At 43.5% G+C, this 129,821-nt stretch overlaps 4 protein-coding genes and 2 pseudogenes across 11 annotated transcripts; 3 read left to right on the top strand and 3 right to left on the bottom strand.

The window, feature by feature from the left end:
• Nucleotides 1-1,235: 1,235 nt before the first annotated feature.
• On the top strand, nucleotides 1,236-10,977 carry wipi2 (WD repeat domain, phosphoinositide interacting 2). 5 transcript variants are annotated; one of them, XM_085270675.1, is made up of 13 exons: nucleotides 1,236-1,665; nucleotides 2,476-2,558; nucleotides 2,825-2,983; nucleotides 5,333-5,502; nucleotides 5,616-5,712; nucleotides 6,356-6,453; nucleotides 7,510-7,602; nucleotides 7,752-7,822; nucleotides 7,932-8,045; nucleotides 8,151-8,315; nucleotides 9,005-9,112; nucleotides 9,202-9,299; nucleotides 9,412-9,461. In XM_085270675.1, exons 1-13 carry the CDS (start codon nucleotides 1,592-1,594, stop codon nucleotides 9,441-9,443), a joined length of 1,362 nt encoding a protein of 453 aa, XP_085126801.1. In that variant the 5' UTR covers nucleotides 1,236-1,591; the 3' UTR covers nucleotides 9,444-9,461. The 5 variants fall into 5 exon arrangements, with proteins under 5 accessions (XP_085126801.1, XP_085126799.1, XP_085126800.1 ...); XM_085270673.1 differs by lacking the exon at nucleotides 9,412-9,461 and adding an exon at nucleotides 9,531-10,977 and having other exon boundaries at nucleotides 1,396-1,665; XM_085270674.1 differs by lacking the exon at nucleotides 9,412-9,461 and adding an exon at nucleotides 9,531-10,977 and having other exon boundaries at nucleotides 1,396-1,665; nucleotides 7,932-8,039.
• Nucleotides 9,854-38,425, bottom strand: LOC146575804 (myosin-16-like; annotated as a pseudogene). The gene is made up of 31 exons (XR_014892299.1): nucleotides 38,247-38,425; nucleotides 36,251-36,421; nucleotides 36,061-36,086; nucleotides 35,862-35,955; nucleotides 35,709-35,824; nucleotides 35,585-35,625; nucleotides 35,289-35,387; nucleotides 34,198-34,207; nucleotides 30,524-30,546; nucleotides 26,997-27,064; nucleotides 26,695-26,819; nucleotides 26,363-26,490; nucleotides 26,099-26,265; nucleotides 25,873-26,005; nucleotides 25,620-25,789; nucleotides 23,500-23,745; nucleotides 20,726-21,246; nucleotides 17,833-17,942; nucleotides 17,365-17,499; nucleotides 17,190-17,275; nucleotides 16,932-17,102; nucleotides 16,554-16,634; nucleotides 16,013-16,200; nucleotides 15,251-15,299; nucleotides 14,420-14,545; nucleotides 14,236-14,319; nucleotides 14,009-14,132; nucleotides 13,743-13,952; nucleotides 13,508-13,640; nucleotides 12,921-13,122; nucleotides 9,854-12,804 (listed from the first exon to the last, which is right to left on the bottom strand). The product of XR_014892299.1 is annotated as a myosin-16-like (transcript).
• A 4,371-nt stretch (nucleotides 38,426-42,796) lies between these two features.
• Nucleotides 42,797-45,790, bottom strand: LOC146575805 (RNA-binding protein 48-like; annotated as a pseudogene).
• Nucleotides 45,663-61,482, top strand: smurf1 (SMAD specific E3 ubiquitin protein ligase 1). Of its 2 annotated transcripts, none has more exons than XM_085270667.1 (18): nucleotides 45,663-45,943; nucleotides 52,422-52,460; nucleotides 52,976-53,084; nucleotides 54,724-54,857; nucleotides 54,970-55,035; nucleotides 55,170-55,245; nucleotides 55,480-55,691; nucleotides 55,784-55,868; nucleotides 57,061-57,207; nucleotides 57,400-57,634; nucleotides 57,758-57,861; nucleotides 58,191-58,305; nucleotides 58,387-58,565; nucleotides 58,689-58,826; nucleotides 58,941-59,061; nucleotides 59,237-59,438; nucleotides 59,722-59,806; nucleotides 59,892-61,482. In XM_085270667.1, the coding sequence occupies exons 1-18, from the start codon at nucleotides 45,889-45,891 to the stop codon at nucleotides 59,989-59,991; spliced, it is 2,202 nt and encodes a 733-aa protein (XP_085126793.1). In that variant the 5' UTR covers nucleotides 45,663-45,888; the 3' UTR covers nucleotides 59,992-61,482. The 2 variants fall into 2 exon arrangements, with proteins under 2 accessions (XP_085126793.1, XP_085126794.1); XM_085270668.1 differs by having other exon boundaries at nucleotides 59,731-59,806.
• A 1,677-nt stretch (nucleotides 61,483-63,159) lies between these two features.
• Nucleotides 63,160-82,644, top strand: rnf216 (ring finger protein 216). 2 transcript variants are annotated; one of them, XM_085270683.1, is made up of 17 exons: nucleotides 63,160-63,299; nucleotides 64,313-64,446; nucleotides 65,325-65,455; nucleotides 65,561-66,910; nucleotides 67,065-67,141; nucleotides 68,043-68,151; nucleotides 69,035-69,196; nucleotides 69,286-69,394; nucleotides 69,519-69,652; nucleotides 70,951-71,001; nucleotides 72,232-72,369; nucleotides 72,773-72,921; nucleotides 74,261-74,339; nucleotides 80,040-80,137; nucleotides 80,627-80,849; nucleotides 81,247-81,316; nucleotides 81,740-82,644. In XM_085270683.1, the coding sequence occupies exons 2-17, from the start codon at nucleotides 64,380-64,382 to the stop codon at nucleotides 82,129-82,131; spliced, it is 3,339 nt and encodes a 1,112-aa protein (XP_085126809.1). In that variant the 5' UTR covers nucleotides 63,160-63,299; nucleotides 64,313-64,379; the 3' UTR covers nucleotides 82,132-82,644. The 2 variants fall into 2 exon arrangements, with proteins under 2 accessions (XP_085126809.1, XP_085126808.1); XM_085270682.1 differs by lacking the exon at nucleotides 63,160-63,299 and adding an exon at nucleotides 63,362-63,699 and having other exon boundaries at nucleotides 64,387-64,446.
• Nucleotides 82,645-88,731: 6,087 nt separating this feature from the next.
• Nucleotides 88,732-108,878, bottom strand: fscn1a (fascin actin-bundling protein 1a). Its single transcript, XM_085270684.1, has 5 exons — nucleotides 107,814-108,878; nucleotides 95,868-96,024; nucleotides 94,692-94,813; nucleotides 91,425-91,592; nucleotides 88,732-91,135 (listed from the first exon to the last, which is right to left on the bottom strand). Exons 1-5 carry the CDS (start codon nucleotides 108,652-108,654, stop codon nucleotides 90,927-90,929), a joined length of 1,497 nt encoding a protein of 498 aa, XP_085126810.1. The 5' UTR covers nucleotides 108,655-108,878; the 3' UTR covers nucleotides 88,732-90,926.
• Between the last annotated feature and the right edge of the window lie 20,943 nt (nucleotides 108,879-129,821).

Here is a 129,821-nt window from a genome sequence, read left to right on the forward strand (position 1 = left end):
CTCATCCTGGTGTTTCACGTTACCTGTCAGATTTGCGTGAGTGAATAATTTCCACTCCAACATGCTCAGACTTACACCTGAAACTCCAGTGAAACCAATACACAGACAAAAATTCTATGACTCATGCTCTAAATTACATTTCAGTCAGTGGATGGGATCACTCGCTGTTTCCTTTTCATTCCACGCCTTATACTTTGTTGTTCCAACTGCCAGAATTTGGGACTTTTGTCATGCTATGTGAAAGTTTTTAGTCCAGTGCTCCCACATGAGAATTCAAAGAGGAAAGAGAACGTTTTTCATTTGAAGTCATTGAAGGCATTTGCAAAAGCACAGAAAGCTCAAAATAAGTGGCTTTATTAAGCTTAATTTTCTATTTTTCAGTATTATGGCATACTAAAAGGAAAAAACGCGAGCTACTTAGACATATATGTAATACAATTTTAATATCTGATGTTCACATATGTTGAAAGCTGCTCTACATGATCCTTTCAGCATCTGTTAAAATGTTGTAAACTGCGGCACATTAACTGAAGAGGCAACAGATAATGGCTAAAAAATGGTGATGTATGAAATGTTGCAACTCTTTTTTTAAAGGCATTACTTAGTTTGCACTCACTTGCCTCTCTCTAACACAAAGATCTGACTATGTGAAAGTGAAAGTGTCAGTACATTGAGTTTTTCAAATCTCACACACGCAATCAGTGTTCTTTTAGTTATTTGGAGGTTTGCTTTGCAATAGTGTAGAGCAGGAACTGCACTCAGTAAGAAATAAGAAGTGCACAAATTCATTTAAAAAAGAAGTGGCAAATAAACACAAAACGTGCAAATAAACTGTAGATTGAAGAGGCTTCAAATTAGAAAAAAAAAACTAACTTTTTATCATTTTAAAAATTCACTATAAACTATCGTCATTTTAGGGAGGATCCCGTTGCCTCGATTGATGATTGTTTATATATATTTAATAATTTAAAAAAGAGAATAACAGGAGGTTAAAATTTTAAACTAAATTAAAGCTAAAGATACAACAATATAATTTTTCATGCTGGTGTTATGAGGAGATGGGAACTGTAGAATAAATACTTACTAGCAGCGCCTCCATTGTAGATGACTTTTACACAATGTAACGATGGGGGGCGCTGGTTCTCTGAAATCCTCAATGTACAGAGGAGTCTTCTGATAGAGTCGTGATTGGTCCTGGTTTCTGTCTCCCTATTGGTTTAAAAAGGACAGAAACCGAGATACCAGTATGTTTACCGTTTTACCATAATTTTGTTTGTGGGGTTTTTCTTTATTTAAATGTTTTGTTTTTGTTCATTTCATATTTTTGTTTTGTATCGTTTCCTGTTTAGAGTCCGGGGAGCTCATTTATTAAAATCTGTCATGGCCCTTTAAAGGAACTGCACGCTGTGCGCATAACGCATGCGTATTGGGGGTGAGCAACAAGCTCCTGTGGAAAACAACAACAATCGTTAGAGCAGAGCAGCAAACAGAGATGGTTCCGTAAAGCTCAACACTTCTGGTCTTTACCACTGTATTCAGTCCAGCTGCTGCTATTTCTACTGAAGCTTTATACGTCGATGGTGCCGAACCCATGAACCTGGCCAGTCAAAGCGGAGACGCTGGCGGAAGCCAGCTGCTCTTCGCCAACTTTAACCAGGACAACACGTAAGGCAGGGCCGGGGAAAGTGGCTTGGGATCGGATGGCCTGTGCTGTGAAACTAGCTAATGCTAATTAACCCAGCTTGGACTTGTCTGGACGCCTAGCGGGGTCACAGGAATGGATTTGAAATCTCCTAGATGTAGTTTTTGTCATGCTAGAAAAGACTATCAGTAGGCGTCGTGTTTTGGGTTAGCTACTCTTTTAAACTACCCATTTACCTTTTATTTTATCAGATGCTAGCATAGCTTGCTAGCTAGCATAGTGTTTTGTGGTCCGAGGCTAACTAGCAACATGCTCGTAAATTAAGTGTGCTGTAGGCGCATATTTGCTACGGGTAATTGTAATTACTTATTCAGGCTGGCGGTAGATAGAAATAGTAAAAGGCAATTCGATTTTTCTGTGTTTTGGACTCATTACTGGTGAACAGCTGGAAGACTGCTGGAAATTGTTGTAGGAAATTGTGACTCGAACTGGGTCACTGTATTTGTTTTAATATGATTAAGATAGACATGTCGAATTTAAACTCGGTCATGTACTAAATTTGCCGGTGTTTGCTCTCAGCAGCAGAGGCCTGGTATTATTGCAACACAGCGTTAGTCGTGTGATCACAATCACACTGAGACCACAGTGACCAATGTATCTAGGGTACGCGGAGTTAGTCGATATCACTGAAATTAGACCGAACCCCCTGTTTTTCATTGTGTAGACTAATACAATGTGGCTGTAACAACGACCACAGAGTGCATTGTTATTCAGTGTATGTCTGTGACACCGTGCTTGGTCACTGCCACGCTTCCTTTCTGTGTCATGTACAGGTCCTTAGCTGTTGGCACCAAATCAGGATACAAGTTTTTCTCCCTGTCCTCTGTGGACAAATTGGAGCAGATATATGAATGTAGTAAGTATAAACTGACCTCTGTTCTGGCTTTCTACTTCCATCTACTCACCCGTTCGTGTTTGTTTTCCTCATCCAATCACTAAACAGAATGCACACACAATAGTTGCATGCAGTTAGCTGTTTTGTTTTAAAGGCATGCATTTTTTTTGGTTTGTTTTTGTGAAAGTGCGACTTGGGTGTAATGGTGGTGGTAATGGTGCACGAGGCTGCATAACATGAAACTCTTTCCAGTAATTTAACCACACATGTGTATGCTAATGGAATAGACAGAGTAGGCCCCTGTTGCGGTGGTCCTCGATGTCGCTCTTCCTCTGCCTCTCCAGTTAGTCTTCACTCCCAGGCACAGATTCCATCTGTGCTACCTATGACTGATGCCGATGACGGCGATCGACTGCACACTGTAGAGCTGAAGCAACGTTCAACAGGTAGATAATCGGTCCATGCGGCGTAACGCGAAAAACTGCACAGGGGAAGGAGGACACTGCAAGGTTTGCCTGTTTATAAAATGGCCGACTACCTTTACCAGCTGCAGTCCATCTGCAGGACAGTCTCGCTGGAGAGGCTGCCAGATATACCTTTATCTAGTTGTCCAGATGTAGTTGGCCATTGAGGTATTTGCAGCGGAGCAAATAATTTGTTTTAAGTTAGTTGGCTTTAAAGGTACTTGTCTTATAAAAACTGTTACTTCATTGCTTGATTATATTTTATGAGGTATTACTGCATTTGTTCCTGTTAGTTTGGAGTCACTATACCACTCGTGCAGTGCTTTTACTTTAAATAATTAATGAAGTATGTCTGCCCTTTCCTCTCACTAGTATGCTTAAGCATCAACCATCCTCCTTGTATATGGACAAAGGTTACATATGATTTCTGCTGCATCCCTTTTATTAACCTATATGTTGTATTCTGACTTTTTTGCTAATTAATTTATATTTAAATACCAAAGAAGAAGACGGGAGTAGGTGATTTAAGTTTTATAGTCAGCACAAGAGAATGGGAAAGCCATTTCTACAATTTCTGAACACCGCTCGTTCGACTCTTTCATGAAACAAAGTGTTAAAGGCTAGCTTTTTGATTGTTTTTGCACCCTAGATAAAAGAAGGAAAGAAGTTCACACAGTCTAGGTATAAAATGCAAAACTATCCACATCTATACTTCTTGAGCAAGACCAGACAGATTCCAGCCCACTCTGTATTTTTGGATCATTCCCTGGAAGTCCCTTTCTGACCACTGGAACTGTGCATGCTGCAGTTTCACCACAGACCTCAGACTTGCAAGCAGATAAGCACTGACTGTGTGTGTGTGTGTGTGTGTGTGTGTGTGTGTGAGAGAGTGAGAGAGTGAGAGAGAGAAATCATTGCTCAATATTCCTAGGACCCTGCCTCATGAATTGCCCTCCCTCTGCAGAGTTCTGGACTTGGAGAGATGATGTTTAGATCAGGGGTGGAATACTCCAGGCCTCTAGGGCTCACGCACCCGATGAAAAGCCCTGAGTCGCATTGCATACCAGGAGTTTTCTTCTTGGCCTCACCAAACCAATTTTCACTCGCCACGTGGACCGTTTGGCTTCCTACAGCTTGTTCCACTCTTCAAAATGAAAATAAAGTTTTAAGGATCACGATTTGAGACACTGGAGGAGATCCAGCAGGTCTTACAGAGGCGCAGATGCAATGAGACCTAACGCGACTTCCATGGAGTGATCTAAAAATAGCAGCCACGCTGAAGATTGTCAAAGAGAGAATAATTGGGGGGGGTATTCCCAGTCCCAGAATGTTTTGCTCACATTTCATACACACTGTTACATGGTGCACATTCAGCATGGTCAGTTTAAAACTATGAGTAATCTGTGCAAGTAATAATTTTTTTCCCCTCCCTCTTGCTTTTGTATTTCCTCTGGCTTTGAGACAGCAACCCATACGGCTGCTGTTGAAACCTTTTGTTTTCAAATGTCAGCCAATCAGAAGACAGCTTCCTTAAGTAGTGGTTCTCCTGTTTGTGGCATGTCCCGCTTCCACAGCTGTGCCCCATATTCCACCAATGTTATTAATCATCACTAAAACAAAGGATCCAAGCTGAGTTTTAAGTATGATAGCAGTAGAAAAACATGAATTCAGCTTTACTTCATTTAGTAGTTCTTTCAGTTATCAGTGATGCCACTGTGGTTCTTTGTTCCACTATAGGTGGATATGTATATTTTGAAGTCTGAATCACAGAAAATAACTCGAGTAGAGTCAAAAAAAATAAAGGGTAGACACATTGGTGTAAGTCTTTAGCTATGAAGAAGCAACAATGTGTAGCTCAATTAGCTTAACTAGGAAAGGGGAAACAAGGTAGAGCTCACCACAAAGAGGAATGGGGAAATGCACTCACTGGGAGCAGATATAGGTTACTGTTTTTAACATTTGGTTTCACTTCACTGATTAAGTTTTTTTGAGTTATTTCTACTGGATGGTACGTGCTACGCTAACAACAGCGTAGCACGTATTTCCTTTGTTGTATTTTTGACACTGCCCCCTGGTGACAGTAAACGGGTATGTGGGTCTGCACAGTGCTCTATGGCACCTGCAGGCTACAAATGCACTATCATGCTTGGAGCTTTATTCCTTTGCTCATCAGCTGATTATTTATTACAGTATTGTAGTTATTATGGGATGCTTTAATGTCTAAGCCCAAATTGTCAAACTGTTTAAGATGATCTAATCCTTTAATCACATAAGTGATTATAAAATGTCAGAGCACTGATGAAATAATAATTTTGTGTCCGTCTCCTGCAGCTGACACTGAGGATGTGTGCATTGTGGAGCGTCTGTTCTCCAGCAGCCTGGTGGCTATAGTTAGTCTGAAGGCCCCCCGGAAGCTCAAAGTCTGTCACTTCAAGAAGGGAACTGAGATCTGCAACTACTCCTATTCAAACACTATACTGGCTGTGAAGCTCAACAGACAGGTAGGCCAGGGGTCGTTTGCAGTGTTCATGAATATGAAGAGGCTTATTTACCCTCTAATGACGACTTTGTTTGCTAAGTACACACAAGTTGATGTTGCGTGGTTCCTCCGCAGAGGCTGATTGTGTGCCTGGAAGAGTCGCTCTATATTCACAACATCAGAGACATGAAAGTGCTGCACACTATTAGAGAGACTCCGCCTAACCCTTCAGGTGAGTCTGAAGAAACAGTCTGTCATCATCATCATATAAATAGGAAAATATAGTGAATGTAATATGTGCTTTTTATAAAAGTTTACCTTTTTTTCCACTTTACATGTATGTGCTTGTATTGGGCCTCATCGTGAATATTTAGAAATGTACAAATCTAGTTTTTCATTTTAAAATGAAAGGGAAAAAATCTTGGGCCTCCATGACTGTATGTAGATCTGGACTGTAGCATAGGTTTAAAAACGAATGAATAAAACTAATCAAAAGAGAATAAAGAGCTGGAGTGAAAGGACCATCTGTTCAGTTAGCCCAAGATTCATACGTAGCTATTCAAAATTTGTTTGCAGAGTACGACTCAGATTTGTGCGTAACGTGTGCTCACGCGGTTTATGAGTGAGGCCCACTGAAAGCAGTAATATGACTTTCTCGTATCAGCTGAGAAGTGTCTCCACTTTCATTTTCTCAGTTTATTTTGAACAGCGTTGTTTTGTCTGCCACTCTCAACACTAAGACTTCATTTCTTCTCCTCTTTTCTTTTAATGTTACCGATACCATTGTTGTAGTTGGTTGTGTTGACACGTTTTGTTTTTTCTCTCCATCTTTTTTTTTTACTGATTAGTTTGTCTTTGTGCTCGTATCTCTCCAGGATTGTGTGCCCTTTCCATCAGCAATGATAACTGTTACCTGGCATACCCAGGCAGTGCTACGATAGGAGAGGTCCAAGTGTTTGACACAGTCAACTTGGTAGGTGAACCCAGACAATGATACTTTATGTGCTCCTGTTTTTAAATAAAGCCATCATCAGGATTTATTACAAAGCATTTTCCGGGGCATACGCTTGCTGTGCCACAGTAGTGTTTCAGTTTCTGACGAATGTCTGCGTAGATACTCAGTCGTCCAGGTCATGGTAGCTTTGAGTGCTTGAAAAGAAATCAGCTGGATTTCTTTAGGTTCATCAAAGAGGCTTCTTCAGATTTAAAACTACTTGGGCTGAGAGGTGTTTAACACCTAGTGGGGGTTTTCCACTAAGGGTTGTTGTTAATCATCAGCCAAGTTGTGAAAAAAGACTGGGTCATTACCATCACTGAGCACCGAAGTGTGAAACCTCCGTCAGCCACTGCCCCGCCCAACCATTGTGTGGCTGCTGAGGTCTCCTGAGGCACAGTGTGAGTGCGAGCGGGGGTTGAACAGCCTGTAACAGCAGATGTAGTCGCTCTAGTCGGGGCACAGAGCCGTCTGCCTGCAGAGAGCTCTGTTGTCAGATGGAGGCAGTGCTGTTATTGGTCGGTCAGCCAGCTGCAGTGAAGAACCACAGTTATTACTTTTAAAAGCGTTGCTGGTTAATTCAGCTGTCGCTCCCTGATCTAGTCAACCAATCACCATTCAGCAAATACTTAACTCATGCGCTTCCAGCAACACACAGTGATGGAGGAGTCTTGAAGGACTGCATGGCCCCTGTGTCTGACCGGAATCACAAACTTGGTTAATTGATGGTCTTTCATAGTGGACGTGGATGACCTCCTTTACTTTTCCATCTTCTCGGCCTAAAATGTGAACATTTGCATCTTTGAAAGAGCGACCTTTGTCTTTAAAGTGCAGGCTTAGAGTTGAGTCTTTTCCTCTTCAGCTGGTTCTCCTGTGTTGTGCCGTGTGTTTTGTAAATTGGTGGTTTGGCTTCTCTTATATAAAGGTCTGAGCACTCCTGCAGTGCTTATTGTGCGTTTGGCTGTTTTTGTCTGAAGGTGTTTCTGGGCCTGAAAGCAGGTTTATAAAGTAGTTAATCTGTGTGTCGTTTTCCAGAGAGCAGCAAATATGATTCCAGCCCACGACAGCCCATTAGCGGCTCTGGCTTTCGATGCTACTGGAACTAAGCTGGCTACAGCATCAGAGAAGGTAGTTCAGCTGCTGTGCAGGACATTACCCTGTCATCTCCGCAGCTAATTTTGTTTTCCACATGAGGAAATGCAGATTTTGATTCTTGCATCCTGTAATAGTGTTGCAACTCTGTACATCTTGTGCCTTTTTTTTTCACTTCCTCTCAGGGTACAGTCATCCGTGTCTTCTCGATCCCAGAGGGACAGAAGCTCTTTGAGTTTCGACGAGGAGTCAAGAGGTAGACGGCTCATGCACTGCAGTTTTGATTCTTCGTAACATCTGTGCACGCTTTTGTACGCGTTTACCATCTCCTCTGTGCACGTGTGTTGCCGTGCTTGTCTTCTCAGGTGCGTGAGCATCTGTTCGCTGGCGTTCAGTATGGACAGCCTGTACCTTTCTGCCTCCAGCAACACAGAGACGGTCCACATCTTCAAATTAGAAACACAGAAGGAGAAGTATGTGTACGTAGCTGTCTGTCTTTGGATGGCTTGTTTCGTAGCCACTTATCAAGCTGCTGCTTCCTCCAACGAAAACATGCATCTCACATTCTGTACGTGTTCGCTCAGGCCAGCCGAGGAGCCCACCACGTGGGGAGGTTACCTGGGGAAGGTCTTGATGGCGTCCACCACCTACCTGCCTTCCCAAGTCACGGAAATGTTTACCCAGGGGCGAGCCTTCGCCACTGTACGTCTACCCTTTTGCGGGCATAAGAATATCTGCGCCTTAGCTGTGTGAGTACACACTTTCCACACTCGCAGTGAGCACAAATGCAACACTGCGTTTGAGACATTATGAAATTGTTACTTCTTATCACGCCAGAGAAAGGGGGGGAAAAAATGTGAAGTAGCGTTGACTGAATTTACAATCACAGGTCATACAAAATTTCTAGCACATTTTATTTACGTTGCACTTTGATTGTAGGAAGTTTTAAAATACTGACTGATTTTAATCTTTGGTCACCTTTGACCTACTTTTTTTTTCAATTTAAAGTTGTAGCGAGTAGTATTAATAATTAATATTAATAATAATCAAAATGAGTTTTTACAAGGTGGTTTTCCTGAGGATGTGCAGGCTTCTGTCACTCTGCCTTTGTACCACTTTGTATGGAGAACTGAAGTTAGTAGCATTTCCATAATAGGTCCTGAGCTTCTGACAGGCACTTAAAATAATGCAAATACTTGAGTAATGTAACATCCGTCACCTCTGCCGCTCCTCATCTGTGTGCCAAGGAATCAGAGGAGGAATCTAAGAATAGGAAACTGGAAAATATTAATGAGCTTGTAGGATTCTTATTAGCTGCTTGGTATGTCACATCTGGTGCTGAAGAAGAGAAGATGCTGAAGAGGATAAATGTGATTGACGTGTTGGATTGGATTTGTGGATCTTTCATGAATCTCCATTTTTAATTGTTAAAAATTAGGATTCAGAAGATTCCCAGGTTGCTTGTAGCAGCGGCTGATGGCTACCTGTATATGTACAACCTGGATCCACAGGAGGGAGGCGAATGCACACTAACGAAGCAGCACAGGTAACACAGCATTGGCAGATTGTGGCTCGCTTTAGCTGGTAAGGTAAATTTTGGGGAGTTAAACTGAGGATTTCAGTCTTTGGCTTCAGGTTAGACGGGAGTACCGAGCCCCCCAATGAGATCCTTGAGCAGGGGTCACATGATCGCCCACTTGTGGCCCAGACCTACAGTGCTGCTGTCTCAAAGGGTAGGTGACACAGTATTGATATCTTTCTTTTTTTCTGATTGGGGGAAAAAAAGGCAATAGGTAAATAAAAACTAATAATAAAAACGAATAAACTTTTTTCTATTTTGTAAAGATGGCTGTTCTGGAGCGACTATCTGTAATTAAGTTGTGCAGAAAGGCGGGACAAGTTTGGAAGTGATCCAATCAGAAGAAATCTCATCAATGTTTGACTTGTGAACTCTTCTTTCCTAGGTTACTGTGAAGAGCAGGGCGCTGTGGGAGGGGTGGGGCTTGACGACGACCTCAGCGACCTACACTTAGAGGAAGACAACGAGCAACCGCCGCTCATCCTCGAGACCGAGTGACTGGACTGATGGCTGTACCCACCGATCAGAGGGCTCCTCTGGTGCTGCTAGAGACACGTGACCCCGAAAGGGGCGTGGACAGGATCAAAGATGGAGGCGGGGAGGGGGGAGTGTCTTTGTTTTTCTTTTAAAGTGTTCAAGAGCCTGTCCGCCAGTTTGTTCATGCATCCGTCCGTTCACATACACGTCGTCTTTTTTTCTGTTCCCCCCCCCCCCCCCCTCCGCTCCCTTTTCCCTCAGTTTAGCCTGAGCAGGCCAAACTGAAGCTTTGCATGTACATGTGCCAAAAGCTTAAGTGTGAAAATGAGTATCTGAGAGTGTGAGTGTCATTTAAAAAAATAAAAAATGTAGCTGTGTCGCTGTTAAAGACACTCTCTCACACACAGCGAGCCTGTGTGTGTGAGTAGAAACCGATTGTGTAAGTGCCTCTCTGCCCTTGCTGTGATGGCTTTTTTGTGTTTGAGAGGGGCGACCTCTTTTCATTGGCTGAATAAAATCTTCTTTCATTTGTTCAATCTTAATCGAGGGTGTGTGCTATCTTTTCTGACCCCTTCCCCTCTCTCTCTCTCTCTCACACACACACACACTTTCTTGTACACTGTCCTGCAGAGGGCGAGGCATCAGTCTAAGGTTTTTGGCATGAGGCAGAGGTGTTGACAAATATGTGATTGTTTGCTTGCGTGCGTGCGTGTGTGTGCTCGGGCATGTACATTAGCAAACCATCTAGTCATGAGCTTATACACCTGCCCCTGCTCACTTTACCTCATCCAAACAAGAGGCTCAGTGGACCTTCTCCTGCCCTCTCCCTGTCCTCAGGCCTGCAGTCATTGGTTAATTTTTAAACTATCAATCTTGGTTTTTTTTGTTTTTTTTTAAACTACATAGCTAATCATAACCAATGATGTGTCATGCGTATGAAAACATGCATGGTGTTGTTGATGTGGTACTGTGTCCATACATCTAAGCGGTGGTTGGTGATGATCGACGGAGAAAGGCAGGAAGCTCTCCGGTCTCCTCTTAACAACTCATCCTACTGTATCTTACTCTGTACATTATTAGATGTGGCGAGATATCACTGTGTCACGCAGGGATAGTGAGTGTTTGGCCAACGAGCAAGCTGAGCATCATCATTCGATTGTGATCTGGAGGTCGGGCTGAGCCTCATCATCTGGGCCGGGATGCTGCATGATTCTCCAAATAATCCTTTTCAGTGTGTGAAGCCACCAAGTAAGGATTAGATGTGGGAGTTTGGAGTGTCGGGCATTTTCTAATGATTTTGTATAAAATGTGAAACGTTCATCTGAAACTAAAATAAATTCATGTTGATGTATGAAGTTAAGTGCCTTTTGTTCTTGTTGCACTGGCATCTTGCATTCATTATAAAGAGCATCTTAGGCCAACTGAATGGGAGGATGTGTTACCCAGCATCACAGCTACTGGAGCAATAGAAGTCAGGTAAAATCCAGTTTTTATTTTATTTGTTTTTAAGCATCGGAATTTTATACTTTTAGGTGTTACCACATAATTTCAGACATCCTCTATGCCACACTGTAATATTACTATAATATGTATGTGAAAGAATGACTCCTGCTAAGCAGAAACCTTTGACCCACAGACCAGAACGCCCGAGTGAGAGCAGTGTGCTGTAACATAACATCGCATCTAAAAAATAGACCTGCCTCCCATCTCAGTTTAATGCCCTTCCTACTAAAAGAGCATGGGGATGTGTGCATGCTCTGTACATGTCAGTGCTGACTTCATGTGGGACTCGAGCCCTGCCCGTGTAGGTGAAAAATAATTTTTAGCTTTCCATTGCACAACCACATGTGGCTTTGTTTTTTATAGTACCCCATGTTGCTCATATGTGATGTGGGTTCCCCTTTCCAACTGCCTCAGTCAGAATATGCTTTTTTTCTTTTCTTTTTTTGGGGAGGGGGGTAATGCCAAGAGCCATAATATCAAAGTTATCCTGACAGTACAAAAGCAATACTTACACCCTTACTTTTTCCACATGACATGGCAGCCAGGTGCTGAAAATCAAATGCACTTCATTAACTGATCATCGGCAAGTGTGAGCACCTATAAAAGGAGAATTTTTTGGCACTGTGTGTTAATACAATGCCACGAACTTGAACTTCAAAGTAGTCCAGATTTAGAAATGAAATTGAACTGAATTACACATTTCATGTAACATTTCAGGACGTGAAGGAGCCATTTGTCAGAATCTTTTGTAGACACTTTAAACGCTACCACTTTAAAGGAAAGTCGACCAAATCTGAATCACCTACAAGGAAAAAATAAATTAATACAATAAGATACAAATTTTCTGCTACTAGAGTAATAATGTGCTCAAGAAGTTGCTTCATTGCAGCTTATTGAACTTTGCAGCAGGTCACACACACTCACACGCGAGGGTGGACTCTATCCTTGACGTGAGACCACAGCTTTAGCCACTCCTTCCTAGAGGGCTTATGCACCAACGCTGAGATGATATAAATCACATTCCACATGTACAGAAAAACATTTCAAACATTTTTCTGCTATGTTAATCGACAATACAGGATCTAAAAGTTTTGCAAAACTTTAAGAGCAACAACCAAAGCCCCAAACCCGATGTTCCACAAAAACACATACAGTACATTTACAGCACATCAGCAAAAACATCAACAGCATGCAGGCTATTTCCTAAGACTACACTGATTATGACTATCAGTGATGTTAAAGACTTTTGATAGTTTAAGACCTTGTTCACCACTTCCTGTCAGGGTCATCTCTGCCATTTCAGCCCGTTCCTCAGCATCGTCCAGGTCATGGATGGTCTTCATGTATTTAAACAGGCTGCTGTTGGCCTGCTATTCTTACAGAAACACACAAATTAGCTGCCAGCTCCAGCACCAACCTTCTTCCACCTGGAAACACACACACACACACTGTGTCTGCTTTCTTTCACTCATGTCACATGTCAAATCTTAAACCTTTCTAAATAACATCATAATATTTTTTAAAACACTGGGAAAATAAGGCACATCCTCAACTTCCAGTGAAGCTTCAGCCTCCTCCAGAGTCATCTGCAGCTCCTCTTTCTCCACCTCCACGTTCTTCTTGGCTTGTGGACGCTGCGGCCTCCTTCCCCAAGCTGACAGTCAACTCCTTGATCTCCTCTGAAACGAAATGGCACAGAAATAAAAACACAACAGTTAATCACTGAGAATCATATTTTCCTTTCTTCAAATGCTTGCAAGTTATGATCAGCTGTAATGGACAAGTTAGAAAGCACCTGAGAGGGTTTTGTTCTCCTTGCAGACAGTCATCAAGTGATCCTGGCTTTCCGTCTCCAGCATGTAGATCTCCATCATGTAGGAGCGGCTCTCCATCTGGCTGTTCTCCAGTTCCAGTTGCAGCTCCTCATCCTTCTGGCTCCACTCGGCTGCCATCTTATCGAAAACTCCCGGCTTCTTATCCAGAGCTGCCGCATTGGACTGCTTACACAAAGGCAGACATAGCAAACTCAGTTAGTTAGATTCATTATTATTATTAATTGTTGCTGATATATCATTACAGAAAGCATTAATATAATAAAGAAGTGCATTATCCACACAAAAGGTGAGGATAACTGGATCAGAAATTAGTTGGGTAACTAAGTTTCTAAGTAATAGCTTTGAATAATCAGACGTTCCAGCATTGCTCTTGTTTCCAGTGCTGTTGAAAACACTTTGCTTGTTTATTGGAATTTTGCCTCTTGACTGCTCTCTGCTGGATTTGTTTGTTAGCAACTAACCTCATGTGCATGACCTCTGCCGTGTAATAGCCTCTGGTGCTTCTGTGTCCTGTACACATTGAGATTTTGTTTTTGTGCATGTGTACCTTCTCTAGGTCTATAGTGAAGTCCTCCATCTCTCCCTGCAACCTCTGCTTGACCTTTTCCAGGCTGGCAGCTCTGGCCTGAGCCGCCTCTGCTGCCTCCTCAGCCTCCTGGAGATGCACTGCAAGTTTGCGCCTGGGAGAGAGTGGGAGGAAAGAACCAGAGTGGAATTTAAATTAAAATTTTATCACTGTCATGATTCATAAGACTCTTTTTTTAAAATTCTTTTGAACCTACTTGGTCTCCTCCAGCTCCTCGGTGCGGCGTATGGCGTCTCATACTTGCTCCTCCATGTGGTGACGTCAGCAGTGAGCTTGGACACAAGACGCTGGATCTCCCCACGGGATTCTAACTCCTCATCCAGCTGCTCCTTTAACTGCAAGAGATCATGCAGGGCATTCACCAGGCTGAGTTATGAGCCTGTGGATAGGTAGTCTGGATGGAGAGGTGGAGAGGCAAATGCATGATGCATCCAGCTCAACAAGGAACAGTAACGCATGCATTCGCATTCTCACCAGTCAGATGGATTTTGCCAGCACTGAGCTCTGTCTGAGTGTGCTCCATCTCAGCCAGGCGAGTGTTTGCCTCCGACACGCTGTCCTCCACTTTGTGGGCCTCAGAGTTCATCTATAAGAGTGGCTGAGCGTCTATGTTTGTGGCTGTTTTATTTTGAAAGAGTTAAGCACACAAGAGTCTAAAGATCTAGCTTTGCTTTCTGAGCAGCTTTCACGGTGGCGTTGAGATCTCCCGCTTCTTCCGGTCTGTCACTGAGGTCCACCAGATCTAGTGACAGCTCTGCTCTCTGCTTCTCTACCTAACAGGAAAACAACTTGACTCTCTAGCTGTAGCATAATGTCACATGTCTGCGTATTTTTTACTTGAATTCATATGCGTAGTGGTCAGGTATGTATCACCTTTGGACTGAAATAGACTCTCAAAGATGAAACTGCTAGGTAAAGCTGTGATACAAGCTGTCCGTGTGCCTTGGCTCTCATGGCTCGTTCAGCTTCCAGCTCCTCCTCCAGCTCCTCGATGCGTCCCTGAAAGAGGATAGAAAACGAATCAACGCGTGCATAAGCACTCACAGCAAAAACCTTGCGTCTTTAAAGCCAGACTATTAATCATCACTGCTCTTTATCCTCTTTTGCTTCTCACTTTCCTATTTCCAAATTTTCACATTGCAATGCTTCTTTGCTCCCATCATTGTCATTTTAGCCGTCCGGTTAGCTTTCATTTGCTTTCACCAAGCTTTAATCTTTTTTTCTCTTCACTTCCAATAAAAGTTCACTTTTATCAGTGTATTTATTAGAATTCATCCTGTAGCGTGAAGATGCTATGATTCTTTTGGGAGTGACCAGGATGGACAGGATACATCAGAGAGACGGCTCCGGTTGACTCCTCCGGTTGAGGTTTAGAAGAAGGTTTGGACATGTGCAGAGGACAGATAGTGGATATGCGTAACAGATGAGGATGCTAGGGATGGGGTGAGATGGAGGCAGATGATGTGTGGCTCACCCTAACGGGAGCAGCCAAAAGAAAATGAACAATCCTCCAACTGTTGGTAAGACATTTAATGGATGAATAGAAATTTAAGCTTCATGATGATGCCGTCAGAGAGGTCAGATGACCACCAGACTCAGAGTGTTGGAACTTTCTGTATAAACAGTAGACTAACTAGTACAGCCATCTGTGCTGCTAAAAATAATTTACAATTGTAGTTCAGGTTTTGCATAAATAGCATCTACAACTGCTAAAGTGTGCATCTTGTACGGTGCTTCTGACACCCTGTTAGCCCTGACAGAAGAAGGAACAGTTTCAAATAACCCTTATTAAGAATATAGTGAAAATAAAAAGCTATTGTAGTTTCACCAACCTGGTGTTCTTTGAGTTTCTGGGTGAGCGTGGTGCTGAGAGCTTGCTCATCCTCCTCCTTCTAGTTCGTGTTGATAATTTCAAAGTCTCTCCTTTAAACACACAACAAAGGACACAGCAGAACATGAAAGAGGGTCCATTTCCACTGACAGTTTGTAGATAACAGGAACATACACAAATATATGTAGAAATGGTGTAAACCTTTATCTTCTTCTATGTTATACTTACAGATGAGGTCAATATGATGAGACAAAAAGCATGTATCTATAATGTCGGGCTTTAAATTTTGAGATGAAGACAAATTTTAGTTTACTTTTAGGTTAGGCTTTCAAGGAAGAAAGTTTTGTTTATCAAGTGCAAGTGTCCAGGAAATAAATGTAAATCTGCGTGTGTGTGTGTGTGTGTGTGTGTGTGTGTGTGTGTGTGTGTGTGTGTGTGTGTGTGTGAGAGAGAGAGAGAGCACTCTTGTCCCCTCTCTCACTTTTCATATGCCAGTTCCCATTCGTCAAGTGGCAGGGTACACTCTGGACAGGTCACCAGCATTTAGTCATAACCTTCAAATTCTGCATCAAATCTCCTGGTTTTGTGGTTATTTGTCCAAATGTCTGCAGGCACAGAAAATGCAAATGAGCTACATCTCATCAGCTGCTACACTCCTGTTCCCTGTGCCCTTAACCTGTTTCTCCTTCTCAGTCTTGGCCAGTGTAGACTCCAGGGAGTCCAGGTCTCTCCTCAGCTTATGCAGTTTCCCCTCCAGCTGCCTTCTCTGGTTGTGAAGAGACGCTGTGTTGCCTTCTTCTTCCTCCAGGCGCTCATTTAGATCCTAAACTCACAATTGTTTGTAAAAAAGAAAAAGAAAAAGAAAAAAAAAGACTTTTTGTGGATTCCAAGAAATGAAAAGCTCTAAATAATAATGACCTCATTTAATGAGTATTCGACCTTGTGTATGTGCTAAACATACACAAGGCCATTTTGCTAGTTATCCCAACATTAAATTTTACTCCATTTATATTCACATATACTGGCGATCCAAGTTATTATTACTGACCAAAAAAATTCCCTTTATCCTGTTTGCTGCTGTATTACTGCAGATTATACCAAATGGCCTCCACTGAGCTCTACTGGTAGATGCTAAAGACGTCTGTAACACAGTACAGATCCTGTATTGCAAATTACCTGCACAGTCTCCTCCAGCTGGACCTTCTGGTGCATCAGCCGTGTGCAGCGCTCCTCTGCATCACCCACTGTGTCCTGCTCCTGCAGAGAGACAAAGGCACAAGAGAAACAAAGCGATTTAAAGATGTATAATATGTATTATCCTGATGTAACGGTAACACATGGGAAGCACAAACATTGGCTCATAAGCATCCTTTACACTAAAGAAACAACAAAGGCATCAGCCTTTTATTGTATTGGTTGTTTTACTGTGCTACTTTGCAGAAAAAAGATTTCCAATATACTACAGGAATTTAATTTGCAGGACTCTAAATATAGCATAAATGCACAGAAACATCTGCTAAGCAGTGCTGTGTGTAGACATAATGATCTACTTACTGCAGCCAATGACAGGGCAAGGTCATTCTTCTCTTGTGACAGAGTGACAAGCTTTCTTTCCAGATCTTTAATCTAGCTCTCCAGTCCCTTCACCTTCTCCACTGCCACCCTCAGCTCCTCCTTAGCTTTGAAGGTCTCTTCCTGACATCTGACCATCAGCAGGGGCTTCACCTGTCGGCACAAAGCAAGAAATATGATGATGAAAATATGATGATGATAATTAATCATTTGTCAAGAGGAGTAATTTCAAAATTTGACCTTAGTGTAGAGTTTCCACTAACCCCAGCAGCGTAACTGGAGGAACTTCCTCACATTGTGCTGGATACCCATCAGTGCAATTCTACATAACACGCGCCACATAAATGCAGAAAGAACAACCAAAACGGCTACAGTACTGTGCATGCATGCATATACAAACAGATCCACACACTGAGGGTCAGCATCTTCTTAAACTCAATCCTCATCAGAAATCCTCTAAGCTGAGCCTGCAGCATGGTTATGATCGTTGCCAGCCGCTCATCACGCATGTCCTCCAGCTTTGCCAGGATGCCCGCATGGAAAAAGAATCCTGGCAGGATGGGAGGAAAACACGGACAAGCAAAAGATGGAAAAAAGAAAGACAAAGAAAAAAGGAAATGATAGAAAAAAAGAAGACCTATGGTCAGTCTTTAGATAAACAGCTTTGAACATATTACAGACAGTATTATACTAGTACTACAATATTATATACTATACTATATCTGTACCAGATGCCAATAGTAGATAGTATTTAACAGTCATAATCATCACTTGTACTTTTTGAAGATTTAAATCATAAGAAAATTTAGACAATGTATGATTTTATTGAAGCGAAGGAATATTGTAGCATTCATTCTTCTGGGTCTTTGTAATAGTGGTGTACCTTGGAGTGGCTCCATGTTATCTAGGCCGATGGAATTTAGGATGAGCTCAGAGGCCTTCTTGTTGTCAGCAAGTCCCTTGAGGATGATGTGGGTGTTGAGGATATAGTACCTGGACATAGTACAGAGAAGACCAGAGAGGGAAAAGAGTAACAAAAAATATGATCACACTCAAATGATTGCTTTATTTTATTCATATAGTGCTAAATCACAACAACTTTCACCGCAAGGCGCTTTATATACCTCCAATGGAGCTCTAACACCTCTGCGGTCTTAAAGAAGGCCCAACAGCGTCTCCACTTTCTGAGAATCCTCAGAAAAATGGACCTGAAGAAGGAGCTGCTGACCGTCTTCTACCGCTGCTCCATTGAAAGTGTGCTGACATATTGCATCGGTGTGTGGTTCTCCAGCTGCACCACAGCACACAGAAAGGCACTCCAGAGGGTCATCAATATGGCCCAAAAAATCATTGGACATCCTCTTCCCTCCCTGAAGGACCTGTACAGCACTCGCTGTCTCAAGAGGGCACGCAGCATCCTACGGGACTGCACACACCCAGGACACGGGGTGTTTAAGCTGCTGCCGTCTGGCAGGAGGTTCAGGCTGCTGAGGTCCCGAACAAACAGACTCAAGGACAGCTTTTACAACAGGGCAATAAATCAAATCAAATCAAATCACTTTTATTGTCACATCACATGTGCAGGTCCATTGGCACAGTACATGTGAGTGAAATTCTTGTGTGCGAGCTTCACAAGCAACAGAGTTGTGCAAAATACAATAACATAAACAGGCAAATATACGAATGGCTAAATCTGAAACTAATAAATATATGTACAATATATAATAGTATATGCAAAAAAAATTTTCTGGATGTGTATACTAAATGTTTTTCTGTGTGTGTGTGTGTGTGTGTGTGTGTATACACATATTTTACAGATTAAATAGAGTAAACAATAAATAAAATATATAAAAATATACAGAGTGAGACATGTGCAAAACAGTGGCATTACTGTACAGTATGGAGTGCATAATGTTGAAGTTCCAGTAGTGAAGCTGAGGTGTCTATGACGTGTTCAGCAGTCTGATGGCCTGATGGAAAAAGCTGTCTCTCAGTCTGCTGGTACGGGACCGGATGCTGCAGAACCTCTTTCCTGATGGAAGTAGTCTGAACAGTTTATGGCTGGGGTGACTGGAGTCCTTGATGATCCTCCCCGCTTTCCTCAGGCAGCGCTTCCTGTAGATGTCTTGGAGGGAGGGAAGCTCACCTCCAATTATCCGTTCAGAGCACCGCACTACTCGCTGGAGAGCTTTGCGGTTGTAGGCGGTGCTGTTGCCATACCAGGTGGTGATGCATCCAGTGAGGATGCTCTCAATGGCACAGTGATAGAAGGTCCTGTGGATGCGGGGGCTCATGCCGAATCTTTTCAGTCTCCTGAGAAAGAAGAGGCGCTGCTGCGCCTTCTTCACTGTTTTGTTTGTGTGTACTGACCACGTAAGATCCTCAGCCAGATGTACTCCAAGGAACCGGAAGCTGCTCACTCTCTCCACAGCAGCGCCGCAGATGGTGATGGGGGTGTGTACTTCTCTGCACCTCCGGAAGTCCACTATCAACTCCTTTGTCTTTGCGACGTTGAGGGTGAGATGGTTGTCTTGACACCAGTGGGTCAGGGCGCTGACCTCCTCCCTGTAGGCCGTCTCATCACCGTTGGTGATAAGACCCACCACTGTAGTGTCGTCCGCAAATTTCACAATGATGTTGGAGTTGTTAGTGGCTGTGCAGTCGTAGGTGTAGAGTGAGTACAGGAGAGGGCTCAGTACACACCCCTGTGGAGCACCAGTGTTCAGTGTGACGGGGGATGAGGTGATGCTGCCCAGTCTGACAACTTGGCGTCTGTCAGACAGGAAGCTAAGGATCCAGCTGCAGAGGGAGCTGCTCAGTCCTAGATCCTGCAGTTTCCTGTCCAGCTTCGAGGGAACGATGGTATTGAATGCTGAGCTGTAGATGTCATCCAGGGAAGGACGGATGTTGTTTTGCTGTGCTGTATTTTAATGTGAAGTGTACTTATTTATATTTTTATATTGCATGTACTGGTTATATTTTGTGCAGTGTTTTATTTAGATTGCATGTTTTGGTTATACCGTCAAATTGTCCTGGAGAGACTCCGCCTTTCCCCATTTTTACTAATTGGACACACCTGAGAGGAAAGGCAGTGTAATTTACAGAGTGCTGAGTGACACATAAGAGGGTTGGAGCTTGGCGTTCGAGGAGGACGGACAGCACCAGCGACTAGGGACGCGGAGCGAACAGGCGGACGGCAGTAGTAACGAGAGCCCAGCTTGTGCACTGCGGGAGAGCAGAGGCGGCGAGACAGCTGGTGCCGATTTGCAGTTTTAAAGAAGCGGCGGGCGGAGTTGAGAGCTCTGCCCACCCGGGGTAAGTCTTCGACTTAGCCCCTTTTATTGAATGAAAATTGCCGAAAAGAATAGTGACTGCCGCTCCCTCCCTTTCTTCAGCGTACCAGGACGCGGAATGCGGGGAGGAAGGCGAGGACTCCGCTGGGTTTCCCTTTTACATCACTTCGCTGGACTTTTTTAGTTCTTTGTGACTTTTATATCGTGGCGGATGCCACTGGACTTTTAATGTTGTGTTTTATTGCTTTTTATTGTGTTACCCCTTGGCCAAGGTTGTTTTAATTCATTTTGCATTTTTAACTATTTAAATATAATAAATTATATTTTAATTATACAGTTTTTTAATCGTGTGCTTTCCCTTGGCGGCTCCACTGCTCTGTCCGTTTGGAGGAAGGTTTCCTTCCTTTAAAAAAAAAAACGACACTGTGGAAATAAAATCACCTTCGCTCCGTTACATAATCTACAAACAGCATTCTCACATACGTGTCTCTCTTCTCCAGGTGTGACAGGCCAGTGTGTAGTGTCAGGGCTATGGCATCATCAGTGGACCTGTTGTGGCGGTATGCGAACTGTAGAGGGTCCAGTGAGTCGGGTAGTGCAGAGCGGATGAAGTCCCTGACCAGCTTCTCGAAGCATTTGCTCACGATGGGGGTCAGGGCTACAGGTCGCCAGTCGTTCAATGAGGAGATGGTGGAGGATTTGGGTACAGGGACGATGGTGGCCATTTTGAAGCAGGCTGGGACTACAGACAGAGAGAGGGAAAGGTTGAAGATGTGTGTGTGAACACTCCAGCCAGCTGAGCCGCGCATGACTTGAGGACTTGAGGACTCTGTGTATTTAGCCCTGATCAATGCGAATAGCTGACCTGACTGGCTACCTCCCTGGACTTTTTTAGGGGGGAGGTAACAATGTTTAAAATAATAACAATAATAATATTTATATTTATAACAAGGTGCAATAATAATTAATGTGCAATAATAACAGTGTGCAATACACATACACTTATTCTTCTTTTTTATACTAAGTTAATATACTGTGTGTTTGTTGCGTTGTGATGTGTCATATCGTCAGTGTTGGGGAGTAACGGAATACATGTACCGCCGTTACGTATTTAAAATACAAAATATGAGTAACTGTATTCCGTTACAGTTACCGTTTAAAAAGGTGGTATTCAGAATACAGTTACTTTGTTGAAATAAATGGATTACACTGCGGTACTTTCCTGTTTCATTTTGTCGCGGGTCAGGACTGTTTGGGTTTTGTTTGACAGCTACGTTCTGTTGTTCCAGGCGGCAGCGTTACGGTTGCCATGGTTACATGGCGACGCTCTCTCTCTCTGGGACTGTGTGTTTCCTGGGTGAGAGAGCGCCTTTTCGTTGTTGTTGTGCTAAGCTAACAGGCAGAATGCTACAAGCATAGCTCTAAACAATGTAGCATCATGGGCAGTGTAGTCCGTGTTGCACGGAGAATGGACTGCCATACACGTTATGGGTCTGTGCGCGCAAGGAGGGAGAAAAAGGGGAGTGGAAAGGTACGAGTTGTCATCGAGGAAAAACGGGAGCTGGAAGCATGTAAATATAATAATAACCACTGCAGCCAAGAAGAGTGCCTGACGAGCCCAGTTGTAAGTAAGCTATTAAGACTCGACTGTACACCGTGTTCGTGTTTTCCTCCGAAAACAATAAGTTCCGTTGGAGCAGCCTTTCAACGCCTCTCTCTGTCTCTGTCAAAAAAAGTTGACCCACACAACAAAGTAAAGCTATTTTTCGGCTATGAGCCGACAGGGACCCCGCCGTATTAGTCAGAGGTCCCTTTACTACAGTTCGGAGTCGCGGACTTTCAGTAATAGTAATAAATCACACAGCAATAGTACATTCACGTTGTTGTAAAAAGCATGATAATATATTAAGTAATCCAAAGTATTCAGAATACGTTACTGTCATTGAGTAACGTAACGGAATACGTTACAGAATACATTTTGGGGCATGTAATCTGTATTCTGTAATGGAATACATTTTAAAAGTAACCTTCCCAACACTGCATATCGTGTCGTGTTGTGTTATATGTAGTGCCGACGTAGTACAGTTTTCCAATTTCATTGTACTACTGTACTATGTATGACTGTGCAATGACAATAAAGAGTTATCTTATCTTATCTTATTTTAAGGTAAAGAGTCCAAGATTGAAGTGCTCTGTTGGGATCGAACTAACTAAACTCTAGTTACATTGTGTATGTGTATATACACTAGAATGATTGGGATAAATACAGATGTAGTTAGACCTTGGTTTGAACTCTGGGTTAGGAAATCCTTTCCCTCTAACACCCCACTACAGGCATGCTGGTGCAGGATGAGAAGACTGTCTGTCACACCTTTGAAACACAAACAATAAAGAATGAAATCACGAATACCAAGATCAGATTTGGAAACTAAAATTATTCACCAATGTCTATGACAGTGGTTCCCAAACTTTTTTTGCTGGGCCTGTTAGGATGCCTGGGTCGTTGACCCAGGGTTTTTGAGTTTATTATATTATTTATAATTTCTAGTCTTTGGTTTCTTTGAGTTCTGTCTTATAGTTTATGTCTCTGTCTTCTCTAGTTGCTCTGTCTCCCCTGTCAGCTGTATTCCCTTGTCTAGTTCGCGTCTCTGTGTATCCTTAGTTGCTATATCCCCGTGTCCAGTCAGTGTCTGTGTCTGCCCTGGTCCCACGTCTCTGTTCCCTTTGTTGCAGTGCGTGCGAGTCTGCGTCTTTAGTTCAGTCTGTGTCATGTTTCCTGTTTTATTTTGAAGGTCCTTGTCTGAGGTTAATGTATCTGGTTTTGCTTCCCCTTGTCTCGATAGGCCTGATTTGGCCCAGCTGTGTTTCCCTCCTGTTACCCATTCCCTGATTGCTCCCTCTGTGTATTTAAGCCCTGTGTTTCTGTGTTGCGATCTACCGTTTATTTTGCTGTGTGTTTTGTCTGCGTGCCTGAGTTTATGTTTAAAGTCTCAGTTCTGGTTTCTTTTTTAGTTCAGCATTAAAGCTGTTTTTTGAGTTTACTTGGTGCCTCTCAGTGTCTGCACTTTTGGGTCCACGATTCCTGTCTGCACACAGCCGCTCCATAACAGAGCCCCCCTTTGTTTTACAAGAAACAACTTATGTTGTTCATAAGTAGTTAAAGGTAGACTATGAGCAATCTATGACATTTGCATTGTTCTTATTTCTTGAATTTTACGTTTTGTATTGTCCTTAAGTCCTTTTTTACCCTCTGTTACTTTATGGGTATCGTGCAGTATCTGCAGATGTGTATTTGTTCCTGTGGCTGTGTGAGTTGCTCTGTAGAATTTGGAGACGGTTTGGAAGGAAGACCCTTTTTTCTGTTTCTTGGATCCTCCGGAAGTGTCCTTTTCTTTGAAGAGAGGGGCCAGCAAGGGCATTGACGACTTCTGGAAGAGTCCCACCTCTGTCTCACTCAGGGGGTCTTTGTTCTTATCCAGCCACGCTGTTATATTGTAGCCCACCTATGAGAGGTAAAAACTAGGGGTGCAACGATATTCGTATCGATATTGAACCGTTCGATACAGTGCTTTCGGTTCGGTACGCATATGTATCGAACAATACAAAATTTGTAATTTATTTTATCAACTTTCCTTCTGACGATGCTGTCTGTGTTGAGCGCTCAGTGAATCTGCGTTCGACTACTCCGCCTAGGCTGCACTGTCGAGCGCAGATCCACTGAGCGCTCAACACAGACAGCATAGTCAGGAGGAAGAGCGCAGGGCAAGCTAGCGAGACAGAAGTTAAGCTCTCCTTGCAACATGGCAAATTGAACCTCCCCACCCTCATTCAGATCTGGCGTTTGGAATTATTTTGGTTTTCATGTGACGTATGACCCTGAAGGTAAGCGAGTCATGGACTAAAGTAAAACAGTATGTTGGATGTGCCACGCAATGCTCAATTACATGGGTGGGAGCTAGTGTGTTAGCGCAGTTAGCTCGTTAACGTGTTGGCAGTCTAGCCCCATGCACGGGGCGATCAGGGGTAGCTCGTTAACGGAGATTTGCCGTGTTGTGGCGTTAAGGTCATTTGAACGAGATTAACCTGAAAGCACTAGTGGGAACACAACGAATATGACTGCACATTTACTCCGACAGCATCCTAGTGCAAAGACAAGTGGAAGCAGACAAAAACAATAAGCACGCATGCTACAAACTTTACCCGAGTCATTTAGACAGCCGTTAGCACATGAGTCTCCTTATGGGGACCTGATATGTTTAATATGCTGCTGAGAATATAGCCCAGAAGAAGCGTATAGTATAGCTTTTATTTTGGAAAGAGACATTTCTCTGTAATAAACTCTTTTCCAAAGATGAGTGATTCCTCAATCAGATACAGGGCTCGCAATATCGCTAGCCCAACGTCCTGGGGCTAGCGATTTTTCCAGTCGGGCTACCAAAATCTCTCTGCCCTGCCCGTCGGCCTATCGTAGGAAGCAAAAATATATGTCAATGCTTTTGCATTCTTTCAGAAATGTAGCTGGGTAATTATGTCATTGGCATCGGTGAGCCACTGTCAATATGTGACATATTGAAATCGCGTTTGAATTTGCTCTTGTTTTTTGCTTTCACTTTGCAATCGCGCGAACTGTGTATAGAGAGCGACAGCACTGATCTGTGAGTGATGATAATTTGTGCACCAATTCCTCTGACATCGTCTTATTAATTGGTAGCTTACTATGCAAACATGACAAGTGAAATCTCCCGCAGCAAGCTTAAACATGTGAGAGGTTGATCGCAGAGAATCGCTGAGCTTATGTGAGTGCGTGTGTAAAAGCAGCAGGATATATATTTCAGTTCTGCTGAGCCAAATAAGACAGGTCAGGGTGAAGAAGTGACAGCCAAAGAAAAGCTTACCACAAAACGGAAAAGTTATGACAAATCAGACTATAAGGCAAAAAGAAAGTGCAGCTTTATGGTTTCATGGACAAAATAATTTCTGTGGCTGCAATATGACGAGCTAAATAACCAGGGCTGCACATAAGTGGTCCGCAGGTGCGCATTCGCTGTCAAAATAAAAAACATGCACAAGGGTTAGGGTTAAATTTAAAAACTGTACTTTTGAGTTAAAATATATATTTATAATTTTAATAAATGACAAATTAAAAAGGCATGAACATTTTTTTTGTATCGAAAAAATATCGAACCGTGACACTAAAGTATCGAACCAAACTGTGAATTTTGTGTATCGTTGCACCCCTAGTAAAAACAGCTTAAAGTCACACATTAGCATTGATTTCATTGACAGAAGCATTTTGAAATAACTTTATTCCATCACATACACATGTTTGGAGCCATTCGTGTATTTACCAGCCAGTAATCTCTTAAGAAGTACTTGCAGTGCCGCCATAGTGCATCAGTGGGCCTTGGCCAATTTCTTCCCCCCTTCTGGCTTGAGGAAGCTGGAGGACTTGCCCAGGTGGTTTTCATACAGAGCTGCTGTGAAAGTTGCATCTGTTGCTTTTGGAAACGCACACTGCTCCTCCAAGACGGATAAAATCCCAATAGGCTGGAGGGGGGGATAAAATACATTAAGGTGGAAATAATGCCCCGTGAGTGCACACAGCGTTTCTGAGAGTATGTTTGCGTTACCCTCTGCAACAGGTCCAGGCCAAAGTCCACAAAGACCCTCCTACTTGTACTCTTCCTGCTCCATGTGGTGGTTAAAGAACTGCTGCAGCTTCTTGATGGTGAAGATGATGCACAGCTGCTCAAAGCTGTTGAACTGGAGACAAAGCACAGAGCATGACCCTGCGAGCTGACAAGAGGAAGTAGCATATTGTAGCTTCTGATCGAGACCACTCTGCTTAAAGCTTACCTCAAAGATTTCAAACCCAGCATCGTCCAGCACTCCTGTGAAGAACTGCCACTGCATCTCGGTGTCCAGTGTCTTATTAATGCGGGTCACCATCCACTTGAACATGCGGTCATAGGTGGCTTTTGCCAGAGCATCGATGGAGTACACACACTGGTCTTGGTTCTGACTTGAAAATTGGATGATCTTTAAAATGTGAATGAGTCCATCGGCACCTTTGTTAAATAAGTAATCACAAGGACCTTTAGTACTGAAGTGATCTCATAGCTTTGGTCACAAACTCATTGCCAACCTTGACGCGGGGGCGTGTTATGCCCTTCTGCAGCTCCCCGGAGTTGATGGCCATGAGGTGGGCAACTTTGTCAGCCACTTTAGAGGAGAGAGAGGACAAGGATCTAATTACACAGCTGAAAAATAGGTTGCTGCCAAGACTGTGATTAATGGAAGCAAAAAAAAAAACAATATGCAGTGGATGAAAAAATATTTGGTTGTATGTCAAAATGGAAGGGCATGTTTTAGGAGAAGGAGAGAGCTAAAAAGAGAAGAACTGGGGTAAACTTGAGAGAGGGAGGTAAACTTTCTCTACCCTCAGTGGAGACACATCAGCCTGCTCCTCTCTGGGTTTCTGTTTGAACTTCATGTTTCCAAAGTGCATTACTCTTCCGGTCAGTTTGTACACGGTCATCTTCTCCTCAGGAGTGAAGCCCGGGACACCGAAGGCCTCCTGTGGACACACAAGCAGAGAGAACAGAGCGTACTGGGAACAAAGTATCACAATAAAGCTGTACAAAAAGAGGCAACAGCACCATCAACAGTCCAGTACGTTTCCATAATCAAATGTTATATACAAACTCTGAATGAAAGATAAAAGCTTTCAGTGTGAGCACAGGAGTGAGCGCACATCAGTGAGCAGCAGCTCCTCGCCGCCGTCCACGTTGTCCACCAGAGTGACTCCCTGACACACCCACACTGTTTCGGGTAAGGTAATGATACTTTACCTTTTTGTTATAATGAAAAGAGACACCACAGTTACTACACTACAAGATTTGATAAAATATTGATTTCTTAAAGTATGTCCTTTAGACTCAAAAAACAAACTTAAACTCATCAGCACACCCAAATACGTTTAACTGTAGCAAAAAAATAGAAATAAAACTGTTTATGGCCTGCTACAAAAAAATCCTTTAATTAAAGTTTAACATTAGGGGTGCGGTTACTTTGATCAGCAGGTATATAAAAACAAGGAGGCTAGCTACTAGCTGTCTGCAGTCCTTCGTGACAGATAAATTAGACCACTAACTGGTGCTTTATTTGCCTTTTTGAGTTTTTAATGCAATTACACGATAGTTAAATAAATGGGTCCATAGTTTAGTAAGGTTTATACATTTGCTTGGTTCAGTTTCAGCCAGCCACACAAGTCCACTTTGGGGTTCTGTTAGCATGAGCATTGGGTGCAGGTAGCCAAGACTAGCTGCTTTTTCTTAACTGATAAGTAAATACCCTGTTGTAACTGCCCCTAAGACATTTGTCCTCCAGGTTTGGTGAATGAAACTGCAATTTTTCAGTCTTTTAATAAGTAAAAGCTACAAACAGTGGTTTTGCCTTTTCATGAGGTTTGCTAGCTAGATAGCGCTAGACCCACTTGGCCAAACATGGTGACTTCTGGTTCCAAGTAAAGTTACTGGTTCAAAATGTAAAATACGAGTCCACAAATCAACAGATGGTGTGACATTGGCTACATCCATCTGAACTGCTGAACTATACTTGTATTTTAGTATTTTTCAGACATATTAAATTTGTGTTAAGCCACTATTTGGATCTGTTTATCCAGAGCTTTGTAGCGGTTTTACATATTGATACGCATTCTTCGCTGTTTCCCTTCACATTTAATTATTCAATCGTGTATTGCTTTACTTTTAGTTTCAACCTTTAATCTACTGCTTTTGGTGGGTTTCGCTATTTTCTTTTAACTCCCTGAGTCTTAAAGCTAACATAATTAACATTACTCCAACCATGTTACGTTACTGAGTCAGCAGTCTACTCACTTGCTTGCTGACTACTTTTCATTTACTAAAGTTACAACTTATTGAAGTAAATGCATTTAAAATTCATTTAAAATTTATTCCATTGAATTAGCTGAGCTACACCTCGAACTCTCCACTTGCTACCTTACAGCTGCACTGGTATCTCCTGCAAGTTTTTGTTTTGGGAATCAGTAATTCAGGTGGCGCTTTTTCAAAACTGGGACTCTAGAAAGCTTAAAAAACTGATCCTATTAAAATAGATTTGGTGGCTCCACAGTGTAATGACTAACACATTTGACTAACACACAAAAGACCCCTGGTTTGAGACCAAGAAGAGGAACAAATCACAAGATAGTGTATTCTTTTTGCTGGTCTTACGCCTGGATAAATGTATGTTGTGTCACAAGGGCAACTGGTGCAAAATTTGTCAACTCAAACATGTGGATAAATTCACCACCATGACCCCTTGGGAAAACAGAGAGTAGCCACAAGAACATATCTCTGAGACCCAGGGATAGTCTGTCCTTCATGATATCCCAAAATGATTTAACGTAATAATATTTTCATTTTTTTTCTGGTAACATTCCTTTTTATTTTATGAGCATTAAAACTGTGGAAATTAAAAATGAAAGAAACACATTTCAACACAAAAACCCTGTTTAAAAAGAACTTCTCTTAGTCAAGCTTTTTGGTCAAACTGCATTCAGCAGCTAACAGGCACCTAAAGCTGTGCTGTTATGTCACCTCACCGTGGATGTGACAGAAGGCTGAGTGAGGCGGAAAGATTTTACTCAGAGTTGTGGAAGGTGAGTCAGACTTATTGCTGTCAGGGGATGGGGTGGAGGAGGGCCAAACATCAGAGCAGGAAGGTGTGAGCTCAGAGAAGGACATACCAGCTTTTGAGAAGCCTGCGCAGGGACAAAATCGTGACACCAGGAATCCATTATATTGTGTAAGCTAGGGTACTTGACTTGGGTCTGGATGGAGGATGTCCGAGTCATACTGTGAACATACACATGCTAAAAAATGCTTTCAGTTTTAAAGATGCCTTCAGATAGCAGCACCTTCTTGTAGTTTTATGTGCTGTGACTCATTTTTCCCCAAAAAAACCTGGTTGCTTATTAACTGTTTGATGTAATCAAAGAGCCTCCAGTTTTGGTGGTTGTGGGCAACAATGTCCCACTTTTAATTTTTCATATTGTAAACTTTTTTTAAACCCAATTTTAGGAGGTTTGAAACAGAACTGATATGGAAAGAAGAGCTGGAGTTTAGTGCACCTTTGGGAAATATATTAATTATATAAATCAGCAAAGCAAATAGTTTAAGAAACCAAACTTTTATTTTATTGTATGTGTGTGTGTGTGTGTTCCACTTCTACACATTGCAATGTGAAAAAACGTCAGAGCCCTATCTTACACGATGCTTTTTATCTATAATGAGTGGCGAGCGTTGTCAGTTTGTCCCTGCGCAGGCTCCTTGAAAGCTGGTATGTCGTCCTCTGAGCTTTCACCTTCCCGCTCTAATGTCTGGCCCTCCTCCGCCTCATCCCCTGACAGCAAGAAGTCTGACTCCCCTTCTACAGCTCTGACTAAAACCCTTTGTTCCTCATTCAAACCTCTGCCTTCTGAAGCACGGACATATTGCAATGGGAGTTAGTAAGTCCTGCTGTCCACTGTTCAATTAAACTTTATTTATATGGAGCCAAATCACAGCAACAGGTGCCTGAATTTGCTTTATGTTGTAAGGTAAAGACCCTACAATCACACAGAGAAAACAGTGAAAGAACACTTAAAGAACACAGATTAAAAGCTTTGTTTTGAAAGCGTTATAATTTCTGTATATTTCTGAAATTGATGTTTGGAGCTCCTCCTTGAATCGCTACCTTATCGTGGTGGAGGGGTTTGTGTGTCACAGGGATCCCAGGGGCTATGTTGTCTGGGGGCTTTTGCCCCCTGGTAGGGTCTCCCATGGCAAATTGGCCCTGGGTGAGGGACCAGACAAAGAGCGATTCATAAGACCCTTATGAAAAGGACACCGAGGGAACAGTTTACCCTGCCCGGGATAGGGTCACCGGGGCCTCGCCCTGGAGCCAGGCCCGGGGAGGGTGCCCAAGGGCGAGCGTCTGGTGGCCGGGCCTTAGTCCATGGGGCCCGGCCGGGCACAGCCCGAAGAGGAGACATGGGCCCATCCTCCCGCAGGCCCACCACCCGCAGGAGGCGCCATAGGTGTCGGGTGCATTGTGTGCCGGGTGGCGGCCAGGAGCGGAGGCCCTGGCGGACTGACCCCCGGCTGCCAAGACTGGCAATAGGGACATGGAATGTCACCTCTCTGGTGGGGAAGGAGCCTGAGTTAGTGCGTGAGGTTGAGAGGTACCGGCTAGATATAGTCGGGCTCACCTCTACACATGGCTTGGGCTCTGGAACCAGTCTCCTGGAGAGGGGCTGGACTCTGTCTCAGTCTGGAGTTGCCCCTGGTGAGAGGCGGCGGGCTGGGGTGGGTATCCTAATATCCCCTCGGCTTGCTGCCGGTACGTTGGGGTTTTTCCCGGTGGACGAGAGGGTTTGTTCCCTGCGCCTTAGGGTCGGGAACGGGTCCTGACTGTCATCTGCGCTTATGCGCCGAGTGGCAGTTCAGAGTACCCAGCCTTCTTAGAGTCCCTGGGGGGGGGGGGGTGCTGGAGGGTGCTCCACCTGGAGACTCTGTTGTCCTGCTGGGAGACTTCAATGCTCACGTGGGTAACGACAGCGAGACCTGGAGGGGCGTGATTGGGAGGAACGGCCTCCCTGATCTGAACCCGAGCGGTGCTCTGTTATTGGACTTCTGTGCTAATCACAGTTTGGCCATAACGAACACCCTGTTCGAACATAAGAGTGTCCATAAGTGCACGTGGCACCAGGACGCTCTAGGCCGTAGGTCGATGATCGATTTTGTAATCGTATCAGCAGATCTGCGACCATATGTGCTGGACACTCGGGTAAAGAGAGGGGCTGAGCTGTCAACTGATCACCACCTGGTGGTGAGTTGGATCAGGTGGCGGGGGAAGACGCTGGACAGACCTGGTGCACCTAAACGCGTAGTGAGGGTGTGCTGGGAACGTCTAGCAGAGGCCCCAGTCCGCGAGATCTTCAACGCACACCTCCGGCAGAGCTTCAACAGCATTCCGAGGGAGACTGGGGACATTGAGTCCGAATGGACCATGTTCAGCGTCTCCATTGCCGAAGCTGCTGCATTGAGCTGCGGCCACAAGGTGGTTGGTGCCTGCCGTGGTGGTAATCCCCGAACCAAATGGTGGACACCAGAGGTGAAGGGAGCCACCAGGCTGAAGAAGGAGTCCTATCGGGCTTGGTTAGCCTGTGGGACTCCGGAGGCAGCCGACAGGTATCGACAGGCCAAGCGGAACGCGGCTCGGGCAGCGGCTGAAGCAAAAACTCGGGTGTGGGAGGAGTTCGGAGAGGCCATGGAAAAAGACTTTCGGACTGCCTCGAAGAGATTCTGGCAAACCGTCAGACGTCTCAGGAGGGGAAAGCGGTGCTCTACCTGCACTGTGTATAGTGCTGGCGGAACGCTGCTGACGTCGACTGAGAAAATTGTCAGGCGGTGGAAGGAATACTTCGAGGACCTCCTTAATCCCACTGACACGTCTTCCGAGGAGGAAGCAGAGTCTGGGGATGAGGGGAATGACCCGCCAATTTCCGGGGGCGAGGTCACTGAGGCAGTTAAACAACTCCTTGGTGGCAGAGCCCCTGGTGTTGATGAGGTCCGCCCCGAGTTCCTGAAGGCTCTGGACGTTGTAGGGCTGTCCTGGTTGACACGCCTCTGCAATGTTGCGTGGAGATCAGGGGCAGTACCTGTGGACTGGCAGACCGGGGTGGTGGTCCCCATCTTTAAGAAAGGGGACCGGAGGGTGTGTTCCAACTACAGGGGGATCGCACTCCTCAGCCTCCCTGGGAAAGTCTATGCCAGGGTGCTGGAAAGGAGAGTTCGTCCGTTAGTCGAACCTCGGATACAGGAGGAACAATGCGGTTTTCGTCCTGGTCGCGGAACACTGGACCAGCTCTTTATCCTCTCCAGGATACTTGAGGGTGCATGGGAGTTTGCCCAACCAGTCTACATGTGTTTTGTGGACTTGGAGAAGGCATTCGACCGTGTCCCTCGGGGTGTCCTGTGGGAGGTGTTGCGGGAATATGGGGTGTCTGGCCCATTGCTACGGGCCATTCGATCCCTATACAACCGTTGCAAGAGCTTGGTTCGCATTGCCGGCAATAAGTCGGACTCGTTCCCGGTGGGTGATGGGCTCCGCCAGGGCTGCCCTTTGTCTCCGGTTCTGTTCATAATTTTTATGGACAGGATTTCTAGGCGCAGCCAAGTGGCGGAGGGCTTTCGCTTTGGTGGCCTCAGATGATGTGGTTCTGTTGGCTTCATCGGGTGAGGGCCTCCAGCTCGCACTGGAACGGTTCGCAGCCGAGTGTGAAGCAGCGGGAATGAGGATCAGCACCTCCAAATCTGAGGCCATGGTTCTCAGCCGGAAAAGGGTGGAGTGCCCACTCCGGGTCGGGGATGAGTTCCTGCCCCAAGTGGAGGAGTTCAAGTATCTCGGGGTCTTGTTCGCGAGTGATGGGAGAAGGGAGCCGGAGATCGACAGACGGATTGGGGCTGCAGCTGCAGTAATGCGGACGCTGCACCGGTCCGTCGTGGTGAAGAGGGAGCTGAGTGTAAAAGCGAAGCTCTCAATTTACCGGTCGATCTACGTCCCTACCCTCACCTATGGCCACGAGCTGTGGGTAGTGACCGAAAGAACGAGCTCAAGGATACAAGCGGCAGAAATGAGCTTCCTTCGAAGGGTGGCTGGCCTCTCCCTTAGAGATAGGGTGAGAAGTTCGGCCATCCGGGAGGGGCTCAGAGTAGAGCAGCTGCTGCTCCACATCGAAAGGAGCCAGCTGAGGTGGTTCGGGCATCTGACAAGGATGCCCCCTGGGCGCCTCCTGGGTGAGGTGTTCCAGGCATGTCCCACCGGGAGGAGGCCCCGGGGCAGACCCAGGACACGCTGGAGAGATTATATCTCTCGGCTGGCCTGGGAATGCCTTGGTATTCCCCCGGATAAGCTGGAGGAGGTGGCTGGGGAGAGGGAGGTCTGGGCCTCTTTGCTTAGGCTGCTGCCCCCGCGACCCGGCCCCGGACAAAGCGGATGAAGATGGATGGATGGATGATGTTTGGAGTCACATGTAGAAGAAACAATTAGATTTTTAGCAATAGAAACATAATATTTGCAAACACTGTATTAGGGCTGGGCCATATTATACCGTTCACGGTAATACCGGTATAATGTTAGGCAACGATAGGAAAAAGAAATATCGCGATAGAATATGAGTAAAACGCGCATGCGCAGTGCCTATGTTTTCATACGCACATGGCCGATTGTTGAGTGAAACAAATGAACCAGAATTGGTTTGTAAAAATGGTGCAACTTCAGTGATGTGGAACTGGTTTGGTGTTTGTCCGTCAGATACACGACAAAGCACATTTTTTTGCAGAACATGCAAGCGGCCGTCGTTATTGTCGGACTAAGATGCTCTTAAATCTGGGAGTAATCTGGGTCCTAAACTCCATACCCTTCAGGTCAAATGAACACTGCAACATCACTGAGAGTTAAAAACTGTCTAAATTCTTTCATCTTTAATAAAACGATCAGCATTGCTGCTTTACCAGGTGTAACTATGAAGTTTAACTTCCAGGCATCCATGAAAACAAAATTTATTACATTTAACGAGTTAGAAGTTAGCAGGAAGCTAGCGGAAGCTAGCGGAAGCTAGCGGAAGTTAGCTCGCTAGTTTCGCTAGCATGTTCTGACTGAGAGACAGAGATTTCTGAAAAAAATCAAACGTACAGCTCTGCTATCACTTCCTACATAAATGAAGACAGGAAACTAAACAGCAGTGACGTTTATAGGGTTACTGAAGTTGGGCTAGCTGGTATATAATGATGTGCTACGTGATCGCTAGCAACACAGCTATGTTAGCATAATATAAACAGTGAAGCTGGAGGACGAACACTAACACTTTTCCACTTAAAAAAGTTAACGTTAAGGTTTCTGATAGTTAGAGACAAATGCAATCGCATGGCAGGATGCTGTAAACGGACCAAACTTCAGTCAGGAGAACAACTGAGATAATCCATCCACAATACGAGGTCAGTCATTAATATACTGCAACAACATGGGAATAGAGAAGCTGCCAGAGAATTCAACATTAATGAATCAATGGTACAGAAGTGGAGGAAGCAAGAAGAATGAGTTTAATAAAGTTTGATTTATCTGACTGCTTTGTTTCGCTTAATGTGCCTTATAATCCCGTGCACCTTATGGTCCGAAAAATACGTACTGCACACTGCAGTTTAATGTTGCAAAGCACCTCTTTTTAACTTCAGTGGATATTATACATGGTTATGCTCAGGATATGTCAGCCCATTTCTACTGGAAATGCCTTTTGGTTAAACTTTCAGCAAGGAATTTGCATTTGCACTGTTACATTTTTATAAAGCTTTAATGTACATAAAAACCAGCTTCTTGTTTAAGTGAAAATAAATGGAAGGTTGTCTTTTTGCGCTAGTAATGTTGTGGAGTTGTATTTTGTCTCGCCACAATTATATCGTCAGTTATATCGTTATCGCAAATTTTCAAATATATATCGTGATAAATATTTTTGGCCATATCGCCCTGCTCTACACTGTATCACTTAACTTCCCTTGCTGCTGTAAAATGTGGAAGCTGCACTGCCCGTCATTTTGAAACCTCCACAAATGTGGCATCAATAGAAAGCCCAGGATCTCCTCTTGACAGTACAGCAGGAATTAATGATGATTGATGTCATGTAGAAGTCATGTAGACTCATGTCTACTACAGAGGACAAGAATGAATTGCTGGATCTTGGCCTAATAGGATTAATAATCTCCTAAGAGTGAAACTGCATATATCCACACAAACCAAGCCTTTGCTTTTAAAACCGCTACAAGTGTTTTAGTTTTTAAAACGTTGAATTTTAAATTGTTATTTATTCATTTTCTTGCATATTAGCATGCAGCATATGACATTATTAAAACATGTTTTTTTCCCCAGTCTGTCGTTTCACATTCAGTCATTTTAATTCTATCCACTGCAGATTTATCTGCTTTACCTCTGAGCTCTGGTTTCGTTCCAGAGAGGAGCTGGTAGAATATGTGAGATCCTCTCTCGGCAGCCTGCTGGGAAATCAGTCTTGATTTTTCGAGCAGATCTAGCACCAAGACAAACGCAATTCATAAGGGCCCATTTATCCAAATTATTTTCATTTCTCACTTGATGTTTTGTCACGGCGTGACATCTTCATGTCACGGACGACGGCACATAAAAAGCAAGGCGTGTTATTTTTAACAAGGCCCCCTGACACTGACAAGCCTGATCAGAAGTAATGCAAGAGTAACATCCACTCACAGGTCTCAGTGTCAGCGCCAGCCGGCTTAGCTGTGGATGAGGATGAACTTTCCTTAGAAGGAAAACAGACGCACATATTCGGAAACAATTTTTCTATTTCATTTCATGCGAGACATTAATAGTTTATCTGATTATTTAAAATCTGATCCCTGCAAAGTGCAAGGAGTTGTTGTTCCTGATGGGTTTACCAAATGCCTCCAACACTGGGTTGGCCTGTATGATCTGGTCCTCCACTGAGCCCTGGAAGCAGCAACATTCAAATGCCCATTATTTGAGCCTTGGAGTCTGAGGCTTTGCTCCCGGACGCTCCAAAACTGGCAAAGTACTGGATAACCTTAGTGTTTTCAGTCCTGCCTGCACCAGATTCCCCACTGATAGGAAAGGACCAGAGATCAAAAGAACGGTGTGATTACACGGTGTACATGATTTTGCAGGGAGCTCAAAGTCGGAAACAGGAACACGCGTGTTATCCTTACGTGATCAGCATAGACTGGTGCTCGCGCTCTGCGATGACAGGACATGAAAGGGGGCAGACAAACAGAGTGAGTGTGAGAGAGGAGAGTAATTGCTGCTGATTTCCCTCCGTCAGCACTGTGAACAACACAGACAGCTGTCCCGATGCCGCAAAACCTTTTTCTACTCCCCTAACAAATCATCACACGGCACACTGATTACACACCTCCAGCAACTGCCGTCTTAAAACATACAACTGCGTAACGACAGGCCACTTGCACGTTTCTTCTCCGCCTTGTATATCTGGGCCAGTTTAGCTCCATAGATAGAAAGCCATTTATATGGATTGACTGTCACACAGAAGAGGCGTGTGCATGTCCAGACGTGGGTTTAAAGGTTTAAGGATGCTCGGTCAATGATGTTAAAACATGATGGAAAGTTTTTCAACTTTGTGGCACCTTTACATGTTGATGCTATTTCCTGTACTGTGTTAAAAAATAAATGTTACATTTTTAGTGTAATTCAACCTCCTGTATGTAAAACCTCATGTATCAGATATGATACATGAGGTTTTTGTATACTTTTGATAATTCTAAATCATCAATGTATCATCATAATTGCACAATTTATTTTTAAGCAGTACATTGCAAATGAAATGCCAGATGTAGCAAATATGACACAAATTAATAATCATATATGGAAATTAGTATTTAATGCTTTTTTTTTGTTTGTTTGTTTCGTCAATGGGTTCAATAAACAACCCATTTACAAAAAATTTGAATTTTTTTATTTTTTTAAGCTTTACTGGGATAAACATAAACGTTTTTCCTTTCCAGTCACCTTTCTCACTCACTATGTGTTAATAGACCTCTCTGCATTGAATCATACTTGTTAATAATCTCTGGCTCTCTTCCACAGCATGTCTTTATCCTGTCTTCCTTCTCTCACCCCAACCAGTCGCAGCAAATGGCCCCGCCCCTCCCTGAGTCTGGTTCTGCCGGAGGTTTCTTCCTGTTAAAAGAGAGTTTTTCCTTCCCACTGTCGCCAAAGTGCTTGCTCATAGGGGGTCATATGATTGTTGGGTTTTTCTCAGTATGTATTATTGTAGGGTCTACCTTACAATATAAAGCGCCTTGAGGCAACTGTTGTTCTGATTTGGCGCTGTATAAATAAAATTGAATTGAATAAACATGAAAATAATGTATACTGAAACTTGCGAGGCAGATGCAGATGGGCATCAGCTAGTTTATGGGGGGAAAAGAAGTTGTCACGTCTTACAATTCTTAAATTAAATCATTATTATTCTTATTAGTAAGAGGAGGATTTTATAGTTCACAAATAATACATCACAAACAATCGTGTTTACTAATTGGTTATTATTTGGTTGTAAACATGAAAAAACTATTATAACAAATATCAAATGAATAATAAATTATTTGTAAAGCATACATGAATATTGTTTGAATCTTTTTTTAATGAAGTTACATCTGAAGTTGAGCTTATTAAGGACTTTGTAAAGCATAAATATGCCTTTTGGCCCTTATCCTCAAATCCACACAGATTTATGGAGCACTGCACCACAAATAAACAGGACGGGCTAACGACTGATCGGAATTATAACCAATAATAACTAACACATAATGTAAAAATTGTTTTGCATTGTCATCACAAGCTGTCATTTTTACTAAAGATAAACAAAGATTATAAGATACAATTTCACGGTTTGTTAATGAAGTTTGATTAATTACAAGGTTACAATTTATTAACTTGAGGATTACATGGTGTTACCCCTTCTAGGCATTCTGGAAGGTTTCAGACTTTTACTAACTGAAGAAGTAGTACAAAGCTACACATGTAGATTTAATGTTAAATGTGATAAATTATAGTTTGTCATCAAATAAATCATCAGTTGTATGAATAATCTTAAATCATTTTAAGCTTGCATAACCATTATGGCAAAAGAACAGAAAAGAGGGGGGGGGTATGCATCAACCACATGGCGTGATTAATTCTCTGCGCAGTGAATAATCTTTATGATTGATTATGATTGATGGGAAACATATTGAATAACACATTGAAAACCAAAAGTAATAAAATTCTCTAAGTTACAAAAGGCTTTTCTGTTCCTATACTGCTTTTTTTCTATGGTTTGACTGCTTTTTAATGGTGCTGTGGATTACTCAGTGCTGTGAAGCTTGCTTATGTAGATCCTTGCGCTGACATAGTGGCGGTGAAGGTTTTCCGAGACGCGGCTTCGTTGAGGAACGTGTGATCAGCGATGTCACTGGCTTGGTAGAACTTAGGCCGTTTCATCTGCTGGACATCATCCTGCCTCACTTTCACCGTCTGGTTAGAGAAGACGATAACAATAAGAATGTCGTCCGTCATCTTTGACCCAGCAGGGGCGTTTGATTTCATGTGGTTTATTCATGACATCTAGCCCTCCAGGGGGTCCACATCATCCCTGCAATCGCCTTTATAGACACCAGGCTTGCTTGCTGCCGCTAACATACTCAACCTAGTGACCGATTAGCCTGCTCACCCACTGACTTCATCAGAGACAGACTGGCAGTTTAAAGAAAGCAGAGTTGTTAATTGGAGTGAGAGAAAGGATAGTAGATGTTGATCCAACAAGAGCTAGTGTTTGACTCAGGTACTCACCAGTGCAGGATGTACAGATAAGCTCAGGAGCACTATAGGTGTGTGCCTTTTGGCCCTGGGAATGTGGATTTGGGAATTCTTTAGTCTGCCTTGGTCCATTTTGGGTTTCCCTGCAAAGCCATCAAAACCGTCTCCTTTTCTCAGCCCATTACTTTAGTTATCTTCCCCGATCCCTCTTGATTTCCACCCCTCCAGTTTCATTCCACCATGTCTCTGCTGTTAAGCAGTTATTACTTTATCTGTGTGTGTACATTAGGATTAGTATGGCACCCTAAACTGAAACCACTGATGTGCCATTGGGTTATTTTTGTCCATCAAATTCAATTAGATCTTTGTCCATCTTGATTATTTTGAAATACCTACAGCCAGATTAAATCCTTTATATTAAAACAATGATTCCCTCAGTGTATTTTGGTGTGTAAGTAATTACATTTGGATTTTTTTCAGCTAGGAACAGCTCTGGGTCAAATATAAAAGAGCTGATTTTTTTTCCCAGGATGTGTAAATTCCAGGATGTGAAGAAAAGTTCCAGGGAATGCCAAAAGTTGCTGCTTTCCCAGAAGCTGAAATTTTCTGACATCACTGCTTTGTTCTCAGCCTGTAGCCTCACTCCCAACTTCCTCTGAGCTGAAGTAGCTGTTGCTCCAGTTTCCCAAAGGGGGCACTCACATTCGTACTGACTCAGCGGCACAGAGAATGAGCCTCAGGGGGATGATGGTTTGACTTGGTTCCATATTCTTCATCATTCATTTCACAGCATTTTAATCATATTATTTTTTTCCAGCTTTCTAAATTGTGCTTTTGTTATTTTTTAAAATGATTTAACAGATTCTGTGGAGCCTCTCTTTTACCATCCCCTTCTTCTCTTGGTGTAATTTCATCTTCCTCCTCCTCGTCTCATGTCTCAGCCTCTGATTTTTATTTCATGTTTTGGCCACCCAGTATTATTCCCCAACTGCTCAGTTAAACAGAATGACTTCATCTTTGTTAACTATGTGTCTGCTTGTCCCTGCGGTTTTAGTCTGTCTCCATGATAGGAATGATTTTGTTGTGAGCACACTCAGCTGGTCTCAGGGGCTCCACAGCCCCTGAGACCAGCTGAATAAAAGATACACCCACATAATCACATAATCACACTAACAGCTGTACACGATGGCTAGAAGGATAGACCGATTTGTGTGTGTGTGTCCCCAGCGTGACTACAGCCACCTGTGGAGTGTTGACATAGTTAAACAGACAAATACAAACATCATCTGGGAATTAGACAGATGTAGTTTAAAAGTGGAGGACAAAATGGGGAAAGATATTAAAGACATAAAGAGGTTTGCTCATATGAAGAGGAAGGTGGAAAGGTGTATGAATTATTGCTTCCACCTGTATCTCTCTCTGTTTTAAGGGTTTGTGGCCAATGGGCCGAATATGAAAGAGTTGAAACTGCAACATGTGTGTTTGTGTCTGGCCCCTGGGACGTGTGCGAGACATTTGTCTGCTCATATGGATTTACTGTGGTGTGTAAACAGGCCGGTGAGAGGTACCATTGTTCCCACTGCTAATACTGCAGCTAACTGTGCCGCCGCTAAAGAGCCAAATCCAAGCAGCTATAATCTCAGGTCACCCGGCTTTCCTTCAGTCTTTTTGTGTTTTAGCTGCCTGCACGCTTCATGTTCCTGCTAAACATTTCCTAAAGCCTGTTATGCTACTATGATGCAAATGGTGCATCCAATTGAACTTAATTTTATGTCACATCTGCCATGACTTTATCGTCTCACTCATATTCCCATCAAAGTTATAATTCTGCACAAGTGTAAGTCTCTCACAGTTCAGGTATTTTATATTTTTGGTACCTGTGCAGATGAATCCCATGACTCAGTTGAAACCCCAACTTTTCCTTTTGACACCATAAATTAACATTTGTGGGTCTGAGTGAAACATTATAGGAACTAAGGATTATAATGCAATTTAAATATTGCTGGGGTGAACAGCATTCAAGGCCTAACTTTAGAGGAAGACCGTCATCCATTCCTATCAGCATGTATTATCATATATTACCCATTTTTCCGCAGCATTTGTCTGAGTTTTAATTAAAATGGAAGCTCTGCCAAACATCTGCAAAGCTGTTACAAAAGTTTGTTGTTTGCTTTTTTTATATTAGTGATATTCATTGATTTTTGAATAAGAAATGTAAAGCAGAGTTGTTGAAGGGTTAATTTAGGTACTAAGTTTTAAAAGTTATTTTTAAAGTGAGCAATTATTGACAAAAACCTAAACAACTAGGTTTGGGTTGATGAGGTTAGCCATAAAAAGTGAGACCGTACCATTTTTTATTGGCAGTGATTCTATGTAGGGATATTGTTAAAGTAGAAATTAGGTAAAAGAGCGCTATATTAAAAAGTAACTGCTATGACCTTCTATAAATAGATTTTAATGTATGTCTATCTATGTATTATTATATTTGATTCATTTTTCGTGAAGGAAATGTAAAAAAAAAAAATAAGTAGAATTAAAGCTGCAAGCAGTGACGAGAGGGCCCTCGCACCCCAGCGCATCAAGCTAAGCCCAACACCTACGCCCAGCAGGCAGCGATGGAGATTACCATCCAATCTGATGTCCCACTGACGCATATCATGAGTAGAACCACCAGTTAAAATTTTATCTCGTTCAATGATGATTATAACCCACTTTGCATTTCCTCTTCCCACTAGGCACTGCTCTAACCATTACTGACAAATGGCACATGAATCGGTTCGGGGCTGGACTCTCATTCTGCCTGTTAAGTTTGGGAAAGTTTTGGGAAAGCCAAGTGTATCTTTTAGTTACAACAGTTAAATGCTTCTTCTGATCATGTGATTGAAGGTCGACGTGTCGCCATGACCACATGGTTTCACAAAACGTGAAAAGCTTTGCAATTTAGCATCATCAAGGTCTTTAGATTTCACCCGTTGAAGATCACGTGAATGTGATTAAATCCCTAGGAGGAGTTCGTTAAAGTACGAGGCCTGAAAACATCTTGGCATTTTACATAAGCCTGCCAAATTTCAGACACATAGATGAAATATAGAGTAGGGGGTGGTCTTTTGAAATTTTGTATGGGGTGCTGTGGAGCTATTTTGCAATATTCCATGAAAACAACCATATAACAAGAAAGCCTTCCTCACATTGGAGGTTTACACCTATAAAAAATCAATTGAGGATTAATGATTCGATATCACTTTATTCAAGCTAAAATCGATCTGAATCGGAAAATCTCCGGCTAACTTTGTTATAGCGGTAGTTTAGTGCTCTTCATTATGGGGGCCGTTTGTAAACTGAAACATGCTGGAATTAACAGCAACATTTTTCCACTTTTAGCTCAAAACCTTACAAAAACATGTTTTTTCGAGTCATTTTTTACAACATTCACTAAAATATTTGTAGCTTTTTATGTTTAAAACACAATTTTAAATGTTAACTTTAACCTGCTTATGGTGGAGTCTGACAACTCTCGAAGAGCAGTGCACAGTCTGGACAGTGGGAGGTTCCTAAGTATACTGCACAGCATCTTTGGGCTGATTGATGACAGGATCACAGGTAGAGGTATTCAGTTTACAGTTATTTATATTTATTTATAGTAAAATGTCGATAAAATGGTGGCAAGTAAACTAAATCTCCAAATCATCACTATCACCCTGTAAATACTCTCCAATTTGGCACAACCCAGAATTCTTATTATACAATAGCCCTGTCCACTTTCCAATATGGGAGCACAAAGGAATCACTCACCTCCACCAGCTCTTTCAAAATGATTAAATCATATCCTTCAGTACATTTGTCCAGGAGAACAGAGTTGGGAATGAACAATATCTTCAATACAAACAATTAAAATCTATAATTAAATCCAAGACATGTTGTGAGTGTAACTGTCTGTCATTCAGTCTTCACTACATTTGACAAAGACAAAGACGGCGTTGTCGGCATGGAAGAGTGGATTGAGGGGACTGCCTGTTTTTCTTCGGTGCACCTTGGATGAAAAAATTAAATGTAATTCCTCAATCTTACTTTTTTTGCTTAGGCTCACTCTCACACCTTAACACATGTAGCTTATCTGCCTAAAACAAATTCCTATGTTTGGCATGGCTCAGATTGCTTCAGCATGTACGACTTGAATGGTGACAATGCCATCTCTAGAGAGGAGATGTTCGATTTTCTGAAGGAGAGGCTCATCAGACGGCCCAATGAGGACCCTGACGAAGGAATCAAAGACCTGGTGGAGATCATACTGAAAAAGATGGTGAGCTGTTTGCTGCACAGATAAAACTGTTTTCACGTGGTTTTCCAAAAAATAAAAATATTAAAAAAATTCTCAGGTCTGTAAATAATTTACCAGCTCTGCCAATGGTGCTTCCTCCCACAGGACTATGATCTTGATGCCAATGTGGTCGTTTTGGCCCAATCAAAGGCTCATTATGACCAGAAACAGTAATGGAGGGCTCCTCAGCCTCTTCCATTTTGCCTTTAGGGTTCTCCCAAGTGTGTGGTCCAAAGGAGAAATCTGACTGCAGTGGTCTGATGTGCTGCTTGTCTCTATTTGAGAAGGTCTATTTGCACCTTGAATCCACTTCTCGCTGTGTCAGCACAGGTATTGTGTAAAGTCCCTATTTTATCCTCTGTCAGTAAAACCCTATGTTGACTTTTAGGTCCATAGTAATGATGTTCTTGGGGAGGTAATAGCAGAAGAGTAAAGTCTAAATAGCAGCTGATGTTTGAAGTTTCCCTTGTATTGTCATTTCCAGAGGTTTGTTTGCGTGTGAGGTTGTTGTCGTCTGACGTGGTAGTTTTTTCTGATGAAGAAGGCTCCTCTTGCGTGTCCTCTTTCTGTGTAAAAATCAACATCATTTAAAAAGATCCCAGTCAAATTAAAAGAAAAGTGCCAAAGGGAAATTGTGGAAATGTACAAAGAAACAATGAAAAGATGTAAAGTGACTAGTTGTGTGTGTGTGTGATTATCTTAGCTTAGGTTTGCTCGGACTAAGGTGGAACTAAGTTGTTGTTTATTGGAGTGGTGGATTTTGTGAAGCAAAATCTAACCTATAGGTATAAAATTATACGGACTTAGCACATGTGCAGCACACCACCATAGAAACTTTTCTCACCCATGTGTCGCTTTGCTGAACTGAAACCAAATTATTCCGAAGGTTCTTCAGACTTTGCCAGTTATGCATAACGAACAGTTTCTGGAACTTTACAAAGTAGACCTCTGTGAACTCCTCAGCAGGATACTCATCCAGGGGCCTATACTCATCTACAGCTCCATAGAGGGCAAACAGCTGAATCAAGTTATAACCCCAATTTCTGGGACCCCTTGAACCATCAGATAACGACTCTCTAGATTTATGGTGTACACCTGCAAATAATGCAACACTTCACTGCAGTACACTGGTGCGAAAATGTTTGTGTGAAAACTGTAAATAGTGGCTATATTTATCGTCCATATTGTACATTTTACAGTGGTGGCACATTTCTGCGGAGACATTTTGGACTGTTTAACCCTTCTGAAACTTTTGAATGTTTTCCCAAAGTTTTGGGGATCATCAAGATGAGCTGTGGTGGATGTGAGACGAGGCGTTTTGTTCTTTGCAGTCACCAGTGGTTTTCTCATTGGAACACTTCCATGGATGCCATTTATGTCCAGTCTCTTTCTTATTGTTTAATCATGAACTCTGACTGAGGCGAGTGAGGACTGCAGTTCGTTAATGTTGTTCTGGGTTCTTTGTGACCTCCTGGATGAGTCATCGATGCACTGAATGTTGGTAGGCCAGCCACTCCTGGTAAGGTTCACGACTGTTACAAGTTCTTTTCCAATTGTGGTTAATGGATCTCACTGTGGTTCACTGGAGTCCATAAAATCTGGAAGGGAGCAAATGCTTTTTTAACAACAATGTAAGTGACGTTCCCCTGTAGCAGGGGGCGTCTCACACCTTAAGATACCCTCTTTTGGTCATATATTTCTAAACAGAGGCATCTTCATATCTTAACTGATTTGACTGCTGACCTGGCACACACAGACCACATCGATCGACTATGAGTTTGTCACACACTTGATGTTAGCTTGCTTGAAGTGTTGAACACGACAAAGAAAACTATGTGGAAAATTATGTTTAGCAATCAAATTCAATCCATAACTGTCACTTTTAAAAACGCAAAAAAATGCTTTTTACACCGCCCCTTGAAGCTAATATCCCTGAACAAGGTGAGATAGCCTAGCTAACAAAACACCTAGCAGTATCATTTCAGCAAAATGATTGAGTTTTGTTGAGTTGAACAATTTTTAGTTAAATGTTGGCCCGTTCTGTGTTGTTCTATTTTTGTATTTTTTTAACAAAATGAATGCTGTTGTAAATTAAATGGCCCAGGTGTGTAGTTGACACAGACCAAATATGAAGCTGATCTGATCAAATTCCTAGGAGTTCGCAAAAGTACAACGCCTAGAAATGGCAAAATCGGTGCCAAAATCTCACATTCAATTCAAAATGGTGGACTTCCTGTTGGGTTTGCGTTGATGGGCCCAATTACTTTTTTGTTCGTCTTGGTATGTTACACGTCTGTGCCAAATTTCATTCATGTAGCTCAAACTATGTGGTCATAGGACTTTATTTAACAACGCATAGGTGGCGCTCTAGAGCCATTTTGCACCACGCATATGCGAAACTATTAAAATACCAATTTCTTTTTACCAGACCTGACACGTGTGCAACATTTCTTTATTTTTTCTCTGTTTTTAAGTATGTTAAAGCCCTCAAAAAGCCACTTGTTTTGTCTGAATAATAATAAACGAGCAATTCCAGTAGGGTCTTCGTACTTTTAGTGCCCGGGCCCTAATTACTGAAATAAAAACCAAAACAGAATGTCTAAAGACTTGAAAGAATCTGATCACCACGGGCACGCCCACGCTTCCCGGAGCGAGCACGTACTGTACAGACACTGAGAACAATACGTCAGTACGTGCTTGAGCCTGCCCGAAAATGTTCTCCCGTGTTGTCGGATTTCGAAGGAGCGCAAGACTTTGCGGTGAAATAATACATTTTTATCCGTGAGGAAACCAAAAGCAAACCGCATGTGTGGAAACTGAAGTTATTCGCAGTTCCATTACTTGGTGAAACTGTGATTTTGGCTGGCTCGACAGGGAAGTTTGTGTGATCGTTTTTCCCGGAGTGATGTCGAATCCTGGGAGTCGGAGGAACGGGTCCAGCATCAAAATCCGACTGACAGGTAAAAGCGAGAGCGAAAGAAAGAGCTTACGGTGCACGTTTAAACCGGAACTCAGTGTTTGCTCGGTAACGTGTTGATTTTAGCAAACCCAACGAGACAACGCGAAGTGTCTTTGAGCCTCTCGAGTCTGCTGTTCGCCCAAACATCCGGTTTTTGTGTGGCAAACACCAGCCGAGTGCTAGCTTGTTAGCTTAGATGCTAAGTAAATTACCGAGAGGACAGCCGAGGAGCTGTTCACTGTCCTGTGCGTTTTGCAGCTGAGACAGGCGACTAGTCCGCTAGTCGTGGTGAATGCCGACGCTTGAAAGCCACGCTCAGAAACTTTATCAACCACTAACAGTGGCTTCTTAGCCTGCTAGCTAATAGTAACATTGTGGTTAATGTTGACCGCTAGCGCTTGCTAGCTACACCCTTTTTGGGGGGTGCTGACCACCAGCCGAAACCTCCGCTTCAGCCGAATGCGGCGAGCTCTGTAACGCTGGGGAGAGAGCAAATGTGGAGCGGCAGCCTGTATGAAAATTGATCTCCCGCTAGATTTGACATCCTAGTCCGGATTACCAATGAGTATCGATTGGCATTTCGCTGCTGTGTCAGCTGTAGCTGCACAAATGTCGGACTCGTTGAACTTGTCCCCACTGAAGGAAGTGCAGCATGTTTGTTCTTCAGGGGTCATTTATTCAACCGAATTGAGATAAAAAAAAATATTTTTCAGTTTGTGGGTCGGAGTCTGCCCTGTAGGTCATATAGAAGTTTCCTCCTCCGCTCCACATACAGTCACAGCTGGAACAAAGGTTCCTACTGTTGATAATGTAACCCCACTGGGCATCCAAGGGCCTCTATTCAAATGGAAATGACCCATCTGAGCCGCTGAGCAGACGCCTTGTCCCCCTGAGTCAAAACTGAGCAATGACACACACTAAAATTTGCTTTCCGTCAGACTAAATATTTCTTTGTGTGGTTTTTATGGAACATTGCAGCAGTGTACTGCAAAGGTATGATTGTGATGGATGTCTTTTAAAGCAAATGCCTGTCAGCACTGATGTGGTGAAGTGCTGTCTGAAAATGCACCCCACATGCTGTTTACTTACTGACTCTTCCTCTCAGAGTGGATTTCAAGAAGGAAGGGCGGGAATCAGACCAACGGATCTAGCACACTTCGTCACTTATCCCACTGTTTATACATTTCAGGTTGAGGTTATCTGCGCTTGACGTTATCACTGAGTCTCACTTAGCCACGTAGATCTGCAAAAGAACAGTTCATCGCTCCTTTTGTTTGAAATAATAACAAAGGACTGATGTCACTCTTGACATTCAAGAGTGACATCAGTGATCAAAATAGATTATGTCATTGTATCAACTGTAAGCGGGTATTTTATATACTACTAAGATTGGTAGATTAACTGATAACAAATCATTTTAATCAGAATCAGTTAAAACACTGCAGTCATCTGGGATTATAATAGATCGTGTCCTCTTATGATAAAGTTTACTGTAAGCGACTCTGGTAAAATAAGCTCTACAAGAAGTATGTTATCGTAAAGTGTTTCATCAGGTGAGTTAAAATGAAAGCAAGCAGAGAAGGTATGTGTGTGTAAACTTGTATGCAACCAGAGGTTATTGCCCCTGACTGTGCCCCGCCTCCACAGGTATGAGTGGAATTCTAATTGGGTAAGGAATGTGCAATGAGCCAATGGGAGTGCAATGCTGCCAGGCTGGCCAGCTCTGTTCAGTCTGCCAGAAAGAGTTGGTTGTTTCCCCCCCTTAACATCAGTATATCTGGAAAGCGTGCACGTGTGTGTGTGCAGTAGGGACATAAGCATGTTTGACACTGGGTCAGATCTGAGAGACTTTGTTGTGTTTACAAGTGATTGTTGTGTCTTCCTGTGTTCGTTATCTTTTTCTTAAGCTTAAGTATTGCTTTGAATAACACGGAAGACCTAAGTAAGTGAAATACTTAATGAAAACAGGGGGAAAAAATGTAAACTATTTTGAAACTTGTGTAATGCGGTATAGACATTTGTTTAGGAAGCAAAAGGATACTGGTTGAATTCCAGCCAGAGACACACGAATCCCTGGGTTTGCATTAGGTTGGGCATCTGGCATAAAACTCTACCAAATCAACCTAGTGCATCCACCGCTTGTGAGAAGGGAACAGTCAGAAGTAGCTTCTGTATTGAAACCAATGTATAACCAAATTATTTATGTCATACACAGTGTTAAATATTTTGAAAAAAAAGCACCAAATGTTTGATCATACGCTAATTTTGTGAGTTTTGATACCAAAAACTTGCAACTGCAGTAATATTTTAAAAAATAAATAAATAAAATAACTAGCTGTAGTGTATCTCTGGTTTTTGAGCTTGTGAAACATAACATTTGAATGCAAAAATATGGTCAAGGCAAGATGCAGAACATAAGTAGGTCAAAAATGGTGGAGAAAAGGGTGTTTTTGTTTGTGTTTTATTGTGGAAAATGCCATGAAAGGAATTAAAGAATCAGTCATTTAGTAGGATAAAGTTAGTGGACGCAACACGTGCCGCTCAGGTTTTGGTGCCAGTCAGTCGGATTGAGTGCTTAACGTGCCTGAGCTGCAATACCGGGCAGCATCAGGACAAGAGGTTACTTGAGAGGGAAGGGGTGAAGGAGCTGAAAAGAGGAGGACAAAAGTGCGAGGGAATGAGGAACAATCAAAGAAAAGGAGAAAAAAAGCAGTGAAATAAAAATGAGTGTTTGTGTGATGGATACAACAGAGGAGAGAAGGGGGGAGTCCGATTCATGCTTACTTAGGAAGCAGCATAAGCATTTCTAATCCCTTCACTTACTAAGCTTGCAGTATGTGCAGAAACACATTTACAGAAAAGCATGCAAAACAGGATGTAGAAACATGGATGAAGAGGTTAAAGAGCCTCAGCATCCACTTATTCTTCATTACAGAACCATTGTCTGGGTGTTTGTGCAAGCCCTTCTGTTGTCCTGCGTCTGTGTACTGCAGGCTACTTGTTATTAAGCAGGTGTGATATTTGCTCACATGTCCACCAACCACTGCTTTGTTTTTGTTGCCGAAAGAAGAAGGTCATACAGGAAATGACATCATCATAAGCTCACGAGTTGTTCTGCTTGTAAGGCTGCGGGCGCTTGCTGAGACAAGAAAGTCTAGACCGCTCGAAGTTTGTCAGCATTCATCATGTTTTTTGACTCGAGCTGTGATCAAAGTGCAAAGAGATTGCACTACCTTGGCTTCGTTACCGGAGCACTCGGCCATTAATGGTGATTTAGGAAGCTTTAATTAGGCGCTGCAGTTGTGCATTTCTGGTCATTATCCAAAGAATATCTGGTGTCAAAGAGGTGTAGAGCAAGTTTGCTAACGTCTGTAGGAGATGGTTGATGTGATTTTTAAATTCCTTATGTAGCTGACTGACTGGTGCAAAAGAGGCTCACTTTTTCTTCACCTCTCTCAAACTGTTTCTGCTTGTCCCATCAAGATTGGATGAATAGAACCCCCGCCATCACTACCCTACTGACTGTCTAGCTTTTTCATACTTTTTTTTTTAAACAGAAAGGCAGTAAATGCAAATAAAAAGAAAGGGAAATGACAGTGGGGAAAGAAACTGAGAACCAGCTGAGCTGTTAGGCTGTAAGCTCTGTGTGTTTTTTACCAGCCATGACCTTCGCAGAATGAGGAATTTCCTGAGATGCTGAGAAAGGTCCTGTCACACATTCAGGGCCACAGAAGAGCAAGTCAGAAAACACATTGTGGGAAGAATTGGTGAATAGCACAGCAGGGACAGCGACAGAGGCTTCCTTTACTTCCAGTCTGAAATAGGTGGCAGACTTTAGAAACTCGATTCCCTCCCTTTCCTCACACACTGCGTTTCTTTCATTACGTCTGTAGAAAAGATGAAGTCTCAGTGTGGAATGTGTGAGTCAGGAGGAAAGGATTGGAAGAGGTTGACAGGGAACAGGGAAGGATATCCTGAAGCCATTCTCCATTGGTTAATCACAGGAAATGGACTAGGCAACACCAGACACGTACGTGCCACTCTGGTCACCACATCCTAAACCACTGACTGCCTGACTAACTTCCTAGATAGCCGTCTGGGCCAAACCGAATCAAAAGGCAGTTTAGGTGTGTGGCAGATCAGTTAAGATCTAAGGTTGTTTTCCCCTGACGGTACCAGCAGTACTTAACTCTGAAATGTTCCCAGTGTCTCACCAGCATTGTTCAGTTAGTGTAGATTGGATGGAGGACTTTTGAGATTATCTTTATTAATATGCAGAATACTTTTTTTAAAATCAGCTTCTAAAGAATTAATTACACTGATCTAGTCCAGTGCCTGGGGTAATAAATGAAAATATTGCTTTATCAGGTCAGCAGCGTGAAGCTCAAAGATTAAATCTATTAATGGACACAAAACAAGAAAAGCACCAAATCTACATGTTGAGGAACGCAAATATTTGGTCATTTGGGTAAAAAAAGAAGGGCAAATAATTAAGGGATCATCAAAGTAGACTAAGTGCAGAGTCAGCTTATTTCAACTTGCCATGAAAGGTAATTTAAAGTTGCGGTAGATGTGTAATGAAGGCCACAAAACCCCTCAGATGTGTGGGATGACTCTCCTACCCACTTCATGCACCCATTGCTCCCCTGCCAAGCTCCATGCAGGTGATTGATTGGGTTACACATTCTAACTCAGATCTGATTTTGACCCCCCCACCCCAATTCATTTTAATATGAAAATGAACAACAGAGAGATGAAGCCACATTATTTTTCTAAGGTTCTGTCAGGCTGTCTTGTTTTTGGCCACAGAGCCGTTTATCTTAATTACGTGTCATGTCAAACAGTTTGAGCTGAAACTAGCACAAGAACTCATAAATACTTTCTGGCGACCTTTATGTTGGTCCATAGTGGTGTGTATTTTTAATATTTAAAGAATAATCAAAAAATAAATAAATTGCTGACATTGCAGTCCAGCTCAAGAAATGTGCTGTTCATGTTAGATTTTGCATTTACTTCCTTAAAATATCAGTGTGACTGTGAATCACTAGACTCACACTGACATTCTGCAGTAACACAGGAGTAAATGTGCAACACGACACCAACGGAAATCATACTTTATCCACACATAACCTATATGTTGTCAATAACCCAGTACAGTGGCTTAACTGTGGTTTTTTCTGCATTGACAGCAGAGGCTAGAGGCATTGGGACAGCTGTGTTTGCCTGCACGTAGTCACTTTCACTCAAGCTGTTAGTTGTTAGTTGTAGCTGTTAGTTAGTGCAGCTTTAGTGATTTCCACTCTTCAGTGCCTTCCAAAGCAAACGATTACTAATTATGGCAGAAAGTGCTGTTTGTGCATTTGTGCTGTTGCCCACGTAGTCATGACATGGAGTGTGTGGATTCTTCTTTTCCTAAAAGCTAAAGTTAAAAATGACTAAAACTAAGTTTAGGTCTGCCGTCGTCTGTGACGGGAAGAGAAGCCAGAAATACTACAGTGTCTTCTGGACGCTGATGGTGACTAAATGAAGCTAGCCCAATACATTCTTCTTTTTTTAACCTTTAGAAATGTTAGCGCACCGGAAGAAGATGATAATCTAATCTTAAGCATACTGACTGTTATGACACGCTGAAATAAGAGATGAAACATCAGGACAGTTAACTAAAAAAAGCAGAACTTTGAAGGTCCTTTTTAATGCACAGTGATCAGCTGATCTTTACAGATAAGTGTGTCAAACAGCAAACACAAAGCTCACATGCAGTCAGAACAAAAACCTTACTGTTTCTTTACAAAGCAGAGCTCACAGGTATACACCCTACACTTTACTTACCAGCCCAAATAAAAACACTGCATATAAATTTGACAAAGGCCCAGTGGACTTGAAGTGCAAACATTATCCGTGTTGATTACAGCTTACCTTTTGAATTGCATTGCATCAGCTGTGAAAACCAACATGCAGCTTGTTTTTGTTCTGCCCTGAAACAAACACTTGAGTGTATTTCTAAAAAAAAAAGAAGAAGAAGAAGAAAGAAATAGCTGTAAAGTTGTTGCTCTCTTGTGTTTTCAGTGTTAGAGGAGAGCTAGCCTAGGGTGTCATATGCCAGCTGTCTGGGGAAACAAATAACCAGACTTTGTGTACACCCACGTACATGATAAACAACAGTTTGCACACACTTACAAATTCTCAGTCTTGGTCAGATTGAGCTCTGCTCTCTGACTCTACAAAGATGGTGTGGGTATAGAAAGTGGTCTCCTGCTTTATCCGTGGGTGGTCTTTCAGCGTGTGTCTGTCTTTGTGCCTTTTGCCTGACACTAGCCTGTACTTCTCTGTCCGTGTCATATCCACTTTCATGACCGTCCTCTGGCATTCATACATTTATCCTGACCCACATTCTTTCCCCTCAGATGCGTCCTCTGTGTCAGCCTACGTGCTGTGATATTACATATATTTGTGTAATTTTTTTCTCCTTTCTCTTGCAGTATTATGTGCCAAGAACCTCGCAAAGAAAGACTTCTTTCGTAAGTACTCTGATTGTGATCTTTTTCACATGCATATTTCTGGCATTATAAAGAGCCCGTGTGACATAGGAGCGACTGTGAAAACAGAGTGCCATTGATGTTGCTCATTTGCTGTTCTGAGGGATAACTGTTGACCTGTGGTAGCGCTGGAATACAACAATGACCCTGACTGTCACCCCACAATCAGGGGTTTGTTTAAGGCTGCAAAGCTTCTCCGAGTGTGCCCAGTTTTGTTCTTGGTCAGAATTTGTTAAAGGCTGCCTGGATTAGAGTCTTCATTTCCTGTCAGATTAGATGGTGAATCTCAAGTACTGTTAATAAGAATGGCAAACAAACTGAATTTCCTGTTTGTTTTTAAACTGCAGGCCAGTATGAGTCTAGATACAAATACAACAACTCCATTTATGTTAAATGTTTTAACATGGAGATCATGTTTATGAGAAGCACCTAAGCCACTTTGGATTTTGAGAGACTTTATGGGCAACAGATTTTTAATTACAAGTTTTTGTGTGCAGGTCTGCCAGATCCTTTTGCCAAAGTCGTGGTGGACGGATCAGGTCAATGCCACTCTACAGATACAGTAAAGAGCACACTGGACCCCAAATGGAATCAGCACTATGACCTGTGAGTCTCGTCCACAGCTCTAAAAACAAATCTACTATACGTTTGCAGTAAAGTAATTTCTGCTTAGGTATAGATATTTAAAATGAATTATAATTAGTTTAACATAGCCATCCATCCATTTTCTACCACTTGTCTGTGTTCAGGTCACGGAGGCAGCAGTCCTCTGTCGTGCGTTTTAAACAGAATAAAATAAAACAACAGTTTTTGACTTCTTGTCTTATATCAGCACAGATGTGCTGGTGTTGTCTGAGTGGCGACACCTATCATTCATGAAAAGACATTAGCGGCTGCCTGTCCCTTATCACAGGGCATGAGTAGAAGTGACTTTTAAAGACATTACCGGCAGCACACAAAGCAATAAACGCACCAGGTATACTGGGGACTCAAACAGAGAGACCCAGGCTCCCCTTGCCCCAGCCACCTCTTCCCAGTCACCACCAGGCGACACTGAGTTATTCCCAAGCCAGCAGGTTGGACCCAGCAGGTTCTGGGTCTAACCTGAGGCCTGGTGTCCAGGAGGCATCCTTTTCAGATGCCCGAACCATTTCTTTCGATGTGGAGTAGCAGTGGCGCTATTCTGAATCCCTCTCAAACGACTCAACTCCTCACCCTGTCTCTAAAGCCTGCATTATGCTCTGTTGGGGACACGGACTGCTGGAGACCCTACAGCCAAATATTCATTCCTGTTATACTTCTTTGAAGTACGCTGCCTTGATGGGATGCGTCATTGGTGGATTGTAATGTAAATTCTCTGCAGGTGAATCTGTGCGGTTACAAAAAACAGGCAGGTACGTGGATGCCTGAGCTGATCCTCACACTGACTGTCTGACGATGAGTTTGACGTCACTGGGACCCAAACAGATCCTAGCAAACTCACAGACACAGAAAGTATGAAATCTGTTTAAGTGAGAGGCTAGCCACCCTTCGAAGGAAACTAATTTCTGCTACTGGTGTCCGCCACCTCATTCCTTCGGTCACTACCAAGAGCTCATGACCATAGGTGAAGGTAGGAGCATAGGTCAACCAGTTAATCAACAGGTTCAGTTTTAAGCTCAGCTCTCTTCGTCACCACAGATCAGTACAGCATCTGCCCCCAATCCCCGCGTCAGTCTCACAGCTCTGGCTCTCTTCCACAGCATATCCTTTATCCCGTCTTCCTTCTCTCACCTCAACCGGTCGCAGCAGATGGCCGTCCCTCCCTGAGCCTGGTTCTGCTGCAGGTCTCTTCCTGTTAAAAGGGAGTTTTTGCTTCCCACTGTTGCCAAAGTGCTTGCTCATAGGGGGTCATGTGATTGTTGGGTTTTTCTCTGTATGTAATATCATAGGGTCTACCTTGCAATTTAAAGCACCTTGAGGCAACTGTTCTAGTGATTTGGAGCTGTATAAATAAAATTGAATTGAACTTGTGAAGACCTGAAGACACTTAAACTCCTCCACTTTTGGCAGCAACTCATCTATTCTTTGTCATTTTAATTGATTTTCAGTTATATGTAAATGTAACAACTCATTAAAGATGCAGAAGATCTACAGATGTTGATTGTTTCATTCATTCAGATCTTTGACCTTTAAAATGGCTCGCCTTTATAAAAAGCTGGATTAAAGAGACCTGTTGCACTTGTCACTTGTTTTGTTTTTTTAGCTACATTGGTAAAACAGACTCCATCACCATCAGTATATGGAACCACAAGAAGATCCATAAACGACAGGGGGCAGGTTTTCTGGGCTGCATACGACTGCTTTCTAATGCCATCAGCAGGCTAAAAGACACAGGATGTAAGGCCGTCGTCTTTATCTACTGCTCTGATTTTAAATACACACATTTTCACACCATTTATTTAGTGCTGCTCTGTCAAGAAAATAAAAATGTATTTGCTTCCTGTTTCAGACCAGCGTCTAGATCTATGTAAGCTGAACCCCTCTGACAGTGATGCAGTGCGGGGGCAGATTGTAGGTAAGGCTGGACAGCGATGGAGCGTATGTACAGATTAGTCATATTGTTGCTTTTCTTTCACTGTGTGCATTTTCTGCACTCCCCCCTCTAACACGGCGTTAACTCTCTGACCTGTCCGTCCTCCTTGTTTACAGTGAGCCTGCAAACACGAGACCGCATTGGCAGCGGAGGCCCTGTTGTGGACTGTAGAGGACTGTTAGAAAATGATGGGTGAGTGTCACCAGATGTTAACCCTGCTAATATCACACCCTAACTTTTAAATACAAGACTGTTTGGATCTCATGTGATGTTAAACAACAACCTGTTTTAGGTCAGAGGATTATTTTAGTTCTATTTGTTAAGTATTTGTCCCTCCTGCTGTCTTTGTTGCGCTGAGTTTGAAATAAAAAGCAGTTGACCCGTCATGTGATTCCAGTGTGTTTTTCTTTGTGCGTTTGTGTGTAGGCCTGTGTTTGAGGGGTGTTTCAGTGAAGAACCGCTGCCCTACTCCGACTCCACCGGTGCCGCGGGAGGCGGGAACTGTCGGCTCGACTCTCCCAGTCAGGAGAGCCGTCTTCAGACCCAGCGAATCAGAGGGCAGGACTCCAGAGGTCATGGCCACACCCCTCAGAACAGACCGCATGGACACCAACCGCCTGACCTGCCAGAGGGATACGGTCAGTGATGAACTCCTGTTGTGGCTATAGATATTTGTTTAACCTAAACCTCACATAGTCCATTTAATGGCTTTCTTTTCTTGTTAAAACAGAGCAGCGAACAACAGTGCAGGGCCAGGTGTACTTCCTCCACACACAGACAGGCGTCAGCACCTGGCATGACCCCCGGATACCACGGTATGACTATGCTGCACTTCATTTAGTCCAAGCATAACTGGAAAAGAGGTGAAAGCCTACAAAGAGACTTAGCCACTGCATCTGCAGACTTAACACACCCTTAAAGTACTCTACTCTCAGGGTTATACTCAGGATTGTATAAAATTTTTCTAAAGGCTTTACAAGAAAAGTCTGTTTCTGTAAGTGAGTGCATTCACATGTAGGTTTACATGTAATTTAAACTTTTCTTTGCATGTTGAGAGGGAGTTCTTCCTTCCTACTTTTGCTGAGTGCATGCTCATAGAGGACCATCGGATAGTTGGGATTATAACTCTAATATTGTACCTATTCTAAACTAGAGTGATATGGTTGACTTGTCAATACACTAAAATTAATGTTTTAAGCATTTGACTTATACACTCAGGCTAACATTTTAGGCCTTATCTACATCTTATATCATACTTTATCTACAAGTTATACTTTGTGTAGATACATCTTGTTTTATGATCTCATGATTTGTGCTAATGGGTGACTGTGACAGTTTTACACCACTTACAATTCTTAATTAGTAAGATTTATGGATGGTTTTGACAGTACGAACTGCCCCCGGTCATAAAAATGTCAGCAATATTAATTACTGCTAACTATAAATCTGTCATAACAGCCCATTACTTCTGACCCTATATGCTGACCTTAATCATAAACATGTCCAAATGACTGTGTTTTAAAGTTTATGATTCAAGGGTTACGTAAAGAGGGCCAAAAAAATGATGAAATTCAAGTGTTTTGTTTCACACTGAGGAAAATTTCAAAATCTGTTATGGTGAGGTACTGATCACAGTAAACATGTACAAGCATTTCTTCAACAAATGTTTTGGTTTTAATAAGGTTCTCAAAGTTTGTAGCCCAAAGAGGTTTAACAGTTTCTTCAAATTTGTGACCCGACACTAAATACACAGTTCGACCCTGTAATGAGCAGCGATATCTAAAAGAAGTGCATAAACACATTGCTCCATGTGTCTTTAGAGCATGCCCGCTGTCTTTTTTATGCTCTTATTCAGCAGCAGATAAATAAAATAACTCTTAGTAGCTTTTCATGGGCCTTTGGGGTCCAAGTTTAGTTCAGTATGAAGTTATACTACTTAGTATGCATGTTCAGAACAGGTGGAAATGTGGTGCTCTGTCTCACTGTGTTTATCTGTTACTGGTGCAGGGATTTGGCCAGCGTGAGCTGTGAGGAACTCGGGCCTTTACCTGTAGGCTGGGAGGTCCGAAGCACCGTGTCTGGCCGGATCTACTTTGTGGACCACAACAACCGAACCACACAGTTCACAGACCCGCGCCTACACAACATTATCAGGTAAAGCATGGACCAATCTAATCTGCCACCGACCTACTAACGCTGCTGACTGGTGTGATATACAGAAACATGAGCTTATGGTAGATTTCACTGCTTATGCTGAATGGGGCTGTGTGTAATCCTGTGTGTATCGTTCTTCCACAACCTTATATTTCCCTTCTGTTCTCCTCCTCTACTTCTTCCCACCTCCAGTCAGCAATCACAAGTGAAGGAATCTTCCCAGGCCCCCCAGATGGATGTGGGGGGTGAGGAGGGGGGCGGTGGAGGAGTAAGTGGCGGCGGCGGAGGAGGAGGGGATGGAGATGTGGCAGCGCGATACGAAAGAGATTTGGTGCACAAATTAAAGCTGCTCCGCCACGAGCTGTCGCTGCAGCAGCCTCAAGCGGGACACTGTCGTATAGAGGTGTCCCGAGAGGAGATCTTTGAGGTGAGTGCAGGTGGAAGCGGAGGAAACACAGAAGCACTGGCTGTGAATATTAAATAACCGATTAACAAAAGAAAACTGATCTAAACCTGATAGCCTGTAATTAAAGCTGTGTGCGTTATACAGGAGTCATACCGGCAGATAATGAAGATGAGGCCCAAAGACTTGAAGAAACGGCTAATGGTGAAGTTCAGGGGAGAGGAAGGACTCGATTATGGTGGAGTGGCCAGGTAATTTGCTGCACGGTGCTTTTATCATCCTATCGTCCAAGTACCAGTGCTAAGTACACGGTGATAGCTCTTTTAATGCCTGCGCTTAAATGTTAAATGTTACTGCAGTGTTTCCCACCGAGAATTTACAGGTAGTAAGGGGTAGTCTGACATACAGCTGTGAACTTAATTACTATATAATTTATAAATTTACCCCATGTTTTGAAAAAGTGCTACATCAACTGCTTGTACAAAAGACTGGATACAAAGACAGGATCTTGTATTTGATTGTTTTCACTAAAGTCTTGGTGCTACTTCATCTTTGTGATCATTGTGGTGTCTGTCTGCAGGGAGTGGTTGTACCTGCTGTGTCACGAGATGTTAAACCCCTATTACGGCCTGTTCCAGTACTCCACAGACAATATCTACACACTACAGATCAACCCAGACTCCTCCATCAATCCTGTGAGTACACACAAGTAAACCCACATAACGAACAATGCTAATAAGACCCGACTCTGTGTCTCACACTGTCTTTCTTTTAAGGACCACCTGTCATATTTCCACTTTGTGGGTCGTGTGATGGGCCTGGCAGTTTTTCACGGTCACTACATCAACGGGAGCTTCACGTTGCCCTTTTACAAACAGCTGCTGGGCAAACCCATCCAACTCAACGACCTGGAGACCACCGACCCCGAGTTGCACAAGAGCCTCGTCTGGATATTGTGAGCAAAAGCACCAATAAATGAATCCTCTCAGCCTGGCGCAGGCAGACTGCTTAGTTTGTGTCCTGCGTGCTTGTCTACATAGTTTCCGTTTCAGCTTTTACTTTGATGTGTTGTGTGCAGGGAGAATGACATCACTTCAGTACTTGATCACACGTTCTGTGTAGAGCACAATGCCTTTGGGAAGTTCTCACAACATGAACTCAAGCCTAATGGTCGTAATGTCCCCGTCACTGAGGAGAACAAGAAAGAATATGTAAGGTAAATAACTCCACAGTAGTACTCTAAACTCTGTGTCGGATACAGAGTGTAAACATTACTTGCAAACGTCTGCCAGACGTTTACTTATTTTTTATTTTATTTTATTCATTTCAGACTTTATGTGAACTGGAGGTTTATGCGTGGAATTGAAGCCCAGTTTCTGGCTCTGCAGAAGGGGTTCAGTGAGCTCATCCCACAGCACCTCCTCAAACCCTTCGACCATAAAGAACTTGAGGTACGCGTTTGATACGTCAACAATATATTAGTACTTATTAAATATTTATATGACTTTTACCATATCTGCATGTTGGATTGGTAGTTTTGATTACATTTCTTCTTCTAATCTGTTATCTAATTCATTATATCCATCTCAAACCCCTACCCACCACCCCGTCTCTAAATCTCTTCAGTTGATCATTGGTGGACTAGGAAAAATAGACCTTGCAGACTGGAAGACTAACACCCGTCTGAAACACTGCACAAGTGAAAGCAATGTGGTGCGGTGGTTCTGGCAAGCAGTGGAGGCTTTCAGTGAGGAGAGGAGAGGACGCCTCCTGCAGTTTGTCACAGGCTCCACCAGGGTCCCCCTACAGGGATTCAAAGCGCTGCAGGGTGGGTCATGCACTGGTACAAACACAACATACACCTTTTGGTTACACTTTGCTTCTGCTATTCCTTTGATGGTAACATTTAGTTCACTTTTTCAACACATAACTCATATACAAGGCCTTTAAATGCAAACTTTTTAACCCAAATTAGAACGATATTAGCTTCATGTGAGAATGGTTAGATGCATGTTTCAATCTGAAACCCATTAAAGAGTGTTGAGAGCTTTTTCTATTTAAAGTCTTTTCTGTGTACCAGAGCAGTGATAACTAGAATGTATGTGTGTAAGGCTCTACAGGTTCTGCAGGACCAAGACTCTTCACCATCCATTTGATAGATGCTAACACAGAAAACTTGCCCAAGGCTCACACGTGGTAAGAACCGATTTCTCTTAGTGTGTCTATATTTGTGTCAATTATTTTTTTGTTAGTGAAGTAATTCACTCTTTTCTGCCTCCAGTTTCAACAGGATAGACATCCCTCCCTATGAGTCTTACGAGAAGCTTTACGAGAAACTGCTGACTGCTGTGGAGGAGACCTGCGGCTTTGCTGTGGAGTGATGAATCTGCGCACACTTGGCCCTTGCACGTGCACACAGACTATGTGACATTTTACATATATGCACACACACACAAACCGAATATCAAGTATACACAAAGTATACAGAGCAGCCAAGCATCACAAGAACACACTCACTCTCCGGCGACACCTTCACCTCCCGAACCTGTTGGAGGTTAAAGGAGGAAGCACAGCGGGAGGAGAACATTTAAAAAAAAAAAAAAAAAAAAGGACTAAAAATTTTTTCAAATGTTTTGAAGAAGCATTTTTATCCTTCTGTTTTAACAAGCTATGATGTCATCCTTCAGAATGTTTAACCACCGCAGCGAAGTCTCGGGACGGATTCAGCCAATCGGATACGAAGCCGGGAACATAGAAATCAGATTTGTGAAGAAGACGACAAAACAAAAAAAAGAAAAAAAGACAGAGCCTGTTTGTCTTTCTGCCTGACGAGTCGATTGATTGACTAGTATTCATGCTTCGTGTTTAACCACTGTCGTGTCTCAGAATGAGCGCATGTATGTACACGTGTTTGTCTGGGTGTGTGTGCATGTGAGAGAGTGCAGATCTATGTGTCTGCGTGTTTTTGCGTTTGTGTCAGGCATGACACTCGGTTACGCTGTAAAAATGATCAAATGAGCCTGCTCCTCTTTTTCTCTTTTTTTTTTTTAATCTTAATTCCTTTGTTTGTATCTGCGACCACTCTGATCCACTCTATTTTATTATTTATTACTAAGTGATTACTGACCAAGCTGCTATATGCTCTGCGTGGAGCCCACACTAATGTCCTCATCACCCCCTCCCCCATAGTTGAAGGGTCAATTCACATGCAAGTAACCCACAAAGTGGGTTCTATTGAATTTTGTTACATTTTTTTAACATTCGTATTACTGCAGAGAAATACTCCTTGTCATTGTATGAAACCTGCTAGTGTTTTTGGTGTTTTAAATGCCCTGTTACATCTGTTAAAAATGAAATCAAAGTGGCTTTCCCAAGCCTTAATTTAAAAAAATTCTAACTCTACTGATGTTATGGAGAGGTCATCTGGATTTGTTTTTTGTTTTTTTTAAACCGAGGATTGAAAGAACGTGTTTCTGGAATTCTGTATAGTTACATCTCCTAAGCCTTTTATACAAGTTTTAGCCCTCATTTTACCTGCTTTTTTTTTTTTGTGGCCCTGATCCCCGCCCCTTTTTCTCTCCATAGCCTGAATGTTGGCAAGAAGTCATCGTCAAGACCATGAATGAGTTTCTTAGCAGTCATTAATGCTCCAAATTGAACGAAATCAGAAGCTTAGAAGTTGAGCAAGCAACATAGAAAGTTCTGTTTTAAATTGAAGACTGTTAATAAGCAGGACCATTTCAGTCTGTATTATCAAGGGTATGAGTTCACTGTGTAATGGATGCAGAAGTATTGTAACTTACTATGTACTAAACATTTATGAAAATTGCGTTGTAAATAAGATTATATTAAAAGAAATTACATTGAAAATACATTGCTTGTGTCTTGTGTCTCTATGTCGACTCTTATGGGTCTAATTAAACCAAACACATTTATTATATGTATTCTTAAGCAGGTTTCCATCACTTCAAACATTAACATTAATGAGAGCATGTAAGCAAAAGAGACCTGCTTTGCTCTTGGACTTTGCATGAATCACACAAATCGATTCAAAATGATTAATATTTGCAGTAAAGTTTAAGTATTTGGACATTTTTGCCTCTGTACACTACCACAGTGGGTTTTAAAGGAACTGTGATTGAAGTGCACACTTTCAGTTTGAATTCAATGGGTTTAACAACTGTTTAGGAATTCGGGCCATTTTTATGCACAGTGCCCCCATTTACAGAGGCTCTGAAGTAATTGGGCAATTGACTGACAAACAGTTTCACAGTCTGGTGAGGCCTGTTCCCATGGTATTCCATAACAGCCGAAGCACAGAAAGTATCAGGAGTTGATTCCAAGTGTTGGATTTTGTAGCTGTTTACTGGATTTTTCAAAATGAGAGCCAAACAAATGTTGATGCAAATTAAGGAGACCTTCATTAGACTGCAAAAATAAAACCGCAGAGAGAGAGAGCGCAAATCAACAATCTGGTTCATTTGTAAAAGACAGAATGTCCTGACCTGCTCAACAACTCAGTAGGTAACTCCCAAGGTTAAGAAAAGCAGATTACCTCTTCCAGGGTGCTCTCGACATGTAACAAACCTGAGACACCCTGGAAGAGGTAGGCATATCATTATCAAAGTCTACAATCAAGAAACACCTTCATGAATGAAATTTCAAAACAAGGTGCAAACTGTTATTCATGAATAAGGCCAGATTAGACTTTGCAAGAAAACATCTAAAAGAGCCTTTGCATCTCTGTAAAATAACAAAATAAGTTCTATGGACAGATGAAACTCAGATGAACTTTTACCAGAATGATGAGAAAAGTCTGGAGATGAAAAGAAACGGCTCATGATCTGAAACATACCACATCATCTGTCAAACATGGTGGAGGTATGGCTGCCATACAGTGTTTATTGATGATGTGACTGCTGATAGAAGCAGCAGGATGAATTGTGAAGTGTATAGGGCTGTACTGTCTGCTCAGATTCAGCTAAATCCTGCAAGACAGAGCTTCACGTTGCAAATGGATAATGACCCAAAGCAAACTGTAAAAAATAACCCAAGAGGCAAAGAAATTGGAGATTCTTCAGTGGCTGAGTCAGTCATCTGAAACAGAGTATTTAGTGCAGTCTGTGGGATAACTTGGACAGACACTGAACTGTTTATTTATGATTATTTAATTCATCATTGCAATAGAATCCTATAAATGTTAGGAAAACGTGAAAAGCATAGCTGGTTTCCTGTAAATAGGTTATAGCGTTACAGAGCATTTAAACATACATATTTGATAGTTACATATGATTTTCATATTCAAAGTCATTTTAAGTATATTATTTTGATCTGTTGTTTGAGTATGGTTTTCTTTAATCCTAACTAAAAGGGAGAGAGAGCTAATAGTTCAAAGTTTTTCTGCTTCTTGTTTAAGGTTGCCCTACATATAAATACAATACCTCACGCAGTAGATAACCTGTATTTCGCGACAGAATGATACGTTTGTATCTTGGACTTAACGCTTGGTGAAGAATCAGGCAAGTGTGGGTGGGACTACATTTCCCACGGGCCTTCTGAACGTGGTGACTGGGTGTTTTTAACGTCGTGACGTCTCTGCTCTTCTTGTTTTGGCAGTTTGTTTCGTTATTCACGGTTTGTCACTTGACCAAGAAGACGTATTGTACTCATGAACCAAGACGGAGCTGCGGTATAGTACTTTTCTACATAGATATTCTCGTGTTGTGACTTCGAGCCGTGTGGGGACTGTTTGAAGCGGTTCTGTGGACAGGAAGCCTCGCACAAGTCAGCTAACTAGTCTGGCTAGCTAGCCAGCCAAGCTAACGAATGCTAGCTTGGCTAAGAGCAGTTTGTTCTGTTTGTGTCAGCGGAAATGATCGATAGCCATGATGGGATGCTTGTTTTCAAACACCGCCTTAAACTTGATGCTAAAAGGGCCATGTTAAACCTAATGTCACGGCGGGGAAAGCGGTGCAAGTGCGGGGGACGTGTACAGGCAGCTTCTCGCTGGGTTAGCGTGTCCTGTTTTAACAACACAAGATTTGTGCCACCTTTGATCAGATCGAGGACGATCAGAGCTGCGCCCGCAAGTAAAGCCGATACAGGTCGTTAGCACATATTTGTTTACACGACTGTGCCGGCGAACACATCAGTGGTAGCGCTAATGTTATTCGTCGGTGGTGATTTAAATGAGCCCAACTCCGCATTCTGTTTCCCCGTGGAGCTTCCGTCTTTGTTGAGTTCTCTCTAGTAACGTGTTTGGGGGAGTCACTAACGTGCTCCTGAGTCTTTAGTAGTCTGTGCGATTAGATTAGTTGTGTTCTCAGGGTGGAGTCCAGCTCTCCTCGTTTTCTGTAAATGTGACAGATGTTAAACTGAAACCATTTGCTGGATTCCAGGGGAATACCAGCAGGGTGATAGTGTTGTTGTGCGCGTGTCATACATAGACATTCTAACGATAGAAATTAATGGTTATAAAAAGTCACATTGAAGGGACTTGCCTCCTTTTTACGAGAAAAATAAAATAAAACAAGTTCCCATAACACGAATCTATTTTCGTTTCAAGAGTTTGTTTGTGGTAAGGGTTTAAAAGGCAGTGATTATGGTTATGGTAAATCTCCAGGAAAGTAATGCGTGTGTATGTAATGTCCTCTGATGGAAACATAACTCTCTGTATGTGTGTGTCTGTGTGTGTGGGTGTAGATGTTACTGATTGAGCAGTGATTGTGTATGTGGGCTGATTCAGGGAGCTGCTAAGTGTAGTTTCACAATGGCAGATGGAGGCAGCGATGATGAGGTCATTCACCTGGCAAGCTTCAACGTTCACCGCAGCCAAGGTGAGACTTCACATCCACACCGGCATGCATGTAGACACAATTGTCTGTCTCCAGGATATATGATTATTGTTTTTATGCATCTATCCATTTGCTTGCTTCCACTTGTCCAAGTTAGGGCCAAGGAAAGGGCTAGAGCCTTTCGCATCTGTGGCAAGGTAGACCCTGGAATGGTCACCAGTCTGTTGCAGAGCTAACACATAGAGGCAGACAACCATTCACACTAACACTCCAATTCAACTCCTTCCATAAATCTCAACCAGAAGTCTAAATCAAGCTTTATGGTCAATTTAGAATTGTAAGTCAGCCTTGCTACACCAAGCATGTTTTGCTCTGTGGGAGGAAGCTGGAGTACACAGAGAGAAGTCACAGACATGCATAGTACATGCATTTGTTGTAACAGTGTAAAAAGTGCAACAGATGCTCCATAACTACATAAAAAAATAATTTGCTGGTCTAATAAACCCGTCAGCACCTTTATAAACTTCAGGTTAGTAACAGTATGTTAATAAAAACCTAAAAACAATTATCAAAATGTGCTCGAATATCTTGCCTTGCAGAGCTTCACGTTTTAAGATGTAAATGTTCTGCTTATGCTCTGAGAGGTCCAGCCACTTTCGTGTATTTGACCTGTTGCACACACGCATATAAACCTCGTGTTTTGTACTTTTTAGGAGGAAGTGCAAAAGTGCAGATTATTTTCAGCACCTCAGCTAGTTGTCTGATGAACTAACGGTTTCTGCAAAGAAATTCAGCATTGGCTCATGTTGCAATCGCTCATCTCCTTTGTCTTAAATTTCTACACGATGCAGTGAATGTCCCTTTTTACATCCCCTGTAAATGCATCGTTTAATAACTCCACTGTGCGTGTGTCTGTGCAGGCTCGCGCTCTCATTTGAGAGAGCTCATCACTATTTCTGATGACTCCGATGAAGAGCCTGTGACTCTTGTACCGAGCAGTCCCGTTTTGGTCCCGGACGATGCAGATGACGACGATGTCAGCATACTGGAGGTAACTGATGCAGATTATTCTTGAACCTTTCTTCGTGTATGTCACTTGAGACTTATTTATATATGTTTGAATACATTTTTCTGGGATTCTTTCTGCTCTCTTCAGCCGCTAATGCCTGCGCGCAGACACGTGATCCGCCCAGCGGCGAAATGGAGCGGGGCCTCGCACAACCCAATTAAAGTTGTAAGTCAAAGTAGCGCATCTTCTGGGGTTTCCACACTGGACCCAGTCCCTGCCTGTGCCCCCTCTACCTCCAGAGATGCCAAGGGAACCACGTCTCCCCAAGCAGCCATTAAAGTACAGTTTCCGGCGCACTCGAGCACATCTGGAAACACACTGCTGGATCTCGGCCCTTCATCACTCTCCCAGCCAAAACCGACCATAAACTCACAGCAGCACAACGGTACATCAGCAGACACAAGTGGGGAGCTCCATGCAATTTCTTCTGTCCACACCCCATCTACCTCCACAAATGCCAAGGCCAACACCATCTCATCCAGAATACCTGCACAAGTACCTGAACAAATGCTTGTCCAGCCTCAGCCTAGCACATCTGGACTCGCGCATCCACAACCTGGCTCCTCAGCACAGTTACGGTTGGAGCATCACGCGAACTCCTCTGCCAGTGCCACACACTATATTAGTGCTGCTGCAGTGACTGCTTCAAGTTCTTCTACAAAGACTCAAGTAAAGGCTAGCACGAGTAGCCTTACGCAAGACAATCCTCAGGCCAGTACTTCGTCTGCACATCCTCCATCTCGTATACGGACGCACCCTCAGCCTAGTACTTCACTGTTCCAGTCTGGTGGAACAGTGCCAGTGCAGCCCCACCTCATCCAGTTGAAGGAGGTGAAGCTAGTTGTTCTTCCCCCACAGCCAAATCAAGCTTCGGCTCTAATAACCCAGCCCCAGGGTCTGCTGCAGCCTGTGCCAGTCACTCGAATGCGGGGCAATCTCATTCAGATTGAGCCGCAGCCCTTGGCTCAGGCCCCTGCCCAGGCTGCGGCCCAGCCTCCTCAACCCCCTCAGGTTATACCAGGGATGCCCCCTGCAGTTCTAATAGCTGCAGCCCCAGAGAGACTGGGTCCTCCAGAAGCAGGTCACCGGATCATCCTGGGGAGCCAGGCACCCAAAAATGCCCTTCCAAACCCTCCAGCTCAGGCTGGTCCCTCGGGTCTGCTTCAGCCAGCCAACAGACTTAACATTAGGGTACCTGGTGTGAACTCTAACCCTCCTCCTGCTCCTCCAGCTCCTCCCGCTCCCGCAGCTTCAGTCCCACACAACAGAGAAGAAGCACGACTTATTCTGGGTCAGAACCCCGAAAGACTTAATCTGGTCGCAGTGCCTCCAGCACCAGAGGACATTCCCCAGATAGAGGATGCAAGGCCTGGACCCTCCGCACAACAGGAGAGACCAGAGCACCAGCCTCACGTTAGAGCCCTTATCAATGGTGTTGTGAGTATCTCATTACGAAAATTGTTTGCATCTCTTTTATCTGTTATAAAGTTAAATGAGTGTAATTGTGCTGTGTTGTCTCGCATTTCATCCGTTCCAACCCCATTCTTCTTTCCGGCCATGCTCTCCTCAACTTTTTGAATATCCTCTACAGTTGGATCTACTCCCCGACGTCCAAGAAACCTATGTAGCAGAACTGATCCAAAAGAATAATGTGAAAGACTTGAATGTGTAAGAATCATCTTATCTAATTTAACCTTAACGTAGAGCTTTAAAATAGATACCTATATCTTGTTGGGTAACCATGTTCGAAGCAATGTGCCACATGTGAATTTTAAAACAGAATGCAGTGATTTGCAAGTCATATAAAGTCTGTGATTAATTCAAAATAGTTCAAATGAAAAAAGAAATGATGAAACTGAGAAATTGTATTTCCTTTAAATACACAAGTTTATTTGGAATTTATGCCAAGAACACATTCAGAAAAAGATGGGACAAGGTCAAATCTGCCTCTCTTTTGTGTCATTTCTTCTTTTATCAGCAATTTGCAAGTTTTTGGATACTAAGCTGCAATTTCAAGTGGTTACATGTATAATATATCATTTTTGTGCAACATGTGGTTTCCCATTATCTAGCTAAAATAAGCAGAACCTTCTCCAGTATTAGTGATGCCTTCATATATGTACGTCTGTATCGTCACGGCTCTTGGGTCTTGATCTGTACACTGATTTAAAAAAGCTGATTTAAACTCTTTGCTTTAGTGCAGAGTACACGGTAAAGATAGTTACTGATTGGTCTGATCACAGGGCAGTTTTCCCCTTTTCCTCAGTCTGTCTTCAAAGAGCCCGGGGTCAAGAGTTTTTGGCCTCTGGACTGATAGTATAACAATTTTTCTCAGTTTTCTTGATATTTGTCAGCAATACAGTCTCTAACTCTCTGGTAGTACCTTTATCCTTTGAAAGGATTTGCAAATTATTGCATTCTGTTTTAGCTTGTATGTTACACAGCGTCATAAAGACAGGTGTAGGTGGTCACATATGAAATGATTGCCAACTGTGCGCAGTTGTAACTGTGTGAATGTTTGTGAGAGCTTGTACACATGCAGCCCCCCTTCCCTCTGCTCTGTTCCCAGTATCTGTAACCTGCTGTTGGAGACTCAAGATTATCCGAGGAAAGACACGGCAGCGGCCACATCAGCTCCCACCAGCATCCTACTAGAGTCTGGTGGCACCCAAAATGAGGCAGGTGTCTTTGTGTGTGCGTGTTAGATGCACAGAAAATGTGTGTAAATGGTGTTAATGTGCAAACAGTAGAATTTCAATCAGTAAAAAGTGCAACGTAAGCTAGGATCTCGCAGTGTGGGTCAGGGTTTAAAAGCCCTTTTAGGACAGTTATGTAAAGTGTAGATACAAATTAATAACGGAGACGTGGTTCCTCGTTACATGAATTCAAGCTGAGCAGACCATTATAGTTTCTAATGGAACTATTTCTGGTATCAGATTATGGCTATAATGTGGTTAAAGAGTGTTGATGTAGAATGATGGAATGGATGTGCTGAGGCTCCGTCTAGTAACTAAATTAAAAGAAATAAATCATGCTGTGTGTAAATATAGACTGTCTATGTTCTTTGGGGGTATTTTGATGTCAGAAGTGATTATATTAAGACCAAAGGGTTGAGTGCTAAGTTATTAGCTAACTGCAACAATCAGACCCTAATATCTACCAATTCGTGGACTTCAGAAGTAATAGAAGCAAAACTGAGGGACTATCCTTATGGATGTATCTCAGAGTAGGCCTTTTTATTTTTGAGATTATTATAATAAAAATGTCCCAGACGTCTCCTCCGATGTAAATGTAGGGAATAGGTTCACATCAGTGATACAAATAGGTGGAGGTGAGGCCTAGCAGACAGCTATTAGCTATGACTGCCTGTGTCAGGGTGTAGCTGTTAGTTCAAGTAAACACTGCAATTTTTCATTGTTGAATTGACTTTTAAGTGCTGGAGGTTTACCGATATTTATTTATTTTACCTTTCCACTCAAGCCGATCACTGACTACAGCTTCATATAATCTGTGAATCGTATATTAATGTGTGTTTCTGTTTTCATGTTTGCGGTCTTTCAGGTGACCGAGGACTTGTTTGATTATGGCAAGCTGGGCGCAGTGGGACCTGAAGTTGTGATGCAGGCCGCTGACTTGCTCATGGCAGATTTCAGGATGCTCAGCTGTCAGGACATTAAATGGGCTCTCAACGCCCTGAAGGGACACTATGCAATCACACGCAAGGTACCTAAAGTCCCATCTGAGAGCACACCATGCCTCCTCTGTCTTCTTTGCTGTCGTACCTTTCAACTCTCCCTCGCTCTTCCTCCCAGGCCTTATGTGAAGCTCTGAAGAAGTGGCAAGAGTCAGGGGACCCGTCGGGAAAGAAACGACGGAGCAGGACCTCGGAACGCTGCTACGTCGATTTCCACTTTGAGTACGGTGAGAAAACTTTTAGCATGCACCTGTTTTTGCATCTTTTACTTATTGCTCTTTTGCACATTCAGAAATTGCTTTCACAAGCCACTGGAAACTCTCAGTAACTGGTTTCTTCCTTGTCCGCCAGGTTCGGTTAAGTTTGACAAGAGGATGTACTTCTTGGAGAATGACCGTCGGTACTGTAGGACATACAGCAGTCTGGAGGCATCTGTGCAGAAGGAGCTTTTGTTCTATCAGCAGAAGGCAAAGGAATGGGCAGAGGTACACACACAAATACACTCACTCGGGCACTCTGTTTTCCTTCAGTGTTGCATTTATCACGATTTTTATAGCCCAGAATGGCCCTATGTGGGGGGTGGCGGAGTGAACTGAGCACAACAACCATAATTGGTTCATGGAGTATAAAGGCAGCAAGTCTGTGTTACCTTACATTCCTTACGGGGGTGTTTATGGCTGTGTAAAAACCTCTTTGTTTTCTGCACCAAGAATTCCTCTGTGCAAGAAAACCCTGAACTCTATAAGCCTTCATTTTTTAACAGATAATGATATACTTCACTTATCTAAACAGTAGCTTTCTAATGCAGTAACTCATTTGTATAGCAAGCACTCTTTCTAGCTTTTCCCACTGTACCCTTCCCCACCCTGCACCATTGTCTCAAAGACTGGATAGCTTTGGCTTTTAAAGCAGTCGGGTATATGGGGCTAATTATGTTGCTTTAAATCCCTCTCATGTCCTGGAGGTCTCTCCATCCAGTATCCAAAGCTCCTTCTTGTTTTTATTAGGTCTCTTTCACCTTCTTTGCTTCTGTTTACCAGGCCTTTTATTTATTTATTTATTTTTTTTTGCTGAGTAGAGTTTCCACTGTCTGCTATTTCCCCTGTCTGTGGTTGCCACCAGTAGCTATCCTCTCCCTATTTTGTTTGTGCCATTAACCATTTAGCAGGTGATAGAACTGCATAGTGAAACTGAAGCATATAGGAACTAGTCTGGAGCTTCATATTGTGCAGTCAGCTTCATGATGATAATTTCTTGCCTTGCACAGGCGGTTGTATTTATCTGCCGCTTGAAGATTTAAGTTACTAATTGGACAACTCCACTGTTAGAAGCTGCATTTGTTCGAAGACCAGGGAATAATGTGGTGCTGCTCAGTATATTAAAGGCGCCTTGCTTCAGCGAATAGAACAATTATAATGATTGGATATGTTGCATAGAGCTGCTTCGCAACTGTTGATAACCTTGTGATGTGCTGCATAACATGGAACACAGAGGTTTCTGAGGCTAATGTTCAGTCATTTAGATTTCAAGCACTTAGTAGGGTGAATATGTTAGTCAAACTTAGGCACAGTCAGTAGCTAAATTAGCATACACCCATGGCATCATACACCCAGCAGCGGAGCCGGTTCAGTCCCAGGGACTCTCTGTTTTCAGGTCACTCTCTGCAATGTTGACTTACAGCTTACCTCGTGCGCCCGATCTTCACCAATTAACCGACTGCCCCGCTCGCTCTCTCTCTCTCTCTCTCTCTCTCTCTCTCTCTCCCTCCCCCCCCCCCTCCCAGCATGAGGACTTCCTCCTTGCTCTTCAGGTCAATGAAGATGAGTATAAAAAGGTAGGATTCATCTATAGGACTCTATCTGTTGATTCAGTCTAAAGTGGCTTTTCAGTGATGTTTCCAGATAACACTGTGCTGTGAATAAGTCTTGAGACACCCCTCATTTCTTTTTATAGTGTTGCCAAGGAGCCAGACGTTTGTTTTTGTTTTTTTTAATTAACGTGGTTTTGCGGCTTTAAAAAGCTCTTACATTTTTTCTTTGGATATTTGGCTGCCTTTTCACTCATTTCAATCAAGCTTTTAAACAACAATAATAATAGTATTAATAATAATGATAATGATAATAAGGCAGCTTCTGTGACACCAGTGCTGTGCCTACACATAACAGATAACTTTGCTTAGAACCAGTTTTATATTGTATCTTTAGCCAATTTTTTACCAGCAGCCTGTCACAAAAAACTTATTTGTTCCCATTTCTTTCGCTGAATCTGCTAAAAATGCTAAATACCTACAACACAGTTTGACAGGCATAAAATTGAATATAACATGATTCCCAAAGTATTACCTGAAAGCTTGTCTAGCTTGGCTTGGTCAGCAGTGCGGAAACTGGAGAAGTGGAGGATGAAAGAAGAAGTGGTAGGTCTAAAGAAGTATCTACAGCAGATTTCAGTGTCTGAAAGTCGTGTCCTGAAGACATAAGCAAGGATCTGACACAGGACCTGAGAGATCCAACTAATCCACTGAAGGATCATCAGAAATGGTCTTTGTGGAAGGGTGGCTGTTGAGAAACTATTGAGGATCTTACTCAGTATCTAACCTGAAACAGTTAACCTTTCAGCATGACAGTGATCCCAAACACACCAGCAATGCAGTTAAATAAACCTAGATATAAAACCACACAATGGAAAGTATCAGTCATGGATTGAAACAAAAGGCAGTCAGCATCCAAAGAAGAGCTTTGAATGTCCTTAAAGAAACCTGGAGAACTATTCCTGAAGATGACTTAAAGAAATGACAAGAAAGCTGCCTAAGAGAGCTCAGATTGTGTTGAAGAATAAATGTGGTCTTTTGTGGTACAAAATACTGAAATTTAAGCTTTTTAGAATTCTACGATGTCTGTTTTTGCCTCATATTCTCTATTTCAGAAATAATCATAATAAATCCAGTATAAAACTTGTTAGCTTGCAGAATGTGCTGGTTTCATTCGAGGTTCATTTTAGATATTGTCAGGATTTTCTGCATAATGTGAGGTTTTTGACTTATGATGTGTTCCGATTGTTTTTCCAGGATGGTCAGCTGATAGAGTGTGGCTGCTGTTTTGGGGAGTTTGCTTTTGAGAAGATGACGCAGTGTTCGGACGGTCACCTGTTCTGTAAAGAGTGCCTGGTCAAATACGCTCAGGAGGCGGTGTTCGGCTCTGGGAAGGTACACGCAGACATTTTCTGTTTTCAATACGACTTAACTGGTAATGTTGCTTGGCAACTATAATTGACTAATCCCATAATAATACACACCTCTTTGAGTGATGAGCTGTCAAATAAATGTCAAGATTGAATATGAGCTGGGGCACAGATTTCGCATATCATCAATGTTTGTTGTCCATGTATTATTGTGAAAATAAAGACTTTCCCATTTATTAGGTGCCTTGTTGCTGGTACTGGTGTATCCTGTATTGCATAAAAGGTTGTCGTGTTTTTCATCCGCCTCATCTGAGCGCACTGTTGTACCTAATAATGTGTCATAATAATGGTCAGTTAAACTGGAGGTGGCTGTGAACGTGCAGCGTCTCTGCTCTGTAATGAAGTCGCGCTCCGTCCTCTTCTTGTAGTCGGACCTGAGCTGCATGGAGGGGGGCTGCCCGTGCTCCTACCCTGTGTGTGAGCTGGAGAAGGTCCTACCAGAGAATATACTGTGTAAATATTACGAGAGGCAGGCGGAGGAGGCGGTTGCTGCCACCTGTGCAGATGAGTTAGTGAGGTAAGTGTGTGTGGGGGTAGCTCTGTAGCTGGATTCTGCTTTTCTTTGCTCCCAGATTTATAGGTATAATAAAGTAACTGATAACTCGAGGTGCCAGTTTGTCCACAAACAGATTTTTAATTGACTTAATAAAATTGAATAAAGAGATTCCAGCAATGTTTACAGATGGATAGAATTATGGCCTTGAATAATTAGACCCTGTCTTATCTTAAAGACGTCACAGTACCATTCCACCTCAACAGAGCGCTCTCAGACCGCTGGTTTACTTGTGGTTTCTAGGATATTTGAAAATAAAATGGGAGGCAGAGCCTTCAACTTTCAGGCCCCTCTTCTGTGAAACCAGCTCCCAGTTTGGATTCAACCTCTCTACTTTTAAGATTAGGCTTAAGACTTTCCTTTTAGATAAAGCTTGTAGTTAGGGCTTCAGGTGACCCTGGTGACCATGCTGCAATAAGCCTAGGCTGCTTCCCATGATGCACTGCAAGTGTGTGTTCTTCACTCACCTTTTTTCACACTCACTCTGTTTATACACACCTCTGCATGCAGTCATCAGTTATTATTAATCTCTGGCTCTCTGTCTGTCTTTTGTCCTGTCTCCTTCTCCTTGCCCCAACTGGCAGACGGCCACCCGTCCCTGAGCCTCGTCCTGCCGGAGGTTTCTTCCTGTTAAAAGGGAGTTTTTCCTTCTCACTGTCGCCAAGTGCTTGCTTTGAGGGGGTCGTTTGATTTGTTTCGTTGGGGTTTTCTCTGTCCTATTGCAGGGTCTTACCAAGCGCCTCGAGGCAACTGTTGTGATTCAGTGCTATGAAAATATAACTGAATGAAATTCAATCATGATAAATGATAATCAGTTATTTTTTTAATAACTGGCTGCTGAGCCCCCTGTCATTTTGCAGAAGTGGCCTCCAGCCTTTATTGAAAATGTAAAATTTTCATTTAAAAAATCAAACTTTTAAAATATTGGCTAGAACTTGGGCTCATGGGCTAATCATGTGTTCAAAGCAAACACAAAGCATCAGGAGTAGATTCAAAGTCTACACGACAACATGGGTGGGTGGAAATTCAAATCAGGTGATGCAAACAGAAACGGTAGAAAATATTTCAGCTGTAATGCAAAAGCCAGTCAGCTGAGATTCATGTTCAGTATGGTTCATCTTCACTTTTACAGAACGAAAGGAAGGGGGGCTTAGAGAAATTGCCGTGAGAAAATGGTCCGCAGATTGATAATAGCTAGCTGCAGCCTAACCTATTTATGATTAGCACTTTGTCTCTCCTAATGTGGGATGTTGAAGATCTGGCTGCTTTGTCTAGCTCATTTTTCCTCTCTGATCTCTTCCAGGTGTCCGTTTTGCAACTTCCCAGCGTTGCTGGACAAAGACATGTCTCTGTTTAGCTGTCCCAACCCTCGGTGCCGCAAGGTGAGTTCTGCTCTTCTGCTCTCTCTCTGTTTATAAAGTAAATTCAACACTCTCGCAAAGAAGTGTACACCAAAGTAGGTCGACACTCATCTGCACATCTTCTGATGTGACCCTGGGTAAGAGTACTTACAGCACAGAAGATCTAATCTAAATTTTCAAACCAAGAGTGGACGACTGAATCGTGAATAATTCAGAGCGTCGTGACAGCAAAATGGTGTCTACCTATAAATCATCTCCGTGCAGCCTGGACACGAAGCCCGACATGCATAAGAGAGAGAGGCAGAGGAGAGATTGATGAGCAGCTTTTGGAAATGATGAACCGTTCCATGTGGCGAGGTCGCCACCTCTGGCTCCCTCTCTGTTTATCTCGGGGCCTCCTCCCTCTGTCTGAGGAATGCAGGGGGAGGCGATGCTCTTTGTCTGCCGGAGTTGTCGCACAAATTCCAGGCCAAAAAAAAAACCTTCATTATTTGGCAGAAACACACACAGGCTCATTCACGCTCCTTTCCCCACATAAATACAACCCTCCCGTTTTCCTCTGTTTTTCTGTGAGCTCTGCTTCTGTAAACGTCTCGCACTCACTCCTGCTCACAACTGTAAAGAGAAGCAAACACACACACACCTCTGCTATCTTTGCATTCCCTCAAAGGTAGGAGAGAAGTTGGGAGGGGGTTATGTCAGTAGCCATACAAGAAAAATGTGTGACTCCTCGCACAGTGGTATAAGGTCAAACCCTTCATTAACCGATGAGCTCGCATTCTTCCAATTTTCATGTCAAACTGAAGGCCCGTGGGCCAGATTTGGGCCGTTTGAAGATTTTAATCTGGCCAACAAAACATCGCACATGTACATGATGAAAAACACAGATCAAACCTGCAAGCTAACAAAGTAGTTGACAGAAAAAGGCTAAAAGACCAAGCAGAAGAAAGAGAAGCAGGAGTAGTGCAATCGCTTTCAAACCAATTGGTAGCCAATGGACGGAGAACATGGTTATAAAGCTGGTGAGCTCAACCAGTTTCATGGCAGAAGGCCAGTCTGTACAGTGCAGGCAAACTGCAGGATCTTGCCCACACAGATCAGGTCTGTGAGACTTGTAGAAACACGGTCAAGAAGAAAAGACAAGTTTTCATTTCTAGGTGCAGCCGATGGTATCGAGTTCGGTGGTCTCAGGATCACCTCTCTGCTTTTTGCAGATCATGTTGTTTCTCTGGCTCCATCGGGCGAGCCCCTCCAGCTTGTGCTGGGGCAGTTTGCAGCCAAGTGTGAAGTGGAGAGGGGCGAATTAGCACCTCCAAGACTGAGGACATGGTTCTTCTGGTGTGTTCTGTTTGAAGTCAGAATTTCCAAGTTCCCAATTGAAATTTTCGACTTGAACAGCCCTTCAAGTCAGACTTCCCAGTTGAAGCAACCCCACCAGCCCCAATTTAACAATCCAAGATGGCGGCATTGCACATAAACATTAGTAAAACTGTAAAGCTCGCAATCTGTACAGGCACTGTTGTGTGACTGAGCAGATCTGTGGTCACAAGCTCTGGTGACAGTGGATGACCAAATGAATGAACGAATGAGATCGCAAATACAAGCAGCAGGAATTAGCTTCGTCTGAAGGCAGTCTGAGCTCGTCATCAGGGACAGTGGGAGCAGTGCAGGCGTTTGGGTAGAGCTGTCATTCACAGCAAAGGTAGCAGGTTGAGGTTGTTTGGAAATCTGACTAGGATGCCGGACCCCCTCACAGGTGAAGTGTTCTGGGTACCTCCTAAAGAGCGGAGTCCCTGAAGTAGGGACAGTGGACAGACTGAATCTCTCCTAGATGAGCTGGGAGAGGAGGGTGCTCTGGGTGTCTCTGCTGAGAGTGCTGCCCACAGAACCTGGACTCAGACAAGTCAAGAGAAAAAATATTTTATTAAATGCCCGAAGCTGCCAGTAGCTCTCATATTCAGGCTTGTGAAACAGGTTGTTGTGAATTGGTTTCATGGTGTAGCATGTCCCTGTGGTGTAAGCACATATTTAAAAAGTCTCTTCCAAAGTGTAAAATATTTTTCCTTTTTGTCATTTTCTGTTTTGAAAATGGGATATACTTAACTTTTTAATTTGTTTTCATACAAGAGCAGCACTTTGTCTTTGTGTTTGAGCAAACCCTGTTTTAGTTTCAGAGGGCTGTGAGACATCAGTGTAAGACTTGTTTGCCCTTTAAACGGCTCTCAAAGCAGTGCAGACACCACATTGAAACAGTAAGAAATGAGTCATGTGAGTTATCCTCCTCAGCATTTCTGCTGCCTTGGTATTTTAGGGTGTTTCCAGCATCAACTTTCCCAGAGGCCTTTTTAAAAGATTTTATAGGAACTTTGGAGGAAACTAAAACTGAGGTTTTAACCAGATTCTTAATTACACCTGAGCTTTTCCATGTGCCAGCAGGGTTTTTCCTCCATAGCAAACCTCTTCTGTAATCCTACATCTGCTGACTTGGCCCAAGCTGGACTAGTTCTTCTTACTTGTGGCTCCACAGTAGCGTTTTGTCTTTACCATAGCTTCTCTATTAGCACGTGGCTCTCAGATGCCTCCTTTTGGCTCGGCATTATGCTTGCATTTGTTGCAGATTTTCGCCTCAGGCAGTGAAGAATAGAAATCCAATGCAATTCCTGCCAGCAGCCTGTAGGTGGAGCCATAGGCTTACAGTTGCTGGCCTTGCAGCATCACTGCACAGCTGCACCTCATTACAAGCTCACACACACACCCAGAGACGTAAAAGTTAGACATGCTCCAGATAACTCTGGGTCTGATCCTTGCTCAGTGATTCGTCTGCAGTGCAAATTCAGTCAGCTTTTAAAGCCAGCACGTTTAAGCTCTGTTATGTTTGCTTATGTATGCCGCAAAAAGCTGCTTCCACTTCCACTTAGAATTGGGATGTGTGTTGTTACCTGGAAACCCCCATCACACACGCTGGTACTATCACCAGTGTTTAATAAGAGACGGGTGATATTGAGGTGTTAATTCCTCTCTTGTTTTCACGTGTGTGTGTTTTTTATTCCCATACACACACACTGTACAGTCTACCCCACAGCCCGCTCAAGCAGGGCGGGGCCTCATTATGTAACTGACACACTTCCGTAAGCCCACCCGCCTTCTTCCACACCGCCGTCTCATTGGCTAGCCACACTGTCCACTCCCCTCATACTGGTTTCTGACTGGTCGGTCACACTTCCTCGTCCATTTCAAATGTGGTTCTCATCAAATTTGACCCAGATTCTGTCCTCTCCTTCAGTTTTTTTTTTCTTTCTCCCAATCTGTCCTGGCTCTGTCTGACCTACACAAACATATTCCACATGTGGTTGTGAGGACATTTGCACAGGTTTGTCCCCGGCCTGTGCATGATTACTTGTTGAGGAATGTGATATGTGAGACACTGGAAGTGGAAGCACTGTGCAAATCTGTACACTGCAGTCTTGGTGTTGCTGTTCCTGTAGATCAGATGAATTTTCTCAAAGGAGCAAGTCCTGTGACGGGCTTGCAAGCAACAAGCTTATGGCTTGTCATGTCAGGTTTAACCTCTTCCTTCCTGCCATTCGAAATGCCACTCGAGTTTGATTGCAGCAAAAGCCACACACTGACAGACACACACATCCCCTTACAAGCCCATCAGAAGCTGTGCACATCCTTATAAGGGCTGCTGTAGCGTCCACCGCAAGAGAAGAAGAAAAAGATTTAGAGGAGACGCAAAATATGAATGAAAGTAGGAAGGAGGTGCTGTTAGGGAGTGGCATGCAGAAAAGGAGAGCAGTGAATGAAGGAGTAAGGCGAGCTGGAACATGCTGGGGAAAAAATAGCAGGAGCAGTGAGTGTGAATTAATGAATGCAGAGAGGGTGAAAAAGACAAACTTGTGGTGCTGCTGCTGTGTGTTTATCTCTGTGACCTCTGTCACATTTCAGCCTGCTTCAATTTTTTTTTCGTTTCTTTTTCTTTCCTGTGTGTGTGTATGTTTGTGTGTAAGTGAAGGCGTGGACGACACACCCCCTTCGAGGTTTGGCTGTGACATCAGCAGCTGTATTTTTAGCTGCACTATAAGAACTCAGGTGTGTTCCTGGTTTTCAGTGTCTTGTCAAACAGGTCTCGGACAGGCGCGCTCGCTCTGCTCTCCTCGTTCCTTGGCCTCGATGTCACCACTAGGGGGCGATCTCTCATCGTTCTGTCGTTCTCGCCCTGGTCTGGCTTTGTGTGAGCTGGCGTTTTCTTGTTTTGATTTGGGGGGTTTTGTGACACTTGAGTCCAGGAATGCTCACTCTGGCTCTTTTCTTTTAAGCAGAATATTTCTTCCACCTGAGCTTTTCCTGTTTATTCCGCTTCTGTAATCTCTAACAGTTATTCTCTAACTACAGACTATAGGGGTATTTTCCTCTTTAGCTTTCACTCGTCTGCATGATTACATCAGCCGGCCTGCAGATTAACATGTTTTTGTGACGGCTGAGACATCATATTTTGTGTGTGTGGATGATTGGGCTTTTCTTGACTTGGTTGTGTCAGGTTGAGTCAGCATCTTAAACACTTTCTCGGGGTCCCGGAGATGTTCCAGTTTTGCAGTTATCTTCTTGGGAGACCACTGCTGTCGGGGAGACTTATTGGCAACTTATTAGCTTATTAGCAGAACACAAGTTACAAGATCAGTGTCACACAGTGTTTCTAATGTCTTTGCTCCTCAGTTAGATAAGTTAATATCACTTTTATTAGTTCCACAGTTGGGAAATTGACAAAATGTAGTCCAGATGGGATTTGAATCCACAATCCTGAGCCCCGCACGCTGTTGCCTTATCCATTAGGTCACTGGGTCTTTATAATAATTGACATAATGAACCCCAAACCTCCATATGGTTTGAATCCGTGCTTTTCATCTCTATATCAGTTTTATTCAGAATGTTTTTTTTCTCTTTTTGAAGAAACAACTAAACTAGATCCAGATCTTGTGCCTTTTTTTAGGGAGCGCTCATCACTCAAGCACCAACCAAAACCATAGATTCTCCCCCACCACCCTCTGGCTGACCTTACTCATGCAGAGCTGTCCCACTGAATATTGTGAAATCAGCTCTGACTTACATGCATGATAACAAAAAAAATCCCCCAGTGAAAGGAGGATGTGTGAGGAGGTCACAGGACACAGAGGGAAGGTGCAGCAGCAGCAGCGGTGGAGATGTGGATCATGCTTTGCTGCATCAGCTGTCACACTGTTTAATATTAGATGAGGGGCTCAAATATTTATGGTGACACCACTTAGCTAAGGGTTAGGAAGAGTGGGAGTCTTGAGCCGCCTGCACCCCGCCACTCCCCAACATCCCTTTAACCTAGCGCTTTTGGCTGAGGAGACGGAGAAAGGTTGGAGCCTGGAGTCGTTGTTTCTAGGCAACCGAGCAGTCAGCGGCGAGCGCTCTCGCTGCAGTCATGCAGAGAGAGAGCCACACCTAACCGTGCAAGCCCCGAGTCCCTGCAGTGGCAGCACCAGCAGCATGCTGAGCAGAGGCAGCGGTGTGTGTGTATGTGTGTGTGGGAGACACTCTGACTGCAGTGTAATACCCACTTACACCGCCTGCTCAGCATTAATGGGAAAACTATGGGTGGATGCATCTCCTGACTTTTGATGAGAAAAGCACAGAAGCAGCACCCTCTTTCTCAACATCCCCTTCCTGTCTTTTTTTTCTTCTTCTTCTGTTTAGGAGAGCTGTCGAAAGTGCCACGTCCAGTGGAAGCAGCATGTTGGGAAGACCTGCGATGAGGTCCTGGAGAGAGACGAGATCCGCATGAGGGTGCGCTTGTAAGTGGGTCACAGGAATCCTTCATCAGTAATGTACAGGGTGCTCAGATTTAACATGTGAGGAGAGCTAGATTTAACATCTACCAGAGAGGATGCTGGGTAAACACTTCAGTTTCCCGGACAACATTTGAGGAAACTGAGAGGCCGGCTGCTTCCTGCAGTGCTTCCTGTTTTGAGCCGGTCGCAGATCGTCTTACTTCCAGGCGCTGAAGGAGACGGGAAGCGGCCTGGTAGACAGATCAGAGGATCGAGGTCTGATGATTCTAACAGGACAAAACTAAAAGGGAATCATAGTAGCAGGAGTTTGTTCTGCTGCATCCAGAGGATCTGTTCATTCACAGAAAATGTCTCTGTTATACTGTGTGTGTGTGTGTGTGTGTGTGTGTGTGTGTGTGTGTGTGTGTGTGTGTGTGTGTGTGTCTCTCTCAATGAAAATCCCAAAACCGATCCTCTTTCGTCACATTTTCCTAAACTTTCTCTGTGCTGCAGCGAGGAGCGCATGACGGCAGCTCGGGTGAGGAAGTGCGTCAAGTGTGGGACGGGCCTGGTCAAATCGGAGGGCTGCAACCGGATGTCGTGCCGCTGCGGCAGCTTCATGTGCTACCTCTGCCGAGAGCCCATCACCGGCTATAACCACTTCTGCCAGCACGCCCGGTCTCCCGGCGCTCCCTGCCGCCACTGCCGCAAGTGCTCCCTCTGGACCGACCCCACGGTGCGCTCAAAACTCAAAACTCTCACAATCACAGATCTTGATTCTTGTTGTGTTTCCCACTGCACTTTGACCTTGACCATCTGAGGCCGTGGCTGCCCACAGCGGCCTGGCTACAGAATCACTGGCAACCAACAGGCAGCCTTTAGTTTCCAGTCAGTTAATGAGCTGGAGAAGCTCCAGCTCATCCTCTGATGTCCTCGGTCACTTGTAGCACAGAGCAGGAAGTAAAGCGAACTCTAGCTACTAGAAATAGTTTGGTTTAGGGAACTACATAATGCAGACCTGCAGGTTAACGACCGTTTAACACACGAACCAGCTCAGTCGTTTAAGGTCAAGTAATAATGGCAACAGCGTTTTTGGAAATGTGTCAACTTCTCTGTGTGTTGTGTTTTTACAGCAAGATGACGAGCGAATCATTCAGGAGATCCAGAAGGAAGGGGAGGCGGAGCTGAATAAGAAGTGCACAGGTCAGTCACAAAAACATGCTCTGAAAACGATGAGCTTTAACTCATACGCCGTCAGGCTGAGTGCAGCGGTTTTGCTGTGTCTCTCCGCCCCACTTTTTTCTTCACTGCACTATATAATAACAGCAAAAAGCCCCTAATAATAATAACATATTAAATAATGTTGGCACTCATCAAACTGCTGTTAATCGCTCAGTTTGCAGTGAATTATGTTCTTTGGCAGGAAACTGTGGCACTGCCACGACAACACTGTTCCTCTCCGGTGTTTCCTCTTCATCCCTTTGACTATTATTTATTCAGGCGTGCTGGCAGCAGTTGCATGAATGTTTCCTGTGTGTGGTTTATGTGAAGGATAGGCGTGAGGGAAACATTTGATCCTGCTGTGCACCTCACCGATCCTTTTATTTATTTTCATTCTCCTCTCAGATAATTCAGGGAAGAGAGTCGGCCCACCACCGGAGCCCGTCGCAGACACCAAGCGGCCCCGTGTCGGTCCACCTGCAGAAAACCCACCCATACCCAACCCCCCGCCCGCTCCTCTGCCCCAGGCAGTGCAAGCTCCCCTTTTCGTCCCTCCGCGTCCCCGCTACCCACCGGCGCCACCGCCGCACTACCCCCAGGTGATCATGCCGCGGCTTCGCCCGGCGCCCTACGTGCCCCCGCTGCAGCACCTCCCACCCTTGAACAATAACAACAACAACAACCACCACCATCACCACCACAACCCCGGTCCCTTCAACCTTCATCAGCACAACATGGATGTGATGGACATGCCGATGCACTACGGGCCACCGCACCGCTACTACAGACGCTTCTAATGCGATGGCGTGAATCCTGCTTTGACCCGGTGTGCCCCTGCACACACACTCATGTACCCTCACTACAGTATTTCAGTAAAGTTTTCCCCCGTCTGATTATTATTTTCCGTTCCTTTTATTGTGCATTATTGTTTTTCATTCTAGTGTTTTCATCCGTTTTGATAGCTCTGCGAGCTAGCCTCTCCTTATCAATTCAAATAAAGAAAAACACACTGAAAGTGCGTTTTTAGAGAATCACAAACACACTTTCAGATACTTTTGCCTTCTCGTGTTGATTTTGGGCTTCAATAATGGCGAGATCCTCTTGTTACTCTTTTCCACCTTTTTTTTGTTTTCGTTAAAATGTTCACGGACAGTTGAGAATCTTGAGGCAATTTCTTTCCCGTTTATACAGATATTTTTGAGTAATAAAAGCGGAAAATTAAAAAAATATTGTTAGCATTTGCTCTGTATCTTTTGTGTAACATGTGAGACTGCAAACTTTTTAATAAAGTCCTCTGTTCGCATTTTTAAGACCTGCTGCAAAGCCGATGTTGGGAGACATTTCTCTCTGTCTGAGCCTCTCTTTCACCCCCTCCTTCCTCCTTCAGCTCATGCAGAAAAAGGGGCTGACTCATGATAACTGAGCCCCCACCCCGCCTCAGGGCTATGCGCCAATCACATGACAGACGGACTGTTTTCCACCAATCGCCGTGTCGCGACAGCCGGGCTTTGTGATGTTGCAGAGGGGACTCCTTTGTTCAGCCAAGCGTGCTGCAAGTGTGACAAATCACTTTGCAGCACACACTTTGCTGTCTTCTTATTTCTGCGTGCACACTAGCAAACAGCAAAGCTCCATTTTAGCCTGGGGGTCCTAATGGTTTTAGTCATGGGTGGTGGGAGACAGACTTCGAGAGCTGGAATTAGACTTTAATCAGACTCTTCATCTTAAACCAGCCAAGCCGACATGAATTGAATCATGTAAATGAGGCTCACAGACGTTTGTCGTTTTTGGGTCGTTCACTCAAATTCACGTTCACGCATGATTGCATCATTTTAGGTTTTTTCTTTCTTCTTCATATAGCTAAAGTTATTTGAAACCTTTTTTTTTAACTCCATCTGAGCTAAAATAACTGAGCGCTTTTATTATACTAATGAACTAAAAAAAAAAAGAAGCTCTGCTGACATCACTGTGACATCATCAGTTTAGTTTCCAGATGTGATTAAAAAGCCTTTCCAAAGACAGGGGGAGGGGGGGTCACTGTTCATAACACCATGTGCTATTTTTACAAGCTGAGTGATGCCTTCATGATGACTGACTAATGTGTAAACTCACTGGACTGTACCTTCAAAGATTCATTGTTTCCAGCTAACCCCATGACTGCTGTGGCCACCCTCTGTTAGCCCTGACCTCAGAGCCTGTAAGAATTCATCCCGACTGTCACTGCTGCCGGCATCATGAGTTTGAATCCCTGAGAAACAATCTTTTCTTTTAATTAGAAATCCTATTCTACTCTATTCTTTTCTAGTCCCCAAAGACACCCCAGGGCTTGCCAGAAGAGCGTGTGGGTCATGGATTACAGTTGGATAGCATTAAAGGGAATTATCTCCTAATGACTCATTTAATTCAAACAACAAAGGGCGGGCTTAGCTGACATGATTAGATTGAATAAAGGAGATTTCTGGCAACGCAGTCGATGCTGTCACTTACACAATTCAAGCTCTCAATAGTTACCCTGGTATTATGATTGAAACACTGTCATGGATGGAGGCATTGCTTTTTACAGTATTAGAGGAAAGTGTAAGTACACAAGTATAGCAAACATACTGAAAAGTACATCTGAAGAGAAGGGTGTGTGTGTTAATGTGCTGCCCGTGCAGTAAACGGACTGGGACTTGTAGAGTTTACTGAGGACCTTCTGCTACGAGCGACACGCACAGTGCTTTTATTCTGTACCTCTAAGCACTTTATCTAACATCCACACACACTCAGACTCTGATGGATGCATTGAGGGTAATTCGGGATTCAGTGTCGCCATGCAGAGACAGGGATCAAAGCTTCCGATTGGTAGAGGACCTCCTGTACTTCCTGTGCCACGACTTCAGTAAGGTTGGCTTGAACCATCAAGTCAGCCTCAGCCATGCTTCCTGCTTAGATAACAGCATGCTAATGCATCCAGTCCAGAGCCGACAAGAAAAATAAACAGTTCGTCCACTGTGGGCCGCTTCATCTGGCCCAGTCAGTTTAGATCACTATACTTCTAGTGCTAATTACATAGCAGCAGCTGACAGAGGGTTTCATCCCCAGAGTAGTGCTTTGCACATTTGCTACCTGCTTCACACCAGGTAGGAGACACAAATCCCTTTGAGTGTGGGTGTTTGCATCTAGTGCAAACGCTCTGCTACATCCAACATGTGGAGCTGTGTGAATAAGGGCGCAGACAAAAGTAGCAATAATAGAGGACTTCAGTCACAGAAGCAACACAGACGTCCCTTATGTTATTGTATGTCATAGGTGGAGTACCTTGAATGCTCATTGTGTGCAGAAAAGGTCATATAAATATACATGGGCCTGTCCTTAACTGCACTGATGCATAAAAGGGCAAATCAGGATTTCAGTCAGTACAATAACAGCATCGCCGTCATCTATTTAAACCTCACATTCATCAGCGTTTTCACCGTACTATTTGTCCTAAGGTAGCAATACCTTTATTATCTCCAGCTGTGTTACTATATTTTGCTGCATATCTTTACTAATATGTCAAAACCAGCCATTCCAATGTAGTTAATTTCAGTTAGGAGACGCAAATCCCATAAGTAGCTATGATTAGAGGATTTCATTTATGTCACCAACACAGACTGTACTTTTAGTTTGAAGTCTTGTGTGTGATAGGTGGAGTACCTCGAATGGTCATTGTGTGCAGAAAAGGTCATGTAAATATGCACAGACTGTCCTTATCTGCAGCGATGCATAAATGTGAACAATAACAGTATCAACATGGGCTATTCAAGCCTCTAAAAGACAAACACCGAGTCTTTTCCCTGAATAGTGGTTGTGGAGCCGAAGCTCTGAGTGGGATTGAACGATGAAACGGATTTTAAATGCGTCGCATTCTGGCAGGCCTGAAAACACAAACCACAGACGTGACCTACATATCTTCTGGGACACCTGTGATGGACAAATAGTGCCTCGGCTTCCTGCTGCTTCCTGTTATTTTGCATCCACGTTCCTGTGCTCACACTGCTGTATACATATTGTTTGCATGTTACATGGTGACCAGCACAACCTCTGCGGAGCAGAGTGAGAGCAATCTGGGATGTCTTCTCGCTCCGAATCAGGATAAGGAAATGCATCATATAAACAGAGGTCCTCACAAAAATAGAACTGCAGGCGTGTGTGTGTGTGTGTGCATGCATATTGGAGCTCTCCTCCTCAGGGAGCGCTGGTGTCTGGCAGCATTTGGTCCCCTGATGGTTTTTGCTGCTCCACCTCCGCTGGCTTTGTTTGTGTGTGTTATCGTCTGTGTGTCTCTTTAATGGCTCTGTATGTTTTTAATGAGCATGTGCTTATGCAGCTGTATCCCCTCAGTACAGCTACCTTTACCACCAACCCACTGCTGATGTGAAACTATGCAGAAAGCGTCATTCGTGCCTTTGATGGCTGATTTGTAAAAATGAGTCAACCTGCTATTCATCCTGCACAGACCCATGTTGCTCACTCACATCCCCTAAAGAGATTACACGCTGACCCACTGACCCACTGCCTGAGAGTGGAAAAACATGGTGATGGTGGGAGGTAGATTTGATTAGAGCGGAGAGAGCTGATAGCGAAGGTGGAGGAGAGTGTACGTTCACACAGGATGGATGCTGGAGGAGGAGTCTGCACAGTAGAGCGTGGCTCAATGAGCTGTTCTCTGATCAAAGGGGGACCTCCTCCTCCTGGTGCTGTTCCCTAAAGGCTCCTCACCCTTCAGTGCAGTCCCACCCCCTCAAATTAAACCTAACCAGGCCTGAGCATCAGTAATCCAATGAAGGTTTTTGACACTTCACGCCCTGACAGTGCCACACACACACACATTATCCAAGCTTCTAGCAGCTGGTGTTTCCATGGTAACACTGCTGGGGTGCACAAGATGTGGGTGGAGACAGCGGCCATTTCGCACACAACCTCTCCTCCCTCTCTTCCCCTCCTGGCAGAGAGAGCGAGCCAAACCAGCTCCGCCTGCAGCCTCACACTTCACCCACAAACCGCTGCACCCATTCCTGGGATCTGGGTCATATTCTGAGTGACTCATTTTTTCAGAAGAATCAGTCAGCAGCTGGAGGAGGAGGAGAGGAGGTTGGGGGGCAGATTAGATAGGGTGGTGTATGTTTGTCTTGCTATGTTGGGTGTTCCCCTGGGATCTGCAAACCTGACAGGGGTGTGTGTGTGTGTGTGTGTGTGGGGGGGGTGGATGGATTAGAGGGCTTCTCTGGAGGCCCCAACATTACATTACCACCCAAAATGTGCATTTGTGTGTGTGAGTGAGCAGTTGCCCTTTCTCTGTGCTAGAATAAATGTTTCAACACAACGGCTCCATTCAGGAGACAGAAAAAAAAAAAGTGTGTGTGTCTGTGTGTGTGCAACAAATGGAGCTGCTGTGGTCAGAAACTGGCAAGAGTCTAAAAATGAAGCTATGATTACATGAGAAACGAGCAGGGGAAGAAAAGACTAGGGTTTCCAGAATTATCCAGGTTGAACTTGGAAAATGTCGTCTTCTTGAGGATACAATAAATAAATCAGTTTGCAAGAACAAAAGAAGAATTTAGCCTGAGAAAGTCTTGGGCTTCAAAGTAAGCTTTAAATGTCGAGTAAAATGCACAGACTTTCTCCTTATATGTGTTAACAACCCTGCCCCCCTAGTCTGGCACATTCATCGCCCTGATCCGTCCTCTGCGGTTGAAGAAAGTAGTGAAGAAAGAGAAAATTTGTGAAGCTTTTGGATAGTTTTCTCCTTCACAAGTTTACCTTCACAATAAAGCATGTGAAATGAGACCATCAAAGTGCAAGATGGACACGAACATAGTCTTATTTCCTGACATTTCACATGTTGAAATACTTAAAAAAAAAAGTAAAAGGCAAACTAAGATTGCAAGAACAGCCTCCCCTCAGAGTTCTGCTGGAGATTTCACCCTGTTTTTTCTTCCCACAGTCACAAAGTGCTTGTTCATAGCTGATCATCTGACTGTTGGTGTGATTTGATGCTATATAAATAACTGAATTGAGATGAAAAGAATCAAATATTTGTAAATATTTTTAAAGTCTGGAACCTGTAAAGATCCCCCTTTGACATGTCTCTACTGGAACCATTTTGTGCTGCTGTTTGTAGGTCTTTGCAGCTTCAAGGTAGCCTTCAGCAAGTGACATAAATGCTATTGCATTGTGATCTTGGCGCTTTTAAATCCCCAGTTTTCCTAAAGAAGCACTTTGATAGGACACTGCTTCAGAAACATGCAGGCTGCTTCTAATACAATCCATTTGCGGCGTCTGACTGAATCCGTCATAAAGTGTAGCTCTCAGATCCGGATCCAATCAGCAGCCACAATATGAAAAAACTGACCCAGTTATTTTTGAGTGCCCACACCTCCACCACGCTTCAGATCAGGAGTACTTTTCCAGGCTTTTCTCTTCCCATCATTCTTGAAGTTTATCTTAATTCTTAATCTTAATTTGTCCATGAATGTCTTTCCTGGACTGATCAGACTGCTTAAATCTTGCCCCTACCTTTTTGTGATGCGATACCTCTGGTTTGCATCCAATAGTATTTTCCTAGTTTGAGGTTTTCACATTGTTTTTCTTAACCATGGAAATAATTCTGTCATCATGCACTCTTTTGTAGTCTTTCAGGCCTTTTGGAGTTTTTGATTTTTATAGGCTTACGTTGCTCCATAAGCAGATTTTCTTTTTGAAAATATAGGAAAATATTAAAAATGTCTGCAATTCCACAGCAGTAATGCAATATTAACATTAAACCCCTCAGACTAAAGTTTAAAGCCTCCATTTGATCATACCTGACTGCTTCTTTTTCACAGAAACTATAACTGACCGAGTATCTAGGTGAGCTGCGTGATCAATGTAAATGGTAAATGGCCTGTATTTATATAGCGCTTTACTAGTCCCTAAGGACCCCAAAGCGCTTTACATATCCAGTCATCCACCCATCCACACACACATTCACACACTGGTGATGGCAAGCTACATTGTAGCCACAGCCACCCTGGGGCGCACTGACAGAGGCGAGGCTGCCGGACACTGGCGCCACCGGGCCCTCTGACCACCACCAGTAGGCAACGGGAGAAGTGTCTTGCCCAAGGACACAACGACCGAGACTGTCCAAGCCGGGGCTCGAACCGGCAACCTTCCGATTACAAGGCGAACTCCCAACTCTTGAGCCACGATCGCCCCATGTAATCAGAGCTTTGAGCACTACTACTGCAGCAGATGTGCACTTTTTTTTATTATTAAAACTACATGCAGTTCAAAAAACAAAAAACAGTTCTGGAGAGGAGGTCACTGAGGACACCAGGGTTTTGTCTGAAACTTGCCAGGAAATGAGAAAAAAAATACCATTGAGCCACATAGCGTTCCAAATCCCAGTTTTATTGGTCGTTGGATTTTAGGTGAACCAATGGCACGAGAGAGAGAGAGAAAGAGATTAATTCACAAATATCAAAGAAAAATTATACAAAATAATACAAAAGGAAGTTCCAGTTATACAAAGCAAAGATGTGGACTCTTTTTTTCTAATTTGTCTACTGCCCGAAAACTCAAGAGTAAGGCACAGTCATTACCACATGTTTACCCTTCCACATCCGTTTGTCTAAGCCCATGTCTTGGTTACCTTGGAGAAGCTGGTTTCTCCGAGGACAACTGCTCCTTTTATTCACTCGAGATTCTCAACCATTCATGCCAAAAAATAAAAAAAAAATAAAAACCTTCAGAAAGTTGGACGTGGGCTAAGCAGTGATTGGTTTTCCATACTGACCTTCAGATCAGAGGAATGCTGGATGATGATGGGTGGAAGAGCCCAATAATTCAGGTGGGGGCGGGGGTGCACGTGCCAAGATCATCTTTGCTGGATCGTTAAAAAAAGAAAAAGAAAAAAAAAAAAAAGCAGCAGATAGAAACTTTCTGCTTCTGTTAGTATGAATGCAGACTGCTGAAGGGTGGAGAATCGAAGAGGTGGGGGGGGGGGACCCATGGGTGCAGCGTGCTACATGACTGCATTACAGACCACTTGTAATCAAACTACTTCTTTCCTCCTTTTAAAACAAGTCTCTACTGAACTTTCACCAACAGTTCAGACATAAGAAAAAAAAATCCAACGCAAACAGAAATGGAGACGTCGCTGTAAATGCGGTCATGGCGCTGCTCGGACCGAAAAGAAGCAGCAGATTTAAGGAATGGGGAATGGGTGTAGAGGTGGACAGGCAGTAGGAAAACCGTCCCCGGACGGTGTGCGAGATGCTCGACGGGACGTTGTTAGTAGCACCAGGTTCCAGTTTTTGTCGGTTCCAGTATCAAAGGTTTGGTCTACATGTAAAGGCTGAGGCGTGCGCCAAGTCGAGGGAATCGAAAAAGCAGCTTTCAAAGAGTTTATAAATCATTTTACTCCAGTTTTTATTTTTTAGGACTACCTACTGTACACTTACCCATGATAATGTCTGTGCCTCGGACATGGAAAAAGAAATGAATCCAACTGTGTTTCACAGACTTTTTTCCTCCTCCATTACACATACCACACGTGGCCCATCATTTTTAATGCTTCACTTAGTTTCTTTACACTATTCTTGTGACAATTGTATTAGCGATCAACTTCCTACTTCCCATCGTTTGGTCTAGGAAATCAGACTTCCTGCCAAACCAATGAGGAAACAGCTAGAGGAACTACACGGGAAACTGTTTGGACATTTCCTACACTTGAGATGAAAAACGGGCGAGACTGAACCCTTCGATCAGAACATCTTCAACATCTTTATCATCAGCAGATCACAGGCGCACGAGGCCCGCTCATGAGAGAGAAAAGGAAATTAAGAAAAAAAGAAAACAGCCTGGTGAGAAAACCAGTTTCTACAAGAGCCAACCATCAGAGAAACAGACCTCCTCCTTCCTATCTTACAGCCACCTGACAGGACACAGCAATGAGGTTTGAGTCTGTTTTCAGAGATCAGATCAAGTAGAAAAAGGACTCTACCAGATCAGCTCAGACACCATAAATACTGCCACCGTGTGCCGCTCACACAAACAATAGAGACGAGTGGAAAGACGAGGGGGTTCACTCAGAGAGGAGGGGGCTCTTTAAATGTGGCTCTGCTCTGCTCTGGGGGGGAGAAACAGCCCAATCGTAAGGCAAGGACGGAGTGAGTGGCGGAGGATGGGGGGGTGGGGATGGGTCGAGCAGCAAACCAGATTGGAGCAGAAGAAAAGTGCACAGCCCTGTGGTAACTATGGCAACAGATAAAGGTCGGCACTGCAGAGCAGAGCTGGAAAAAAGAGAGGAAGGATAAAAAGGAAAGGAAAAAGGAGCGTCTCCTTCTTTCCTTCTTCTAACCTTCCTGTTCTCTCTGTGCAGTTCATCAACATATAAAGTTATAAGTACAGGATATACTGAGGAGCAAGAGGGGAGGGAGGAGGGGAGGGGGGGTGAGGACACCATATATGTGTGGACGGGTGGTGTCGTCGAGCCGCCGCCGTGCTCTCGTTTCCCTCCTCCGGCATCACGGCGGCAGGCGACCACATCCCCGTTCGCCGCGGGTTTTCCCCCTCCGCTTCCCCCTCAGTACTCCCACAGTGTGGCGGTCTCAAGGTCGTCGGCGTTGGCCTTCAGCACGCCGGCATGGTCGCCGCGCAGGTATTTCCCGTCAGCGGCGTGGCAGATGGCCAGCTTGTTGTAGTCGCAGAACTCAAAGAGGAAGTCGACGGGCGTGTCGCTGCTGCTCACCACCGACTGCTCGTTCCCCACCATCCAGTATTTACCTGTAGAGTCTGCAGGAAGAGTGGAGAGGAGGCACAGGGGAGGAGGAAAAGTGAGGATTAAAAATGATAATCATGGGGAAGAAACAAAAGATTGAAATCTTTTTGGCACAGACACCTTGTGAGTCCATAGTGAAAATCTAAATCTCTTGGAGAATAAATGATTAAACCCCCCGTGTCCGTGTCTCTCCACATACTGACGTTATAGCATCAGCTTGCTGACTGTTTAAGGTTACTACAAATGAAAGTTTGCATTAATATGACTTCTCCTCTGCAGGACCCAGTTGTGTCAAAAACAGACCTTGCAGGCTGTACGCTCCATCTCTGAACTCCAGAGTAAAGTAGTCATAGGAGGAGCGGTTGGAGTCCAGCGTCCCGGTCACCTTCCTGCAACCGATGAAGCCGTGCTCCCCGCGCAGCACGATGATCGGGCGGTTGATCAGCTTCATGATGAACTCCTCAGACTCACCTGAAAGAGACAACAGATGTGTCAGAGCAATGTGCAGTCTTCACATCAGCACATTGTGCTTCTTTGTTTTGCTGGAATGCTGCTTATGATTAAAAATGCTGACTCTTTGTTCTCATTAAAAAAATAACGTATGTGATGCAACTCATGTCAGAAATCTGTGTCAGCGAGTGCTCAAGCTGCCAAAGCCTCCTGAAAGAGAAACTGCAGCACAAAGCAAAAACCCGTCAGCTTTGATCCGCCAATGCTGGAGACCAACGCCTGATCTATAAGCGGAGCATCTTGTGATCCGCTTGCTGACTTGTAGTTTCTGTCAGCCTAAATTCTGTGCAAAAGCTTGGCATTTCCTTTTTTAGAACCTCTGTGCCACCGACTAATGTGAGGAAAAAGGTGTTTGCAGAGTGTTGATCTGCCTATTAAATGCTAATGTTACATGCAGCCAGTTAGCACAAAGACTTTCATCATGTGCTTGTAGCCAAAGTTAATAAACACTTATTAATAAAAACTTATCTGGCCAAGCGTTACATGTATAAAAATTCAGTGTAATGTCAATGTAAGGACATCAATGTAACACAAATCAACCAAACTACTTGACAATATGTGGCATCAGTGTATGAGGAAAATCTGCAGCTGTTAGCTAGCCAGTTAGCTAGCTGGTTAGCACTGACATCAATCAGAATCAGAATCAGAATACTTTATTGATCCCTGGGGGAAATTATTTTTTGTTACAGTGCTCCATTTTAAACCAACATTAAGACAAGACAGACAATACGCTAACTAAGAATAGTACAATATATACATATATATACATACATACATACATAAGTCACTTATAAATAAATATTTGGAAAAGAAACATGTGTAGCTGTAGCAGCAAACAGTGTGTTAAGTGGATGCGTTGTACAGGGAGATGGCCACAGGCAGGAATGATTTCCTGTGTCGTTCAGTGGTGCTTTTCGGTAATCTCAGTCTCTCACTGAACGAGCTCCTGTGACTGACCAACATGTCATGGAGTGGGTGGGAGGTGTTATCCAACATTATCTTTATCTTGGACAGCATCCGCCTCTCCGACACCACCTTGAGGGAGTCCAGCTCCATCCCCACAACATTGCTGGCCTTACGGATTAGTTTATTAAGTCTGTTGGCATCTGCGACCCTCAAATCTGTCTACAACTACAAAAGACTGTTAGGAGAAGCTGTTATTTCAACATTGTCTTCTTATATCCGACCATTTTCACAGGGAAGATCTTTTGTTTAGAACTATGAATCATTCAAGAATGAAGAAAAGGCACCCAACACAAGCAATTTTAAATTGCACCTTTAGGCACGTTGTTGCAAGCAGCCTATTGCAAAAAACCCCCAAAAAGAACACATTTGTTTCACTTTTTTTTCTCCTTCCCCCGCATAGAGCTCTTAGGTGAAAGGCCTGACACACGACCTGAGAGATGCATCCAGAACTTCACCTGACCCATCTACTGTTCACTGATGCCTCACGAGAAATGGTCTCAGTAGAAAGGTGACTGTCAAGAAGTCATTCTTACTGACAAACGGGGAGAAAAGGCTGTAATAGGTATACCAAACTATACAAGAACTGGACTGAAAATCTGTGTCAATGCGCTTTGCAGTGATCCCCAACACGCTGTCAATGGGATAAAAGCATATCTGCATATCTCGATAGAAAAAACACAATGTTACACTGTCAGTCATGGATTGGCCTCCCCAGAACCCAAACCTCAACACGACTGAAGCAGTGTGGGATCATCTTAACAAAGAACAGAGCAAAAGCCAGTCAACATCCAAAGAGGAGCTTTGAATGTCCTTCAAGAAGCCTGGAGAACTGTTCTATACCTGCGCAAGAGAGTTCAGACTGTGTTGGAGACTAAAGGGGATCTTACCAAATATTGACTTTCAGTCTTGTATAAACTCAGTTTTTGAAGTACTAGAAGAGCTTAAAATATTCAGTGTTTGAAGGTAACATTAAAAAAAAAACCTTCATAATGTCAGCATAACCTGTATTTTCTAAAATGCCAATATAATGTGTTGGGCAATGGTTTCACTTTCCATGTTGTGGCTGATAAACAGCACATTCATGGCTGTGAGAGATATAAAGAGGTTTTTTGTTTTTAGTCAGCAGGAAGCTTTTCACTCATTGCACAACACTGGTAATGTTAGGGAAAATATTATAAAACACTTCTTCAGTAAAGACTTCAGAGAAGAGAAACACAGACAGTTTTACTTGTTGCTTAGCAAGGGCAGCTCTGAGCTCTCGCACGAGAGTGAGGGCTCAGGGACTCGCGCCCAGAGACTGCCCCGGTCTTTATTTTATAGTTCCAGTGTGTGTGTGTGTGTGTGTGTGTGTGTGTGTGTGTGTGTGTGTGTGTGTGTGTGTTGCTGATCAAAGGGTCATAAAGCACAAAAGGTACATCCTTGGTCAGGAGAAGGGTGACCCCCCCCCCTCACCCTGGATAACACAGTGAGGAAGTCCTGCAGTTCATCTAAATGTAAAGAAGCACTTAAACTAAAACAGACATAGCTACGTTAATCCTACCGTAAAACAATAAAACAAGGTACGAGCTCTTTCCCATGCTCCCAGGATGTGGGGGTGAACCAAGCCTGCTGAAAATCACACATCCTGTCACTACACAATTGATTATATGCCTCTAAGCATACATGGTTAAACATTTCCTAATACAAATAACTACATGCAGTATTCTACCATATGCAAACTTATATCACTAAAAGATTATACTGACTACTAAATACAATTTTCCATTGACAGGTAACAAAAGCCAGCCCTTATTTATTTTTAGTGTCACACACACACTCTTGCTTGCTCAGGAATTTTCCCATGATGTTTCCAATCAGCACCATTAATTCAATACATCGAGTAAAAACTTGGCAAAAAACGCAAACGAAAAGACTGCAACAGAGTTAAAAAGCATTAAACAGCTTACAAAACAGAACCCCTCCACTCAAGTGCACAACTGGAGCCACAATTGAATTACTTCCACTGCACTGAAATTCTCCCCGTCACTGCAGAGGTGTAAATTGGTTATCCCCCGTGCGTCTGTTTGCACGGCTGTATCAACACGTCGCACTAACCTGCACTGTCGATGGTGGCCGCCAACTGGCCGTTTTTCTTGGCGGCGACGTATTTCCCATTAGCAGCCCGGAACGTCAGCCTCTTCCCACGCCACTCAATGTCAAAGTAGCAATTAGCTGATCTGCAGAGACGGAGAGAAAATTAAAGAGTTAAAGGAGTACCCAAAAAACCTTACACAGCAGTCAGATATGCAGTAATGCACTCGCAGGATTGTCAGCTAAAAAAAACAAAACAACAAACAAACATCTTCACAGACTGAGACGCCCAGCAGCTTTATCGCAGTGCAAGTGACTCTTGGGTAATTAGATAGGTAGGATCCGGGTAGAGGGATAAGCTTGAAGTCTTTGGTTAAGTGGAATCAAGTAGCTTACTAAATCCTTTCACTTGGGAGAGGATTTTTTTTAAGTTGATTTTGATTCTCTGAAGCTCAGAAACATCCTCAAAATGTTTTCAGCAGACCACAGCTGGTTTAAAAAAAAAAAAAAAAAAAAGCACTTTGGTGGTCTAATCTGCGAGAAGTAAACAGAGGGAAATCTCAAGAATGTGATTGAGTAATCTGGTGAAGTTCCTGCAGGCCCCCCTCAGTGTTGAGGATCTGCTCGGTCTTATCTTAAACAGAATGGTCTGCTTCTGAGCTCCCTCATAGCGCATGCTTGTGACCGAGCTGATCAGTTTACTGCTGTCCTCTGCATCATTCCTGCACACGTGCAAACACGCTAATGCTAAACATCTGCAGCTCCTCCTGATCACCGCACATAGTTTCCTCAAGAAAGAGGCTTTAAAAGTAAAACTCTCTTAACTCTCATGACATGTAAAATGACCAGACTCCCACTCCTGGATCTGTCTGGGGACTCACAGAGAAGTGACTCAAGAGCATAGGGTCAAAGGTCAGGGGTTAATAGCTAGCTCTCTGGTTGAACTGAACTACTGTACATTAAAGCAAATGACTCCACAGGTTAGGGCTGCACACAAATGCACTTCAACTCCCACAGCATGCCACAGCTATGGACATGCCATCAATCCCTCCCACACACAGGTCAAATTACGAGTGAGGACTAAACACCAGAAGCTATGACGGACCAGTTTGAGTTTTCCACAGTCAGCAGACACACACACGGACAATGAACGGACCTCACTGAAGCAGGTGTAGCTGTGATGATGTGTGCGATTCTTACTTAGTGGAGGCCGTGCACTGCAGGCCGCCGTTAGCCGTCAGGGTCCAGTATTTCCCAGCGGCAGTCCGGAATGCGCACTTCCTGTTTTCACGGCAGATCTCCATCTGGAATACCTCTTGGTCACTTTCTTCATCCTGATTGGCTGACAGGTCCATGCCTGTGTGGGGTTAAAATGTTGGGGAGACCTTGTCAGGCTGATGAATATGAGAGGGATATGAATAACCACAGAAGATTCATCATTAACATTCAACACACACGCACGCACGCACACGTGAGGCAGGTAACCGTATAGTAAGGACTTCTTCTGAAACTTCTATACAAACATTCTCCAAAAGCTTTTTCTTTGCAAGGATTATGAGGACATCAGCCCTGTCCACATAATTCAATATGTCCGGACAGCGCTGCATGCACCCTTATACCCACCGAGGTATACACAGCCCACACGTTCACATCCGCTGGTCAGGATCAGACGTACCAAATGAACAACATCAGTCTGCTTAGATTAGTGAAGGATTTAACACAGCTGCACACAAACCCACACCCACCCACTCACATCTGTCCTGGTCTAGACAGACCCCACTACACTTCAAAGGATCAGGCGTCACAGTGGACGGTCACAGCACACAGAGTTTGCTAGCCAGCAGTGACAACAGTCTCTGCGGGAATCTGAGAAGGCACAGCAGCTCTGATGCTAAATACTTACATCTACATCCCCAAATAATGATAAAATATTAACATGCTTCCATTTTTAGCATGAAAACATTACTCAACTAAAGTATAAGTTGTTGGTTTTGTAGGCATTTAGTATTTCAGAGATATTTTTTCCCCCCACTCTGCATTATGTCAGTGAGAACATATCCCTAATATGGTCATCTCAGGCACACAGAAGCTCCACCCACCTGCAGTTCAAACCTCCTGTTCATGAGGGGCAGCCAATCAGATATCAGAAGAAAACTGCAACAAGGCCCAGTGTAAGATAAAAGGATTATTTTGAACTGTGAATCATGCAAAGCTACTATAGCAGATTCCAAGAATACGAAACGAGAGTGATGGTGTCCCTTAAGGTGTACCAAAAGCAATGGGAACTATCTGAATAATTTGATTGGCTATTTAATCGATGGCAGCTAGCCTTGACAAAACTTGTAGGCCAATTTAAAAAAAGCTTTAGCTCTGTGAACATTTAAAATACATCACAGTTATAATTGTCATTTCCACGTCCTTCTTCCCCTGCTGTATATCTGTAGTCCAAAAAAAAAAACTACAAAAATCAGTGAGTCTGTGAGTGCATGTGTGTGTTTGTACAGATCAGCAGACCTCATTAAAATCAAATCAACCTTAGTCAGGCACCCAAGAGCAACAAAGAGGTAAACACATGAGTCAACTATAAGAGCGAAAACCCAGACGCACAAATACAATCTAAGCAGCACAAAGCCCGCCATTGTATATGATGAAATCATACTGTGCACTGACCTATAGCCAGAGGGCTCACAAAAGAGAGAGAGAGAGAGCCTGTCTGCTATGTAAATGTGTGCAGAGCAAGAGGTGAGAGGGCGAATCAGGAGAAGACGAAGAAAAAACAAAACAAAAAAAACAGCCGCACAAGTGGCACAACACATGTTTGTGAACACATTAAGAGGGGAACCTTTACCCCAACAGTAACTATTCTGCCAGCAGCACTCAGTAACAGTATTCACACAGAGCCAGCGTTACATAAAGGTGTTCAACAGTTACTGCTCACGGACTGTGTCTGGCGCTCGGGATTGAGTTTCTGCAGAAAAATGCAGAGATGCACACATGTGCACACACACAGATGATTAAGAAGGAAAATATAACCATAATGGGAACCACATGGAGAGGAGGGGGTACGGAGGAAACAAGAATGTTCATTTAGAAGGGTTTGAAGAGGACAAGGAGAAAGAAAACTGGCAAAAAAGATCCGTGTCCTCCAAGATAGGACACGTCTCTGAACTCTCCTCTAATGCTCGCTGCTTCCTGCTCAGCCAACGCAACTCTAGTAGCAAAGCAGAGCCCATGTATGTAGACTGTGGCTATGCGCGGATCAAACCATCTGCTGGTGGTTTTGACCCATGACGAGCTTTTGGCTGGTATTAGAGACGACTTTACAATGCAAATAGCAAATGTGCTAATTTTAAAAACACTACAAAAGACTCTTATGAAAGTCATTCAAAACCTCATTTTAATATGAGGTCTTTACTTTTGAAATTTTGACTTGTAAATGATAAGAGCACAAAGAAAAAGCCCGTCAAGCGTGAGTTATGTCATCTGTGTTAATGTGAGCTGTTCATTCAAAGCAGTAGCATGGGCTCTGTTTTGATACAGTGTCGAGGCGGCTCTATGAAAAACAAGCAGTTTGATATCCAGCTCAGGAAGTTTGGGGTCAAACCAGACAACCAGGGCGAGGCGAACAAATCAGTGTGGTAATTACTGAGCTTTAAAGAGCAGGTGGTAGGTGGACTTGTTACTGTGGACAGAGCCAAGCTAGCTGCTTACATCTGTTCATTTCAAGCTAACCTGGTGCTAACCTCAGCTTCATACAAATGTGATGAATTACATACGAGACTCACAGCACTCAAAGTCACTGAACAGAAATCTATTCAAAGGCAAAGTTGGTGGTTTTCTCGCGTCGTCCTCCAAAAGAACCAATCAAGAGCCAAACCTGGAAACCTGAGCCACTCATCAATGACACATGGAGCACAGGTGTTGGTGGCGGCCATATCTATTCATTAGTATGCACGTCCTCCTATCATTTTTCTTTGCTGGCTGTTTCCATATTATGAACTGGCATGGCTTTTTAAATCAGTGCTCTGGTGAAAAGAGCTAGATATGTTCATATGGTGAAAAATAACTTGCATGAAAATCCTTTAACTGCTTTCAAAGACTGCACACTCACTGGCCACTTGTTCAACTCCTTGTTATTGCAAATCTCTCAACAGTCAGCCACATAGCAGCAACTCAACACATCTAAGCAGGTAGATCTGTTCAAGACGACCTGCTGAAGTTCAAAGCGAGGATCAGAATGTGGAAGAAAGGTGATGCAAGTTACTTTTTATGCATAGCATGATGTTGGTCCAAGTATTTCAGAAACTGCTAGCCTGTTGGGATTTTCCCACAGAACCATCGGTTTATAGAGGATGGTCTGAGAAGAAAAATGATTCTCTGGATAAAATGGCTTGTTTATACCAGACAAGAATGGACAAGCTGTTTTATGCTGAGGAGACGGTAATTCCAACAACCACTCGTTATAACCAAGCCATGCAGAAGAGCATCTCTGAATGTAAAACATCAAACCTTTGAGCAGTTCAGCTACAGCAGCAGAAGACCACAGTAGAAGAAAACCCATCGAACTGATGCTAAAACTCACACAAAATCATTAAAATTGGACAACAGGAGACTTGGAAAATGCTGCCTTGTCTGAGGAGTCTCAGTTTCTGCTGCAACATTCACGTTAGAGACAGAATTTGGCATAAATAACATGAAAGTGTGGATCCATGCTGCCTTGTACCAGCAGTTCAGGCTGCTGCTGGCGGGGTAATATTTTGGGAGATTTTTTCTTTCTGCTTATGAGGCGACCGGTGAAATTAGATTACAGCTTCAAAACGTATAGCTGTGTAACCACACATCTTATCTGACTGTCATCAGTCAAGAGGATAAGCATACTTCCCAAACTGGGGAATTTTTCAAACAAACAGTTTATTCAGTTGCGCTCTGCCCAAGCAAAACAACTACTTCAGTCTAAAATAAAACAACCGCTGACACCAAATCATCACAAGGCTCGAATACGTTCATTTCAGTGACCGATGACTTGGGGTAATATCAAGCATCACACACTTTTAAACTCAGTTTAAAATATTGAATAAAAGGTCAGCAGGGTTCACTTTAGCTTCTGTTTTTCATTCTCAGTTCAATGTTTTTCATTTACTTCATTTTTGTACAAATCTAAGACGTCTGATTTTTACGTGCATGTCTAATGTGCATTTTCACACAGACACTGAAAACCGGCACCGGCTAAAGTCTGGCGTGAGTTTGGAACTGTTAGTTTCAGCGGAAAAACAAACATGAATTTCACTATATGAAAATAAACCCGGAAACTAAGACGCAGTTTTGCATGCTGAGCTGATTTGAGTAAATGATTCTCTGAATATCTGATTTGAATAAACTTCAGTCAGCCTTGCAGATGGTGTCAGACACTTTCACACATTCAGCTGCCTTGTCTTGAGTTATCACAAGGACATTTAAAAAAACAAAAACAAAAAACTGCTATAAAAATACCAGACTGACAGACAAAACAGTCACCCTGAAGGCCGTGCAGCCTCAGCCGTGAGGCCGCTACACAACCAGATCTGTCCACACTGATCAGTCTTGAAGCTCACAGGGTTATGAAGGAGGACAGAGAGGGTCTGCAATCATGTACACACACCAGCAAACCACACATGCCGATTCCTCCCAAACCTCATGCACACACTCTACTTAAACAACAATCCACTCCACCCATCGCACTCAGCCTAATGGCGGCAGGCACAGATTGTCCTCAGTGAGCCAGCACCAGAGGCCTGCTGTGAACGCACGCGATTCTATCAAGCCTACTTTGTGTGGCTCCTATTGTTCACCAGGCCCTGACTGAGGAGGCGACCAGCTGGGGCACAAACAGGGAGCCAGATCATCAGCTTTTGTTCTGATCCAAACACACAGAGTGTAACCAGCCGGCCCACACTGACTGAAACACTGCTGCTTCAACTCAAAAAACAAAAACAACACACATGCATGCAGAGAAAAGGAGGTCAGGCATGTGAGAGAGTATCGTGCCCGGGGATGCCCCAACTCTTTGGGCAAATTGATTCAAACTGTGTGTTCAGCTCGTCTCTACTGAAGTACAGTTGCTGTGAACTCAAGGACGGCGATGTGGAGACACACCCAGAGCACGGCAGGATGACACGCTGGAGACCAGCTGAACCCTAACCTATAATAAAGCGCAGACATCGAGGAGGAGAGGTTCCCCCCCTCGTGGGTATGCAGCTGACGCGAGGCCGATCCTCTGGCGCGCTCCCAGCACACAAACACGCAGAGGGCGTGCAAACATTAAAACGCCAGCGTGCCCACTCAGTCACAGCCAGCGAGCATTACCAAGGATGCATAAATTAAATGCTTCCCATCTTTTTTATCCTACTGGTCGACCTTGTTGCAGTGAGAGAAAGCAAATAGTCGCCCTTCACCCCGCGGGGATTATCGCACACCAGCCAAGGTCAGAGCTGCGCCTCTCACGTCTCATTTCCTGCTCGCGGGTGGGGATGAAGGAGGCAGATAGGGTGTCAGGGCTGACTCGTGGCCAGACACAACATGGAGCCAGTGTTTCTGCTTCCTGAGTTTACCACACATTGCACGGTTGGTTTCACCCTGACTAATGTGCAGACTTAAAAATTATTTATGAATTAGGAGATGAGGATTCTGTCAAATTAATGCAAAGCAACCACAGATGAATCTGTAATCCGTATAGATGACTTTATAGGGAGAAGCAACCATTTAACAAGAGTGAGCTTTGTAAGGCAATAGAGATGTTTAGGCTGGCTACATTTAAAGCTCAGTTTGTTCGATCCCCAGACTGTGCAAGTGTCTTTAGTCACACCTCATTTTCTGATATTTCGCTTCCAAGGAGCTGGATTTTCTTAAAATATGTCATCTTCAGGCTGTTTTTCGTTGCATCAGTTGCAATTGATCATTTTCAGAGGAATGGGGTTGTTTTTTTGTTACTACTCACCGAATCATTCAAGAGATTTAAAAACCGACTCCCAGCTCTAGAGATAAATCAGCATAGTGTCTGCACATACTGGACAACTTAGTATAGAACCAGTTTTAAATAGTAAATTTATTACTAGCATCCCGTCAAAAAAAAAAAAAAAGAGAAAAAAAAAAAAACATTAGCTCACATTTTGTTTACTTGAATATCTGAAAAATGCCAAAGTTACATCATTAAGAAATAAAGGTGAAAAAAGAATGCTAAGGCCTGACACGGGACCTGAGAGGCATGGATTGGCCTCCACACCCCAGACCTCAACCTTGTTGAACATTATTGGGATCATCTTGACAAAGAACAGAAGAAACAGCAGCCGAAACCCAAAGAAGAACTGTGAATGCCCTTAAAGAAGCCCTGAGAACTATTCCTGAAGATTACTTAAAGTATTATATACTAGAGATGGACCGATCCGATATTACGTATCGGTATCGGTCCGATATTGACCTAAATTACTGGATCGGATATCAGAGAAAAATAAAAAATGTAATCCGATCCATTAAATATCACGAAAGCACCTCACAAAACTTGCAACACACCGTAACTCACCTCAGAACGTTAGCACGTTGGAGCAGTAGGCATCACGTGATAGAGCAGCTGTGGCATGCCGGACCTGTCGGTGGTCTGGATAGCATTTGGAGCTTCGCTAGCAACCTGGCATTTCATCTCCGACAAAGTTATCCCGAGAGAAGTAAAGCAAGTGTGTAAGTCCATCTCTGAATGTTTGTAAAGCATTCCTGCGTTAAGCTTAACAAGCGATATATGGAGCGACTGCCTCTCCTGCTGCTACTTCAATCATGAAACTGCTTAATGATCAGCTGATCGGCTTTTCTGTCGCGAGTCCGTGTCTCTAGTTTGCTTTTGGCCCACTTTGCACCAGAAAGAGGAAACCAGCGGCTGAACAACAGCAGCACGTTTAAGCTTGATCAGCTGTTGTTAGAATGTATTTAATATTACTTTCTACACCAGGATCTTTTTCTACGTAGCTGACGCTGGTAACTGTGCAGGGGCGGATCTAGCAAAGTTTAGCCAGGGGGGCCGATAGGGCATTAACAGGGAAAAGGGGGCACAAAGACATACTTTTCTTTCTTATTCTCATTTAAAATGTCGAGCTTTTAATAAATAATTATCTGACACCCAAAGTTTTAATCTGATGTAAAAGGAATAGAAGTCCATTACTGTATATAGTAACTATTAAGTCTAATATATATATACCCTTGTAAGCTATAGTACTTTTTCCTTTGGGAAGGTACCATCTGTGCAGTCTGCAATTCTGTTGAAGAAAGATGTTGAATCTATTTAATATTTCTTGAAAAATAATTGATTTCTGTGCATTTTTTTTCACACTGCATCAAATTAAGGTTGATTACGTCGATTAAGCATCATGAGGTGAAGCGTGAGGGGTGGTTCCCTATTTTTTATTTATTTATTTTTGTTGTTGCTGGGAGTTGGAACCCTATTAGTTAGGTTGCTTAATATTTATGCTAAGTACTCTTTAAAATACCAGAATAGGGAGGATGGTGTAGGTTTAAGTTTATTAGATTGATCAGTATTGCTGAACTATGAAATATTTTTTTTTGCATACAGGTATAACAGAATAGCTTTAGTGTAGTTGTTGTTTTAAACTTGAGTATGAACTTATACAAAATGCAGCAAGATATTTAAAAAACAGTTTTGTTGATTAAAAAACACTATATCGGATTCATATCGGTATCGGCAGATATCCAAATTTATGATATCTGTATCGGACATAAAAAAGTGGTATCGTGCCATCTCTATTATATACACAACTATACACATACAGTATATGATATTGCATGTTTCAACAAGCTGCTGCACTTCTTTCTCATTTTCCTAGTAAATTACAAAGAAATAAAGGGAGACTTAAGATGGTACACACTACTGTAAGCTAACTGTTTCACAATGGGGGTTGGAGGTTTGGTTGAATCTAGTTGTTTTCATAGTCCTTTGGGTTTTATGGAGACAGCAGGAGCTTTGTCACCAAAAACCAAAGACCCCCCGAGTCACCTCACATTTGCCCCTCAGGGAATTGTTGCTTACAAAGAACAGTCAACACTCGGTGGTCACAAAGCAACCACCGGTCGCCAACAGGATGTGACGGATTCTTATTGTTTTAGCTGACAAACCAGCACTCAGTCTTCACTCACACTTGCCCTACAGTTTAGAGGAAGAACAGGCCACTAAAGGGCCACCGAGCTGCAGGCTAACTGACTGATAATTGCGTCCGAGTCCATATGCGGGTCGTTAAACAGCCTCTCTGAGAATTCGTGACCAGAGACGAGAAGAGTGGATGTTATGAGCCGGAAACAAGCGGCAGCACTGAGTCAGTTTAAAAAGCAATTACAAATGCTGTGAGTTCAGATTAGTGAACAGCAAAAACTGTGGCACCGTTTGGGTTTTGTTTAAAGTCACACAATGACGGACATCAGACTTTACGTGAACCAATATGAAATATTGGATTTATTAAAACACTGCTGGGCTGTAACAATAAAATAAATCACAGAAGGGAGTAAAGAGTCAGCTCCTCTCTTGTAAAAACATTTGCAACATTTGAGTTATTTGCAACATTTTAGATTAACGGAGGTCTCATGAAGAAGTGCAAACAAAAGCACTGATAACGTTTCTAATCCCATTCAGCTCAGAGTCTTTGGTAGGTGTGTTTGGATGAGCTGACTTAATACTATCAGCTGAAGCTGCATTCATAATATATTAACCATCTGCACCGTTGAGGTGTGCGGATGCAGATTCCCATGACGTAACCACAACAAATCAAATGTGCTAAACCTGAAACGAGCAGCTGAATCTTTTTCCTCCAGCGAGCTCCACTGTAACACTGTGTCTGTGCAAACTAACCTGCAGTAGCCAAAACTGAAAACACACAATGCAGACCATAATTTTATCTTAAAGTAGGGGTGCATGAGAAAGATAAAAAGAAAAAAAGAGAATTTCATGACTCAATAATCATGGCCGACTAATGAAAGGATGTCTAAACTGGATTTACTGCTTTTGAGCGTGAGAACTTGACAAACAGCAATTAAGCGCGAGTCACCAAATCAACAGTTTTGACTGGACAAAACCAGCTTTCAGAGTGACCCGACTGAGCTGGCCCGAGCCAACCCCCCCCCCCCAAAAAAAAAGCCAGCCGATTTTAACCATCATCACGACTTGGGTCTGTCAGCCAAATAGCCGCTTTAGAATGGAGTGGAGGGGACTATAAGCAGCTGTTGATTTGAAAAAACATCTGGAGGCAGTTTAATTCCACTTGGCATTTAATCTGCATCACAATGATCCCGTTGTTGGCGGGCTGAATGTGGTTTTCCCCCCTCTCAAGATTCGGATCTTCTGCTCGTTATAAGTTGTAGCGGTCAGAAGGGACGACTTGGGTTGAGTCACCCATGAGCAAGGCATCATGGGTACATGTCTGATATGATTTCCAATATTTCAGCATAAAGCATCTAAAGACACGAGAAGCAGTCTGATAGCAGTGCTCCTTTCCCTGCACCGTTAAGTTAAAGCAACGCACTTAAAAGTGACTCACACCACCTGTGACATCACTCGCTGGTTTGTAGACGAGTTCTGGTCGCAGGCAAGAGACATTCTGAACCCAACACCTCTGTTTGACCTTTTTCTCACTGAGAAACATCGCGTGCAAGTACATTTTTGTTTGTCTACAAGGTAACCATCAATGCAGATCCACCACGCTGCATCCAATACTCCATGTGTCACTCAAATCGTAAAGAGATAGATATGACAAACTGCAGTTTCCTCGATTACAAGCCACTTAGTATCAAAATTTGCTTAAACACATGCATGTAAGCAGGATACTGCACCTTCCATAATAAACTGTGGTGGAGCAGCCAGCCATTCAGATCACAGTGTGATTGTTTTTGTGGTGGATTATTAAAGAGCAGTTCGTGCTCTCATTGCAGGGGCCCATCCTTTTAATACCGCAACCTCCACCTTCAAAATGGACCACCATTTTGTGGGTTGGGACTGAGCTTGAATCTGGACAAAAATAAAAAAAATAAAGTAGCAACTCCTACTTTGTGAGTCGAGGATGAATGTCTCTGTGACAAGTAAACAAAGCAGGGAGACAGAGCAAACATGCCCGGGTGTGACAACGATGAGAGAGGAAAATGAAAGGATAGACAGATCACACTTCATGAAAATAGAAGCTGTAGTTAAAAAACAAAGCAAAAAAGCCACTAAACCACCAGTCTTCTCAGCAGACGCCAGATATTCAGAGCGATTCAGAGAGCATCAGTTATAAGTCGTTCATTACTTTCAGAGCCTCGCGGCCTCATGCAAATACTCAGAGATTACTGCGCTGGCTCACAGTGATATTTAGAGAATGATTCACACACTCTCGCTCTGATCTCAAATTTCTGCTGAGTTCATCATACTTTTTTTTTTGTTTCGGATTAATGATGGGAAAAGAGATATTCAGGCACACATCATGTTCAGCATGCGGCATGCCATCGATGACGACTGGAGACACACAGCAGCCAAGCCTGAAGGCTTGGTATGAGTGGGGGAGGGGAGGGGGTGGCAAGGCAGGAGGAGGGGAAATATAGAAGAGGTGTTAAAAACAAAGGTTAGAACAATAAAGGAGACAGAGACTGGGAAAAAAGTAAGGAGGGGTGAGGAAAAAAGGAAGGAAGGAAGGAAGAAGGTGGAGGGAGAAGCTTGTGTCCTTGCCCAGTCATGCAGCCGAAAATCAGACATGCATGAAGACCATGAGCTCTCACTCAAACAGTAATGGAGGGAAGGGGGAGTAGAGATTGAAGAAAAACAAAAACTATTCCGCCTTATCGAAGCTAATAATCACATCAGCTGTGGATGCTGCTGTGCATCTCTCTTAATGAGACACAAAGGCTCCAGTTTCAGCTTTTCCATCCACATTCACTGGACAGCTGAGACTGTGGAGCTTTTTCTGCTGCACAGATGGTGAGGACTCTAGTGTTGCATTTTTAAATGCTCCTGGTCATATCAGTCAGAACCTCACCCGACCTAAATTAAGCAAGCTGTTTTGGTATAAAGACAAAAGTAGCAGTTGCCTACCAAGTTTTCAGTCATCTTCTCCCCTTTCTCTAATTGTGGAGCCATTCTGCTTCGGTGGCACGGTCAGCCTTCCAGTTTAAGACTGTTTTACATTTGAATGAAGGCACGCGTGCACACCGTGCTCTGTGTGTAAGAGGCTGAGAACTCTGTGTACATGGTGGTGGTTTGTAAAGTTTACTGACCATAGACGATACAACAGTGCTTTTAATCCGCTCCAGCCTGAGGGGGTTGGGAATAGTGAGGGGTGGGAGGGGAGGGGTGGTGGTGGTGGTGATTTCGTGCTGCGTTTTGTAGAGGTGGGCTGATCGATCCAAATATCGATAGTATCGATACCAATGCTGGTATTGACATCAGATGGATACAAGCGTGATAGAATCAATGGAAATCATTTACCCCAAACATGCACTATGAAAAATGCAAAAAACAAAAACCTAGATTCAGAGTACATGAAAAGCTGAAAGGTGGGTTTTTGTTGCATTAGTGCCAATTATAGTGGAATGTAAAAATCAGTGATTCAGTGGTCATTGAAATGTGCTCAGAATTTGCAAATTAGAGATTCCTCTCATAAATCATGACACACTGCTCTCCCCTACATAAGCTGCCATTATAGGTTAAAAGTATTGGTACTGGTATCAACAACACTGGCCCTGTATTTGCTTGGTATGGCACACGAGGAGTACTTTTTATGAAAAGAGGGTGATTTGGCCCAAAAGACATTGTTTAAACATGTGTAAGTGCGCACAGGCCTCTGGTGTGGGACTAGAAGTCTAGGCCATGCTCTGTGTCCATCATTCAGAGTGTGTGTGTGTGTGTGTGTGTGTGTGTGTGTGTGTGTGTGTGTGTGTGTGTGTGTGTGTGTGTGTGTGTGAGTGAGAGAGAGAGAGAGCGCGCGCTGCAGGAGGGAGATGCAGTCTCAAAATTCCATCACGTTAACCCTTCCTCTACCAGACACTCTTCTCTCTCTCACACACACACACACACACACACACACACACACACACACACACACACACACACACACACACACAGGATCTGGACCGGACCACCACCACACCCACCTTGCCGGGTGGAGACGTTCCTCTCGTTGGCTGCGGTGAGCACGACCTGCGGGTGGCTCTGCTCCAGCACGAACATCTCGTCCTTGCCCACGCGCGCGCTCTTGCCGGACTTCATGGTACCGGAGGGCCCGGAGGGCGCGAGGTACCTGCCGCTGCAGTCCCTGAAGGCCACCTTACCAGAGCGGAACTCCAGCGTGTAGCCGGTGCTCTTGTCCGTCGTGGCGACCAGCGCGCCGTCGTTCCTCAGGAAGCGGTTGTCGGACGTCTGGAGGTGGTACCGCTGATCTCGGAACACGAGCGTGATCATGGAGTCCACTCCCCACGGGACATCCCGGTCGATGGCGATCTCGTCCACCTTGTCGCTCAGGTGCGCGTACCGCTTGCGCGTCACGCTGAAGATGTTCACCTGCGGGTGCATGGCGATGTGCACGCTCCATTTCTCCGCCACCGAGGCGGTCTGGGCGAAGCAGATGATCCGGTCCTCGGTGCCGCCCAGGTAGCGGCCGTGCTGCTCGGACTGCAGGGACCAGCGGCCGTCGTCGTGAGCGGTGATGACAAACCGGCATTCCGGACCCGGGGTCTCGCTGTCTCCGGTGACGTTCCCGTCCTTGTCGGCGGCGATGTACCGGCCCAGGTGTGACTTGAGGAAGAACACGTTCCCGCTGGAGTCATCGCCGCTCTGCTCCAGGGTCCAGATCTGCTTCTTCTTCATGGACGTGGCGGACGCGTTGATTTTGAAGCCGAAGGTCTCCGCCGTCAGGTATTTGTTCCCGCAGTTGATGAGACCGAACTGGATCTGCAGCATGTCGCTGGTTCCGTTCGTCGCTCCGTTAGTTGTCATTGTCGCTTCTGTGCGCTCGAGCCTCGGACCGGTTCTGTCCTGAGAGGGATGAGAGAAGAACGAGGAGGAGGAGAGGGGAGGAGGAGCGGTTCTGCAAGTGAGCTCGCGGCTGAAAGGGTGGGATGCTGTGCAGCCTCGCGTGCTTCTCTTTGTTTGGGGGAGTCTGTGAGCGCGCGCCGCCGGTCCTCGGTGCTCTGCCTGTCTCAGCAGCGCGAGACCGCCGCCACAGCTGCAGCCTATATAACCATCAGTGACGTCGCACATCAAACCACGCCCTCCAGGATGACCAGCAATCTGGGAGCAGAGCTCGGTTGTCTCCTCTGCTCGAACCCTGTTGCTTTTATCCGTCTAGTTTAGGTATTTTCCCCTGTTTTCCCGCTTCCCATCAGAATTCCCTAGAAGTCTAATTGTGAACAGTGTGTGTTGGTACAAGCTCAAAACTCTTAAAATTGTCTTAAATTCTTTAAAAAGCCCTCTATTTTAATATCTAGCGACTCGATTTCCACCCAAGCATTAAAATAATATCACTTTCTCTCGCTTTCAGACACATATGAGACCGGTTCAGCATTCAAATCACGAGGACCGTGTGCGTGTGTCCGCTCACAAAACAGCTCTATTCATGGGCCGAGCATGCACATCACAGGGCTGGAAACAAAGAGGTCAAACAGATCACACTGGCATCTTCTCAGTCCATGTGCATGAGTGAGCACCCCCCCCCCCCCCTCTCTCTCTCTCTCTCTCTCTCTCTCTCTCACACACACACACACACACACAAAAGTACACAAAGTGTACACTTTAAAACAAAACAAAACATACAAACAGATATCGGCCAACGCAGAAGTAGCTCATGGCTCAGTGAAATTTCAAGGGCAGTTGTTCCAAACATGACCCGTGCACGTCCATGGCACGGCGCCATGAGAGCGACAGCGCTGGAGTTTCCAATCTGGGTACAGAAAAAAAACACGAATATTCTTTCCACCTGCATAACTATGCAAAGTAAGATCAATCACAAGCTAGCTTTGCTACCTTTGCAGCTGGCGTCAATCGTGATCAGAGATCTGTCATCGAGCTAAAAAAACAACAACAACAACAACCCCCCCCCCCCCCAAAAAAAAACCAACAAAACAAAACAGGAGAACAACAAAAACTATTTCAGAAATAAAAAATTAGCACCACAGTGTAAAAAGTGTTGCACATGTTGGTAGAAAGGATGTGTTACATCATGTTAAAAACAACTTCTAAATATGCATTCATTATATGTTCTGTTATTCTAATGTTTGAATGTTATTACTAATAAAGTTTTGGTTCTTTTTTAACTTTGCCAACAGGAGCAGAGGTTCAGAGTGCCAAATGCCCCCCCTCCAGCCAAAGCACTGAAACCTCCCTGCACTGTGATTTTTCTTGTTTAATCATATTTTTATTTAATGAGTGCTTGAGTTATATTTATAACAGACAGTGGCTCTGTTTGTCATCTGCTGTGTCTGGAGCTGAGGAGTAAAGAGTGATGTACTCCCACTCACTTTCATGAATGAATGGGTGCTTCTGTTGTTGGATCATTCATACAGTGCAGCTGGCCTGGATGTACATCACACTCTAGTCCTATACATCTTAACCAATACAATACCAACTTTAATAGTTAGAAACACACAGGATTTTCATTTTCATTTAATAAAAAAACTAATAACTGTCACATCTGGTGAACTGATCACGAGGCTCTGAGGTCTTTGTTACTCCCCTCTCTGCTGGGTTTGCAAACGCAAAGTAATCTGACCCCTAACCAGTAATCTAATCACTAGTAATCTTTGCCTTTCTCTCCTGCAGTCTGAATAAATCCAATCTTCAGTCAGAACATCTTCAAACAAATCAAATCTCTGTGTAATTTCAGCTCCACTCTAATAAAATCACCACACTCGTTCTCATGTATTTTTTTCCGTTTTGGGGGCTTGTGTTGTTTTCATTTCTAACAGCCTTATTTTGCAAAACTTAATTTTAAAATGTGCGTGTAAGGGTCTGTGTGTGTGTGTGTGGTAAAGCAGTGACTTTAAACTGCAGATCAGCACGGAAACATCACCTTTTGAGTCATTGCAGTTCACACAGAAACCATTTGCATCTGTACTTTTGTACAGAAGCTGTGGCGATCCCAGTGGAGCTTCCATGGAAAGATTAACAGCATGCAAAAAATGTGTCAGCACACCAGCCTCAACTATTTTCAATGTACCGAAGAACTTCTGGGTCACGCATGCACAACATGCTCATTTTAAAAACAGCTCAAGGAAAGAAAAAGTGCAATAATCAAGCTTCCCATAAAAGTTCAACATCATTCAAGAGTTCAGTTTGTGAGGTTTTGAGATCTTGGTAGATTATTTCTGTTACTGTGGACACACTCAACGTAGCTGTTTCTAGTCTTTAGGTTGAGCTGAGCTAGCCAATCCTTTAAAGATCGTGTTTCAGGCACCCATCCATCTTAGAGGTAGTCTTATCTGTAGGACAACTTGTGTTGCTGAACTGGAAAGAATCGGCTGTTTTTTGGTGGGGGGTTGCCTGCCTGCAGCATCATCAGTGAGCTTTTTCTCCTAAGTGCAGAATCCTTCTCATTATGTGCTGACAAACGCAGCTCAAATTAACTGAGAGGATTCAGATGAATAATTGATTCGGGTTTGATGTGGGATTAGCAGACATGTCAACAATCACACATGTTCCCCTCCTCTCTCAGGCTGTTTGCTGCTCAGAGAATTTCATCCCCTTTACCAAAATCCCAATTACAGCTTTAGTTTGCGGCCATGCCTGTTTAGGAAAATCATCTTTAACTACTTTGTGATTTTTTTCGTCATGCTACATGTTTGTAGATGTTTTTACTGATGTTTTTACTTCTGTCTAAGTGTGTGGAAACGATGAAGTCACTGACAACAAATCGGTGTACCCAGCAAAAAAATTAATAAAAAGAAATCAGAAACATAATGATTGATGAATCACTCACACGACAACAACATTCAAGGAATAACCAAGGAATGAAAAGTGCAGTTCCTCTAATGGCCACTGGAGGCTGGCACCAAAAGTAAATCGAGCTCATAGACAGAATAAAACATGATGGATGGAGCTTCCAGGTGGGGAAAGTGAAGCCAATGCAGAAGATAGTTAAACCTGCAACCTACCTGAAGGCCACCAGATGGCGATAGCTGTGGCTGATAAAAGACTTCCAGTCCTATAGAAGTCTATAAGAAAATGGCTTTCTCACTTGACCTCTGTCAACACTTTCCTGATGTGTTTGTGGGCTCAGTCATTCATTTTGGATCATGCTGAAAAGAAAATGAAATCGATTTTGTACTTTTGGTCATTCTATGTTTCAGAAAGAATGTTATTATTATAGACCCTGTGCACGAGAAAATGCTAACTTCCTGGTTTGAGACCGGATGTGGGGTTGTACATTTCCAGTAGCTTTACTTTGCGGTCAATCGCTACTGTGAAGATATACTCCAAAATCATGTCCAAAACTCGAAAACGGAAAGTTGTGTCATAAAAAAATCTAATGATCAATTTTGACGTTTAAAGAGTTTAGATCGATCAGATGTTTACATCACTCAACACAAGCAGAACTGCATTACTGCAGAAGACACATCGTCCACATTCAGAAGCACATCTCTGTATAGTGACTGGTCTTATGATGTAAACAGGCAAATGTTCAGCATTCAAACTACAGGTGAAGAATAGTCAAACCAGATGTTTCCCCCGTTATGTCGATATCAGCTAGTCAAGTACACACCTACACAGCATGTCAACAAACCGTGAAAAAAACCCACACACAAAATGAATGATTGCTGGTAACATGTACGAACGCTATGTTGTGACTTACCTTAAAAATTACAGCGGTCCCTCGCTATAATGCGGTTCACCTTTCACCTCGCTGTTTCGCAGATTTTTTAGTGCAAGTTTGCATGCTTATTTTTTTTACGTCACATTGTGTCCTGCGTCCTGATCGCTGCAGACGATCTCCTCCGTGACGTCTCTCCTGTACAGTACAGAATCGCTGCATCGATCGCTAGCAGTGTGACTCTGAGGTGCAGTACTGTATGTCCACGATGTCCACGAAACGTTTTGCACCGTCAATAAATAAAATTGGCTACTTGATTTCACCTTGATTTCACCTTGATTTCACCTTTCGCTGGTTATTTTTAGAACACAACAAAACGAGGGACCGCTGTTTACAGATACTGAGAAATATAACATTTGAATCCTTTTTCTCTTTTGCTCTGAGGCGCAGGGAAAAAATATCGACAAGTCAATGAACATCATTTACAGATATATTGGGTAAATGCCCGAGACATCTATAGAAATGTAAATCACTGCTTGATTCATTCATTTGTTTAACTTGTTTTGGACCGTAAACAGGGCGCAAATAGGACACCGGAAACAAAGCTCCCCACAGGAGTTTCCGCACTGGAAGTAGCATATGCTAACGTGCACATAGTCAATTCCCATTGGCTAACGACTTATAGCTGACAAGTTGTTAGCCAATGAGCAACACTCACTCATCCTTATCACCTGTTTTTTTAAACTAAAATGACAAAGTTGAAAATGCACATTTTAAACAAGACTTCAGAAACCAATGGATGAACATTCATACAACATTCAGACGTCGTTACTTGTGCCGTGCTTATTTAGATGAAGCAACAATAATGACGCGAGGGCAGTAAATCTGAAGTATTTCACAGTAATTCATTTCACAGCAACATAAACGTGTAACACAATCAGACGTAGAGTGACTTTCATCCAAGCAACGAATTCATTCTGATGACTGTGGGTCAGCTTTGCATGACAGTCCTCTGGGAGCCTGAAACACACAGGTGAGACGTTTCACTTCTATAAGTCGGGGGCTAATATCAGGGTCTGTAAACTACAGTGAAAATGTGGCTTCACACAGACAGAGGAAGAAACACTTCTTTAAAAAAAACAAATACAAACAAAATAACAGCTCTAAATCAAGCCTTCAAAACACGACTTCATTGACCAATCAGCTACATCGCGACAGCTATGCCATCTTTTATATACAGCCTATGGGAATGGCATTTCATTACTATAGAGTGTGTGTGTGAACATTTTACACCTCTCTCACGCTATGCAGTGTTGCCTCCATTGATGCATCTTTAAATTATGTTTGAGAGAGAGGTAGTTACTCTCTCACACACACACAGTCTCATTATGCATCTCTTACAGATGCTGTGGACCTGATGAGAGTGGTAATATTTGCGGTGTTATGTTATACCACACCTCAGTCAAGCACCCATCAGCACAAGCCTCTGTGGAGACTCAGTGGGGGAGGTAGGGAGGGAAAGAGAGAGGGACGCCATCTTTGTTCTCAAAGCAGCTTTGAGGATGGTTGCTATAGTGATCAGCCTCAAATCTGTCAGTTGATGAAGGGCAGGCACTCTGCTGTAGATGGCACACACACACACACGCGCGCGCACTACATTCAGTACCTGCAGACGGCGCAGCACTGCATCAGAGGACGCTAAGCTGACCAATAAGCTTCCGCCTTTGACACACACCTCTGGACTGGAGCCAATGGCACCTCCTTTTCCACAGCTGCATTATGACATCAACCAATCAGGAAACATCTTTGGACAAAACAGCAAATCAAAGGGAAGCCTGGGAGACATTTTTATTAAAACAGAGTTGTTGTTTTTTTTTATATAAGACGCCTGAGTCTAATTAAAGTAATGGCAACATTTTTCCCTGCCGTTGTTTTTGTCTGCAGCTGTGGAGAAGTTGTTGCAGCGTTTTTAGTCGTGACTCACTAACCTGACTGAAACTGAACAAAGAAAATAATGTGAGGAGCAGGAAAGGGACAGATATGAACAGGGTGAGAAAGAAAGGGAGAATGATGGGGAGAGCAGGGGGACTCTCCCTCTCCTCTGACCTATATTTACAAACCCCAACTTGCGGAAACCATTGTTTGATGGTGAGTGTGTGCGAGCAGGCAAGCGCAAACCAAAGTGTATGGAGTGTCCTCGCTCTACAGATCTCATATTAGGTCAGCTAGGGTTGTATCAGGTCTGAGCAGACATGCACAACTGAGCGCAGAGCAGCTTTAGCTCGCCAGGGACGGCAGAGCAATAATGAGAAACCGGCTGGAACAGAATCTGCGTCACCTCTCAAGCATTAACCTATATTTTACAGTGAGCATTGACCAACTCAGTGAAGACATGAATGAACTGTCCCACTTTTCCTGCTGCAGTAAATCATATGATGCTGTGACAGAAGGTTGTAGCAAACGTGCCAGCATTTCAAACCCGAGCGTCAAATGATTTCTTAGCCTCCCATCACTGCTCGATCCCTAGTGTGCTCCAGTCTAGTGTGGGAGACATAACGAGCTAAATTTGTTCTACAACAGGGTCCTTCCATTGATTGTATTGATCACTTTCCTGGTCATTACAGTCTTGTGTCATGAAACCAACAAATGCCTGTTTTCCCTCTCTTTGTTTTCCTGCCCTCATGAGTCTTTCTCACTAAGAAGAGCTTGAAAATTGGTGAAGTTCTCCCTGAAAAATGCTAACGACAGGTTAAAGCCCCCAATAGGGCTCCTATAGTTAGTCTGAGAGTCAAATTTCTTAAGCAATAACTGAATCTAAATAACTGATAGTGGAAATACTTTAACTTAAAACCTCAAACCAAATCTGTCTCATTATCAAAGCTGAATAAAGTCAGAAATGTAAGAGGGATTTCTTTTGTTCTTATGCTTTATGTTGGCTTTGATTTCAGCCATCGACAAATTAAATACTTGATATTCTTAAATTCTTGAGAAACAGTTCTCCAGATTTCATGCTTCAGGTTTGCTAAATGTCCAGTCAGTCATAATTAAAGCCTTTTAAATGTTTCTATAAGTACTGTTATATGAAGAAAACTGCATAAAAAAACTTTTTGAAAGATGGACTGAAGCAATCCTGAAAGTGGATGTCTGAGAGGGTCCTGTGTGTGCGTGCTGGTGTCTCTTGCAATCAGTAAGGAATGTGTGTGTGTGTGTTTTCTTGTGAGTGTGTGCACACAGCTGCTGCCCTACCAAGGGCCTCCTCTCCACCAACAAAGAACTGGAAGCTGAAGCCACTGGGCAGCCCCCCACCCTCTACTTGCCTTCACCTCCATTCTCCACACAGAGGTCAGGTCAAAGTTCAGCATGTGTGTGTGTGTGTGTGTGTGTGTGTGTGTGTGTGTGTGTGTGTGTGTGTGTGGATGTGTGTGTGCTCTGGGGGTGTCCTCCAGCTCCCTGTGCCCTCACATTGTCATGGCTACAGAAAAGCAGCTGAACTGAGATCAGCAGAGCTACTTCACAGCCTCTCTCTTCGTTTAACACAGTGTGTGTGTGAGATTCTGTGAGTTCGACGGCGACGCCCGAAGCCGACAGAAAGACGCAGGCCGCTCAAGGAGAGACGGAGCAATGAGCCACAAGCAGGCCGGTGTTGTTAGCGTCACATATTATCTGTTTTTCTGTGTGTTTTTATGCTGGCGTGACGGTCAACTGTGGGTGCAACTGTCACATCTTCTCATTTTCAGGCCCCTCCCCCCACACTCACACACACTGCTCTCCCCACAACTCAGGAGAAGCCAGAGAGCTCTGTCTTTTGTGTGTGCTTGAATTGATTGTGGCATGATTGGCGCCTTAAGGGAAACCTGATCGGGACCACTAAAAATACCTCTTCCTGCCTCACTGTGAGAGCCTGTGACATCACATCCTGTCCTTATGAATGAACACTGTAGCCCTGATAGATCTTTCTCCTGACTAATTTCCTTCCTTTTCTTCCAGCCTTAATTCTTTCATCTCCGATGCAGTAAACAGCTGCACACTTTAAATCTCTCTCCGTCTTAACAAACAGATACTGAGCTTTTCTTTTCCTTCAGACGGCATCATGTCATTACCCTTACAAAGCCTGCCCTGTTAAGGTTTAGTCAACTTATTTAGAGATAAACATTTACTGAAAGACCAACTGTAAACGCAGCATTAGCGTATTATCAGTTTGAGTAAGCAGGTACCTGATAACGAAGCTGGCCAGTTTCTGTCTCTGTCCTTAGCTAACTTGGAGCTGGTGACCACCAGATGATTGCTAGTTGTGTCTTTGAGCGGTTTGGTGTTGGACAGGAGAGCGGGGACAAAGCAGTAAAGCAGAGGTACGTAAAACCAAAACAATCAGCCGAAAGACATGAAAACACTGTGTACAGCATTGGTGGGAACGGCACAGGTTCATATGTGTATGAATGTAGTGGTAATATTACCCCTATTGAAACATGCATCCCATAAAGCCCCCAAGGCTTCCCAAGCTTACCTCAGAACATGACAGTAAAAATGAACTATTTCAAAGAACCAGGGCACATTGATGAGAAGTGGGCTATTGGACAAAGATAAACTCATGGGAAAAAGGCTTTTGCAGGACTAGACCTCTGTGGCATGAATATTATTTCTGGGAGAAAAAAATATTTCATCCTACTTTTCAAGAGCTTGAGCATCCCTGATGATATATCAATCAATAAATGTGCCTTGCACCAGAAATTGCTTTGTTGCCTCAGGGTAATATTGTGCTATAAGGGTACGAGAATATCACAGTTTTCTGTATATACTCATGTTGTAGTTGTAGTAGAAAACAAGCAGTTGGTTCACTATTTTAATTTCATTTTAACAAATAAAGTTAATTTTCATATAAACATTTAATCGAACAACTAAATTGTGTGTGCGTGCTCATGCATGCAAGGGTTTGTCTTGCCCTGACCTCCTAACTGTTTCTCCAACTTGATTCTGGGGTCCACTCTCAGGCCTGATTTAGACCGTACTCACTGAGGGAGTGAGCCTCACTCTCCGAACACATTAATTGACCTTTTCCTTTCCATAAAAAGTTCTTGTCAACATTTCCTGTACGTTGGTACAAATTTATGTTAGCACCTACTGACATATCCCACCACTCAGTGTTATCGTGTTAGCCAAATCCCTGCTCCCGCACACCTGATTCAAATGATCAGGTATATATTTAAGACCCCAAAATATTTCAGTAAATGAAATAAATCTAAATCTGTCTTTATACAACCAAATATACTTCTTCAGGTAATCATGTAAGTGCACATAGTTTTATACAAGCATCATATTGCTGCGTCCCACGTGGATGTGATCCCTGAAAGGATAGCTTAACCCACAGGTCAAAGGTCGATTCTTCTTCTATTCTCCATTTTACCAAACTGTGACGTGTCCTATGTCATTAAATAGATACAAATAAATAAATCCAAAATTTGAAGGGACAGTGCAATAACAAAAAGTCTGCTCTTATTTGATCCTTTTTTATTTTACCAAATCACCTTAAGGTCTGCTGCCTGCACAGCACTCAGGTCAGTCTATAGGAGCTCTGTTGCTCCACCAACTGGCGACAGCAGCATACTACACAAGTTAGATCATCCACCAATTTCATGGTTCCACGCCCACAGCTCTGCACAGACACACAGCAACACATGTGTATCCCCAGTGGACGGCTGGACACACACACACGTACACACAGACAGTCCATTTGTCTGAAGTGGCAGGTGTTGCCGGTTATTGCCACCACTTTCCTGCTGTACCCCCACCATCGGAGTCCCCTCCTTCTTCTCCATCCCTTTACCTCTCTTCTTTCTTTCTTTCTCTCTCTGTCTTCTTCTCTGTCTCTGACCTGCTCCCTTCGTCTCGCCTCAGCTTTTCATCTCTCTTTTTCTTCACGGGCAATGAGGAGTTTTAGATGCTAATGATATGCCCTCTCTCAACAAAGGGTTGGAGGCCCCCTCGGAGAGCCTCTTTGGACACACACACACACCAAACACCAGCTGTTCTCTGCTGGCCTCTTATTACACAGACCCCCTGAAAGATTTAGCTGTTCTCGCTTTTTTTTCCCGTTTCTTTTTTCTTTTTTGGGACACGCAGACAAATACACCAGCATGCATGAATAAAACACCACCCTAAATTTTCCATGCTCATAATATTTATGCAGTTCTATCAAATTTCGGGTAAAATGAAATCGAGCTGGCAGGTTCTACAGGAAACACGTTTTTTCTTCATCGCTTTCGGTCTCCTGGTGTGAATAATTGATGACTGGGAACTGATAATGGAAGAAAATGTGTGTGTGTTTGTGTGTGTGTGATGGACACACACCATCTGCTGACACACACATGCACTACACTTGCACACGGCCACTGTACACACAGGGGCAGGGATCGTTAACATCTGGCACAGATGGCCATCTTGAAAGCACACTGAGCTGCCACCCTCGTGAGCCAGACATCCGGGTACACTGGTTTCAGCCCAGCGTAGGGCCGCACACAGTAGGTACACATCATAATAGAGTAGAACACAATGTTTTATTCACCCATGATGCTACAAAGAAATCATTAACCTCCCTATCATAAAATGTTATCACTTTATTAATTACAGGAAGTTACATTTCCTACTAAAAGGCAACTGTAACATGGCCCCAATGAGATTCTCTGGAATACCGCTTTTAGAAACACTGTTGTTATGGAACATCTTGCAGCTTTCAGTTCCTGGTACAGCTCAAAAGGAACCAAACCTACATGCAAAGCTGAGAAAAACAAAACAACTTCAGCTTAATTTAAATATGAGTTACATAATGCACAACTCAGTGTTTCCTACTAGACCAGCCTAACTGTTTCATTGCTCAACCTAACACGTTTCCAGTTGGGATTAGTCACATATCACCTTATCCTTAAGAAAAGTACTCTCATCTATTACACCAACAAGGTATTTATGGTGCAAAAAACGAATGAGTTGCCACGGGATTTATTTATAAATGCAGCAGCATTTATTCATGTACACACAGTCAAGCTAGTGAGCATCAGAATGAGGAAGAAAGGTGATTTCAGTGACTCTGAACAGGGCGTGGTTGTTGGTGCCACACTAGCTGTTCTGAGTATTTTCAGAAAATGATCATCTACTGAGATTCACCCACACGCCCAAGCTCACACGAAGGCAATGGTAACCCAAATAACCACTGGTTTCAACAAAAGTACGCAGAAGAGCATTTCTGAAGCATTTCTGAGTTGGGCTACAGCAGCAGAAGACCACACCAGGTGCCTCTCCTGTCAGCTAAGAAAAGGAAACTGAAGCTTGTGATTGTGTAATAATGTGGGGGATATTTTCACGGGACTCTTTGGATCACTTAGTAACAACCGAGGATTCTTTTAAATACTACTGACCCTTTATGACCACACTTTATCCATCTTTAGATGGCTGCTTCTAACACACAGGTGTCGAACTCCAGGCCTCGAGGGCCGGTGTCCTGCAGGTTTTAGACGTGTCCTTGATCCAACACAGCTGATTTAAAGGCTAAATTATGTCCTCAACATGTCATGAAGTTCTCCAGAAGCCTGTCAATGAACTTATCATTTGATTCAGGTGTGTTGACCCAGGATGTTATCTAAAACCTGCAGGACACCGGCCCTCGGGGCCTGGAGTTCGACACCCCTGTTCTAACAGGATAACATGCCACAAAGCTAAAATCATCTCAGTTGGCTGTACTCAAATGACCTCCACAGTCACCACATCTAAATCCAGTAGGGTACCTTTGGTATGTGGTGGAACAGAAGACTTACATCACAGATGTGCAGCAACTGTGTGATGCTGCTACATGCTAGGGAGGCAGACCTAACATTCATATCATACTTTAGTATATACTCTAAAGTCATTTTACAACATTTCACACATCATCGCTTGATTTTTGACAGACAGGAATCTTTTTTTAAATCTCTGATTATTAAAGAAGCAGAATAAAAAATATGCATATTATCCCACTCATACGGTGAATGATGCATTCAGGGGGATGACAGAGTGCAGGGAATTTCTATTCAAGTTTTGCTTTTAATAATTTATGCAATCAAGACCACAATTCCCCATCAAACTGCCCCTCCACGCCCATTTTCACTTCTGAAATGATACAGGACTTTCCATTAAATAACTCTGTAGGACATTCAGCGACCTCTAATGTACGTCAGCTACACCGGTTCAATATCAGGCACACGAGCAGATATTTATTAAAATCGGGTCAGAATAAGGAAGATGAATTAGAGCCAGACGTATAACATGTTCCATTTCCTCTCAGCTATAATGTGGTCGCTCTGAAAGCACACACTGGATCACACATCCAAGCAGATTGTTTCACATGAAGTTAATGGCAGTGTGACTAACACAGTTGTCTGTGCTGTAGGAAAGAAAATGGGGGAGGGGGCTGGGGGTCAAAACAGAAATGAGACTGCTGCTTACTGTGTCTCACACACACACTATCTCAGGGTGTCTCCTATCCCTTATGTAACAGCTTGGTAGTATGTTCCAGGTTATCAGCTTACAATCAGATGAGCCAAGAAAGGCGTAACTACCTCTCTCAATCCCTCTTCTCATCCTCTGTCTTTGCCCAGTTTCTCCACTTTCCCCTTCAAGCCTTTCATAACACAGAGGGGTGCGTTCAAGCGCAGGAGTGACAGGAAAGTTGATGACAGAAGTCACAAAGAATTTAGAGAGCTCAAAGCTAAAATAGGCAAAAAAAAAAAAAGGGACGCAGAGGTGAAGGAAAACGAATGGTCACATGTGTGCATGTCCGTGTGCATGTGTGACAGAGAGATAAAGATAAAGAGAGAGATTTACAGCCGGTCTGTTTCCTTAAAAGGCAATCCAGTCCAGGTGATTACCTGCATTCCTCAGCCAATGACAGTGCAGGGAGTCATCTACCTGTAAAAGCCCAATCTCCATTTTCTCCTGTCCACTGTGGCCATATCTTAACACAGGGCACACCCACACATACAAAGCTAAACACACATATTGGACATTTTCATATCAGCCTGTGTAGAACAATGACACCAGCGGACGCAGCTGCAAGTGAAGGCCTCACAAAGTGTTTTTACAGTTGCTTACACTGGATTCCTTCCCTGCACATCAGCACAGTCACAGCTAATGCTTGTGTGTGTGTGTGCGTTCAGGTTTATGCAGCAGTGCTAGGAAAACTGCTGCGCCCCTTGACCTACATTTTTGGGGTGTTTGGTAAAATGTAGTTCCCCACTGCTTAGGGAATCCCATGTGTTTGCCTGTAATGCACACACACACAGATGTTTTTACTTACATGTAACAGTATACACACACACACACACACACACACACAAGGCTCTTTTCCCTGTGTCTTCTTAGCTAGTTTCTCTGCTAACGTCTTCCCTCTTTGCCTGCGCTTCCAATAAAAGACACGCTGAAGCAGTAAAGTGTTTTCCACTGTAACCACTTGACAGGAAGTGAATATGTGCCCACATTGAAAAGGGAAACGGGAGTGCAACTGGGTCATAGGTTTGTGCAAATTTCTTGCTTAATACAACAATGCAGAGGGGGGAGAGAAGACTTGGAGGGAGGGAGAAAAGCAGAGAAGGAAAGAAGGGGTGTTTTATTTGGACAGACTGTCAAACAAAGAGAGAGATGGTGAAGTTATGTGGCATCCCAGAGAAAAGTACCTAAGTCTTGGAGATCCTGTTTGAGGTCCCGTTTCCCCTCTGGCATGTGCGTGTCTGGACGGAGGGTTGAGGTGGGATCTCAGCTGTGTGGTCAGGGCGGTAATAGCTCTGGGATGGGAAAGGAGCAGGGGGGAGAGGTTGTGATGGGAAAGAGGGATGCCCGAATTCAGATGAGGATCGATAATGTATCCAAGTTTTCTCATGGTGTAAAAGCCCGGGGTAGGCAGTGAGGTGGCGGCCTGAGCACAGAGCTGAGTCAGCACAGAGGGTCAGTGTCTGACAGAAGCCTGAATCAGAATCTGTTTATGGGTTTCCCGTAGCATAACTCACACACAGCACATTCCTCAGATGATAAGAATTACACTGAGTTCATGCATTTTATCCCTACTTCATCTCAAAGGAATTATTCTGAATGCATCACATGCAGACGATGTGCCGTAAGCTGGTCAGTCCAGGGTATTTCATAACTATCTGATTTTCTGCACACCCCGGACTTCAGACTCGCTACCTCAATTTACATTCTGGGTTGTAATGAAGTGTTTACCTTTCATGTTAGCTACAGAACCTTACTGTACTTATGTGCGGCCTCACAGATACATTCTGGTTAAACTACAGGCTGTTTAAGTTAACCACACTAGACACACTAGCTGAAAAGAAAGCCTGGTGTTTTGTTTGCTGGCAATAAAAAAAAATCTCTTGCAAAAACAAGCAAATGGCGTCAAGCAGGGCCGACCAGTTATGCAGTCCTGAAATGAAAATCCTCAACTCAGGAATATTTAAATGAAGCTAAAACAGAAACCTATCTAATGCTGTTGGTCCAGTTTAGAAAAAAAAACCAAAACACGCAAACGGGTATGCTGAGGACAGCTAAGGCAGGCATCGGGTTGTTGCCTCAAATTTCCTGTCCCCACGATGACTAACACGCACGCTTGCAGATACGCAGCGATGAAAGAAAAGGTGGTTTATACAGCCTGGTTTTTTGCCCAGATATGACTAACGCATTTGCCATAAGTGCTCGTGGTTGAACTTTGAGTGCGAAGTATTGGTGTCTACCTGTCAAAACGTTGACCTTATATGGTGCCTCATAGTGAAAAAAGAGGAAGTCCCTTTGTGTGTGTAGCAATAAAAAAAAGTGACAACCGTGTGGTTTCAGTCGAGGATCAGCAGCTGTAGGAGGCACTACAGAGCAGCATCAGCATGTAGCCCACACTGTCAGCTTTAGGAAGTGGTGTGAGTGCTGATTTTCATTTCTACATGACCACAGATGTGTGTTACAGGTCCACTCTTCATGTATGAAGGGCTCATCATCAGGATCTAATGGTTTTATTGCTGTTTCCCAGCTTTCGTAGACACATCAGTGTGCCGATCTGTGTAGCATCAATGGGTTTGAACCCACCCATCTTTGTACTTAACTGACAGGCGCACAGGCCGCACATGAAGTACACAATCAATCACACACGAACACACACACACGAACACATAGAAGTGCTTGTTCTCTTGACAGAGAAGGAAATTGGAACGTCCTCCTCTGCAGTTTCCAGTTACTGAAACACAACTGAACGAGAAGTGAAATTTCTCGAGCTGTGAATTCCCCTGTAATGTAGCAAGCACGCACGCACGCACGCACGCACGCAACACACACACACAGTCATGCACGGACAAACACATGAAGTCAAAGAAAGGGGAAAGTTACTAAAATACACAGAGTAGCACTGTTCATCAGTAACACACTGATACATCATGTGTCTACACAGAGCTCATAACTAATAAGATAAACACAGACACGCACACAACACAGTCCTTAGGGAGTGAAGCTGATTTCCTTGAGATGGCATCCCATGTGACTCACATTCCTCAGATTGTTGTCATGTGACAAACTTAAAGATCTCCTTTTATGGACGTCAGTCTTAACAAGAGGGCGTGGCCTCACTAATGCACACCCAGGTCACACGGAAAACGCACTCTGGCACTGAAACTGATGAAGAATGCACTCAAAATGTACTCTAAAATACCTCACGCTCCAACCCAAACACAAACAAACCCTGCAGAGACGGAAGAAAGTGGTGCGGGAGTTGTGAAATCAGACTGGCAGCACTGTCATCCTCTCTGTCACAGTCACTTTGCAGGTATTACCAGACTCCAACCGCCCCAGAGTTTCAGGCCAACTGCTTCATTGCGTGACACCTGGATCATAATAGTGTACCCATTGTAACTGAAAAAACGTTTAACTTTATGTAACAGATGAAAACAATAATTAAGCCCATTTTATTTATTGATCATTAATCCCGCTATAAATCAGCCAATGAAATTAAATTACACGAAAGGCGCCCTGTTATGTTGCTTTTCAGCTCATTTATTTAACAAGGGAGTGATTTGGAGTTTTGTTTTTGTTATTTAAGCCTGTAAAGAAGTCAAGAACTCATTCATTTCTTTGGACTCTGTAAGGGTAGCTTTGCATGAGTCGCTATTCAAATTGATCCTCATTTAAAGCAGGCCCTCATCTGTCTGAAATAAGCCCCTCTCTTCCCAGAACCTTTAAAGCTAACTGTCTTCTGACTGGCTGCCCCTCGTAAAACAGAAGATTTGAACAGCAGGTGGGTGGGGCTGCTGTGCCCACATCTGTAATATCACACAGAGCTTTAGAAGAAATAATTGTGTAAAACTGAGCATTTCAAACACTGTGAGGCCTCAGCTTTTGGGCTCATAGGGTTTTTTTTTTTTTACATACACCTACCTAGTAGGTAACGTTTTCAAACACGAGTCCCCTCACAAGCTTAAAAAAATCTGAAATTTAACAAAGGCTACTCACTAGAGCTCAAGTTTCAAAACTTCCTGGAGGCTGCCAAAGCTCATAGGTTGACTTGGCTGCCATAGTCCTGGGAGTGGGGGTGGGTAAGTGCAGATTTTGAGTTTATCTTTATAAATCCAGACTGGATTACCACAGTGGTGGCAGGAGACTATTCAGACTTTATAAATAAAACTGCAGCCTCCATCTTACATCCCTCAGTCTGCACAGGAACCTACACGCTTGCCTTCCCCCCTTCCCCCTGTAATCTCTGCTGGATGTTCAGATGTGGACAGAAGAAATGGAGACCTCTCCTTTGATGCCTCCCGCCGGCGCGTTATGTCATGCTTCACTCGTGTAAATCTTTGTTGCCATGTGTTGCTGCCCAGTTCCAACTGGACTCTGCACTTGTAAAGTAAAGCTAATATGCTGCACTAAGCTGAAAAAACGCTGGCGTGAGTGATTAAGAGGCTTCCGGGTACACATTTCAAGCACAGGTACTGCGGGTGGTACCCATGGATGACCGGCTTTCCCTGACATGTGCTCGTCAGGGGAAAGGGATGCTAAGACAGAAGGCAGGAGAAGCGGAGGAAAACGGAAGATGAAAAGAGAGATGATTGATGGGAATCGTTATGTCAGATGAAGAGGAGGAGATGATTGTGTCATAAATTAAAGGGATTAGAAACTGAAAAGAGAATCTGGAGAAAAAGGGATTAAAGAAAAGGTGTGGCAAATTTCTTATGAATCCTCCATAAGCCACACGTTCTGCTGCCGGCCTCTGAGAGCCGTCTCTCCACTTCCTCCTTACCCCACTTCCTGCCTCTGCTGCAGGCCTATGCCCTTATATGGCAACTGCGGGCAGCCAATCAGCACTGAACAGGCAGCTCATTCAAACTGCCAGTGTGAGAGAAGAGAAGGGTGGGAACTGCAAACAGAAATGAACAGAAATCGCCCTGTGCAAAAACAATATACTCCACCGGCACACACGCATAAGCCTCCCCCGCCGGCTTAAAACAAAAGCGAGGTGTCACAATACGACGACAAAGCCCAGCGACACATGTAAACTTTACTCAGCAGCAAATTCGGGGGCCACTGGGTGCATGCTGCAGCGCTGCACTGAACTTGTTTTTTGGTGGCAAATGGGAAAGGGTGGGCTTGGTTACTATGCAGAGGAGAGGAGATAGATTTCCAGAGCTGAAAAGAGGGTGTGGACCAAGATATGACTCGGCACGATGCCACAATTCCCCCGGACGCTTTATTTTGAGGGAATGGTCAGCAACTGACTTTTGATTTAGGAGGAGACACAGAGGGGGAAGTAAATGACAGAGAATGAAACAGAGGAGAACATGTAAAGGGAATTGGGAAATGCAGAAATAAGAGGACAGGCTGTCATGTTATGTAAGGAGTGTGCAAACAGCCGATCACCAAGGACTGCAGACCAAAGAGCATGCATGGGCGTGAGTAGGTGGCTGACCTCTCTCGCCATGCTTTAGTGGGGGCAGCAATGAAGTAAGGTAGATCAGGAAGTGGGAGCGTGGCCGCAGCCTGTAAGAAGCTCATAATTCCCACACAAGCCAATCAGAGGGCTGGTAAGTGGTGAAACGAGCCAATGTGAGAGGAGGCTCCCTCCTACTAGACAGAGACAGATGGTAGAGGAGACATAAGCCTCCCTGGGTCCACCACCGTGCAGGGGGTGACTAAGGATTGTGTGTGTGTGTGTGTGTGTGTGTGTGCATGAGTAGGAGATAGAATTAGATACAGAGATAGATAAAGCTGTCAGTCTTCTGAGCTTGTGCAGCAGTAATGCATATATCCTGCAAATGAGCTTTTACATCTAAAAGTGTGCAAGCCTGCATGCATTTCTACACTTTTGTGTAAAAAAAACTGCACCTCTAGCGTAACAAATGCTTGAGGTCCTCTACATGTGCCGCTTTTGCGTTGACATTTCTCCATTCATGGTTGAGACTGCTTTGTCATCAGTTTACCTGAGTAACATATAGCACCCTTAAAAGGCACCTCGGCCTAAAATTTGGGCCAATGAGGGCCCAGAGCTACAGGAGGAAGTGAGGTGGGTGCACAGGAAGAGGCAGAGAGGAAAGAGAGAGAGAAAGAAAAACACTGTACCTTATTATAACTGTTTAACCGTTATAGAGAGACTCTGTTTGTTTACCAAAAAAAGTGTGAAAAGTGGTCATAATCACATGACTTTCAAAAACCAGGGTGGCACTCTTGCAGTGGCCTGCAATCTACACACATAAATCACATTCGTTGAAGAGTCCAACACACAGGAAGTGCCAAACAGGCAAATCAACAGCAATGTACATTCATTTGAACTACCAGCCTCACTGCTGGGGATGAACTCATCTGAGGATCACAAAATGCCAGGAATCACAAAAGACAATTAAGAGTTTCATCCATTATTTATATATATGTTATATGCATTAGGATAAATGACATAAGATACCATCAGGGTGGCAGCGTGGGGCGTGGTCAGTACATTATTTGTGTGTCTATAGCTAGTGCATTTAAGAAGTCGTGAGGTGGGGGGGTGGGGAGGGACGGCGTTAAGAATCCATTTAGGCCATAAATGGGAAGCTAATCCAATTGAAGCACGAACTGGCCAGCTGGCAGGCACAACACACACACACACACACACACACACAGCTGGTAACTGGCCCGTGCCTTGGAGTCAGACTGTCACCACGGTGACCTGCGGATCAATGACGCTGCAGACGACCAATCCATTGGCTGCATCGCAAAGAGGAGGGAGGCAGAGTGGAAGGGAGCGAGGCTAGGGAAGAACGGTGAATAGGGCTTCCCTCTCTGAAACTATGACCAGTCACAGATGGCAAACAATCGGTCAGCAAGTCACTTTTAATCAGGCTGCAAAGACAAGAGGGAAACAAACGGGTGTGTGTGTGTGTGTTTGACAGGGGAAAAGGAGAGAAATGTCTGCTCAGCAAAATGGGCGGATAGATGACTCTAAAAAAAAGAAAGAAACACCAGAAGTTTACTTGGATAGACAAGACCTCACTGATGTTTGTGAAATATAAGACCAGAGCCAGTGTTGTGCTAAAAAGTGATTTCCAATGTTTCTGTGTGTGTTTTGTGTGTGTACTGTCTTTGCTTATTTTGGTAAAAAGACTGAAGTCAACTGGATTTATCAGTGAGTTGTACGGACATGTATAACTCAAGAAAGAGCAGTTTTGGAAGTATCTTTATAAGTTTGCATAATCGTACCTACACAGTAACCAATTCAGTCCCTTTTGGCTACTAAAAATATCTTTATACAACTGTGATGTTATATTTGTTGTAATTTCTGCTGCGCTCTTGGCCTGACCTCTATTAAAAAAAAGAACACGTTAATGTAGGTGAGATGTCTTAGCCAGATAAATAAAGGCTATGTAAAAGTCAGTTTGTCAAAAAACCGACTGCAGCTTCTGCCTTGCAGGAACGTTGTTTGTGGCTCAGAATAACTTGATGGCATTCATAAGAGATACAGTAGGTTTGACATATGTTTCACAGGTTATATACCAACAAGTCATTTGCAACATTTTGAATAAGGGCAATAATATTTTGGCACAACGCAGCCGGCCAGTTAGCTTAGCTTAGCAGGAAAAGTGCAGACTGGAAAACATCCAGCTTGTCTTTGTATTTATAAAAACATCCTTTCAGCTCAGTTCTGAGCAGCTGGCAGTTGGGGAAATAGCCCGTGTGTGGACAGGATATAGTGTAGGGATTCAGGACAGATCACCATGGAAAACAGCAACTAGTTATTGTCCCCTGAAGCTAAACTCAGCTATAGAGGTGCTGTTGTTGTTCCTTTTCTCCTGCAGAGAGCCCCAGTTGCGGTTTCCCTTATTTCTCATATTCGTGCTCACTTGTTGCTGGAGTCAGTCTCCAGAAACCGAAAGTGTACTCAAAGTATTTGTTTAAACTACTTTGCCATTAATCTAAAGGAGAAAATCCCCGGATAGCTGCATTCACCTTAAGCTTGTAACCGGGAAGCTAATCTGGCCTCCTGTTTTCCTGCTGCTCTGTCACACAAAACACTCGCAGGGAACCAAGAATGAAACTCCTGCGGGCGACAAACAGGATGCATTTCCAAGATGACATCAAGACGCCTCTCGACATCTTCTTCTGCTTCCATTTTCATCTTAGCTTCAACCAAGATCCCATTTGATGGTTTTATCGCTTTTATCGCTCGCTCTTGCCATCACTGCTTCCCATCCCTCATCTGACATCAGCATTGAGCTTTCAGCCTCTGGCAAAGCTAATTGCAACTAATGTTTTTTGTATTGAGCTGCAGTCTTGTAACAGTAAGACTCAAGGCAGCTGATATGTAACTGTGTATGATTCTTGTCCAGCCTCTAAACCGGCTTTAGTCATCAACAAATAAAGGCCTTTTGTGGTTCCTCTAACCTTCCTACACAGACCAATAAAAAAAGAAAGAAAAAAGCCTTGATTTCAGCCTCAGTGCCACGTCCACAAACATGGCGTGGACTGTCTTATTTCTCTTGATGATGAAGGGGACAGAAAGAGGAAGAAGAGACACATGAGTGTAGACACAGAGCCAAAACAGGTTACAGCGCGAGCGAGTTAGCCAATAATGGCCTTGCCGAGTTGAGCGCAAAGGGAAACTTGTGGCGTCTTTACTCATAAGAGGAACAGGAAGCCACGGTGGGACGGGTTTAGCAACTCAGGGAGTGGCATCGCTCTGTGTTGTCGCTCCCGGCCGACTGGTTGCTTACCTTATTTGAAGAGCAAAACCTGAGGTGCTGACGTCACAGCAGGGTTTTTTTCAAATCACTGACCAGTAAGTGTACACAGACACACGTGACTGGCGTGCACTTTGCAAGGTTGTGTGTGTTTTCATGCA

This window comes from Mchenga conophoros, linkage group LG4 (assembly GCF_057382185.1).
Source record: "Mchenga conophoros isolate Kocher_MC1m ecotype Shallow Benthic linkage group LG4, M_conophoros_male_GT1.1, whole genome shotgun sequence".
Lineage (NCBI taxonomy): Eukaryota > Metazoa > Chordata > Actinopteri > Cichliformes > Cichlidae > Mchenga > Mchenga conophoros.

Coding starts and splice junctions, on each gene's coding strand:
- rnf216 (XM_085270682.1), top strand. CDS start 63,483: ATGATCGATAGCCATGATGGGATGCTTGTTTTCAAACACCGCCTTAAA. Junction 74,340..80,039: donor CCAACCCTCGGTGCCGCAAG/GTGAGTTCTGCT, acceptor TCTTCTGTTTAG/GAGAGCTGTCGAAAGTGCCA. Junction 80,138..80,626: donor ATCCGCATGAGGGTGCGCTT/GTAAGTGGGTCA, acceptor TCTGTGCTGCAG/CGAGGAGCGCATGACGGCAG.
- smurf1 (XM_085270667.1), top strand. CDS start 45,889: ATGTCGAATCCTGGGAGTCGGAGGAACGGGTCCAGCATCAAAATCCGA. Junction 57,208..57,399: donor CGCCTACACAACATTATCAG/GTAAAGCATGGA, acceptor TCCCACCTCCAG/TCAGCAATCACAAGTGAAGG. Junction 59,439..59,721: donor GGGATTCAAAGCGCTGCAGG/GTGGGTCATGCA, acceptor TATGTGTGTAAG/GCTCTACAGGTTCTGCAGGA.
- wipi2 (XM_085270673.1), top strand. CDS start 1,592: ATGAACCTGGCCAGTCAAAGCGGAGACGCTGGCGGAAGCCAGCTGCTC. Junction 5,503..5,615: donor CTGTGAAGCTCAACAGACAG/GTAGGCCAGGGG, acceptor GTTCCTCCGCAG/AGGCTGATTGTGTGCCTGGA. Junction 9,113..9,201: donor ACACTAACGAAGCAGCACAG/GTAACACAGCAT, acceptor CTTTGGCTTCAG/GTTAGACGGGAGTACCGAGC.
- fscn1a (XM_085270684.1), bottom strand. CDS start 108,654: ATGACAACTAACGGAGCGACGAACGGAACCAGCGACATGCTGCAGATC. Junction 91,593..94,691: donor GGCCACCATCGACAGTGCAG/GTTAGTGCGACG, acceptor TGTCTCTTTCAG/GTGAGTCTGAGGAGTTCATC. Junction 91,136..91,424: donor TGGAGCGTACAGCCTGCAAG/GTCTGTTTTTGA, acceptor CTCTTCCTGCAG/ACTCTACAGGTAAATACTGG.